Consider the following 144,179-nt stretch of genomic DNA (forward strand, 5'->3'; position numbering starts at 1 on the left):
CCTCAGCATTTCAATGGGGCAGCGCCATGAAGCCTGGGGTCAGCTGGGTACAGCCAGCTGACTCAGGGCTCTGGGCGGCATGCAGCGCAGCATGGAGCCTGGGGTCAGCAGAGGACTCTGAGTCCCCTGCTGTCCTTGGGCTCCATGAGGACACTGTGGCTTTGAATGCTGGGGACTCTTGTACATTTCAAAGCAGGCACCCGTGTGCAGCCCAGAGTCAGTGGGACTTCCCACTGGCCCTGGGCTGCCCGCAGTGTTCCGCATTCCTCCTTTGAAATGTACAAGAGCCCCAGCAGGGTGTCTTGTACATTTCAAAGGAGGAATGCAGAAGTGCCTATCGACTAGTTGAGTAATTGATGAAAATTCCATCAACTACTGGTCTAGTCAATTCACTGCAATTTAACATCCTTACTACAAACTTCATTGTGCTTGCAGGATTGGGCCTCTAAGCCTAACTATACTGATTGAAATACCTTTTGACTCATTGTTTTTTAGACTGTAATCTCTTGTGCGGGGAGGAGATGGGGAAGAGCACAGGGTTCTCTTTGGACTTGTCTCTAATAGGGGGTGGATCCACACTCCAGCGACTGATCCACCCAAGGTCAATTCAGTGATTCTAGTGAAGATCTACTAAATTGAGTGCCAATCGCTCTTTCATCAACTCTGATATTGTACCAGAACAAGATGAGTAAGGGAAATCAATGGGAGAGCTTCTGCCAATCCTGCAGTGTGTACAGCACAGCTACATTGATTTGAGTCACCCTACTAACATAAGTTGAAATTGCATAGCTTAGATATCCCTGTCCCTGCAGAGCAGACCTGCCCTTTTATTTGGAAAGTGCTGAGCTAATCTTGGGCACTACCAAAAACAAATAATACACTGAACTGCAGCGGGTTACTCTACAAAGGGAGGTTGCAGTCACTTTTTCCTAGTGATAGTAACTTCTGTTCACTAATAATGAACTTTACATGTGACTTATTAGTGAGTTAGGAGAAATAATGAGGTATTAAAATAATGAGGTGATTAGTCAGCACTAGGTAGGCCCTGACTGGACCCTGGCACTCACCTCTTGGCATCACATTAAAGGCAAAGGGCTTGTTATGAAGAGAGGAGAGGCAAAATGATCAGTGTTTTGGAAAGCATAGATGCAAGACAATTTGTGAAATTGAGGCATATTCAGGTTAGGCCTTATCTGTGCTGCAGATTACAGTTAAAGAGAAAACCCAGTGTTAAATATGCTGCACTCACCCACATGCCTCTCTTTGTACCACATGACAAGGACCTCCCCAGGGTTGGAGGTCAGACCTTGAGCGAGCTTATTCTGTACATTGCTACCCTGAAATATCTGCAGAGAAAATGCAACCACAGTCAATCACAAAAATAGATACTTCATGGTCTGCCAGCTACTTCCCACAAACCTCCTGGTTACCTACTCCTGCCATCTGTCTGTGCTCTGACCCCTAACTGAAAGTGGTCTGCCTTCATAGGCTTCTGTGCAGCACGCTCAGTCCCCCCGCCTGCTGTTCTTCTAGCTTCATCCATCCCTGGTGGCTAGTACAGCAGACCAGTGCTCACTCAGAAGTCCATGGCAGGAGAATCAGACTAGAATGTTGATGCAGCTTTGGGCCAAAGCAACCAAATCCACGAGTGTAAGGCCTCAAAGAAGAACCTCAAACAGAACAATGGTAAATCTGCAGCTGTTGGCTGAAGTGCACTAGAACGAAGTGCAGGGAGTCTATAAAGGGGCTCAAGGTGAGGTACCAGAAACCAGTGTGCTCTGTAAGCTGAGTGCTTGGGTGGCCACCCAAGAGAGATTCAAATGCTAGCCAGTGATTAGCAGAGCACCCACAGCAGGCAGCTTGTGTTTCTACTGGTGGTGCACATCTGCACAGACCTTGGTGCACAGAACAAAATGTATTCTGCACAGGGATGGAAAAAATTAGAGGGAACACTGCAGAAGACCAATCCAGGACTATCTGAGAACCTATTTCATAAAAGGAACTAGACCATGTTCTGAGAAGCATGTCATGTATGGAGTTAGGACAAGTGTATGTTTGGAATTTGGATGCCTGAGAAGACATACTTTACCCCACTGAACAGCCATCAAGGGTGAGTGGACAATAACACTAGGTTCAGGGAGAACTTGGCCACAAATCACAAGAGCTCTTTCTTGACCCAAACCAGAAAGAGCACGATGGAACGGAAAGGCACCCCACAGAAGAACTAGGAGAGGAGTCAGTATCTCTGTCACGCAAGATGGACTCAGCCATGTCTATTGTTATGAAGGATATTGCAAAATATTTGGGTGGGTTTTACCTCTGATCCTAGCTGCTGCTTCAGCTGGGGACAACTGCTATAATTACACTTGTTCATCCATCCATCCCGACGATGCTGCTTAAAATGGTGTGCAAGTATACCAAAACACACCTGCAAACCAGCATTTTACAGCAGCTGAAGGCAATAACATTTTTTAATCAAAAAAACAGTCATGTGAAAGTAAAAAGCTTCTTGGCTGTAGTTAAGTCCAGACAAAATGTAGCTTGCCAGGACAGAGTAGAATTCAAATATACCTGCATGTTAAGGCACATTCCCAGTAGCATAGAAGCAGGTTTACATTTGATCTGCTTTTTGGTCTGTTGCTGGTGTCATGATTATGAGGGTTAGCCAGCAGCCTGGGGATTAAGGAGTTAACTACACCTAGCCAGGTGGAGTGACCAATAGGAATGTAGGTGGGACTTTTCAAACTGGGACAAAGGAATTTGGGTTTTTTTCCTTTCTCCTTTTGTCTCTCGAGAGAGTTCTCTGCAGCTACAGAGAGGGACAAGCATGTCTCTCTCTCTCCAAGACACCATTCTTCATTTTCTGTAAATATGGTAAAGTTTAGGTAGTTTTGTTAGGTTTTATTGTTTTAAGGATTGGGTATGGGATCTGAGATCTGGCACTGCTTAAAAGATGTTTTGGCTTTTCTTTGTAACTAAGTTCTAGGCCCATGAAGTTTCTCCATGAGTATATTTTGTTACCTCCCTATCTAGTCATTATGTTTGCAACAGAAATATTGTTGTAATAATAAAAGTTCTTTCTTTTCTTTTTATTAACCTGGCAGTGGTTAATTGTGTGCCTTGATTTTTGTTTTAGGGGAAGATTTCCCAAATGATCTTTCCCCTGATTTCTTTATCAACATTTGGGTGGTGGCAGCGGAAGTTTTATTCCCAAGATCTAGGGTTTTAAGATCTTGGGGGGAAGTTTTATACCAAAGTCTGGTAGATAAGGCTTTGGGGTACACTTGCTGGCCCCCACTTCTGCATTTATCATGCCAGAGTGGGGAAGGAGCCATGACAGCTGGGGATATTATTCCCCTGCTCAGTAAATAGTACAGGGCAGTCTCTGATTCCTTGGTAAAGCAAGTCTTCCTCTGCTGCCATTACAACTTGCTTTACCTGTCTAGTCACTTTTCAGTTCACCTGTCACAAAACATAGATTTCCTTTGCGTGTAGAGAAAGTTTCCCCCCTAGGGTCTGGAAGAACTGGTTCCTCTTCCACTCTGGAATCTGAAGCAGCATTTCTGGTAAGATTGCAGCTGTCCGAAAGAGGGTCTTAATATAATCCGCATTGCCACTCTGTCTGACAGGACATGGTACTATCTCCCATGCTCAAGATTTTTGGGAGATTTGGAAAGGAAAATCAACTCCTCATTTCTTTTCCTAGAAAACTCCTTTAAAAAGTTCACAACTTGCAGAAGTTTGTTGGTAAAAGAATCAGCACAGAGAACGACATTCTTTTCATCTAACAGTTGCTACTTTGTAGTTGTGGCTGTGTACACTGAGTATGAAAATAAGGAGTCAGGGACATGCACAGCCTTTTCTTTCCTCTCTCAGGACCAAGTGACCCTGAATTAGTCTCCTTGAGGCTCAGTGTCAGAGACAGGCTACAGAAATTGAATTCAACATCATGGAGGATCAGAGATGATGTAATCATGGAGGTGCATAAAGATTACCCTCATCCAAGCAGAAAAGCCCCTGGAGTTGAAGGAGAATAGATAAGAAGCTGGAAGAAAAACAAAGAAGGAGACTAAAAAGTCTGAGGAGAAGCTGCTGACAGAGTATTTCCACCATGATTGTGAGATGAGAGAGCAAGAGAGAGTTTCAAGGGGACATAGCTGAGAAATTAATTGGGCCCATTCATCACGGAGATGAATCCAGATGGTAGAATCTCCTTGTTAAAACAGTCCAGACTTCCAGAGATTCTTATGCATCCAATGTAGGTCCCTATGAATATGTGGCAATAGACTACAGGAATCTGCAAAATGAAAGATTAGTGTCCTTTCCATCTAATGTACTACATTCCTTGACGTAGCGACCATAGGATGAATATATGAGTCCCATCAATAATGGATCATTATTGGCTGTCACTTTTGCATCTGGAAGTTCTGCGCTCAAGGGCTGGGGAAAATTCCTTACACAGCTTCCAAGAGAATGGTTTTTCTTATCCAATGTTCTGGCCACACAGCTGAGTATCCAATGTTTCCATCCCAATGGAGTCCTGCTCATTCTGGTTCAGAAGAGGTCTGCATCGGGGACACCTGCCATGGGACACTGCATCTGCTCAGTCCATGCCTCCATGCACATATGGTCCCCAGCTCTTATTGTTGTGCCTCCAGCTTCTTCAGTCAGCCTCTGAAGTGCTTTCCACTATTTCTTGGCAGAAGCATCTCTGAAGGCACACACACACAAATATAAAAAACCCATCACCTCCATAAAAGGCCACAGCTCTTGGTCTGAGTTACCAGGGCAAGCACAAACCATACCTTTGATATACCACCACATCGCCTGAGTCCTACCAGGAAATGTCCTCTCAGGACCCCGAGTGGGCAGACAAGTTGCTCCACAACACTTTAGGAATATGACCAGAGTGTGACACTGTGAGTAGTAGCATTATGAATCTCAGGAGATGCACCCAGATAGCTGTATTGCTTATCTCAGTCAGATACAGCACCAGTGTGGATGAACGGCCTAACAGCAGAGTGCTTACATAAACTATATGGTTATGCTAAAGCTGATTATGCAAGTGCATATTGACAGAGCCATGAGCACTTAAACATGGGATCTAGTCTTAGTCAGATGGAAATATACTGAGTAGAAACTTCATAATTGCCTACATGTATGTTAATGAACATAAAAGTGACACAACAGGATCTCACAGCTCTCTCTCAGATCTGGGCATAAGACATCTTATTTTATTTCAAGAACCCAGGCAATCCGCATTGAATGTTGGTGGAGTGAGGGTTGGAGTGTTAGGGGTTTCTTATTCCCGATCTAGTATCTGTATTCACCGTGCCGCTTTGTTTTGACAAGTTCTGTTTTTAGTTCCTCCTTGTTATGGTGCCCTGACACCTGCAGGCTCCGGGCAGCCAGAAATGGAAAATTATTATTATAAGAATGAGGACAGGAACCAATTATTTCTGATTTCTAACAAGACCAGGAAATGGCAATTAAAATAAACGTCTGTTAGAAAAATTAAATTTACCTACTAGGAAATGCTTAAAAATAATTACACCTATTGGAAAAACCTGCCAACAGAGGTGGTAGAAAAACCATCACTGGAGCTAATCAAGGATGATATCGAGGAGGTTGCTAAGAAGGGCAGAGAGTCTTTCTTGGTGGGAGAACATATTCAGCTGGGTCCCTTCCATATTTGGCCTTGGGGCATTAAGACAGTTTTTCTGGTCCCTTTGTGTCATATTGCTGGCTGTTAGCTTTGTGCTGTGCTTGGTTTGCGGCATCTTAAAAAACTTCACGAACTGCATCTCCGCCCTACCTATCTCCACGCCCGAACAAGAGGGGCTGCTCGCCTTTGAGGAAGCGGAGACGGACGAGGAGGTGGAAGTCTAGGTCTTCCCAGATGCGGCCATGGCCACGGGGGCATGTTAGAGAAAAGAAACTGCTCCCCCAGTAAAAAAGTTTGGCCAGGCCGCTCTTGCTATAGTGGGCTGCAGTACTCCTTGGGAGAAACCGGCCGCTCCCTTCCTGCATACCATTGCCTTTAGAAAAAGGGAAGGTGTGAAAAGGGAAAAATAGCCTCAGACTCTCCCACCTGTCACCTTGGCGTGAGAACTGCGGGGCTTACCTGGTCGCATGAAACCTGCACAGTTTTGGCCCAACCCCTGGGATACAGACCCCCCACTTGGTGACCATTGGGCCATATATGGTCATATGCAAGCATGGGAAAGCGATGTGCAGATTTGGGGATAAATACCCATCGCACAGTTCGCTCTAAGAGGTCTTCGCAACACATGTACCACTGTGCGTGTGCCTTCTCGTATACTTCAAAGCGCTGCCGGCCTGATCAACCGACCAGCCACCTCCCCCGACTCTCGGGCATAACCAAGGCCTTCGTAATCGAACCAATATCTGTGAAATGTTCCGTGTGCTGTGTAAGTTGGTATGTATGATTTGATTTTTTCTTGTTGTATAAGCGTAGTGTTGTAGTTGTTTTGGGTAGTACATAGAGTTTGTAGTTATCACTGTTATTTAATTAGTGTAGCGCCGTTCCCATCCTTATATCTCTGACACGTTTAACTAGAAATCATAGAATAAATATAATAAATACTGTAAATTCATTATTAACACGGTCTATTAAAAATCTTAGAATAAATACTATAAATTCACCATTGTCATAAATAAATATTTTTTATTTGATAAAACTGTCCACCTGGTTCTGTCCTTCTCCCCTTGGGTATTTATCATCGGACCTGTGATTCTCGCGACATTCTACAGACTAAACAAACCCAAATCCCTCAGGGTATGTCCACACTACAGTGTTATTTCAAAGTATCTTATTTCGAAATAGTTATTACACGTATAGACACAAAACGCATTTCGGAATAATGTTTTGCTATTTCAAAATAGCGCGTCCACACTGATAGGACGCTGAATCGCATTTAAGGCTGGCTCGGACTGGTTCTGGCAGGGCATCAGTCCAGGAGCTACCTTGTGTGGTTGCTGCCTGAGACTATCTGAGACCTGTACTTAAAGGCTGCCTCCTCCTCTCCCTCCCCGGATAGCCAGTTCTAAGGTTTCCCTGCTTGCTTGCCTACCTCGCTGAGGGACAGCAAAGCATTTTTTTCTCTGCGTGCTCTGGTTGCCCTCACTCAGGACACCACAGCACTCTGTGGCATGGAGCCGGAGCTGCCCCTGGGCACTCTGGTGCTTCTCCTGGATGTGTTGCTGCGAGCCTGGGAGCACGTTCTGCAGGCAGTAACAGTCTCTTTGGTGTGCCCCACTGGGAGCTTAGGCCTCATTCCTCCCTCAGGTCTTTCCATTTACCCCTCCCTAACCCCCCTTCCTGCTGTACTATAAAAGACAAATGTGTTCATTACAACAAAGCTTCTTTATTGAACAAAACTGGGGTGGGGGAGAATGAAACTGAGGTGAGACTGGGAAAAGAAGGTGGGAGAGGGAAACCTGGGAGGAGGGAGATGGCAAGGAGATGCAAGGGGAGGAAGGGAGAGGAGAAGCTCAGGGCTCAAGGTTGGGGGGTCTCGTCAGCCCAATTGTCTTCCAGCACCACAGGTGTGGGGGCCTCGGCATCTCTGGGGGTGTGGGGAGGAAGAAGCAGGAGGGGGAGAAGGAGTGGGAGGAGGAGCAGTAGCTGGGGAGGCAGCAGGGGCTGGAGCAGCAGGAGGCAGCAAGCTCTGCCCCAGGGTCGATGACCACCCGGGGGGGCATGGACCATCCTGCCCCCCAGGATGCAGTCCATGGCATCAAAATAGGGGCAGGGGTTTGGATCTGCCCCTAGTTGGGAGCTGCCCCCTGTGGACCTGGCCTACACCTGCCGCAGCGCCTTTATCTTCATGTGAACCTGCTCCTGGGTTCACATGTGGCCTTTGGTGGCCAGGCTGGCAGACATCCATCTGTAGAGGATTACATTCCTCTGTTTAGTGCGGAGATCATGGACATTGGAGGCATCCCCCCAAACCTAAATTAGGCCCCAATCTCTGCACTGGACCAAGCAGGCGCCTGCCTTTTCCGGCCCCTGGCAGGCTCCTGGGAGCAGGCAGACTGGTCTTGGGGAGCGATGTAGAGCTGGTTGGCACTGTCTGCCTGGCTCATGCTGGACCTACTGGGTCAGATGCAATGACTGCTGGCTCTGGGCTGGCAGGCTTGGAGCTGGCACAGGCACTATGGCCAGAGTCTATCCCTTTAAGGGCTCCAGGGAGGGGGGAGGGAGAGGAGTTTTCTTGGTTGTTCCCAGAGTGGCCACCAGGGTACCCTGGGAAGGACCGGAGGCCCCCTATTTAGAAATAAGCGTCTACACAGCACTTATTTTAAAATAGCGATTTCAAAATTGGTGCTATTCCTCATGGAATAAGGTTTACCAATTTTGAAATAAGCCCTCCACTATTTTGATTTAATTTCAAAATAGCGGTTTGGCTGTGTAGATGCTGGTAAAGTTATTTCGAAATAACAGCTGTTATTCTGAAATAACTTTACTGTGTAGACATAACCCCAGTCTCTCCTCATAGGTCATGCGCTCCAGCCCCCTTATCATTTCAGTCGCCCTCTGGATCCGCTGGCAATGCTCCTCCTAATCCACCCTAATATGCCATTAGCCTTCTTGGCTACAAGGGCACACTGTTAACTCATATCCAGCTTCTCATCCACTGTAATCCCCAGGTCCTTTTCAGCAGAACTGCTACTTAGCCATTCATTCCCCACGCTATAAGAATGCTTGGGATTCTTCCATCCCAAGTGCAGGACTCTACTCTTGTCCTTTTTGAACCTCATCAGATTTCTCTTGTCCCAGTTCTCTAATCTGTCCAGGTCACTCTGGACCCTATCCCTGCCCTCCAGCGTATCTACCCCTCCCCCTCATTTAGTGTCATCTGAGAACTTGCTGAGGGTACAATCCATCCCCTTATCCAGGTCATTAATAAAGATCAGATCCTTGGGGTACTCCACTGGAAACTGACTACCAACCTGACATTGAGCCATTGATCACTATCAGTTGGGCCTGACAGTCTGGCCAGCTTTCTATCCATCTTACAGTCCATTTATCCAATCCATACTCTCTTAACTTGCTGGCAAGAATATTGTGGGAGACCGTATCAAAAGCTTTGCTAAAGTCAAGGTATATAACATCCACTGACTTTCCCATATCCACAGAGCCAGTTACCTCATCATAGAAGCTAATCAGATTGGTCAGGCACGACTAGCCCTTCGTGAATCCATGTTGACTATTCCTGATCACTTTCCCCTCTTGCAAGTGCTTCAAAATGGATACCTTGAGGATCCCCTCCATGATTTTTCCAGGGACTGAGGTAAGGCTGACTGGTCTTCATTTTCCCAGATTGTCCTTCTTCCCTTTTTAAAAGATGGGCACTACATTTGTCTTTTTCCAGTCATTTGGGATCTCTCCCGATCTCCATGAGTTTTCAAAGATAATGGCCAAAGGCTCTGCAATGACATTTGCCAACTCCCTCAGTACCCTCGGATGCATTAAATCTGGGCCCATGGATTTGTGTGGGTATGTTTACACTAGCCCCCTAGTTCGAACTAGGAAGGCTAATGTAGGCATTCGAACTTGCAAATGAAGCCCGGGATTTAAATATCCCGGGCTTTATTCACATGTTCCCGTCCGGTCGCCATTTTTAAATGCCACTAGTCCGGACTAACTGTCCGCGGCTACACGTGGCCGTTAAACGGTAATTCGAACTAAGTCCTTAGTTTGAATTACCTGTTACACCTCATTCCAGCTAGCCCATTGGAATCTCCTTCCAAATTCAAAGAACTTTAATGGTACTGATTTCCCTGCAACAGGAAGGTATATCCTTGACAAAGAGCAAACAATTCAGCCTTAGTTGGAGAAGTTTGGTTAGCAGAGACATTCCGCACAGGAATGGGGGCTTACCGACACCCTGAGGATTAAATTGAGAGTCTTGTGTAGCACAAACCCCAAACAATTCCTGATATCAATCCAGGGGATCTCTGAAGATTCTGCCACCTTGGATTTATTGGGAATAAATGCAATATGGAGAGGAAACATGGGTACGATTTTCAAGCATTTTACAGAATGCTACCAGAAATATTTCATAGCATAAAAGCTCCCACTAAAACTGCCTGGGTTGCGCTGGCTGTTTCTGACTCGCATCCTTTCTCTTTGTTTTCACTCGCTAGGTCACCATGTCTTCAGTGAATATGCAGGCACATTTTGCTCTGTTCATTTTCTTTTCCTTTGTTGAACTGCTGATTTGGAGCCAAAGGTTTGTTTGTGTAGGTGACAATTTAGTGGCAGACACCAGTTTAAATCGCATTCACCCTACAAACACAGTCGTGCCAGCAGAGCTGAATACAAAGTAGTTCAGTTACTCCTTTCCAGAACTTCGGAAGGATTCCTAAAGGAGAGGGAGCGCTCATCCATATTGCAGACGGGAGCTGTGTTTTATACGGGTGGGGACTCTCAGCTTGAGGGCTAACATGGGAAGGGGGAGCATGGTGAAAGAGAGGCAGGGAGGCACTCGGGTACAGTGTTATAAAGGGACTACAGCGGGAAGAGGTGGGACAAGTGGGGCTGAAAAAGAAGCAGCTGCAACTCACTCAAAACAGGAACAACTCTTAACGGAACACCAGATCCACTGGCAATGGATTAGATGTGTCCATAATCCAGTTCCTGGACCAATGTGCAAAGGGTCCAAATATTTAGAATATGTCCATGCTCTCTCATGTGACCCCAGAAACAAATCCACATTGGATAAAATAAAGTGTTCACGCACCAGTATCCTTGATGGGAAGAAGCCCAGAACTGTAGCACGGGCCCAATATTGCTTACAGCAAGTAGCCTCTGAACAAACAGTAAGGCCCTTTTAGAAAAGGAGACTCAAGGGTTGGCTCTCCTGTCAATGCACAATGGGGGGTGGCCATAACGGACTGCATGGGAACAGCTACCAGAGACAAGCTGGGCTGGGCAACTTCTGATTCTGACAGAGACAAGATTGAAAGAGGAAGTTAGCAGGACACAACGATCTGTAAACCTCTAACCCTCCCTGTTAGCCTAAGGATGGCAGACGTGCTAACGGGCCACTCCACCTTGATTAGTCCCTCCTGATATGCACTAGGGCATGTCTAAACTAGGACATTATTCCAAAATAACTAAATCTGAAATAATAACTCCTGAAATAACTATTTTGAAATAAGCCTATTCCCCAAGGAAAGCAGGAGTGCAGATTTTGAACTATCCAGCCCGTTATTTCGAAATAACAGGCATGGTAGCCTGGACACTCTGCTTAGTATTCCAAAATAAGGGACGTTATTTTGAAATAACTTCCTGGTCTAAACCAGGACCTAATTACTTGTGCTAAACAGTCCAGAGCATTTTGCTGAGAGAGCTCTGGTGGCAAGCATGTCCCTCTCATCAACATGAGTGGGTCCAAGAAAAGATATTATCTCACCAGGTTGTTTCCCTTATATCTTCAGCCCACCATGACTACTCTACACTGTGTTTTGACTAGCATGACATACTTGCATGACCATGGGAATTGTTATAAAATAGGATAATGCAGCACAGCAGAGAAAAGAGTAATTAGGATGAACAGGAAAGGGGAACAAAGAGAAAGACAGGGAAGTGGACAGAAATAACACCCCTTTTTAAAGAACAGCCTGGGTGTTTACTGCATAAAGTCTGAACGTAATAGTTTTTGGGAGCTGTCACTGACCTCTTAGTCCTAGGTCTTGTTGTTTTTGAAAGAATTAACACTTAAATAAATAAATTATGGCAGTCTCTGAGTCTTTTCCTCCCTTCCCCTCTCCAGAAAAGCTTCTTTGGCCCAAGGGAAGATAAGTTTATCTCTCCGTATATCTACACTTGCACCTTAGTTCGAACTAGGGATGCAAATGTAGGCATTCAAAATAGTCAATGCAGCAGGGATTTAAATATCCCACGTTCCATTAGCATGATCTCACCGACGCGTTACTCCGATCAACAGCTGTTTTGAAAGTGAAAGTGTGCGCCGAGATGTGTTAATTCAAACCAAACCCCTTGGTTACAACTAAAGTTACTTCTCAACAAATTAACCCCGCTTCATTGACTATTTCAAATGCCTACATTCGCATCCCTAGTTTGAACTAGGGTGCAAGTGTAGACTTACCCACAAATATTTCCAAGACCATACGCTGTATGAATTCACAAGGTCACATATTGGGTCAGAAGGCAACCATTTATTTAAAAAAAGAAGCAAATTTTGAGATGTAATCCATTTCCCCCTCTATTTAAACAGATCAAGTATTTTGAGATAGAAAATAATGTTCCTCATGCCTGGGCCGTTTTTAGGGGTAGGCAGTGTTAGCTGCCTGGAATGACTCATGACCATTAGTGCCACAGGGCAGACACCTTGCATTGGTGGTAAATTCTATCATTAGATTTCCCTAAGCCAGTAACAAGCAAACTCCTGAATCACTCTGACAGTCTCATCAAGCACGAAAGTCCTCTTAGCATCTCTAGTCTATGTTGGCAAGCCGGACTTTGTGCTAACTGGTCACTTCTACCAAAAAAATCACACAACATTCCAAGTTGCTTCCAGTCCCCAGAGACCAGTCACTTACTCCAAATCAATTTGAATCTTATGATCTCTCAGATAAAAGCACCACCATACATGGGTGCCATTTCAGATTTGGGGGATGACTTGTGCATGCCGTGATGTGGGAGGGAGGGGAGAGAAGAGAATGAGAGCATGAGGGGGTGGACTGAGGACAGAGGCTTCAGCAGTGTTACTGAGCATGCTCAGTAGAAGCCAAGCATCAAATTGGGGGAGGGAGGGGCGACCCCATCTGCCCTCCAACCTATACAGACCATCTCTATCCAGGGGCTACAAAGGCACTGGAAACATCTACTTTTTTGGCAGCTAACTTAATAGTTAGCTGATAAGAGCACTGTATCTAATTCCTATATAAAAGAAAGAAAATTAAATAAATATTAGACCCACTCAGCTCTAACACTAACTTATTCTGACACCTTGAGGCAAATCACTTAAGGAACACTAGTTAGCCTTAAAATTTGAATGTATATTCTTTCTTTGTTACTAACTCTTTGGGCAGAGAGAGAGAGACACATTGCCAGGACTCTTGGGCTCGCTCTCAGCTCTGGAAGAAGAGTGGGGTCTAGTGGGTTACAGCAAAGGGGCACATTCATTTCAGTTCTATAAAATAACATCAGAATGGCCAGAATGGGTCAGACCAATGGTCCTTCTAGCCCTGTATCCTGTCTTCCAACAGTGGCCAATGTCGGGTGCTTCAGAAGGAATAAACAAAACAGAATCATTTTCATCATGATCCATCCCATTGCCTATTTTGTTTGTTTTAAATCTGCTGCCTATAAATTCAGTTGGGTCAGCTTCTTCTGTTATGTTAGTGAGGGAATGAATAACATTTCCTAATTCTATTTTCCCTACACCATTCATGATTTTCTAGACTTCTAACATGTCCCTCCATGCTTTAGTCATTGCTTTTCCAAGCCCAAAAGTCAGTGTTGTTAACTTCTTCTCATATGGAAGCTGTTCCTTATCCCCTATTCATTTCTGTTGCTCTTTCTGTACCTTTTCTAAGTTAAATTTATTTATTTATTTATTTTAGATGGGGTGAGCAGATCTGCATACAGTATTCAAGATATGGGCGTACAATGACTTTATGTAGAGGCAATATGGTATTTTGTCTTATCTATTCCTTCCTTAATGATTCCCAACATGCTGTTCGCTTTTTAGTTTTTAGACCACCATTGCACACTGAGCAGATGTTTTCAGGGAACTATCCACACACATTCCAAGATCTCTTTCTTAAGTGGTAACAGCTATTTTAGACCCCATCATTTTTTGAATCTTTAGGTGGGATTATATTTTCCATGTGTGTTACTTTGCGCTTATCAACACTGAATTCCATCTGCCCTTGTGTTGCTCCATTTCCCAGTTTTATGAGATCCCTTTTGTAACGCTTTGCAGCCAGCATTGGATTAGTCACTTTTTAGCCCTTTTTCAAGAACATTAATGAGAAATTTAACAGCAGTGGTCCAAGTGCAGCACAACACTCATTCCTACACTTTCTCCCTCTCCCCAGTCTTTTAAGTGGAGTACCCAGCAATGTTTTCATAATGATGTAATGATCCTTGAATTACCTGAATAACCAGCCTTTGGTTATTCTTAAATCACCCTGCCTCCCTCTTTTTATAATAAACTCCCTGACCCAAAGGCAAAGCTGCAAGCAGCTCAATCTCTGTTGCAGTTAAGGACTGCCTTTGGAGTTAGGACATGGGGTATAAGCAGCCTCAAGTATGAAATCCAGGGGTCTAAACTCAGGAGGGCCCCCCTTAATCTCCATTAATGGAGCCTTGCCACAACACCTGTAGCCATTCCTGTTCTAAATGAATGGTTTGCGAGCTAAGGAAAAGATTTACAGGTTAAAACAAGAACACATATATACACAAAAGAGTTATCGGCTAGGATTCCTGAAGATGACAAAATATCTGCCAGGACAGATCCAGGGTGTAATTCTTAGGAATCTTTAGCTCAGGGGTCGGCAATGTATGGCTCAGTATGGAACTTCTGTCAGTCCCAAAATACATGCAACTTTTAAAATTAAAATGAATTTGACATTTTTAAAAGCGCAATTACTCATGTCAAGATGATCTTTGTGTGTCTATTTTGCTGTTAGCCAGTGGTGAAAGGAAGGCGGTGCACCCACTAAGACCTGGTTGCACTCCGGCAAGCGCTGGTGGGAGGGACTCTGCTCGTTTAAAAAGAGGGCTGAGGGCATGCTGGAGGGAACACATGCACACTCCACGCTGGATAGGGGCTGGTGGCAGCAGACGCCTCCATCTGGTCACAGTGGCCTGGCTCCAGCCCACATCTGACAGTCGCCATCTGTCCTCAGCTGCCATGCTCCTGGGGGAGACCCTGCGGCCCAGCCATGGCAGCCCTGCAACTGCTGCAAAAGCCCAGCCATGGCGGCCCAGCTTGGGCTCCTACCGAGGCAGCCTGGCCAAGAAGGCCCCAATCAGAGCCCAGCCCCCATTTGGCTGCAGCATCTTGTCCCCAGGAACCCGGCTGGACATTGGCCTGAGCAGACCAGGGCTGTCTACACTGTATCCCTCTTGCGCAAAAGCCTATTCAAATAAGTGTGGATTATCATATTGCCACACTCCATTTGCATAGTTAATTAGGGGCCGTTGTCGTGCAAGAGGCTTTTGCGCAAAAAGGAGCCATGTAGACATCTCCTTTTTGCACAAACTCCACCGCCTGTGCAAGAGCCATTCTTCCTCATTTTTTCAGGAAGAACAGCTCTTGCGCAAGAGCTGTTTAGACGGCTCCTTTTTGCGCAAAAGTCTCTTGTGCAAAAACGGCCCCAATTAATTATGCAAATGAAGCAGAGCAATATGCTAAGCTGCACTTCATTTGCATGGGCTTTTGCACAAGAGGGATGCACTATAGATGTAGTCCAAGAGTGCACCTGCTATCACAGAACTCCAGTCCTGTTTTGCCAGTACCAGCATTATTGACTATATGCCAGGGCCTAGCCATGAACCACAGAAGGATGATTCTGAGCATAAGAATGGCAGTAAATCCTTCTCCATACGCAAGAAAGACACTGAACCATCCATGAGTTCTGGCCACCAAGGAGAGGTGTGTTCCAGGGCCCATAAGAACAAGACATTGTTGCGTCATTTGTTGAATCTGCTGACCCTGGTTCCAGAATTGTGTACTCCCCTCCACGATTGGCTGCCTCTAGCTGTTCCCCTTCCCGGTCCCGATTCTGTCCATGGACCAAGCCCTGTTGATGCTTTTCCTGTTCTGCCTCTGTTTAGCAGTATTTCCACCTTTCCTCAGCTCAGGACTCAGCATTCTTTAAATCTCCCATGATGTTGTGTGATGCTGGGTTTATAGTAGCTTAATTCTGTAGACAGTTTCATGTGAGATCTCCTTTTTCATGCACATAACCACTCTTAATCCCCTTCCCCATCCTGGCTATAGAAAAGCTTTCTTTCTGTGGCTCCGGAGCACACAGCACAAGAAAGGAAAGCAGTCTCCAGTCTTAGGAATTACTTTCCTGTTCATCACTCCTTTCTGCTTCCTCAAGAAACGTCACAAGGAGGCGTCTCTTCCTGGGCTGTCTCTCTTATCCTACTGGTTACAACATCCCTGGATAAGCTCTCTCTTTAACTGCTTGTTTCTACAGGCAGGCAGGCAAGGTAACTAGGGTGAAAGAAGAGGCAGACCCACATGGCCATCAAGCATGGAATGGTATGTGCTTTGAGAACCTGTGATCAACCAGCCACTACTGAACTGTTTGCCATGGTGTATTTATTAGTCAAGTTTAAGGTGTTTTTTTTTTGTTTGTTTCTTCTATGACTCAAAGGATGGGACTTCCCCCTTTCTTTAGGAAACCACAGGACAAGACAAGCAGGTCTCTCACGAATTGCTGCTTCTTCGTTTCATCAGAGCCCTCTTTTATGAACACTTCTGATTTTCTTTGGCGTAAACCACCATATCACTGTGCGATAGCAGGTGGCTATAAAATTAGTACAATAGGCAATGGTCCCCAATAAAAATGCCCACAGCATATTGCTTACTGCTAGTTTTTCATTAATTTCCCATTTTAGTCAGACATTGAAAATCACATACATTTCCTTACTAATTTTGCCTTCTTTTCCCGCTGTGCCAGTGATGGAGCTGGCAGCAGGCCCAGCCTGAAAGTAGAAAACTATTGGAAGAGGTAGTTCATGCCTTGAGCTGCGCCCCTACTTTTCCACTGATTGTCAGCATAGAGCAGATAAGCAACAGTTCTTCCCATGCAGCCCACATGCAGAACAACCTTGGCATTGTAAATGAAACCTTTATCACCCTTGCTTCACAGGGTGTGGGAGTGAAGACCAAACTGAGAAATACAGCATTCATTTCTGGCAGTAAAAATACAGCCAGCCACATGCAGGAAGGCAAAGAGGAAGCTTTATTAGGTAGTCTCTACTTGTTTTATAGCTGCTTTCTAGTTTTTATGAAGCTTTTCCTACAGGCCTGCATGCTAGGGAACAAATTGATTTCCTTCACACTTTTGGCCATACATCTTTTTTTATACATAGGCTATGTCTACACTTTCCGAAAATGCTTTTAACGGAAAACTTTTCCATTAAAAGCATTTTCGGAAAAGCACATCTAGATTGGCAGGATGCTTTTCCGCAAAAGCACTTTCTGCGGAAAAGCGTCTGTGGCCAATCTAGACGCGGTTTTCCGCAAAAAAGCCCCGATCGCCATTTTCGCGATCAGGGCTTTTTTGCGGAAAACACTACTGTGCTGTTTACACTGGCCCTTTTGGGCAAAAGTCTTTTGGAAAAAGACTGTTGCCCAAACGGGAGCAGCATATTATTTCCGGAAAAGCACTGACGATCTTATATGAGATCGGCAGTGCTTTTCCGGAAATTCAAGTGGCCAGTGTAGACAACTGGCAAGTTTTTCCGCAAAATCATATGATTTTGCGGAAAAACTTGCCAGTCTAGACACAGCCATACTGTGCATGGATAGGATGTGTAGTTGGGATAAGTGTTTCTCTCTTTTTAGCATCTGAATTTTCTTTGTAAAACAAAAATCCTGTGAGAAATTTTAAAACATTTATAAATAAAAGCATTTTAAACCAAAATATGTTTCACTTCAAAATGTCAATTCAAAAATTTTAAAAAAGTTTTGAATGTTCATACCTACAGTTACTCCAAACAATTATTGACCTTTCCAGGAAGAAAATTAAAATATTTCAATATTTCATCAATGTTTTCAATATTTCATCAGTGTTTTCACATGATAATGCCAGTGTCAAAAACTACTTTTTTCTTTTCCAGACAAACTTTTACAGTTTCAGTCAACTTTTTGTTTTATCATCTCTAATAAATACCAGTTTTTGAAGATTGTCATACCTAAAGTCTTATATCTTGTTTGACCCCACTGGATACCTTACATCATCAGAACATAAAATGTGTTCACCCACTATCCTGCATGTCAGAAGGATTCTGTCCATAAGTAATAGCTCAATATGGGAATGTGGACATCATAGAAAGCATTTCTAGCCTAGCTTGTTTTCAAGGTCTGTTTCTGGGAGATGGTATCTCTTTGAATTCTTTTTGTGTGCCCATTCTTCCTTTTGGGTAAACAGCAAAATAGAGACAATGGATTTCAGGAAGGCAGATTTTAGTAAACTCAGCTTGTGGGTAAGGTTTCATTGGAAGCAAGACAAAGAGGCAAAACAACTGAAGAGAGTTGGCCTTTTTTCAAAGGGATATTATTATAAGGGCCCAAAAGCAAACTATACCACTGTGCAAGAAAAATAGAAAGTATGATAAGAGACCATCTTGGCTTAATCAGGCAATCTTGCATGATCTAAAAATCAAAAAGGAATTATAAAAAGTGGAAAGTAGGTGAAATTACAAAGGATGAATATTAGGAAACACCACAAGTATCCAGGGGCAAGACTAGAAAGGCAAAGGCACAAAAACAAGCTCAATCTAGCTAGAGACATGAAGGATAACAAGAAGACATTCTACATATATTGTACAAGCAAGAAGACGACCAAGGACAGGGTAGGCCTACTACTGAGTGAAGAGAGAGAAACAGTAACAGGAAACTTGGAAATGGCAGGAGGTGCTTAATGACTTAGTTTTGTTTCTTTGTCAAAAAGATGAATGATGATGGGATGCCTAACACAGTGAATGCTAGTGGGAATGAGGTAGATTTAGAAGTTAAAGTTAAAAATTACTTAGAAAAGTTAGATGCCTGCAAGTCACCAGGACCTGATTAAATGCATCCTAGGATACTCAAGGAGCTGATAGAGGTATCTGAGCCTTTAGTTATCATCTTTGAAAAATAATGGAAGTCGGGAGAGATTCCAGAAGACTGGAAAAGGGAAAACAGTGCCCATCTGTAAAAAGGGAAATAAGAACAAACCAGGAAACTACAGACGAGTCAGTTTAACTTCTGTGTCAGGAAGGATAATGGAGCAAATAATTAAGGAATTCATCTGCAAACACCTGGAAGATAAGGTGATAGGCAAAGGCCAGCATGGATTTGTAAAGAACAAATCATGTCAAACCAATCTGATAGCTTTCTTTGATAAGCTAACAAGTCTTGTGGCTAAGGGAGAAGCAGTGGACATGGTATACCTTAGACTTTAGTAAGGCATTTGATACAGTCTTGCACGAACTTCTTATCAATAAAGAAGGGAAATACAACATAGATGGGGCTATTATAAGGTGGTTGCATAACTGGATGGATAACTGTTCTCAGAGAGAAGGACATAACGAGTGGGGTTCTGCAGAGTCTGTTTTGGGATGGGTTCTTTTCAAAATCTTCATCAATGATTTAGATGATGGCATAGAGAGTACGCTTATTAAGTTTGCATACAATACCAAGCTGGGAAGAGTTGCAAGTGCTTTGGAGGATGGGGTCGTAATTCGAAGTGATATGGACAAACTAGAGAAAGGGTCTGAGGTAAACAGGATGAAGTTTAATAAGAACAAATGCAAAGTGCTCCACTTAGAAAGGAACAATCCGTTTCACACATACAGAATGGGAAGTGACTATCTAGGAAGGAGTACTGCAGAAAGGCATCTAGGGGTGATAGTGGACCACAAGCTAAATGAGAGTCAACAATGAGACACTGTTGTAAAGAAAGCAAACGTGATTCTGGGCTGCATTAACAGGAGTGTTGTGAGCAAGATAAGAGAAGTCATTCTTCTGCTCTACTCTGCACTGATTAGGCTGTAGTTGGAGTATTGTGTTCAGGTCTGAAAAATTGGAAAAGGTCCAGAGAAGAGCAATAAAGATGATTAAAGATCTAGAGAACATGACTATGAAGGAAGACTGAAAGAATTGGGCTTGTTTAGTTTAGAAAAGAGAAGACTGAAAGGGGACATGATAACAGTTTTCACATATCTAAAAGAGTGTCAAGGATGAGGTAGAAAAAATTGTTCTCCTTGGCCTCTAAGGATAGGATAAGAAGCAAGAGGCTTAAATTGCAGCAAGAGGTGTGTAGGTTGGACATTAGGAAAAACTTCCTGTAAGGGTGGCTAAACACTGGGATAAGTTGCCCAAGTTGTGGAATCTCCATTTCTGGAGATATTTAAGAGCAGGTAAGACAGACATCTATCAGGGATGGCGATGCTTGGTCCTGCCATGAGGGCAGGGGACTGTTCTTGATGACCTCTTGAGGTCTCCTCCAGTTTTTACTGTTCTATGATTCTATATCCACGTGCACCTTGCCACCCTTTAGTAGACTTCTATTCCTCTCTCTCCTCCCTCAGAGGCTTCTTCTTTTGGCTTGATTTTGTTGAGAGTTAAGTGCAAGAATGGGCGGAATGATGTCCTAATTGAGCAATGTTATAAAGACAACCTCTGTTCTGCTGGAACATGCCTGCACATGCGTAAGCAGAAATGATGCCAGATGCCATGGGCAGGCTGGCATCTGACAACATAGAAACTAAATAATATTCCCCTTAATACATGAAATATCCCAGGCAGTGCAGGGTCCACATGTAATAATTGAATCTAGTCACCCTGGAAAAAACTACCCAAAGGACTCCTGGGGAAAGCAGGGGCTGAAAACCTAATCTCAACATCAGGAGATGTACACCAGGAAGAGGGAGGGCAGACTTCCCAGCAGTCCCATGGCATGGTCCTGCTTTGATCCACAAAATGCTCTGTACTTGTTGAGGTGGCTTCTGTACTGGAGAGCTGGCTATACTCAGTGGCTCTGTGCCATCTCGCCAAAACTGCATATGCTGTGTGCCAGGTTGCAATGCCTTGAGCTGGGAGCTGAGCCCAGCCAGTCCTGCAGAATCAGAGCTGCTGCAGTGAGGGGTGTGCTTGCTGGGCAACTCCTCTCCCCTCCCCCCAGCCTGCCAACCATAGGGTGGCAGGACCTCTGCTGCCTTCCCAGCTAGAAATGTTGACAGGAATGGATTTGGACTCTTCCTTTCTGTCTCTCTGTATTCTTGGTTGCAAGGGTTGGGGAGCTCCTCAAGCTCCACGTCATAGGAGCAAATGTGTTGGGGGGGGGGGGAAGAGAATGCTCCCCTCATTTACAGTGTCACCAATATTCAGGAGACTGTGGCAACTTCAGCCAGGGCTGAATGGAGCCAATCTAGCGAGGACACCGAAAGTGCCAGGCCTGTGGAACATTTGAGCCCTGGCTGGAAAGAGGGGGTTCCCCCTGCTGGCTGGTTGGCTTCTCTAGTAGACATGTGAATGGTTAACTGGTAATAGACGAGGTTTACTGGTTTTGGTTAACTGGTTGGGGATGGAACAGCTCCCTGCCTGCTGTGTGTGTGTGTGGGGGGGCGTGCTCCAGCCCAGTGGGGCCTGCCACAGGTTGGGGGGAAGTCACTCCAGGCAGCTGAAGCAGCCCCCCCCCACACACAGCTGGAGCAAGTCCCTCCTCCCCAGCCTACCTCATTTAATCGGTTACACATTGTGTTTAACCGGTTAGCTAATTCAATGAGATTTTACATCCCTGTTCTCTACTGCCCTGGTCTCGCCTCAGGAGCAGAGCGGAAAGGGGAGCAGACCGTGGCACTGAAGGAGAGGAGGACCCACGGCAGGACTCCTCACTGGCGGTAGGGGCAGTGTCACTCCCTGTCACGGCCAGCCCAGGGAACAGTGACAGCCATCAGCCAGGGCCATCCTGCGGGGCCCTCTCCCCAGGGCTGGGAGCTGGAGGAGTCAAGCAGCCAGGGATTGCATAGAACTAGGCCTCCTGCCAATGCAGGGGAGAGACCAATCTGGGCGCAGACTAATCAGAGCTCTTTCTGAGCTGCAGCCTCTGCTTGACAAACACACTCGACATTTCCTTGTATTTGAAACTCTACCCCAGAGGGCTGAGGCTCAAATAAAGAGGCATAATCATGGAATACCAGGCTGGATAGTAACCCTAAGAGGAAACAGCCCAGTTGTTCAGGGTAGCTCCCCTTCCTGAAACAGGTAGCTCCTCTCTCTGTTCTCCCTGCAAAACCAATCCAGGGAAGGGGCCGCGGGGACTTCCCTGAAGTTCCCCCAACCTGGGAAAAAGGGGCAGGGGCTAAACCACCCCAGAAGTGCAGGAGGAGTGTAGCCAAACTGTATATTTTAGTATTGGTTATAAGAACATAAGTGTGATGCATAAAGACTTGCTTATAAGTTCCGCCTGCTTCTATTTCACCCTCTCTCTCCTGATTAATGTTTATTGGAAGGCTGTACTGTCTGTTAGCATAACTAATGGAGTTGTGCCTCAGGGCTGAATTGCGAACTAAGTTGTGTCTTCCAGTAACTATGTATGTCTGCACACTGGTTGGTGGGAGTGGAGAATGTGTGTGAAATTTATCAGGAAGGTCATTCATGTTAAAATTCGACACTTACCGACAAGGACTTAACAAGTCTTTGAACTTTCTCACCCATTATCAAGACAGTTTCCCCAATTATCACCTGTAATACCATTAACTCACAAACATCCCACTCTCCCTACCTTTAATATCAGCAATTCACAGACACTTACCTTCCTTCCTCCCCCTTCCCACCCCCCCGCATCCTCCTTCTGTTCTGCAATGTGATTTGTCCTTTTCATATTTGTTCATTTTTTTAAATTGTATCCTTTGGTATATATGGTTGTGACTACTTTCTTCCACTATTTGATCTGAGGAAGTGGGTCTGGCCCACGAAAGCTCATCATCTAATAAACCATCTTGTTAGTCTTTAAAGTGCTACATTGTCCTGCATTTTGCTTCAGGAAGGTCCAGACTTGAAGATGAAGAGAGAACACCCTGCATGCCTGAGGCAGGAGGAGGGCTGAAGAAATGAGCAGAAGAATTGAGCCCTGGAGACAGGCAGCCACTCCCGAAGGTGAGAGACAAACAAGAGCTAAGAAAGCCTGACCACAGGCATCAAAGGATAACTGCGGGAAACACAGATTAACACCATTTAAGGATGGATGATTGCACCATGGCACTGCAATACCCATAGACCCAAATGGGTACTTACATGTATAAGACAGGGAGCTGTGGTCAGTAAAACTCTGGGTTCAGTCCTCAGAGGAACCCTGAGCTCGTCTCTCAGCCAGCAAGACTGATTTGGGACACGACCGACTGGTAACTGCATCATCTGCAAGACCTGTGTGTGCATCCACGCAGGTTTGTCTTTCTGAAGCAGATGCTAACTGCTTTTCTACTGTATTCACAATAAATGTGGCATGTTGCCTTTTCCCTGGAAAAATATCCTGTGTGCCTCTTAGAAGCACAACAGAAATAGAGAGGTGCAGGAGCAGTAGGAGAAGTGGGCAGGATGAATGTGGGGGTAGGAGGCAGAATTAAGTGCTGGGCAGGGGAATAAGCAGGTATAAGAGAGATTCTGCACTGGGGGAGCCCCACCGTCTTACCTCAATATCTTTCGGAGAGTTGGCAACACTTGACAGACAGGGCATGAACCGGGGGGGGGGGGGGGGCGGGGGTGCACACATGATTAGAAACTGAGAAGACAAACCCAACCCCATTTTTTAAAGTCTTGTCTGGCTCATGATTTTCACCATTAGGCTAGACAATATCACATTCCCTTTCTTTCATTGTGTACCCTCCTGTAATCTGTCCTCAGTGAGTCACAGCAGCAACCACCTCTTCTTTCTCAAAGCCAAACAAGAACGGGAACAGCAGAGACAGACAGACAGGATGCCTGCTCCTCATCACAACTCCAAGAACCCCAGCTCCTCTCCCAGGAGGCTAGCAGCTTGTGAGAGGAGAGCAAGCAGAGCTTGGGGTCAGTACTGGCTCACCTTGAGCCACCGGACTGCAACCATCTCCTCCCAGCTGTTCCCTCCCGGCCGAGACGCAGCTGGATGACCCCCAGTCAGTCTGGTGCCTGCTCACCCCTCAGCTAGATGGATGGCACACCAGAGAACCCCAATAAAATGCAGGCAGCTGTGAGAGGGCCGTCCGTGGGTGTTGCACAGGTGATACAGGACACCTAGCAGTGCTGTGTATTGTGGGCAGGGCTAATTTCATTACTTATATATATAACCACAAAATCGAATTCCTCAGTCATTCCAGAGTCCAGGCATTGTACATAGGATCAGCTCCATCATCCAGACCATGGCTCAGCATGTCATTCTCTGTTTGTAAGAGGGGCAAAATCTAATAAACCCTGTACTTGCATAGTAACCTTTCAGTCAAGGATCTCACAGCACTATGTATCATCCATGTTCTACTGGAGTGTACACACTAAGGTGAAGTGACTTGCTCAAAGAGATATGAGGAGTCAGCAACAATCAAACAGAAACTGGCTGGCTCTAACTAATAGACAGCACTACCTCATAGCAGCAGGGATGCCACCACATAAAAGCTGACCAGAGCACTTTCCCAAACTTCGAAGCTCAAGGCCGGTTAGGGCCCTTAGGTGAGAGCACTAAAAGAAAAGTACCAGATATTACAGATACTTATGTCAGATTGCAAAAGGTAGAACTTACCCTGTAAGTCACTGCTGAACAGTGTCCCAACCTCATAGGCAACTGGTGCCTGCAGGGGCCAGGGAGGACCACCTTGAGGGACAAGGAGAGGACAAGAGGGAGCACCCCAGTTAGTAACTGACATTGGATGGGATCATGCAGGGGCAGAGTGGGGCGGGGAGAGAGGCAGTGAATCTCTTGAATGCTGCCACGAATCCCCTGTGCCTGGCTTCGTACTTTCTGTCATCAACTGCTAGATATTAAATAGCTAGAGTGCGCCATTGGAACATATACAAGATATTAGGCCATATTCAGACTTGGGTACCTGTGCAGTAAGTGTTTATCACCCCCCATCTCCCGCTGATCTTTATGGGAGCTTCTGGTGCTCCATATATTAAACTGCTGGAGACAAAGTGCTCTTCAGTATTCTAGCTCTTTCAATGGTCAACTGAGGATTGTTCCTAGTTTTAATTCGATTATTTTTTATCTGCCTCCCACTTAGACATTGTGGAACGAAGGATTTAGAGCACGGATATAGGTACACAAGCATACATGTGTATAAAATGTCATTTTGGCTAACCTTCCAAATGCTGGGTTCTGGTCCAACATGTCTTTTTGACAAACTTTGCTCCCTCAAAGTACAGTGTATTTAACTTGCAATGGTATGGGGTCACAGAAATAAGACTCAGTTCCTTGATCCCTCTTCTGCTCCCTCCTCTCCCCACCCAATTATGAATGAAGGAAACCTACACAATTCACGTTTTATTGCAAAATATTAAAATAAATTACATTTGACAGAGTCATCCAATATTTACATACATTGTGATTCCAGTGACAATCACCAAACACACAAAGAACAAACAGACGTGTTCATGTGACGGAGTGACAGAAATGAGATCACCGGGGCTGCACAGACCTTAGGGTCTCTTAGTAGACTGAAGCCTAGAAGGCAAGAAGAATATAGAAAAGATAGAGCTCTCAAGCTCCTATTAAGGGCATTAGGGCTTCTGTGTTTTTTAAATTCCTATTTTACTGAGAATGGTGGTATATTTTTATATGTAACACTGAAATCAAATGAAGAGGAGTCAGATCTTATGTAGGATAACAAGGTCAGATCTTATGTAGGATAACAAGGTCAGTAAGCACTGGTTTTAAGTTTATGACATTCATTGGCAGCAACAGATTCACACAAAACCCCAGCATTGGAAGAACCCATGCTCATTTTGTCTATTACTCAGCAGTTTTGTACCAATGTATCAGATTTATTAGTCTGCCTGCCACAAAACAGACACCACTGAAACCCTAACTGGCGTAAGACAAAGGGAATAACACTGATCGAGAGCTAAGTGGAAGATGAGTCTGCCTTGTCTTTATAATTTGGATGTAGTCTTCATCACAAGACCCTGTTGTGAGTGCCAATGTCTTTTACAGCCTTAGATCATCTTGGCAAATGGTAATCAGGCATGAAAGGGGAAACCACATTCAAATTTAATGGCCCAGAGATGGCTAGAAGTAGGTTAACAGTTATTAGTCAGCTGGAAGGACTTCCCCTCTACATACATCTATATCTGCCATTCATGTTTTTATTAAAGTTAGCAGCTGACCACATAATCCCATTTATAAAACTGAAATTACTGAAGAACAAAGCACAGCCTCGGTTCACAAACCCCAGTCAAATTCTAAATGGTGGTAAATCGTAAACTTAAGTTTCTTTGAACTACTTCACATTATACAAAATTTTCCCCAAGCAGCATCTGGGAATTGATACTAGCTAGAGGCACTTTTATGATCAAGAGCTAAAACATCGGGCACACGTCTGGTTCACTACACGTGGCTCAAAGGGCAAGGAGACAATGCTAGTTTTGGCCCCAGACTATTACTTTGCTAAAACACGGATGACAGAGACAGCTGGCTGGCTTAGAACTCAAGCAATTCTGAGATGGCACTAGGATCTGAAGAATACTTAGGGAAACAAAAATCACCTCTTTGCTTTTGTGTGGGCCCTCTGCAATATACCAATTCAATTCTACTTAATCTGTGGATGCAAAGCAGGATTTAATTGGTGCACAGCCCTTGTGCTGGCCCACTGCAAAGAGGTGAATTTTGCTCAATAGCTTTACGGTAAGGCACATGGGTGGGCTGTCTTGAGCACAATACTATCAGGTGTGTTTGTCTCAAAAAAAAAAAAAAAAAATCTGCATTTAGTTCCAGGAAAGTTAATCAGTATCTGAAAATCCATGGTGTTTATACTGTAGACTTTTATACTGTAGGTCAGGAAAGTCCAAACAAGAGCCATGTCAGCAGCATGGCAGAAGGCTGCAACTAATTTGATAACATGGAACAGATTATGTCCCTCTACATCTCTAAAAACAGATGCATTTGGATATGGAGGTTATAAATTCCAAGGTACAACATTCTATCTCAGTCAGTCAGAGTAGCCAAGCAAAGTGTCTGGGTCATGTAATTCCTGTATTAAAGAACCATATTCTAAAACTCTACAGACCACATTTTGGCTGCTTCTCTTCTCTATTTAACATAGAATACCGAGCAGCTAGACTTACTTTCGTTATCTCTTTGGTGTGCCTTTCTCCCCTACCTTAACCCGCAGGTAACTGTCACTAGAGCTTTTGATTTTGGTGTCAACAATGGAAGACAAGCTGGAGAACAAGAACAGTTTTTGGAGTGTTTTTTTTTTTTTCCAAGTGATGTGCATTTTTTTAAAATGAGACTATAAGACCTGCTACAGTAAAGTCACACCTCCATAAATGGGGCCCTGCCTCATTTCTTATGGTTAGAAAAAACCCTCAGTGGCACTAAGATATACCTGTTATCCATGACTCTCTACACAAGGAGGCATACCTGAAGGGCTGGAGTCATAAAAGGCTGTGAAAAAATGACCTATTATAATTCATCAAAACCATCCTAGTACAAACACTCACTTGTTCTTGTCTATTGCAAATCTGATGTATCTACTCATCAAGACTCCAAAAAGCAGTAAAAGTATGAAATTATGCTTTGAGCTAGATTCCCTCTTCCACTATGACACTGTAAAGGTGGAATAACTGCTGAAACCAATTCAGTTAATTCTACTTTTCCCCTCAACATTTTTTAAACAGAGCAGGATCTTGCCCTTTGTTACAATCAGGTTATACGTTCATGAACATAATACCAATTTCCAAAGCGCAATCAATACAGACATTCCTGGTTTTACAGTAGGTGGCTTCAGAACTTCTTGTCAACAGGATATCTAACTGAATACCCACATGGATCATGCTTTTAAAAATACCATAAGCAAAACGCGACTGTTTTTAAAACGATCTCAACTCTAAATCTAATCTGAAGTACTAAATTGGGGAGATACAGCAAGGATATCTAAAACAGAGATACTGGTCATATTGTACAGGTTTCTGTAGCAGCTCTTCAGGTCCATTCGACAGGCATTGAAACATGGAGACAGGATCAACTACTAAAAAAAGGTGATTTTGTTAAAAAGGAGAGAGAAACTAAAACTTCATCTCTACAGACAAAGTGTATTCAAGTATTTTCTTTAGACTATGGACCGTAGAAGGACACTTGCAATGTAAAAAGTCTGTCATATCTTTTGTGCTCCTCTATGTTGATCAAGCAGGCCTTGTACAGTTCTTGGCTACTGGACACAGTGAACTTTAACCACAAGTGCTTTTCATGCCCCTAAGGATGATTTTGTCCCAGGTAGGTTTTTGTTTGCTAAACAGGCTCTCTCTAAACCAGTTTCTTTGGTGTTTTTAGTTTAATACTTTTGTTCATAAATTTACTGCTCACCATTTACTAATAGCATTGGCATAATCCAGACAAACACCATGATAGCACTTTGATGCTTCTTTACTTACTGTTGCCAATGCACCTCAACTCTGACCTTAAGTACATCCTACTATTCTAGTCCCAAACTTCTATTAGAGAGACGCTACCAATTATGCCACATCTAGCGATAGCAAGTTGGCAATGGGTAGCTGGAATAAGACCCCAAATTTATTTTCACTTGTGATCCACACAGGACTTGTATCCACCTTTCCAGAGGTGAACACCTAGTTCAGTAATCTACCATGGTTTATATGCCTAAACCAATTTGTCTGCAACTGGATAGTTTCACAACAAATGAATTCTCCCATAAAAAGCACAAAAAAATAGGCCCAGTGTAACAACTTTAGTCATTTCCTCCCACTTCAAAGAACTAGAGTCCCAAGAGGAAGGAAGATGCGTTAAGCTTTGAATTGTCATCTTGTAACTGGTCTAACACAGACAAGCAAAGCTGATTGATTGGACTCCAAAAGCAAACAACTTTTGATGACATTAAGACATAAGAGGTTTTTGGTTTGGTGTTAGAAAGAGAAGGTGCTAATACATTTGCCTTCCTTCTGCGTAAGTTCTGAACAGACAGTATTAATCACCTTCAAAAAACCATTGCTAAAACATGTGCTGGTTCATGTTGCAGCTGTTACATTGTTTACTGTGTTGTACACATTCATTAGTTGTTCATAAGGCACTGAAATCTCTGACTCGTTACTCGTACAGGTAGATTCATCAGAGGATGGGAATTTCACCAGTTTTTTGGGAGTCTCAGGTTCCTCTGCAAGATTGTCATCCATGGAGGACTTTGAAGTTTCCTCATCATCTGAAAGATCTTCCTCATCGTCTTCTTCCTCATTTACAAAAGTTATATTGGCACTTTCTAAGATCAGGGGTCGGTTATCCCTGGAGTCCCAAGTTTCCCCTTCTTCCTCGCTGATCCGGTCTAGCTGGTTTACAAACATGGTGTCCTCCAGATGACTCTCTCCAGTGCATTTGTCATTTAGGTGCCTCATGACATGGCCATTTCTAAGTCCCAGGGACACCTTGTCAAAATCAAAGGATTTCCTCTTTGTGTATATCACCTGGGCATCCTTGTTGGCATGCTGGATATTTGGTTTGGCATTTTCTGCTTTACTCATTTTCTCATTGCTTGTCTTCAAAGCCTTCTTTCCAATCTGCTTGATGAGATCATTGTAAGTTTCTTCCTTCTTGGAAAGGAAGCTGAAGATGTTCACATCCTTGGAGCTGCCCATCTGGAGAGACTTTTTAGAGGGAGAGTGGTTTCCAAAGGACTCTTTTCTTTTTTTCCTCCTTTTCTTGATTGCTTTGTGGACTTCCACAAACATGCTGACCTTCCAATTGACAAAGAGTGAAAGCCAAGCTAAGCCCAGATAGATCCACAATTCCACAAAATATCTGTAAAGGGCATGGTAGTTTGCATTCGGGTTTACGCCTGTAAAGAAGGCAAAACAAAACAAGTATATATAAAGCTGAAGGAAGTTTTTGTCTGGATATGATGTAAAATCCAATAAAGAATCTTGAAGTGTTTTCAAAACACCATTTTCACACCAAGAACAAAGTTGAAACTGAAAACATGGGGAGGTCTGTATTTAAACTCTCCTAGAATTAGTTACTCTATATAAATCATTTTTCTATACAAAACCCAATGTTTTTAAATGGGTTAGGGAGAAAGAACAATTTAATTATCCAAGTCTAAGCCAGGAATCATTCTGTTTCAAACTCTACTGGGTGGATTTGGACAAGCCAGGTCCACATTTTCAGGAGTGCCTTCTACATTATGACGATGAACTCTGAATATTGAGCCCAAGATATCTAGAGGTGCTAGTCATCCACAGCTCCCACTGCTTTGAGTTAATTTATGAGCTCACTGCACTTCTGGGAAACTAGTAGAACTCAAAGCAAAGTCTAGGTGGCTGAAGTTGAGCACCCAAGATGGAAAGTCACTCAAATATTAGGCCTCAAAAGCTGGTGTCTCATTTTCTCCCATCTGAGAAATAGCGACAACACTTGCCTAACAAGTATCAGAGCGTTAGCAAAAAAATGTTCTGTGGCACCTTACAGACTAACAGATATATTGGAGCATAAGCTTTTGTGGGCAAAGACCCACTTCGTCAGATGCAAGCCTTACATTGACTCTATGAGGCTTGTTTCTAAAAAGTTGTGATTGTTGCAGAAGTGTGTGTGCGTGAAATATTTATAACTCACCTTATGATTATTGAGATAGCCATAAAGAATTCAATTGACTTGCCTGATGTCAACTAAAAGTTGGGGGCTTCACGGTTCCCCAGCTCTTTGGCCTAACCCAAAGCTTTTTAATTAATGAGGTTAGACCACAAGTCCTCTGGGTCACACCTAAAATGATGAGACACTAGCAAAGTCCTGTGATTGCTATGATCAGCACAAGTAAGGATAAGAAAGGAGCAGCATCTCCTACTCCACAGTGTGGAGACAACTCTCCTTACCACTCACTCTCGTCAGCTCAGTGCTCTGCAGAGACTGGGGAAAGAAAAGAGTCTAGAAATTGCCATTTTTGAGAAGTTGCTTGCAGGGCCAGCTCCAGAGTCTCTTGGAATAATGCTGATCTTTAATAAAAGCTTCAGTAATGCAAAAGCCTCCAGATGCATCCACACCTCAGGAAGCTGAAAACACACACACACTCACCACTGACATTTACACAGACATTACATTTACATTACACACCTCAGGCAATATATAAAAAAACAGGGAATTAACTGACCAGCCACAAAGTCTCCAAATCCTATGGTGGTGATTGTGATGAATGAGAAATAGAGACCTTCAATGTAGTTCCAGCCTTCAGTCACCATAAAGACAAAGGGAGGAATGACCAGATGAACTAAAACTCCCCAGACAATGAAAATAGCTGTGCATGTAATTTGTGCCTTTCGCTGTGAAGGAAAAAAAAAAAAAAAATTTACATACAAGTCGTTTTCTTCCACCCCATGCATTTTATCTCACATCCATCAATGCTGGCCATAAATACTGCCCACAAGCCTATCACCGACCCTGCACAGTTGCTGCTGGAGTAAAAGATAAGGCATGTTTCGGTAGAAAGGAAGGGGGCTGCAAAAGGACAGTGTAGGCAGAAGCACAATTGTCAGAAAGGGAGCAAATGATCAGTGTAGGAGTACTATGGGGTTGACAGGGCTCAGGAGAAAAAGGAGAGCCAGGATATGTTACATGAATTAACCATGCAGAATTCTGAATTCCTAGGCTTCAATTCTAGCAAAGGTTTTTGGAACCCACACAAGCCACTCAAACTGCATTAGGGGGGAGGTGACACCACCAACACCTTTGAGAGAACCGGCCTGAAAGTAATACACATCTGCCTGTTAATTCTCTACGGGCAAAACTCGTTCTGACACCGAGCTTGGGCCCACAGCACTCATACTCTGTACTGAGGGCTGAGGATATTGCGATGGGAGTAGCTGTAAGAATAATCACCACACACACTGCAATTCATGATATATATGGAGAGAATTTTAGCAATTTCCTTCCCATTCTTCCCCAACTCCTGCATATACCCCATTTACTTGTCTGCATACATACACATCTATATTTCGCCCTCAACAGTGTCCTGTACTTGCTTGGATTTACTGCAAACACTCAGCTATGTATAATGTTGTACGCATCTCTGTTACACTCTTTTGTAACTGTCGCCATAGCGACTAGAACATTATTAAATGTCTGTATGACAGTATAAGCTAGAGGCCCAATCAAGGCCCCTTTGCGATAAGTGCTGTACAAACTCTAGTGGACATGGACCTTGTCTGAGAGAGCTTACGAACAGGGCTCAGTCCTTTGCTCAGTTCAACCCATGTAACCCCATTGCAGAATATGGCCCTTAAGAGCAAAGTACACTACCAAGATTAAGCAGATAGCCGAAGAACTAGATGTTCAAGTCATATACCAACCACACCCAACAAGAAGAAAAACAAGCATAAATCCATACCAGGCTTACTCCTCTCTTTGTTAGGAACTGGCCTAGCCTTTTGGCACGCCCACCGAAGAACTTTCCCAAGGCACTGATCCATGTCAAGCAGAGAGGAACTCCAAAGAGGCCATAAAATACGCAGAAGACACGTCCAGCGGGCGTCTTTGGAGCAACATTTCCATAGCCTGAAAGAGATAAAAGACAATTACACAGATGCCAATTCAAGGCAGTTCAGAATATACACAGGGAATTGTAGTCTCTCTGTGGACCAGATAAGCAGGAAATTAAAGAGAGACCTGACCTGGAGAGTTCTAAAAAGAATTCTTTCTTCCAGTAAATATTGTGAAAATTTTTAGTCTTATACATTATTCAAACCTGAGTCAGACTTCATCCTCTACACATTTACTAATGGAGACATAAGAATAAGAAAAAAACAACAACAAATGGTTGAAGTGCCACGAAAGCTCATGATACATCTACATGTTTTGTTAGCCTATAAAGTGCTACCAGACCATTTGTTGTTTTTTTTCCTGTACAGACTAACTCAGCTACCCCCTGAAGCATAAGAATAAGAGTATGTCTAAGACTACAGATGTCTGCTGACATAGATGTTCAGTCAGGGGTGTGGAGAGGTGTGATTCCTAATAAACACTGCTGTGCGGGCAGAATTCCCTACTGTAGATGCATTACCAATAAAGCTATTCTGTTACCAACATGGTTTGCTTCTCCTGTGGGCTGTGTCTAGACTGGCAAGTTTTTCCACAAAATCATCTGCTTTCGCGGAAAAACTTGCCAGCTGTCTACACTGGCCGCTTGAATTTCCGGAAAAGCACTGATGATCTCATGTAAGATTGTCAGTGCTTTTGCGGAAATACTATGCTGCTCCTGTTTGGGCAAAAGGGCCAGTGTAGACAGCACAGTACTATTTTCTGCAAAAAAGCCCCGATCGCGAAAATGGCGATCGGGGCTTTTTTGCAGAAAACCACGTCTAGATTGGCCACGGACGCTTTTCTGCAAAACATGCTTTTGCAGAAAAGTGTCCTGCCAATCTAGACACACTTTTCTGAAAATGTTTTTAAACGGAAAACTTTTCCGTTAAAAGCATTTCCGGAAAATCATGCCAGTGTAGACGTAGCCGTGGGATTTATAGGTGGGGGTGGTTTTACTTTACTAGTACTAAGTGCACCTTTAACCATATAGCTACATCCACACCAGGAGTACTTTGTTGGTGTAGAACACTGGCATTTCTATACCAGTAATATGCTCCTAATGAAGACACAACCCAAGGAAGGAGAAGCCAAAACTGTCCCTGGGGCATAAATTTTCTTTTTATGAGATCCATCTAAGCTTTGTCCTGGCATTTCCGCAGCTAAAGAAAGCCTGCTAGGGAAGAGGTGGAGGAAAGGTTTGACAGAGCAAGATGCCTTGGCTAGGGCTTGGGCCTCCGATAGTGCTGAACAGATATTCTGACCACAGTCCCAGTAAGGACAGCTAGCTACGTGTCTAACCCCTCGGCGTCAGTACTTCCTTGTTTAAATCCGTTTTTGCTTTCTTTAACTTTTTACTGGAAGTTTAAAGAACAATAAAATCAGGGTTCGCCCCCCCTCCCCCCAAAAAAGATTTTTAATAATAGTAACAAGCAGAACAATTTGGTTTAGCAGCAAGGTTTCCACCTCCCATGGTCAGTTTGTGTTTGCAAACACTTTATGTGTTCCTTGTCAAAACAAAAGCAATAAACAGTGCCCCTAATGTTTTCCTGCATCTTGCAGGGCTCTCTGGGCCCATGGGAAATCCATATCTTCTGCAATGGTAAAGAAGATCTTTGCAAAAGAGCTGCAGCTAATTTTCCAAGTTCTGCAGCACCATCTGTTTGCATACCCTATGAGGAATAAGTTTTATGGTACTATAGGGTTTCACATGAACAAATCAGCACACAGATTTAGGAGAGTGACTCAATTCTGCTGAGCTTTACCTATGAAAAATACAAGAGACAGACAGGACAGCCTTCAGATCTGTCTCTTTCGCTAATAACAGTGCATTTATCAACAGATTGTTTGGGAGCGCGTGGAACTATACGTGATAGGAGAGTTTCACAAAATCTCTCACATATGCGGATGCTCCAAGCCCCAAAGAACATTCCTTTAAGTTAAAGGCAATACTCTGGGCAAGCGTAAGCTTCGACTGGCACTAAGAACACATGAACCCCACCTTGTCAGCACACTGCATCTGCAATGACTCTGCAAGGGAAACATTTCTATGATGTATTTCAAGGGATTGAGTACTGTGGAAAACAGACTGAAAAAGTGTCAGTTCCCCACCAAATGTGCCTCAAAGATACATTTTCTAAGTTTTTTTTTTTTTTGATTTATAGATACTTCCTATAAGCTTTTATTGTCCTTCAGCGGACAGCCCTTTGGACATGACACAGCATCATTGGGGCTTAAAAATTAAAGGCCAGACGACTTTACATGTGAAATACCCACCGATTGTAGTGATTACTGTAGCAGCAAAGATAACAGCATTAGGCCAATTCCAGTTGTTGAAAGTGTTGTTCCCAGTGATAGCAACCCCTTGCCCAGCAGCATTTGACACCTCCTACAAGGAAAAAATTGATACATAAAGTCATCTGGATACAATGCCCAACACAAAGCTTGAAGTAGAATGCCCATCATGTCAGTTCAACCTTGAAAAATGACAATGAAATTTTACTGGGCACCAAGTTTACTCACCCATCCTTACTAAGATTGGGGGAGTGGGGAAGGAGATGCAACCAACTATAAGAATGACCCAAAGTGAGTCAGATCAAAGATCCATCTAAGCCAGTGTTTGGTCTTCTGACAGTGGTCAATGCCAGGTGTTTCACAGAGGGAATGAACAGAACAGGGAACAGAATAGAATAGTGAGATAAATAGAAAGGAACATAAACACTGTCAAATCAAGTGTAAAAATGTAATAAGAAAAGCAAAAAAAGATTGAGGAACAGCTAGCCAAAAACTCAAAAAGAAATAACAAAATGTTTTTTAAGTACATTAGAAGCAGGAAGCCTGCTAAAAAACCTGTGGGTCCCCTAGATGATCGAGCTAGAAAAGGAGCAATCAAGGACGATAAAGCCATGCGGAGAAACTAAATGATTTCTTTGCTTCAGTCTTCACGGCTGAGGATGTTGGGGAGATTCCCGAATCTGCACTGTCCTTTGTGGGTGATGAATCTGAGGAACTGTCCTGGATTGAAGTGTCATTAGAGGAGGTTTTGGAACAAATAGAAAAACTTAATGTTAACAAATCTCCGGGACCGGATGGCATTCATCCAAGGGTTCTAAAAGAACTCAAATGGGAAATTGCTGAGCTATTATCCGTGGTTTGTAACCTATCCTTTAAATTGGCTTCCGTACCTAATGACTGGAAGGTAGCCAACGTGACACCAATATTTAAAAAGGGTTCTAGAGGCGATCCTGGCAATTACAGACCGGTAAGTCTAACTTCAGTACCGGGCAAATTAGTCGAAACAATAGTAAAGAATAAAATTGTGAAGCATGTAGAAGAACATAATTTGTTGGACAAAAGTCAACATGGTTTCTGTAAAGGGAAATCCTGTCTTACTAATCTATTAGAGTTCTTTGAAGGGGTTAACAAACATGCGGATAAGGGAGATCCAGCAGATATAGTATACTTGGATTTTCAGAAAGCCTTTGACAAGGTCCCTCACCAAAGGCTCTTGTGTAAATTACATGGCCATGGGATAAGAGGGAAGGTCCTTTCTTGGATTGAGAACTGGTTAAAAGACAGGAAACAAAGGGTAGGAATGAATGGTAAATTTTCAGAGTGGAGAGGGGTAACTAGTGGTGTCCCCCAAGGGTCAGTCCTGGGACCAATCCTTTTCAACTTATTCATTAATGATCTGGAGAAAGGGGTAAGCAGTGAGGTAGTAAAGTTTGTGGATGATACCAAACTGTTTAGGATAGTCAAGACAGAAGCAGACTGTGAGGGACTCCAAGAAGATCTCACCAAACTGAGTGACTGGGCAGCAAAATGGCAAAGGAAATTTAATGTGGATAAGTGTAAAGTAATGCACATTGGGAAAAATAACCCCAACTATACGTACAGTATGATGGGGGCTAATTTGGCTACGACAAATCAGGAGAAAGAGCTTGGAGTTATCGTGGACAGTTCTCTGAAAACTTCCATGCAGTGTGCAGCGGCGGTCAAAAAGGCAAATAGGATGCTAGGAATTATTGGGAAAGGGATAGAAAATAAGACCCAGAATATCTTACTGCCCCTGTATAAAACTATGGTATGCCCGCATCTTGAATACTATGTACAGATGTGGTCTCCTCACCTCAAAAAAGATATTTTGGCCTTGGAAAGGGTTCAGAAAATGGCAACTAAAATGATTAGGGGTTTGGAACGGGTCCCATATGAGGAGAGGTTAAAGCGACTGGGACTTTTCAGTTTAGAAAAGAGGAGACTGAGGGGGGATATGATAGAGGTATATAAAATCATGAGTAGTGTGGAGAGGGCCGATAAAGAAAAGTTATTTATTAGTTCCGTAAATAGAAGAACTAGAACACACCAAATAAAATTAATGGGGAGCAGGTTTAAAACGAATAAAAGAAAGTTCTTCACACAGCGTGTAGTCAACCTGTGGAACTCCTTGCCAGAGGAGGCTGTGAAGGCTAGAACTATAATAGAGTTTAAAGAGAAGCTAGATAATTTCATGGAGGTTAGGTCCATAAAAGGCTATTAGCCAGGGGATAAAATGGTGTCCTTGGCCTCTGTTTGTCAGAGACTGGAGAGAGATGGCAGGAGACAAATCGCTTGATCATTGTCTTCGGTCCACCCTCTCTGGGGCACCTGGTGCTGGCCACTGTCAGTAGACAGGATACTGGGCTAGAAGGAACTTTGGTCTGACCCAGTACGGCGTTCGTATGTTCTTATGGGAATCATTACGTGATCCATCCCCTGTTGCTTATGTCCAGCTTCTGGAAAATTGAGGCTAGGGACACTTCAGAGCATGGTTTTGCATCCCTACCCATCCTGGCTAATAGCCAATGATCTTCCATGAACTCCATGCTGCGTCCTCCCCTGCCCCCAGGGATTATAGAACAGCACAGGACACAGAGCCAGGAGACGTGAAAAGTGGACATCCGGCTAACTCCAATCATGCTGGATGTTTCCATCTCAGAGAGGTTTAACCTGTACTGTGTGTTCTAAGGAGAAGGCTTTTTTTTTTACCTTGGCCCACACCATGCAGCTGAGTCTCTCTCCCACCCACCTTTCCTTCCTTACTAAAGTGGATCAGTTACTGTACTTATCACAGAGACCCAAACCCAATTAATAAAAACAAAGCACTAACTGAATAAATATTATACAACCCAGGTTATTGAATTTTGAGCCCCACTATACAGAACAACACTTCCTGCAACTAAATTGTCCTTAAAGTGCATTTATTGGGTACATAGTGTAGAAAACCATTAAAAAAAATTAAACTGCATTTCACTATAGGAGCCCATTTAGAGATTAAAAGAAAAGAACCTTGGAGTCTGGGTGACTACAGATCTCTCTACTGAGGAAGCTTGAGAAGCATGCAAGATTGTACACAATATTTGTTGTAGGCTAAAGGCTGTAACTAAGGTGCAGATAGACAGCAGGGCTGGTCTGCTGAGGATTGTTATCAGTTGACAGAAACCACAAAGATGGGTGTTGCTGTGATCATATTCTTCAAAACCACAAGTGTCACTAGAACGGCAAGAAGGAACTAAAAGAAAGCTGAATGCACACCCCTCCCCTCACCACTTGAAATAAACACACACACTATTTTAAAAAAGACTCACTACGTGTTTGATCCCTGTTAGTCATGCCTCTGGAGGTAACACACTTGGGGCAAGATGGACACATGAGCAGAAGTAAAAGGTGTCATGTCACCCCTCTCATAGACTTTAAGGTTAGAAGGGACCATTATGATCATCTAGTCTGACCCCCTGTACAGTGCAGGCCACAAAATCTCACCCACTCCTCCTAGAATAATCCTCTCACCTATATCTCAGATATTGAAGCCTTCAAATACTTTGAAGACCCCAAGATGTAGAGAATCCTCTAGCTGTGAACTGTACCCCATGCTACAGAGGAAGGTGAAAAACCTCCAGGGCCTCTGCCAATCTACCCTGGAGGAAAATTCCTTCCCGACCCCAAATATGGCGATCAGCTAAACTCTGAGCATGTGGGCAAGACTCATCAGCCAGACACCCAGAAAGTTCTCTATAGTAACTCCTATCATCCCTCCATTGACCTATTTCCCACTGAAGGGCTTTTCCCACCATCCTCCTACCAACAGGGATTAGTATGGCTCCCACCAAACCCCCCGCATGAAACTATCCTGCAGTTGCATTAACCCAATGTGTGTGACATTAACTCGGGGGCAGAGAGGCTGGGGGAAGTGTTCCCTCTAAGGCTATGTCTACACTCGCGGCTTCTTGTGCAAGTACAGCCATTCTTGTGCAAGAACCCACAGATCATCCACATTGCGCAAGAGCAATTACAGTACGGCATGGTAAGACTGGGCATCTTGCGCAAGAGCTACGCTCTTTTCTAACAGGTGTAAGCTCTCTTGCACAAGAGGGCAGCATGGATGCTTGGCAGCGATATCTTGCACAAGAAACCCGAAGGGCTAAAATGGCCATCGGAGCTTTCCTGGGCAAGAGAGCGTCCACACTGCCATGGATGCTCTTGTGCAAAAGCACAACTCACACATGGCAGTGTGGACGTGTTCTTGCACAAGAACCCTTGTGCAAGATGTTCTTGCACAAGAAACTGCCAGTGTAGACATAGCCTAAGAGTTTCCTGCCAGGAGCAGAAAGAATTTTGTGTTGTGCACCAGTAATGAGTTCATGTGGCTTGTTTGGATGTGCCACTGTGGCACCCAAGTTATTAATAAATATTTTTAAACCTTTATCTTTTCTCTCTGCTGCCATATCTCCTCCCCCTTGTTCCATCAGCTCCCCTGGTGCCTGCTGCCCCCTCAACTCCTCACCCTCCTCTGCTGTTCTGACTCCTGCCCTTCTCACTGCCCTCAGCCCTCCTGCGACCTGCCCCCCTCCACCAGCCCTTCTCTGCCCCCTGTGCCCACTCCTCCAGTAGCCCCACTCTGATCATGTGAGCTACCCTCCTTATCCACTCTTCTAACACCTCCCTCTACACACCTGCCCTGCCTCTCTCCTCTGGTGCTGGTCCCTTCCTTGCAGGTGTCTGCCCTTCTGCTTTACCCTCAGAATCCCCTGGCACCTGCACCTTCCCTTAGCCCTGCACCCTCCTGGTGCCTCCCCCTTCCCTCACTGCCCCTGCCCTTTTCCCTCTTTTTCCCTGATGCCCACCCCCTCACCACTCTCTGCCCCCATTCCCTTCATGCCCCTCTGTGCTTTCACACATGACTTGCGCCATCCTGGCCTTCCTCATGCTCACTCCTTCTTTCAAGCCTTCTCCCAGCGCCTCCTCCTCCAGCCCCCAATGTCTTTACCCTCTCCTCTCCAGTATCACCCTGTCCCCTTCCCATTGACACCTCCCCTCCCACCCTTTTCCTCTTTGTCTGCACATGGCCCCCTGTCTCTCCTCTACCCTGTCCCTTTGGTGCCTTCCTCTTTCTTCCCCCTCTCCCCCCCGTACAAGCCCCTGTCCCTAAAAGCTAAGTAATGTAGATACACCCTTAGATTCATAGTAATTCCCCTGTCAAAGGCACACCTCCCTCTTGTCCCTGATGCCAAGCAATTCTAGCAGCTCCAGTCTTGTCTGAGACTCCATTTGCATTCTTGTCTTAGTATCTTTTGGCTGTAAAGAGCCTGTGTGTGTGTGGATCAGAGGCCACAATGCACATTCAACATCTACAACCCAGCAGTAGAAGCATAAGATAAACCCTTCTTTTCTCTCCTGCTTCCTGTAAAAGTAATGTCCCTTACACAGTACACTGAAAAAGTTTTAGTTAGTATCATTATGGACAGTGCTCGAGTCCTTTGTAGGAAAAATGTGCAGCCTTGAATTGCAGACCATGTGTCTGATCAATCCAGCATGAAATAAGAGCACAAGAGCAGAAAAGTTAATTTTGCTGCAGAAGGAAAAATATGTAGCAGTTTTCTAAGGAGAGTGCAACGTCTTGACCATTTTGAAATTATCATTTTTTTGCCATCAGTAGAAAATTCAAGCCGACGCTAATACCATTAAACCACAAATGCACTTTTTGGGCAGAAGATTGTTAATCTGCTAAAATCTTTTTTAATTCAAATAAACTGTATCAGAGAGACAGCCAACTCTGCCATTCCTCACTACAGTATACAAGTTCCTAGGCTTCGGAAGTTATTATTGAAATTAAATAGGGATTGTAGAAATGGAATCCAAGAAAGGGAAAAAACCAATACATCTTTAAATAATCTCAACAAATATGATCAAGAAGGAAAAAGATCATTTCAACATAATCAAGGTTACTAAGTTCTCTCCCTTTCCAACGTAATTCCCCTGGATAAAATAAGGCTCCAATGTAGCATTAGGTTTCCTTCGGTGACATCTTTACTGTTAGCTATTAATGACCAGCTTAACTTGATGATTTATCAAAGGTAAAAGTGCCACTCTAATAACTTTCTACCCTTTGCCCAAGGCTACATATACAGGAGCTAATGCTTAAAGAGTTTGAGATATGTGCCGCATCGATTGTCCATAAAAATAAAGGTCTGACTGCAAACAAGAACAAGAGAGCACATTTAAAAAAAAAAAAAAAAAACACACCATAAATTACAGGCAGTCCCCGGGTTACGTACAAGATAGGGACTGTAGGTTTGTTCTTAAGTTGAATTTGTATGCAAGTCGGAACTGGCGTCCAGATTCAGCCGCTGCTGAAACTGGCCAGCGGCTGACTACAGGAAGTCCGAGGCAGAGTTGCTCTGCCCTGGGCTTCCTGGAATCAGCTGCTGATCAGTTTCAACAGCGGCTGAATTTGGACGCCTGGGACAGAGCAGCTGGGGCGCTGCCGGGTAGGTCCCCGCAGCGCTGCACCTCAGTGCTGCGGGGACCAACCCGGCAGCACCCCAGCTGCTCTACCCCAGGTGTCCCCAAGTCAGCCACTGCTGAAATTGATCAGCTGCTGATTCCAGGAAACCCGGGGCAGAGCAACTCTGCCTCGGGCTTCCTGTAGTCAGCCGCTGGTCAGTTTCAGCAGCGGCTGACTTGGGGACGCCTGGGGCAGAGCAGCTGGGGTGCTGCCGGGTTGGTCGAGGAGCCCCAGCTGCTCTACCCCATGCGTCGTCGGCGAGAAAAGCCTGGTCTGCTGGGGGGGGGAGGGGAAGGGGGCGCACTAGCTGTGCCCCCCCCCCCGCAGACCAGGGAGACGTGGGTGGCGGGACCGCCGAGATGCACCACGGTCCCGCCTGTATCCTCCGCGGCTTTGCTCCGTGTCTCCCTGGTCTGCTGGGGGGAGGGGGGCTCAGCTAGTGCGGGGGGAGGGGGGCTCAGCTAGATTCTACATTCTGAAATGCTGTTTATAGACTTTGCATAGTTTAGAGGTTTTGAAAGTCGTAGTTAATTCTGATACTGTAAAGTGATTATGCTTGGTCTGAGGGGGTGTTTAATCTTTACATTAGATATTTATCTCTGCATAGGAGATTTTCGCATTCCTGTTTTTTCTTGTGTGTCCTCATATACAATAACCAGGGCTCGACAAATAATGCAATCTACTCGCCCGTGGCAAGGAGATTGCAACCCAGAAGAGCCGGGTTCGGGCGATCTGCTCATGCGCAGATTGCCGGACAGCGCAGCTGGCGAGCGGGGCTCGTCGCGGTTCGGCAAGCCCTGACAATAACCATATCAGGCTCAGCTGTTAGCTACCTCTTCATCCAGTTTTAGATTCACCTTTAAAGGCTTTTTTGTGATAATAAACTTTTAATTCTAGTTGTTTAATAAATATATCAAATCTGGAAACCGCCCCACGTTCATATTCATAATTACGCACCAGTTATTAGAAGAATTTAATAATTGAGCATGTTATAGGTTATAGGGCTGTAGTAAATAACACCCCTAAATCGTTATTTTATAATATTCATTGCAAAGTATATAAAATGAAAATTTTGTATAACCAATAGCCTTAAGTGATTTTGTATAACCAACAGCCTTATAATCAGCAGCTAAACAGTTTCAACAAAGGAACAACAATGAAATTTCAAGAGATCTCTGTGCTGAGATTGCCTTCCTGAAATGTAAACATTCCACCAACTTTAAATCGGACTGCAAGCCAAAAGAACTGCTTCAAGAAATATTCGATCTCAGCCCCTCGACTATTTCCTAATATGACAATTGCATTACATATTTTTGTCAGTCTCCCTGCATCCGTGGCTTCAGGTAAATGCACATTCAATGTGTTAAAAAAAAGAACTATCGTCGTTCTACAATGGGACAAGAGCACTGAATGGGCTCACAATACTTAACGTTAACAGTGATGTTGCACATAAATTAGATTTTTCTTCAATTATAAAGGAGTTTGCACACAACAAAGCCAGAAAAGCATTGCTAAAATGAAGAGTTTTGCTTGCAGTGGAAACTTACAATTAAAGTTACATTTTTAATATACATGCCATTGGTATAATGACTTAATTGTTAATACATAAATGTCTCAAGTGTTCAGTTTCATATATTGTTTTGGTTTTAGTGTGACCCTGTGGATGAGAAGTTAGATACATCAGGGGCCTGAGGCTGGGACTGGGCTGGGGCCTCTTAACTCAAAGTGACCAGGCCTCTGTCATTCTCTGAGAGTGCCTGGCTCCACTGTTAAGCAGGGATGAATGTGTCACTAAAGACAAGTGACCCGCAGGGAAATCTGCACTGCCATTCTCATTCAGTCAAGATCTTTAGGGCCAGTTAAAAGTGGACAAAGGAAAGCATGCATCAAGACCTTTGAAAAAAGAGCGAGAGAAGAGGGAGGGCTTCTATGAAGAATAGAAATGCAGAATGACAAACAAGCTTGGCCACAGTGCCAAGCACCCAACCATGTAAAATTACAGCTCTTTAAACCATTAAGCTAGTGGTTCTCAAACTTTCTAGCCCATAAACCACATGGCTCAATGCAAACCTTTCTGCGGACCACCAGATGTTAATGGAAATTCACTATTAATTACATCATTACACCTGAGCCATTTTGCTAGTGCTACAGCTGGGGAGAACGGTTTAAATTATTAAACAGATTAACCATTTTAGCTGTCTCACGTTAATTTACTAAAACTAATATTTTATTAAAATGAAGTTAAGTCCAACACAAAAGGTATCAATGTTTTCTTCATTTATGGCAGGGGTGGGGAACTTTGTGTGTCGGGGCCACAGACCTAGACATAAATCAGTTGGGGTATGTCTACACTACCCCGCTAGTTCGAACTAGCGGGGTAATGTTGGCATACCGCACTTGCAAATGTAGCCCGGGATTTGAATTTCCCGGGCTTCATTTGCATAAGCGGGGAGCCGCCATTTTTAAAACCCCGCTGGTTCGAACCCCGCGCAGCGCGGCTACATGGGGCACGAACTAGGTAGTTCGAACTAGGCTTCTTAGTTCAAACTACCGTTACTCCTCATTCCACGAGGAGTAACGGTAGTTCGAACTAGGAAGCCTAGTTCGAACTACCTAGTTCGTGCCCCGTGTGGCCGCGCTGCACGGGGTTCGAACCAGCGGGGTTTTAAAAATGGCGGCTCCCCACTTATGCAAATGAAGCCCGGGAAATTCAAATCCCGGGCTTCATTTGCAAGTGCGGTATGCCTACATTACCCTCCTAGTTCGAACTAGGAGGGTAGTGTAGACATACTCTTGGGGACCACACAAGTGAGAAGCAAAAAAACTCCTCCAAACCCCCCCAACCCTCACTGATGTGGCTCCCAACTGAAACACCTCACTCCTCTAATGTTCCAGCCCCACGAGGCGAGGGGAATGGACAGGACAGGGAGGACTGAGGTTCAGGGCTTCTCATAGGCCAGATTTACTTTTCTGGGGTTCCACAGCTAGTAGCTTTTATGGACCCCTTTAGGCTTTGGGATGGGAGCAAAAATGAGAGGTTCAGTGTGCAGGACAGGGCTGCCAATGAGTGGGATAGGGATGGGGTGCAGGATCTGGGAGGGAGGTGGAGTGCAGATGCATGGTTGGGGGGAGGTAGGGTGCAGAAGCAGGCTGGGAGTAGGGTGTCTGGCCAGGGTGAGTGAGTAGGAGCAAGGAGAAACCATGGATGCAGAAGCAGGGTGGGGGTAAGTGTCTAGCCAGGGGGGAGGGTGTAGGATCAAGGGAGGGTGCAAGAGCAGGCTGGGGGTAGGGTGTCTAGCCAGGGAGATGGGGGCAGGGAGTGGCTGGGGCTTCCTGGGAGCCATGTGCCCTCCCCCCTTGTGATGGGCGTGTGTGTGTTAGTACATAAGAACGGCCGTACTGGGTTAGACCAAAGGTCCATCTAGCCCAGTATCCTGTCCGCCAACTGTGGCCAGCGCCAAGTGCCCCAGAGGGGGTGGACCGAAGACAATGATCAAGTGATTTGTCTCCTGCCAACCATCTCCAGCCTCTGACAATCAGAGGCCAGGGACACCATTCCTTTTATGGACTTAACCTCCATGTGTTCTGGGAGCTGTGTGCCCTCCCCCCTCGTGGTGGGGGAGAGGGTTCCAGGAGCCATGTGCCCTCTCCCCTTCCTGGGAGGGGGAAGGGGTCCATGAGCTGCGAGGCCTCTACACTCATGGCAAGAGGTGCAGCCAGGCCTCAGCCCCCCTCCCTGGTGGCTGGCTGGGTGGGACAAAGAGACTGGGGTAGTTTTGGCCTCTGGGGGAGGGGAGGGAAGAGAGAAGAGCTGGGACAACTTCAGACCCTCCCCAGCAGCTGTGAGGGGGAAGAGTCAGGGCTAGAGTGAACTTGGTCTCGGGCCCTCCCTGACAGCCAGGGAGAGAGCTGGGCCAGCTGCGGCCTGGGTCCTACCCCGGCCTGGGTCCTACCCAACTCCCTGGCAGACAGAGGGAGGGAGCTGGGGCTAGCATGGCCTCAGGGGGTCCCGGTGGCTGGTGGGAGAGAGCTGGGGCAGACCAAGGCTGCCACGCCTTGGCCTGGCCCTCCCCAGCGGCAGGAGCTGGGGCTGCCTAACCCCAGAGGGGGGTTGGCCAGTGTAGCAAGGAGGCAGCACCACCCCCTAGTTAAACTTTAAAAAGCTGACTTATCTTGCGTCTATTGAAATAAGCCCCATTCAAGGTCCGAGGCTTTATTTTCCTCTTTTTAAAACAAACCATAACATAGGGTCATATCCACAGCAATAAGATACATTTGTTTCACAAAGCTGCAGTCAATTTTGCCAAGACAGTGAGCCTCTAAAATCACAGAATACCACTCAGGAGCAAATGTACACTTCATAATAATCTGGTTGCATAGACATTAGAAAAAAATCACACACATCACATCTCACCTTGCAAGGGAGGAAAAGAAAGTGACATTGATCATCCAGTCCCCTTGTTTAGACACCTGCAATGATTTTCTGGCTCATCTCCCATCCAGGTAAGCTCTTTAATTGGATTGTTATGACTATAACTAGCATAGCATTATCTGAAGATAAGTTGGTGCATTCAAAATTTTAATCTGCCCAGATAAGACCAAAGAATGAGATGTACATATAAAAATCTGCTTTGTTACAGCAGTAACAAGTTTTGCCAGGCAATGCCTGTTATCACAGTGTCCCTTGGTACAAAGCTGATAGAATGTCTGGGCTAGTAGAACACCCAGCAACAACGGAGCCAGATTAACTCTTCTATGGGCGCAGAGCTATTAGACTTTGTTGGGCCCCACAAACAAGTCCTTTTTGTAACTGAAAACAAAATGATCACAATTATGGTATCAAGGCTATTCTCACTATGCTAAACTTGCCTTTTAATTAACAAAAAGCCTGCTTCTTACCTTAGAACAGCCGTTATATAGGTTGCATTTCTATAAACCAGAACTCTCTGGCGCAGCAACATATGTAGTCCAGACGGGGCCGGGAATCTGGGGATACGCCAGGGACCGGGTGAGAGAGCCTGGCAGCCTGGTGATGAGGGGAGGCAAGGCAGGGTTTGGGGCTGGCAACAGGGGAGCCAGAAATGACCTCCTCTGGTCTGGCAAAATCCCTCATCCAGGACCAACCAGGTCCCGAGAGTACCAGACCAGAGAGGTCCAACCTGTATTATGCTGTAATAATTAGAGGTTGGACCTCCCTGATCTGGCACCATTGGTCCTGAAGGAAAGATTTTGCTGGACCAAAGAAAGTCATTTCTGCCCCCTTGCTGGCCCCAGCCTGGCTATTGTCTTCCAGGCCGGCCGCTCACCACCCCAGCTGCCAGCCCTCCACTGAGATGCCCTGATCCTTGAATATGTCTGGTGCAGCAGGACCATGGCGTCCCAGTTTAGAGAGGTGCCAACCTATAAGTTTCTTTCTGGGAGGGAGTTAGGGGGGTGAGGGTCTCCAGTCTGGGGCTGAGTGTTGGGGTGCAGGACATGATGAAGGGTGCAAGCTCTGGGAGGCACTTTGGTGCAGGAGGAGATTCTGACCTAGGGCAGGAGTTGGGATGGAGGAGGGGGGGCAACGTGCAGGCTCCTGCCAGGAGGTGTTTACTACAAGCAGCTCGCAGCAGAGCTCCACACTACTCCCCAAAGTGGCTGGCTGCTAGCACATCTTTGTAAGGCCCCTAGGAGAAGGAGGGCAATGGGTTGTCGTCCGCTGCTCATGCCTGCAAGCACTGCCCCTCCAAGGGACAGTGTGCATATTTGCCAAGGCCACAATCATGACGCACCAGCAGCTGGCTGCTTCCAGGTGCAGAGTGGGACCACTACAGGCAGCCTACTTGAACCCTAGTGCATGGCTGGACTTTTAGCAGCCCCTAAAGCCTCTGCATTCATCTTGCCCTGAGTAAGAGATACTCCGTTAAGAGCTGAGGACCAGAAGAGGGATGTACAAACAAGTCTCCATTAGCCCTTTTTTTTTTTTTAATTAAAAAAAGCAATGATTCCTGAAGTCAACTTGTATATGTTTGGAAGGGAATGGCTAGGCAAGGTTAAATAAGCAACAGAAAAAGAGATTTCCTGAGACTAGCCAGGTGGGGTTGAACTTGGTAAGTAACTACAGAGATGCTACAAGCCAAAATAACTCACCTGCCCAACAGGCACTTTATGTCTCTCTCTAAAGGAGAGCAAGGAAGCATTTTGTCCAAAGAATAGGCCCCGCTGGATTAGCTGCATTTCATCCTTTCCCATAATCCCAGCCATGCTGTGCAGATCTGACCACACAGGTCCATGGCAGCTGCATAGAGAAATTCCTTCACACACTCTCATCCATTTACCAATTAGATTCAATGGCCCTTAACTTGAAATTTGTTTTATAGTGGATCCACCGCACAAAACATTAACCAAGCTTCTCATTTTCATTTCATTAAAAAACCCCACCATGTGAAAAATTATCTTGCCCTAATACAAAATAATTCTCTTCAATCAGAAAGGGTAGGAGTAGCTGAATCCTTTAAACCTAGAATCAGCCCAGTCTGCCCTCTTTATGGCAGTACCAGATTTACTCGATATGCATCAGTGGTCAGTACTGAATATGGCATTTGAGAGCAGAGTTCTCAAACTGGGGTCTGCGGATGGCTTAGGGGTAATTATATCATTAATGGTGAGTTTCCATGAACAGTTTGTAGTCTGTGGAAAGGTCTGCATTGAGCTGGGTGGGCCATAGAACAAAAAGTCTGAGAACTGCTGAGCTAATGGTTAAAGCAGAGATTTATATGCTGTGCCAGGGGCCCTTATTCCCTGCTCTAACACCAATACCTTAAGAAATGAAGTAACTTACCTAACACCTCACATATTCTTCCTCTGCAAAATGAAAACAGCCCTCACTGGGTGCTTCAAGAGGTTACAGGTTTTCAAAGTACTTTAAGACCCTCCAGTAAAATGTGCTAGATAAATGAAAAGCATAAAGTAAATGGAAACTACATGATAATGTATTCAGTAACCCTATGGCTTCTTGGGATTGCCCATTATTCCTCAGCTGAAGTAGAACTTTTTCCCTCACAAACACATCAAAACATATACTAAGCTGGCACCTAGATTTTTATGCAATCCTCAAATCCTTTTCCTGATCCACCACCTTCTACATAGCACACACTTAGTATTTAGCTCCTTTACAGAAGACTTAGTTAAGGTTTACTGGCCCAAGTCAACAAAATGCCCCTAACTGGCTCATGTATCTTTTCATTACAGGCAGTCCCCGGGTTACATGGATCCGACTTACATCGGATCCCTACTTACAAACAGAGTGAGGCAACCCCATACTAGCTGCTTCCCCCCAGCAGACCAGGGAGACGCGAAGCTAGTGCCGCCCCTCCCCCCCCCCCCCCCAGCAGACCAGGGAGACGCAGAGCAGCTTTTCTCAGCAGACACCTCAGCTTGAGAATAAAGGACTGAGGGAAGTGAGGTGTGGGAGAATAAAACTGAGCTCTGGAGAAATGTTTGGCTAGAGTTTCCCCTACAATATGTACCAGTTCCGACTTACATACAAATTCAACTTAAGAACAAACCTACAGTCCCTATCTTGTACGTAACCCGGGGACTGCCTGTACTTGCTGTATCTCTGATTTTAATTCTTTTTCCATTCCTACATCCAGAGTCTTGTATCTAAATTTAAAGATAGAAAACACTGTGGATCAGTTATCTAATCATGGGTATATGCAATACCAACAATTTAGCCAATCACAATAAAACTGTCCAGAGACATGGGGTTTGCTTTTATAATCAGATGAAACTTTACATTACTATTCCTCTTTCAGCAATTTTTATTTTAACTAAATACAGCAGCAGCAGAGTGAAATAGCAGGCAACAACAAATTCTCAGGCAAATCGGCACTACAATAATGACTCTGACTTTACCACAAGCTATTTCAAGAGGGGCAGAGAGATCAAGTCAACAAAGAAGGCCCTCCAGGGGTGCAGCAAGAGCAAGATATGTTTGTACCTATGCATCCACAGGATAGCAGTGGCTCAGTCCAAGGGGAGAGACTCCTCCTCCAGTCCCTACTCCTTTTTGTCCCTGGTTGTAAGAAGACCACTGTGGTAAAAACATTCATGTAAAAAAGAACCTGAAGTGATAATGATGGAACAGTTTATAGTTTCATTTGTAGAGGGGGAAAATAAACTTACTTGAAAAGAGCTCATTCAGATTTTACCAGAAAATTCTACATTAATGCAGATATGCTCGTTCCCAAGATGACCAGGGAATGTCTCCCCTATACGGGGATCTACAATCTAAACTGATTGCTGAGCGCTCTCCCATCACCCTTACTGCACACAACACGCTGCAGCAAGTATGGCAACTTCAGCTATGCTATGTACATAGCTGAAGTTATGTAGATTAGATTGATTTCGGGGGTTAGTGTAGACAAGGCCTAAGAGTCTCAATCCCAACATGTACATATGGCAAGAGAGGTAAAAGCAATCATGGTGCATTATCTCCAGCTTCTTGGAGACAGAAGCCAAGTGAATATTCAGAGCTGCAACCAGTTTAATTCTAGGTGTTATTTATTTTTAACTCCATTCCATAAATCAAGATAAACCAGATTATTAACCTAATTTAAACAGAATTAAGAGTGTCTACAATAGATTTTGCATAATTTGAACTAAACTGGTTTAAAGCCACACCTAAAATTCAACCTCAACAAGTATGAATATGGATAAGCCCGGAACACAAGAGACAATATTAGAAGTATGCAAAGCTCCTTATATGCTGGTAAAGGAGTGATAAGCATTTGGCTTGGATACAATATTTTGACCATTGCAATATTAAAGAAGAAACTGATTCATTCACAGGGCAAATTATTCACTAAGGGTATGTCTACACTACAGTGTTATTTCGAAATACAGGCAGTCCCCGGGTTACATGGATCCGACTTACATCGGATCCCTACTTACAAACGGGGTGAGGCAACCCCGCACTAGCTGCTTCCCCCCAGCAGACCAGGGAGACGCGAACCTAGCGCCTCCCCTCCCCCCAGCATACCAGGGAGACGCAGAGCGGCTTTTCTCATCAGACACCTCAGCTTGAGAATAAAGGACTGAGGGAAGTGAGGTGTGGGAGAATAAAACTGAGCTCTGGAGAAATGTTTGGCTAGAGTTTCCCCTACAATATGTACCAGTTCCAACTTACATACAAATTCAACTTAAGAACAAACCTACAGTCCCTATCTTGTACGGAACCCGGGGACTGCCTGTATCTTATTTCAAAATAGCTTATTTCGAAATAATGCATCTACACACAAAATGCATTTTGGAATAGCATTTTGCTATTTTGAAATCTCTTGTCCACACTGAGTGGACTCTGAATCGCTGGCCAGAACCAGTTCCGGCAGGGCACCAGGTCAGGACATACTGTGTGGGGCTGCTGCCTGAAGCTATCTGAGGTCTGTGCTTAAAGGGACCTCCCTGGACAGCCAGTTCTCAGGTTTCCCTGCTTGCTTGTCTACCTCAATGAGAGTCAGAAAAGCATTTTGTCTCTGCGTGCTCTGGTTGCCCTCACTCTGGACACCACAACACTCGGCAACATGGAGCCAGAGCTGCCCCTGGACACTCTAGTGATTCTCTTTGATGCGTTGCTGCCAGCCTGGCTGCACTTGCTGCAGGCTGCCATCCGGGAGGTCCATTGGGGAGGCTGTCAGTATCGAGGCGGCCCTGCGGGAGAGCTTCCACCCGGAGGAGCATTAAGAGCCTCCCTGGTCTGCCCCACTGTGGGCTTGTGCCTCATTCCTCCTGCACGTCCTTCCACTTACCCCTTCCTAACCCCCTTTCCTTCCTGAGGTCAAATAAATACACGTATTTTCATGAACACAAACTCTCTTTATTTAAAAAAACAGGAGGGGGGGGGAAGGAATGAAACTCTGGTGAGGCTGGGAAAAGGAAGTGAGAGAGCAGAGAAGAGAGGGTGGAAGAGGGGAGGGGGAACCTGGGAGGAGGGAACTGGAAGGGGGAAGCAAGGGCAAGGGGAAGCTCAGGGCTCAGGGTTGGGGGTCTCGCCAGAGCAACTTGATTTTCATGCAAACCTGCTCCTGGGTTCGCATGTGGCCTTTGGTGGCCAGGCTGGCAGCTATCCTGCCATCGACGGCCGATTTCCTCCATCTTGTGCGGAGATCATGGATGCTGGGGGCATCCCCCCCAACCGTGAATAAGGTCCATGATCTCCACCCTGGACCAGGAAGGCACCCGCCTTCTCCGGGCCCTGGCAGGCTCCTGGGAGCTGGCAGACTGCTCCTGGGGAGCAGTGGAGGACTGGCTGCCAGTGGCTTGGTGGCTCATGTTTTGGGGCCACTGGGTCTGGGGCAGTGCCTGCTGGCATAGACTCTTGCCACAGTGCCTATCCCTTTAAGGACTCCGGAGAGGGAGGGAGGGAGTGGAGTGTTCTTGGTTGAGGCTGGAGTGGCCACCAGGGCACCCTGGGAAGGCTGGATGCCCCCTATTTCGAAATAAGTGTCTACACAGCACTTATTTCAAAATAGCTATTTTGAATTTGGCGTTATTCCTTGCAGAATGAGGTTTACAAAATTCGAAATAAGCGCTCTGCTATTTCCAATTTATTTTGAAATAGCGGTTTGGCTGTGTAGACGCTAGGAAAGTTATTTCTAAATAAAGGCTGTTATTTCAAAATAACTTTGCTGTGTAGACATACCCTTAGGCAGTCTTGCTTTTGAGAGTCATACACATTATCTATGATAGGGTTGAAGTCTGAAGATTTCAACAAACCTCAAGGGTATCAATACAGGCTGACAGCATTCCACACTTGTCTGCAGTAGACACAAATAAGATGACCATGTTATTATTTTAGCAATGAAGTTTTCCTTATATGAACACTTACAATCTATTCTTTGCTATGTGACTTGCAGTACTACATAAGAGGATTTAAAGCAAACAGTTCTTTTTGTGCTGTAGCCTGATACAGATACAGGGAAAAATAAACAAACAGTCTCATCTGTATTTTCATGTTGGGCCGGAGTGGGAAAAAAGTGACTTATCAAAGTGTAAATTTAGCCATTAAACCATTTTCTGCCCTTTTCCTCTTGATAAAAAGTTATTTCTATACATGGTTCCCCCTCTTATGCCTTCATGTCTGCCTAAAGAGGTGAAAATTCTATATTTTCCCTTGATTTCTGAAAATAACCACTCTACTGTTAAGGAACCTTGTGTGTGCAACCATCCTTGCTGTTTTTAGCGAAAAACAAGGTGGCATGGGACCAGAAATTTGGCTTTGAGGACAGCTGAAAAAACTGCAAAGCCACTAAAGTAGCATATGAAACAGCTGCATCCTTTAAGATTCGCCTACATTTCTGTATTTCTCCCAGTCATTTGGCCTGAGGCAAGTTGTTCATGGTATGTGTGTAGTGTATAAGTTCTCGAAAACAGGACAATGACTCCTTCCAAATGGATCTAAATGGCCAGGAAAGCCCGCATGTTTAGTTACTGCCCATCCCAGTTTTTTCATCTCAGAGAATGACAGACTCGTTATGATTGTTCACTTGGCCTCTCAGTCCTCAGCTGCTTGAAACATACTGGCACATGACCAGGGTCAGTGTGCACAGCCAAGCAAGCAAGCCTATCAGGAAGCCTCAGGCACTTGATAAAGTCTCTGTGGGACTCTGGAAATGAACAGAACTTAGGATGGCTGACCTTTCATTTCCATCACTTCCCCCTCCCTCCCTAGGATTATCTGGGGCTGGAATAGGATTTTGATGTTCATCAGGCAAATAGCCATACCAGATGAGAAAGAGAGAGTCCTGGATTTCTTACTTTGCTTTTGTGAGCTTTTTTTATAGGATGAAAAAAATAAGACAGGTGAACCACACTGTCTCAGGCTAACAGGCAACACCATCGTGACTTACAAACTGGGAACCTTTAACTGTCATTTTATGATTTACACAGAATGCAGTGTTAGGAAGTATGTGGGGCAAAGCCTCCAGGATATGAGTCAACAACAGCACTCATTTGCACCTGCGTTAGGGATGGATGGTAAGTGATAAATCAAGTGAGAAATAAAGTCCAGATTTTAAATAAGAGACATCTGTTTGCTGCACAAATTCAATTCCTGCTTAACAGAGCATGGTGTAAAGAGTTAGAGAAAATGCTTTGAGAGGCAATTCCTCCTAGCCATCTACAGCACGGTGGACTTCAAGGATCTCTGCATCTCCTACAATGTCTGTATAATTTGATTCTTCCCAACATGAATATCTAGCAGCAGCATACAGAATGGGAAGTGACTATCTAGGAATGAGTACGGCAGAAAGGGATCTAGGGGTCAGAGTGGACCACAAGTTAAATATGAGTCAACAGTGTGATACTGTTACAAAAAGCAAACATGATTCTGGGATGCGTTAACAGGTGTGTTGTGAGCAAGACACGAGAAGTCATTCTTCTGCTCTACTCTGCGCAGATTAGGCCTCAGTTGGAGTATTGTGTCCCGTTCTGGGCACCAAGTTTCAAGACAGACATGGAGAAATTGGAGAAGGTCCAGAGAAGAGTAACTGGAATGATTATGGGTCTAGCGAACATGACCTATGAAGGAAGGCTGAAAGAATTGGGCTTTTTTAGTTTGGAAAGGAGAAGACAGAGGAGACATGATAGTGTTTTTCAGGTATCTAAAAGGGCGTCACAAGGAGGAGGGAGAAAAATTGTTCCCTTGGCCTCTGAGGATAGAACAAGCAGCAATGGGCTTAAACTGCAGCAAGTTGGAGCCCTTCGATGCCTGGCCAAGCTGGGGCCAGCACTTGGTAACCCCAGGCTCTGCCTGCCCCAACCCTGGAGTCGCAACCTGCAGGCAAAGGGCTGGTCCGGGCAGGGAAGAGACTTTGCTCCCCTGCCCCAACCTCTCCTCAGCCCAGTGCTGCTCCCCTGCTGGTGAGTGCGCTGGGGACAAAGAGATGTGAAAGCAGGAGGGGGATGTGAAGGAGGAGGCAGGGGCAGGATGGGAGGGGTTGCACTGACGGGGATGGGGTGATGCAGGGGATCAGGCTGGAGCAGAGGGAAGGTGTGTGTGTGTGTGGGGAATACAATTTTACTTTGCAGAAGCTGCACTTTCCTTTACTCCCCACTTCTTTGTCTATCTCCCTAAGTACCCATTTGGCTGCATTCTCACCCTCTCACCATTTCTGTGTTACCTCCCCAACACCAACCCAACCCCAAACTTCCTCTTGTAGCCCTGCCCCAAACCCTCTCCTGCCACTAAACTCCCTTCCAGACCTTGCCCTCCTCACCCCATCCCGCATCACACTTGCTGGCAGCCCCTTCCCACACACCGAACCTCTCATTTTTATTCCCACCCCAGAGTCTAAAGGAATCCACAAAATCTACTAACTCTGGAACCCAGAAAAGTAAATCTGGCCTACAGGAAGCCCTGAACTTCTGTCCTCCCCGTCCCTTCCCCTCAAACAATGGGGGTTGGTGTCTCAGTTGGGGAGCACATCAGTGAGGGTTGGGGGATTTTAGGAGGAGTTTTTTTGCTTCTCACTTGCGTGGTCCCCAACTGATTCTTTTTGTGGGTCAGTGACCCCGAGCCCAAAAAAAGTTTCCCACCTCTGCCATAAAGAAAACACTGAAACCTTTGAAGTTTGACGTAATATTTTACTTTATTTAAAATGAAGTTTGATAAACTAACATGAGAAAGTTAAAATGCTTAATCTGTTTAATAATTTAAATTAAATCGTTCTCTCCAGCTGTAGCACTAGCAAAATGGCTAGGGTGTAATTATGTAATTGACAGTGATTTTCCATTAGCTACTGGTTGTCTGTGTTTGCATTGATCCATGGGGTTCATGTGGTGTGTGGTGGAGCGCCCCATCCCTCCCGGGACAGCGGCAAAGCCCAGGGCAGGAGGGTTAAATATCAGCACACCACTTCAGAAAGATTTCTGACCCCTGATCTAGAAGGTGCTTTGTCCTGCCATGAGGGCAAAGGACTGAATTCGATGACCCCTCAAGGTCCCTTGAAATTTGCAGGCAGAGGCAGCAGTGAATTTCAAGGAGTTGAATGTCATCAAGGTACAGGAATTAGGTATTGATAACTGCCAATAAGAATAAGACCAATAAAACCATTGTGAAAAATACTACCAGATTAACTAATTAGTAACACATTTAATATCACTGGAGGGATAGTTACCTCTCCCTCAATAAGGGGAAAAAATCCCAAAGAACAGGTGTATACTGTTTACATTCCAAGATAACATTTACTCATAGACCATACACATTTTTCTCTTCTGAAGTCATATATAGCCTTTAATAAAGGGATGTATAAATGATATCAGCTAGCAACAACCATTTCAACAAGTGCTTAAACTGACTGTATTATCTTAACAGGTTCCCATAGCAAGTCAAAAACAAAGTTAACCAAGTTTCAAATGCTCTTTTTCCAGCCTGATACAATGTGCAGGTTGGAGGAACACTAACAAGTTTTTACTTTGAGGTGCATAAAAAATAATCTGGTTGTGTATTCGTCAACATTTTAATGTTCAATTCAGAAGTGTACACATGTGACCTCCATAGTTTTCCTCAGCCCTCAGAAGAAGGGGAAGCTCTTCCACAGGGGTCAAGTCTATGATGAGACAAATTTTAACAAGATGAGTGGCAACTTTCTACTACCTACACTAGCAATTTGTTTAAATAAACCATAGATAGCTTTAAAGGGAGAACAAGAACCTTTAATGAGCCCTTAGACAAGTCATATGAAATTTAGTTATCAAAATAAGATAAAGAAATAAAAAACAAAAAAACTTTGGCTCTATAGTAGCGAACACCTGTAAGCGATTAAACTAACATTGCTTGTGTTGTTGCTTTTCCATTTGCCTAAGCAGTTTCCCCACATTTCATGCTAATTATGCAATTGTGCAGCTCTGTACACAGACATTTGGAAGATCCAAGTTATGTTACTTTGTATTTATCACTCCCAACTTTACTCAGTCCACAACCAGGATGTAAATCTGAGCAAATTTCTCCTTTCTTCAGAGTCACCAGCAAGCAACATGCTGTCCCAGCCTATGAGTCTTGCATTTAAAATATGCAAGTAAATACATGTCTAGTTACTGCTTTGCAGATTAGTTTTGCAATAGGACAGCAAACCAGGTATGATTTGGGAAGTGGAAAGCCAGGCCAAACTATTTTCCTGCCTTTTTTACAGTCTAGGTCTACTAATTAATCGCTCAGCATCTTCAGAATTCCCGCTGGATTTTTAGAAAGCACTGGTGGAGGCTTTTGTTCCTTTCCCCCCCATTTCTACTCTTTGCAATGCTGCTTTGTCAGCAGCCTGGCTACTTTCTCAGAAGAAAAGAATACCTAACCAGCTTCCAGTGCACAGGACTTTGAAACCAATTAGGTTCCAAGGAAAGCTATCAAGCATGGATGAGGCCAGGAGGCCAAAGATCAGTGCTGGAGGTTCTTCCAAATTCACTGATTAGCCAGAAAACATATAACAGATTGGTTTTAGCATAACTACATGAAGATGACAAAATATAGCCAGCCACATAGGACACTATTAATGAAAGCTATTAGTGTGTTTTGATATAGCAAAAATATACTTGCATCAAACTCTGCACTACCCAACTCCTTGCCTTGAGAATGGGCATGTTTAGTTCCAAAACAAAAATCAATATGGTTATCCAGAGCAGTGTTTTTCAACCAATGATATGCGTATCTTTAAGGGTACACGAGAGTCTGGGGGGTATTCAACACAACTAAAATTTGGCAAAAAATGTCTGGGATTTTGCCCTGCAAAGGGGATCGGGCAGGGGGGCGGTGGCACATGATTGTCAAATTGAATGGTCAGAGCCGTGTGCCCGGATGTTAACTGCCACTCTGCACACCCGCCCCAGTGCTGGTGGGAAAGGGTGTGGTGGCAGCAGTGGCTCTGGTGAGACCCAGGGCAGTTCCAAGTTGAGGGATGGGTTTGGGTGGGGAGGAGAAAGAAAGGGGAAAAAAAAGCACTTCTACGGCCACCTCTCCTAGTTCGGTTCCTCTCTGGCAGCCTCCCCAGGATGCGCCAGCAGGAAGGGTGGCTGAACCTGGAGACATGCATCATCCCCACCCCCGCCAGCCGCTCAGTACAAGGCATCCCCGTCGCCCCTTCACCATGGCACTGCAGAGAGGAGTTAAGGTGGTGAAGCGGCACAATAAGCTTTTGCTCCAAAAAAATCTCCCCCCGCATCAGTGGTGTAGTGAAGGGGGTCAGTTGCCCCCAGGCACCATGCTAGGGAAGCGCCGGGCAGGGGTGGGAGTGGACAGTCCCATGCGCTGAGCCCAGAGCTGGCGGGCCACTTGCTCCCTGCAGACAATCCGCTGAAGCAGGGCCGGACGGCGCCACTTCAAAGGTAGGGTTACCATACGTCCAGTACCTGGCTCTGCGGGAGGGGAGGGGCACTGGGTTAGAGCAGGAGGGCTGGGGGTGCCTGGCTCTGGGGCAGGAATGGAGGCATTGGGAGGCACTTCTTTTTTTTAAAAGGGGTACTTTTTTTTTTTTTTTTTTTAAATAAAGGTTGAGAAACACTGATCTAGAACAGAGGATTAAAAGAAAAAGAAAGGAGCCATGCTGTTGCCGCATAAGCTTTAATGATATCGTGGTCATAGAGAAGTTTTCGGTCTTTGTACAGGTATGAAGATCATCAACAACTGACAAGGCTCTGAGTTTCCAAAACTACTAGGATACATTACATAACCAGACTATTGGAGAGACAGATGTGACTCGGTTGTCCAGGACTCTGTCCTACAGTGTCTGATAACACTAGCATTAGCCCCAGTAAAGTTATCGAAAGGGGTTCAGGATGAACCTCAGACAGATACTGCTGCCGTTGAACTTTAGACCTGCTTGCATAGTCTATAAACAAGAGGCAGAGAACATGGGGAAAGAATCTACTTTCAGTTCTACATCACCAATTTTAAGAACACTTTGCTACTTCTTTAACTCTGACTAATACTAGCCCTTTCTGGTTAATAAGTTACAGGTCATCCTTGAAGAGAACGACTTTTTCTGATAAAGGGAGGATTAACTAATCTTCTTTTTAGGTTCACTTATTCTGGTTAAACTGTAAACCTCTGACAAGAAACGAAGAGGCACCCTTTCTAGACAAGAGAAAGTGAATATTCCTGGTAATACAGATTCCTATCCAGGACACTGATTCTCTGTGACCTGCCTGGAGAAAATGAGTTTGTTTGGCTGAATCCCTCTTCAGAAATCAAGTACAATGATGCAACACCACAAATACAATGGAATGGTGGATTAAGATGCTGCCTCTAGCCACAGATCTCACTTTTTCACAAGCGGAAAAACAGAGTTCCTCTCTAACCATGGCTGCCACTGTCAGTCACAGATGGAGTAATAAGATTGATACCCACCACCAAACAGTTTCTGCTTTTAAAAGTCATCCTTCCCCATTACAGTTACCCTCCCCCAACTATAAATTCTTTTTCCCATCACTCATAAGACTGCCCCCATCCCCCCAAAATTTCTAGGGCGTTGCATCTGTAAAAAGGGGAGGCCACTGGTCTATTTTGTAAAATGTTTTGATATCTATTGAGCTAGTTATTATTCTGGAATAAGACTATCCATACATGGTTTTACTTGGGAACAACTATTACTCCAGAATAATTCCATGTGTAGAGAAGTCCTCAGTAGTTGATTCTTAACACTTGTAATTAGAAGACATTTGAAAAGTTAGTTTAAAATTTGACTAAGATATTATTTCTACAGCACTGTTCATGCACACAGCATGGCTTCAAAAACAATTTCTTGCCTTGGACATTTTACAATCAAAGTTGGAACAGGACAGCACGGGATAAAATGCACAGGATACAGAAAAAGGATTATAAACTTGGGAGTTTCTAGTGTGCTCATTGTTAGTATACTTGTAAAAATCATGTAGTCTAAATAAAAAAGAGCAAAGTACACCCCATCCAAATCAGGCAATTAGGTAATTGCCTTCATAGTTCATGTTACCAGAGACTCCTTAAAAAAAGTTATGTACTTGGATACAATAAATTCCAAGAGATCTGTAATTCTTCTGAATTACACTGTTCTTATACGCCACTGTAAAGTAGTCTAAACTATTTGTCACAGCATTTGGTAGCATCTACAATAAAAATACTCTGAAACTGCCAGTTTTGACTGTTGCTGATATTCTTCCCAGAGCATGCGTGTGGAGTGTGGGGTGACTGGCAGTGAACAGAAGTTTTAGGGAATTCTTTGACATTATCACACAGAAATGTACATCTGAACAAGACGCACTAATATAGTGAATCTGCCTGCTGATGGGATTCCTCCAGAGACACCAATGCCCCGGGGCTCTTTTTTTTTGGTCTCTCAGCAAGACAAGGGCTGAGAACTTTTAAGGAAATGGAAAATATCCTGGGAAATAATGATCATTGACATGACAACACCACACTCCCCTGGGGGACATTATTTTATTACAAATAAACAGGCAGAGCCAATCTCCCCTCTCTTAAGCCCTCCCACCCATCCTGTGATGTTTGAAGATAAATGAAAAGTAGTGAATTGAGGAATAGGAGTCCTAGGAAGGGATTTGAACTGCATTTACGCCACAGATGAATTCTTAAACGATGGATGTTAAGCCCCCCCCCCACCCACTCCTGACAGTGGAAATGAGCCTGACCTGGATTTAGATTAACATACAGAAAGCCAAAACCGGTACAAATGGGAAGCTAACTATCCATATATTAGTCCTTTGGGCTCCTAGCGGAGCACAGGGCCTCCACCGTCATTCTCCATCTCCTGCAATCCTTAGCGATAGTCTTGATTTGATCCCATGTTAAGCTAGCTGTTTTTACTTCATCCAGGAAGCCAACTGACTTGGCTTAATTCTGTTCTCTCATAGAAAGAAGCAGGCTCAGCCAAAACAAGACTTAAAAGTAGGCAAGTAGGTACAACTTTTCTCTTGCTGGTCTAAAGACCGAATCAAAGTAAAGAAGGGTCTAAAACTCAGTTTTGGGCTAGATGCAAGAGTAATGCCATATAAAAATGCTTTTTAAGATATCACTCATATGGCATATGCTGTTAATAAACTAGAAATCCTGAGTTCAGCCAAGCATTACCACCTCACCTGGGTATGCAGGTGCCATGTAAAGCAAGTGCCATTCATTAGCACTTAAGACTCCCTACAAACCTGCAACATATACAGCATGGCTGTGTCTACATTGGCATGATTTTGCGCAAAGCAGCCGCTTTCGTGCAAAAACATGCTGCCTGTCTACACTGGCGGGGAGTTCTTGCGCAAGAACAGTGACGTTCTAATGTGTGAAATCAGGGCTTCTTGCGCAAGAACTACGATGCTCCCACTCAGGAAGAAGCCCTCTTGCGCAACTGTTCTTGCGCAAGAGGCCAGTGTAGACAGGCAACATGAATTTCTTGTGCAAGAAAGCCCGATGGCTAAAATGGCCACCGGAGCTTTCTTGCGCAAGAGAGCGTCTACACTGGCACGGATGCTTTTGCGCAAAAGCACATGCCAGTGTAGACGCTCTCTTGCGCAAAATAACGCAAAAACTCTTGCATTAAAAGTATTTGCGCAAAATCTTGCCAATGTAGCCCATATGTTTTGTACTGATTTCAGCTCTGATTCTGCAAATACCCACATTCAAGTGTAACTGTGCACATTAATAATTCTATTTAGGGCTGTAAAGTGATTAAAAGCTAATTGTGATGATCATACCATTAAACAATACCATTATTTTGGGATGTTTTCTAAATTTTCAAATATACTGATTTCAATTAGAATACAAAGCATACAGAACTCACTTTATTTTGTATTTCAAATACTGGCTCTGTAAAAATGTTTAGACATTTATTTTTCAATTCACCTAATAAAGATACTGTACTGCAGTATTTGTATCATAAAAGTTGAGTCTACAAATGGAGCCCTGCAAATCCACTGATATTCGCTTTATATCTCCAGCTTATTTTTGTGAATATGGACACAAATTTTGGATCTAGCACCATGCAAATGTACAGATACCCACTTAATGAACTGTGAATATCCGCATTCATGTGTTTCAGATGTAGATACCAATTTTGTATCTGCACAGTCCTCTGCCTATAAACATAGAATTATGAATAAAAATAACTATTAAAAATTACTTTAGATCCTACAAGTGCACTCAGTCCTACTTCTTGTTTAACCAACAGCTCAGACAAACAAGTTTATGAGATGAACTGAAAATAAGGGATGTACTCGTTTACATGATTTATCGGGTTCATCTTAACAGTCACATAAACCCCTCTCCCTGACCCTGCTGCCTCTGTATCAGAGGCAGCAAAGGGCGAGTAGAGGTGGGAACAGAAGCCCATGGATAGCAGGCTTTTAAGCTGGCTCCCCTGCAGTGTGTTGGTTCCCAGAGCCATCTGCTTCCCCTACCCCTGCTACCTCCCACAGGCAGCAGCGTGGAAGCAGGAGGGTTGGGGGGAAGCGGATAGGTGAAAGCCAGTGCTCAAGGGAAAAGCCCAGAGTTCTTTATATAGAGAGAGCATACAATGCAGGGACATTCAACAGTCACACCTTTCCACCAGCATGTTTCAAGGGCATGCAGGAATTCTCCCTTAGGAGCTGCCAAAATGTTACAAAGGTGTCTCAAAGAAAAGGAAGGCTAAAGGGTGAAAATCAATCACCGTCCGGGCACATCACTATGGAAATTGGTTGTTTTTATTAGCCAACCTAACAAAACAGCACACAGTAGAAACATGTTCATTTCCATTTCTGTGCAAAAGACTCATTACAAAGATCCTAGCTTTTTGGCCAAATTTTAAAAAATCCAAGTGAATGAATCAGAAGATGTATTTTATTCCTCTGACGTGTGCCCCACTGGTGTTCTAAAACTGATACATATTGTTTTATGAAGTTTTGATACTTCCTTATAAACTTCTGCTATTAAAAACAGATTCACATTGCAGATTTCTTTTTGTGATAATCCGCACAGTTCTTTACTTGTACAAAAGCTTGGACACGCCTCAGAGACAATACACAAAGCTGTCCTCAGATTAAGGACAGTTTGTATGCAAATATTTTAATTTGTTAATGTAAATAGGAACAAAATCAAGGTGTATAGTGTAACTATCCACAGGAATACACACACACACACACACACACACACACACACACACACACACACACACACACACACACACACACGCGCGCGCGATATTCCCAAGCTACACATTAAACAAGAGCAGGGTGTTGGTGTCTTTCTTACCACAGCAACAAAGCAAACAATTTCATTACCTCCACTTTAGGAGATTCATTTATAAACAGACTATATTTTGACTTTATACAAAAGAGATCAAGAAATGTTATTCCCACTTTGTAAACAATAAATCATTCTTGCACTCTGCTACGTTCTAGTTTGATTCCTGCTACTATTTTTTTATATTCCTTCTTCAGATTCACTTGAAATTTGCAGCAACTGTAGAGGCAGTCTTTCTTGCCACACAGCCCCTTGCACCTGCTTTCCCTCTCTGCTGCAAAAGGTTTAACTTTCACAGCTGTGAATTCTAGAATGATTTTTTGTAACAAGGATGTTCAGCATTAGAACCAGAATTGGATTTTGTTTCCTCTTTCCTTTTAATAAAAGCAAGCAGAAACCAGACAATCCCTCTTGGGTCATATCTACACTACCAGAATTACACTGGCGCAGGCCGGATCTATATCACACCCAGAAGGTCGGCTTAAGGTAAGCAACTACATCTACGTAAACAACATAAGCCAAGTGGGGCGCCATCTTCACAGTGGGAGGTCTACAGGAGCAAGTCATAAAATCATGGAATTCTAGAACTGGAAGGGACCAAGGGGTCATCCAGTCCAGTCCCCTGCCCTCCCGGTAGGACCAAGCACTGTCTAGATCAGTAGTCTCCAACCTTTTTACCCACAAGATCACTTTTTGAATTAAAGTGCAATGTAAAATCTACGTCAGACCCAAATACCCTTGTCCCGCTTCCTTCTGCCCCTTCTCCAAGGCCTCACCATGCTCACTCCATCCCTCTTCCCCCCCCCCCCCCCCATCTTCACTCACTTTCATTAGGCTGGGGTAGCAGGTCGGGGTTCAGGCTCTGGTCTTGGACTAAGGAGTTTGGAGTGCGGGAGGGGCTTCGGGCTTAGCCCAGGGTGGGGGACTGTAGTCCAGGAGGGGTTTCCAGGTGCAATCTCTATGAATGAGTTTGAGTGCAGGGAGACTCACGTCTGGGGCAGGAGGTTGGATGTAGAAGAAGGTTCAGGATGCAGGCTCTGGCTGGGCACCGTTTAACTGAGACGGCTTCTGGGTGGTGGAACAGTGAGTTAAGGAAGGCTCACTCTATCCTGGTCCTGCACCACTCCTGAAAGCAGCTGGCATGGACAGCAATGGCTCCATGGTGCCATGTGCTGCCCCTCATCTACAGGCACTGAGCCAACAGCTTCTATTGGTTCCCCATGATTGATCAATGGGAGCTGCAGGAGTGGTGTCTGCAGGCAAGGCCAGCATGTGAAGACCCCCTGCTCTGCCTTTCTCAGGGGCTACAGAGAGATGCCAGCCTCTTACAGGGGCAGCAGTTGCCACAGGGATAATCACCGCAGCCACAACAGGTACGGCATTTGAGAACTCACTGCTCAAAGTATTAAATTTAAGCTGAGAGAGAAATGAAAATGATGAAATGCACAGGCCAGTCAAAAACCTAGAACAACACACTTGGCAAGCAGTAAAAGTAAGTAGTAACAATAAGAGCCCCGGGGCATTGGTGTCTCTCCCTCCTCCTCCTCCTCCCCCCCGCCCCGTATGTGTTGGGCCGGGAGAGCACAGTGAAGGACAGCGTGTGTTTCTGAGGATGACAGAGACACACAATGTGCGAGAGTGCAAGATTTGCATTGCCAAGCTCCCTCCATCCCCTTCTCTCTGTGTGGAGATAGGGTACAGGAGTGGGGGGCACCTTAACATCAGAACACACACCCATTTCTCCCTCCCTCACCCTGCACAGCAAGCAGGAGGCTCCCAAGGGGAAGCTCCAAGGCAGAGGGCAGGAGCAGCATGACAGTGTGGGGAGGGGCAACTTAAATGCCAGCGCTTGATAGCTTCCCAGCCAAACCAGTCAGGGTCTCCTGTCAGAGGCTCCAAGATCTACCAGTATATCCCTATCTATTGGCTGGTGACCACTGGTCTAGATTATCTGTGATTAGTGTCTGTCTAGCCTGCTTTTAAATATCTCCAGTGATGGAGATTCCACGACCTCCCCGGGCAATTTATTCCAGTGTTTAACCACTCTGACAGGAAGTTTTTCGTAATGTCCAACCTAAACCTCCCTTGCAGCAATTTAAGCCCAATGCTTCTTATCCCATCCTCAGAGGCCAAGGAGAACAATTTTTCTCCCTCCTCTTTGTGACACCCTTTTAGATATCTGAAAACCGCTATCTTGTCCCCCTCAGTCTTTTCCTTTCCAAACTAAACAAGCCCAATTCTTTCAGTCTTCTCTCATAGGTTATGTTTTCTAGATCTTTCATCTCATTTTGGTTGCTCTTCGCTGGACCTTCTCCAATCTCTCTGCATCTTTCTTGGGAGTAGTGTGTCCAATTCTGAGCACCACACTTCAACTGAGACCTAATCAGCACAGAGTAGAGGAGAAGAATGACTTCTTGTGTCTTGCTCACAACACTCCTATTAATGCATCCCCAACTCATGTTTGCTTTTTTTGCAACAGCGTCCCGCTGTTGACTCATGTTTAACTTGTGGTCCACTATGATCCCTAGCTCCCTTTTCAGCAGTACTTCTTCCTAGATATTCGTTTCCCATTCTGTACGTGTGAAACGAATTGTTCCATCATAAGAGGAGTACTCTGCATTTGTCCAAATTAAACTTCATCCTGTTTCCCTCAGACCATTTCTCCAGTTTGTCCAGATCATTTTGAATTTTGACCCTATCCTCCAAAGCACTTGCAACTCCTCCCAGCTTGGTAGCATCTGCAAACTTAATAAGCGTACTCTTGCTACCATTATCTAAATCACTGATGAAGATATTGAACAGAACTGGTCCCAAAACAGACCCCTGCAGAACCCCCACTTGTTATGCCTTTCAGGATAACTACACTCTGAGGGTATGTCTACACTACCCTCCTAGTTCAAACTAGGAGGGTAATGTAGGCATACCGCAATTGCAAATGAAGCCCGGGATTTGAATTTCCCGAGCTTCATTTGCATAAACTGGGCGCCGTCATTTTTAAATCCCTGCTCGTTCAAACCCCGTGCCGCGTGGCTACACGCGGCACTAACTAGGTAGTTCGGACTAGGCTTCCTAGTCCGAACTACTGTTACTCCTCATTCCACGAGGAGTAACGGTAGTTCGGACTAGGAAGCCTAGTCCGAACTACCTAGTTCGTGCCGCGTGTAGCCGCGCGGCACGGGGTTTGAACGAGCAGGGATTTAAAAATGGCGGCGCCCAGTTTATGCAAATGAAGCCCAGGAAATTCAAATCCCGGGCTTCATTTGCAAGTGCGGTATGCCTACATTACCCTCCTAGTTCGAACTAGCGGGGTAGTGTAGACATACCCTGAGAAAGGTTATCCATCCAGTTACGCAGCCCCTTTATAGTAGCCCCATCTAGGCTGCATTTCCCTAGTTTATTGGTCAGAAATCCATATCAAATGCCTTACTAAAGTCTAGGTATATCACCAGGGCTCAACAAATACACACGCCTGCTCGCCCATAGCGAGTAGATTTTACCAGCTGGAGAGTGCACAGGCGGACTGGCCCAGTGGGCCATTGTGAAGGGCTGGCCGAAGCCCGCACTATGGGCAGCGCAGCCCCATCCTATCCACCAGCCAGCAGAGGAGCAGAGCACCGCCGGGAAGGGGAAGTGCGGCAATTCTTGCTGCCGGGCTGCCTGTGTGCAGCTTCAGCGCGAGGAGGCAGGGCGTGAGTCAGAGGGATGCTGGCAGATGCCAGGACGCTGGCGTGATGTGGCCCCGCCGATTTTAAAGGGCCGCGGCAGCTCAGCTCTGGCCACGTGTCCCCAAGCGCAGCCAGGCCCCGCCCCATCCCACCAGCTCCAGTCCTGCCACGGCCCCCTCGCCGGCAAGAGACTGCTCCCTGTCAACCGCCCAACTCACTGTGCCCGTCCCGTGCCCCTTTGTCTCCATGCCGCCCGTTCCCCATGCCGTCCCTGCTCCCCGGAGTCCCTGCTCTCCCTCTTCCCTGTGACTCTGGCTCTGCGCCGCCCTTGCACCCTGCACCCAGCTGCCCCTGATCCCAGTTCCCCCCCCAGCTCTGTGCTGCCCATTCCCTGCACTGCCTCTAGACCCCGATCCCTCTGCCTCTCCCATTCCCCGTGCCTCCACTGGACCCTGCTCCCCCCGATCCCTGCACCTCTCATTCCCCATGCCACCCCTGTATCCCCACACTGTTCACTGCACCCCTCTGGCTCTCTGCTGTCCCTGCACCCTGCTCCCCCTGTGGGTCGGGAGAGAAGGGTGCTTGCCCATAGGGAGGGGCTGGACAGGGTAGGGAAAAGGCTGCTGTGACCCAGCAGCGAGTGAAAGGGGGAGTTCACTTGAAGCGCCTTTACCTTTATGAAAAAAATGAATGAAAATGCTATGTGCTATTTATAGGGCTAAAATCCCGAGACAACAATGAAAACAAGACAAACAAAAAACCCACTGCAAAATGCAAACGTGTAAAAGATAACAAAAAGGGGGGGGGGCACCAAAAATGTTTTGCTTGGGGCATCAAAAAACCTAGAGCTGGGCCTGGGGGAGAAGAGGGGAAGTGGCTGGGCTGAGGGGAGGGGAGGAGGTCAGGAGAAGAAGAAGAAGAAGAAGAAGAAGAAGAAAGCACCAAGGGACAGGGGTGTAGAAGAGACAAATCCCAGGGGGCCAAGTGCAGACAATGAGGAAAAGGGCAGGAGGGGAGGTCATAGAATCATCTCTTCACCTTAGAATCATAGAACAATAGGGCTGGAAGAGACCTCAGGGGTCATCAAGTCCAGCCCCCTGCTCTAGGCAGGATCTACCCAGCCAGGGCTTTGTTGAGATTTAAACACCTTTAGGGATGGAGACTCCACCACCTCCCTAAGTAACCCATTCCAGTGCTTCACCACCCTCCTAGGGAAATAGCTTTTCCTAATATCCAACCTGGACCTCTCCCATCACAACTTGAGACCATTGCTCCTTGTTCTGCCATCTGTCACTACTGAGAACAGCCTCTCTCCATCCTCTTTGGAACCTCCCTTCAGGAAGTTGAAGGCTGCTATCTAATCCCCCCTCACTCTTTGCTTCTGCAGACTAAACAGACCCAACTCCCTCAGCCTCTTCTCATAGGTCATAATCATTTTGGTTGCCCGCTGCTGGACCCTCTCCAATGCGTTCACATCCTTTTTGTAGCGAGGGGCCCAGAATTGCACACTGTACTCCACTCCAGATGTGGCTTCACCAGAGCCGAATAAAGGGGAATAATGCCAGCAGATCCAGAGATGTCAATGCTCCTCTTAATGAAACCTAATATGCCATTAGCCTTATTGGCTACACAGGCATACTGACGATTCATATCCAGCTTCTCATCCACTGTAACCCCCAGGTCCTTTTCTCCATAACTGCTACTTAGCCATTCAGTCCCCAGCCTGTAACAATGCTTGGGATTCTTCCGTCCCAAGTGCAGGACTCTGCACTTATCCTTGTTGAACCTCATCAGATTTCTTGTGGCCCAATCCTCCAATTTGTCTAAGTCACTCTGGACCCTATCCCTGCCCTCCAGTGTATCTACCTCTCCCCCTAGCTTAGTGTCATCTGCAAACTTGCTGAGGGTGCAATCCATCCCCTCATCCAGGTCATTAATAAAGATATTGAACAAAACCGGTCCTAGAACCGAACCTTGGGGCACTCCACTAGAAACTGACCGCCATCCTGACATCGAGCCGTTGATCACTACCTGCTGGGCCTGGCCTTCTAGCCATCTTTCTATCCATCTTACCGTTCATTTATCCCATCCACATTTCCTTAACTTGCTGGCAAGAATATCGTGGGAGACGGTATCAAAAGCCTTGTTAAAGTCAAGGTATATCGCATCCACTGACTTCCCCATGTCCACAGAGCCAGTTACCTCATCATAGAAGCTAATCAGATTGGTCAGGCATGACTTGCCCTTTGTGAATCTATGCTGACTATTCCTGATCACTTTCTTCTCATCCAAGTGCCTCAAAATGGATTCCTTAAGGATTCCTTCCATGATTTTTCCAGGAACTGAAGTAAGACTGACCGGCCTATAGTTCCCTGGATCGTCCTTCTTCACTTTTTAAAAGATGGGCACTACATTTGCCTTTTTCCAATCATCTGGGATTTCTCCCGATCTCCATGACTTTTCAAAGATAATGGCTAAAGACTCCTCAATGACATTTGCCAACTCCCTCAGTACCCTTGGATGCATTAAGTCCAGATCCATGGATTTGTGTACATTTAGCTTTTCTAAATAGTTCCTAACCTGTTCTTTACCCACCAAGGGCTGTCCATCTTCATCCCATCTTGCGTCACTTAGCACATTAGTCTGGGAGCTCACCTTGTCCGTGAATACAGAGGCAAAGAAAGCATTGAGTGCTTCAGCTTTCCCCACATCATCTGTCACTAGGTTACCTCCTTCATTCAGTAAGGGCTGTATACCCTGTCTGATCACCTTCTTCTTGTTAACATGCCTGTAGAAACCATTGTTATCCTCATCCTTAGCCAGTCGCAATTCCAATTGCGCTTTCGCCTTCCTGATAACCCCCCGGCATTCTCAAGCTATACATTTAAACCCATCTCTGGTCATTTGTCCAAGTTTCCACTCTTTGTAAGCTTCCTTTTTGTGCTTAAGTTCACCAAGGATTTCCCCTGTAAGCCAATCCGGTATCCTACCATGTTTGCCTCTCTTGCTACGCATCGGGATGGTTTCTTTCTCTGCCTTCAATAAGGCTTCTTTAAAATACTGCCAGCTGTCCTGGACTCCTTTCCCCTTCATGTTAGCATTCCAGGGGTTTCTGCCCATCAGGTCTCTGAGGGAGTCAAAATCTGCTTTTCTGAAGTCCAAGGTGTGTATTTTACTACTCTCTTTTCTTCCTTTGGTCAGGATCCTGAAATCTATTATCTTGTGATCACTGCTTCCCAGGTTGTCACCCACCTCTACTTTCCCTATTAGTTCCTCCCTGTTTGTGAGGTCAGTGGGAGCGGGGAACAGGGTGATGCTGGGAGAGAAGAGGGTAAGGGCATTGGGGGCTAGAGGCGGGAGGGGGTGGTGCTGGGAGAAGGCTCGAAAGAAGGGGTAGGCATGAGGAAGGCGGGGATGGAGCAAGGCATGTGCGAGGGCACAGGGCATGAGGGGAATGGGGGCAGAGGGTGGTGAGGGGTGGGTATTAGGGAAAAAGAGGGCAAAGGGGGCAATAGCTGTGAGGGAAGGGAGAGGCACCAGGAGGGTGCAGGTGCCAGGGGATTCTGGGCATGAAGCAGAAGGGCAGACACCTGCAGGGGAGGGACCAGAACCAGAGGAGAGAGGTGGGGCAAATGTGTAGAGGGAGGTGTTAGGAGAGGGGATGAGGGGGGGTAGCTCACATGATCAGAGTGGGGCTACTGGAGGAGTGGGCACAGGGGGGAGAGAAGGGCAGGTGGAGGGGGGCAGGTCTCAGGAAGGCTGAGAGCAATGAGAAGGGCAGGAGTCAGGACAGCAGAGGAGGGTGAGGGGTTGGGGGGCAGCAGGCACCAGGGGAGCTGATGGAGCAAGGGGAGGAGACATGGCAGCAGAGGGAAAAGGTAAAGAGGTTCATAAGATATTTAACAACAACTTGGGGGATATTTATTAATAACTTATTAGTAATTACTGTTCTTATTAGGAATTTATGCCATTAAAAAAAAAAACCTTTTTGGGAGGGGGGGGGTGGCGAGTCCCTTTTTTGTCTGGCGAGTAGGATTTTCCAGAATTTGTCAAGCCCTGTATATCACATACACCACTTCTCCCTTATCCATAAAACTAGTTATCCTATCAAAGAAAGCTATCAGATTGGTTTGACGTGATTTGTTCTTTACAAATCCATGCTAGCTGTTACCTGTCACCTTATCTTCCAGATATTTGCAGATGAATTCTTTAATTACTTGCTCCATTGTCTTCCTGGCACAGAAGTTAAACTGACTGGTCTGTAGTTTCCTGGGTTGTTCTAATTTCTCTTTTTTATAGATGGGTACTAGATTTTTCTTTTTCCAGTCTTTTGATCTCTCTCCTGTCTTCCTTGATTTTTGAAAGATGATAGCTAAAGGCTCAGATACTTCCTCTATCAGCTCCTTGAATATTCTAGGATGCATTTCATCAGGCCCTGGTAACCTGTAGACATCTAACTTATTTCTATGTAATTTTTAATTTGTTCTTTTTAAATTTTAATTTCTAAACCTACCCTATTTCCACTAGCATTCACTATGTTAGGCAGCCTGTCACCATCCATCTTCTTGACAAAAACCAAAACACAAGTCATTAAGCACTTCTACCATTTCCAAATTTCCTATTATTGTTTCTCCCTCTTCACTAAGCAATGGGCCTACCCTGTCTTTAGTCTTAGTCTTGCTCCTAATATTCTTGATGTTGTAGAACATCTTATTACTCTTTATGCTTCTAGATAGATCTAGCCATGAAAGAGATACTTCTTGGAACAAAAGAGAAATACTGTACATTCTACCTCCAAAAATAAAAGGTTAAAGTTAGAGTATTTGTCATTTGTAAGAAGAAGAGTGAATAGTACAGTAAAAATAATTTAAGCACCTAGGAAGACGGAAAGCACTGCCAGAAGAAAGGAAAATGAAATGTGAATGGGGAGGTTAAAACTTGGGAGCTCTGGTTCCATTCTGTATTCAATACAAAAACCTGGATATGTTACTAGCCTCGCTGCGCAACAATTCTGATATGTTTGTGCATTAATCTTTTGGAAGCATGCCAATATTTTCACAGAAAGTACCATTTAAGATCTGCTTGTGTATGAAGAATGCCATAGCCAGCTTAGTTTTCCTATAAAGTCATAATTCATAGGAAAGACAAAAAAAGTGAATGATATTAATGTGAAGAGAGCTAAGAGGTGACTTCCTCTTGTACTTTTCTGCAGAGTTAAACAATAACTTGCTGAATTATGAGTTTTAGTTGGATGGAATTGTTCTGTCATTGCAGTAATGAAAGCTATCCCCAGCACTAACAAATTCCACATGATATCTATTTATCAGCAAGTCAAATCCTACTGCACTTAATACAGAATTTCCATCATCACATTTGCTTATGATGTACTTTAAAAGGGCTGTACCAGCTATATAAGCCATTGGCATCTTTGTCAGAGGACATGGACTGCATAGTCTCAGAGGAGCAGCCATATTAGTCTGTATCTGCAAAAACAACAAGGAGCTCTGTGGCACCTTAAGGACTGACAGATTTATTTGGGCACAAGCTTTTGTGGGTAAAACCCACGTCATCAGTGCTGTTAGCTATTCCCCTCATGGCGGTGATTTACATAGAGCGCTAAGTGATCGCACTTTCACTTGAAAGCCTTTGCCACTGCCGCCCTGCTGTAGCTGAGCTTTAATTATATAAGTGTAGACAAAGCCTCAGTGAAGGCTACTAGAGATTATCTGGAAGAGAGAGGATTTAGCTTTGATGTGAAAGATCTCACATGGCTAAAATTAAAATTAAGTTAAAGATTTTATTAGTCTCAAGTTTGTTTTGAAGGTTAGCAAGTTTAGCCATTACTGTCAAGGCCTCACTTCTGTTAAGAAAGAAAGCTGGAAGACACTGTCCAGATATTTTACTCAAATAAGGATTAACTAACATTAGTTCTCCCACTTCATATGTAAAGCTACTAAGATATGGCACTCTTAGAAAGTTAACATAGACACAACAACTTACATTAAGAATTTGCTCAATTTTCAAACCCAAATAGGATTTTTTCCCAATGTGTTACAATCTAAAAGCTACAGCAGGAGGAGATAGAACACTATCAAGGATTTGAAAGTCTAGCCAGTACTGGGGTTTTTTGTCTGCTTCGAGGGTCGGTGAAGGGGGAACACATCTCCAGTAACACTGTCTGGAGAACAAAAATACTGGCCCAACAACTCTGGAGTATGCATATGACAGATTAAAATCCTGCTCTTATTCCACAGCTGTATGGGTGCTGTCAGGCTAACAGAAATAAGATCAGTAGTTATGACTCAAAACACACACAGTGTACACAGGTGTTGCTGAGTAAGCTGATGGCATTTTTACTGGGTAACTTTTTGGACTACAAAAGAGGCAGATATTGCATTGTTGTGCCTGATGCAGTACCTTTACTAACTTTCAGGTAGTTCACTACCATAGGAATACTTCTGCTGAAAAACCATGCATGTTAGTTACTTTTCTGCTCTTTAAAATTTCAACAAAAGATAGAGAGAAGCAGGACATTTCCAATGTCAACAATGACAGGATACATTTTAAGAGCAACCAGGTGACAGTTTTATTTTAACAGGAGTAGTGGGAAAAATTACTTGGAAAAAAAACATAGTTACATCTATGCTACAAACTCTACAGTGGCATAACAGCATTGATGGAAAGGGTTCTTCTGTCATTGTCATTAATCCATCCCACTAAGAGGTGGTGGTTAGATCAAGAGAAGAATTTTTCCAGTGCTTAGGTCAACCCAACTACATCTCTCATGGATGTACATTTTTATACCCCTAAGCAATGTATGTGTTTTGATCTAAGTTTTTTATTCAAAGCAGAATATTTTTTCTTTGAGACTTCCATTACTACGCAGCCAGTTTAATGCATGCCCTGACCACCACAGTATGGTGGGTCCATGTTTTCCCAACTGTTAGGAGAAAACACTGGGTAATATCTACCACAGTTCCATCTGTCATGGCAACACAAGTTCTGCACTCAATTCTGGATGCTTTTAAAATGAAAGCTATTGTGTATCTTGGATGAATGTTTGTGAGCAATTAAAAAAAAGATAACAAAAACAAAACAAAATACCAAAACGTACACTCTCCTGCTGCTTTCTTGCTATGCCCACCATAATCATGTTATTAACATTGTGCTCAGTAGCATTCAGTACACAAGAATAAAGACAGTCCCTGTCCCCAAAGAGCACCCAAACTAAAAGTCAGATACACACAAAGGATGTGCAGGAAAATAAATTTGTTTTTCTAAGCAGGGTCTTGTCAGTTTTGCATCACATTCAGTTCCTGGGCAAGAACCCATTGTAAACAAGTGGTCACATTTAACTGGCATCTATCCTGTGGAAAATATCTTGTATAAATAAATAAAAAGCCATTTTATTTGCGTGTGACAGCTTCAGCAAACTTATTTTCATAGCTTGAGTTCAGCTTTAAAGTTTGGCCTTATAATTGTTTTACTGCTTTATAAAATTAACAGTTCCTAGTGGTTAACTAAATTATATCTTCATGTTGAGTCTTAGAAATACAAAGTCGCACATGCCGGTTTTAACATGCATTCCTACCCCAAAGACAAGACTAGCTTTGTTTGGGTTTTAGCATGGTCGTGGTATGCAAAATAATTCAAAGTTGTGCCATTGTGCAAAGCTGAATTGCTGTGGTCACAGAGGTGGTGATGTCAAACAATTCACAATAAGGGTGATTTTCTAGTGAATACTGAGTGAGGGCTTGCCTACACTGGCATTTTACTACACTGCAACTTTCTCGGTCAGTGTGTGGAGGAAAAAGCCAAAAAACCACAACTGCAGCAAGTTAGACCACTGTAAAGCACCTGTGTAAACGGGCTCCCAGTGCCTGCCCTTTAGGAAGTTTTCATACAATGCTGGGAGAGCTCTCTGCCAGTGCTGGTATGGTGACTATAGTTTCATTTTAAAGTACTACTGCTAGCTTCGAGACTGAAAAAAAAAATCACAAGGGGAAGGGAAACAGGGAACCCCTAAGGGATGAGGGAAATCATTGCATGACAAGTCACGGGTGGCCAAACTTGCAGGTTCTCTGAGCCACATCTGACAATATTCAGAAGTTCAGGAGCCAGAGTGCACCTGCTTCAGCCCCATATGAAAAACAGCTGTTGGGGCTCAGGGCTTCTGTCCTGAGGTTGGGGGGGGGGGGGGGGGGGGGGAGGAGAGAGCAGGTCTCAGGGCTTTGACCATGCAGGAGGCACCTATTGAAACTTGGGATTAGGCCTTACTTCTGCTGAAGCCCTAAGCCCCAAAGGCACAGCCCGCAGAGCAAAACTCAGAGATTCCCCTCCCTGCGGAAGCCCCAAGCGCTTCCCTCCCCCACCTCCAGCCCGCTAGACAGAGAATGGGGAGCTCTGAGAAACACATTTTAACTATGTGGCTATGAGCTGGGGTTTGTGTAGTCAAACATCCTAGCTTCAGTTCATTCAAGCCACATAAGATAAATGATACACAAAACAGGGAAGAATGCATGTCACTAGGGTTTTTCAGTGAATGAGAAACATCTCTCTGGCCTAGCATACAATTCAACCAGAGCAGGGGTGGCCAACCTGTTCCAGATGAAGAACCACAACAGCAGTGGAGACAGTGTGAAGAGGCGGGGCAAAGTTGTTGGGGGGAGGGGCAAAGCACCACAGTGGGGGAAATAGGTGCTGGTACACTTTGGGGGGTAGGGGTGGGGTTAACAACTTTTCCCCAGGTCTTCGTGGCCATGCTTTTTTTTTGGCTCAACAACTTTGCCCAGATTCTTCAAGCTGTTTCCACTGCTATTGTGGCTCACAAAAAAAAGCAATTGGAAAGGAGTGAGAGGTGCAAGCTCTGGGAGGGAATTTGGGTGCAGGCGGAAGTAGAGAAGAGGATGCTGGCTCAGGAAAGGGGCTCCAGGCTGAAGAGTGTTGGGGTCAGGTGGAGGGCTGGGGTGTTGAGCAAGCTGCAGGCTTGTGGCTGTGAGGGTGCAGGAGTTTGGGCTCAGGTGCATGAGGGGCTCAGGCTGGGAGAATGATGGGCTCAGGACACAGATTTGCAATGTGTGGATGGTGCACGAGTGTTGTGGCAGAAGACTGAGGATGTGGGGGTGCAGGAGTTTGGGGATGAGAGGCACAGGACAGGGGGTTCCAATGTATGATAGGCTCAGGTTTGGGGTTGAGGGGGGTGCAGGAGTGTTATGATGCTGTGGCCAGATGGGGGCTTGGCCCCATTTGGGGGCTTGTTGACCAGGATTCATTTTTAAATAAAATATTACGTCAAACACAAAATGTTTCAGCATTGCCTTTATTTATGAGAGGGGCGGGGAACCTGTTTTGAGTCAGGGGTCACTGACCCACAGAAAAGTCAGTTGGGGACACACAAGCGAGATGCAATAAATAAATAAATAAATAAATAAATAAAAATAATCAACCACTCCAAAATCCCCCAAGCCTCTTTAATGTAGCCCCAATTGTGCTGGTGGGTGCTGGGGCAGGATACTAGCAGGGGGAGAGAGGGGTCTGGCCAGGAGGAGGTGACAGACAGCTGGGGCCAGGAAGCCCCCTGGCTGCTCTCCTCACCTCCCCTCGGCAGTCCCCCTGCTCTAACTCAATCCCCCTCCCCTTCCCCAGAGCCAGGCACACACACCCCTAACTCAATCCCCACCCCCAGAGGCAGGCACCAGCCCCCCTCTATACCAAACTCCCCCCCCCAACCTAATTCTCGGGTCCCAGAGCCGCCACCACCGCTACATCCGCATGTCTTCCTCCAGGCGGTGGGGCGTGTGCACTGAGCAGCTGGCATGCCGTGCGCACCCCCTCCCCACTAATCTTATGCCCAGGTCCCGCAGCCACCGCTGCACCCAGAGCCGCTGCCACTGCCTGCACTCAGGAGCTGACTGCTAGCATGTGCAGGCTGGGACGCTGTGTGTGACCCAGCTTGCATGTGCAGGATATGATGTCGTGTGCTGGAAGCCGTAAGCAGAACGGTGCGGGCCATGAGCACGCATGCGGCTCACAGTGGCCCAGCCGTGAGAGGGGCTTACCTGAGCAGTTCCAGGTTCCGTTCTGGTTCAGTCAGGAGCCGTGGGTTGGCCACCCCGAACCAGAGAATAGAAGAAGGGTGTGACAATGTAGCTATATTAGGAGGAGATGTACACTGGCTCTTTGTTGGAGGCTTTCGGTACATCAAGAATGCAAGCCACTAGCCCCCTAAGACTCAAAGTATTTGGCCTTCATTCCCGCCTCACTGACTCCGGTGCAACTTAATGGAATTACACCAGAGAGCATGAGAGCAGATCCATTCTTCTAGTGTTTCTCCTATTAAAGAAAACACAACTTATCATATAATCATGTTGGAAGAAATGGTGATGTGTCAGCATCCACTTTTATATCTATATCTGCAAATATTCCTCAGCAATATTCCCTCGCCCCTGAGCAATAAGCTAATTTTTACAGTTGCTCTTTGTGCTTTAAATTGGTTTGGTGGAGGATGACGTTTTGCTCCAATTCCTCTTTAAGAGCAGAAACACAATATAGGAGGTGGACGTTTTCCACGGTATATGATAAAAGCTGACTGTACAGATAGAACAAATGGAGAGCTTCACAGTACACACACCCCATTGCCACAGGCATGTTCTCCATCACTAGAAGGAGCCAAGATGAAACAGCTCATCGTGCTACTCAGGTTGTAAAAGACTGCATCTATCTATTCACACTTAAAAGTTTCAAGTGCTGCCACCCCGGCAGCACTTTAAGCTGAACGTGTGGCCACGGGACAATCATGAGCACCATGAAAGAGCTCTCCCGGCTCTCTAGGAAAACCACCTCCACAAGGGCACTCCCAATACTGTATAGGACTTCATCTACAATGGCACTTTACAGCTCCGTAATTCTCTATGCTTGGGGGTGGGGAGGGGGGGTTTCACACCCCATGAGCCAGAAAGTTCTAACACTGTAAAGTTATTCTAGTTTCCTCATTTTTGCCATGGACTTGTGAAGAAACCATACTCCAAGGATTCACAAAACTTGTCACACTACAGACTAGGGATGTGAAAGTGCAAGTCAACGGATGAGCCTGGGCTCTTTGGTTAACATTCAGTTACATGCAAGTTCCCGCTACTCACCACCTCCCACTCTTTGCTGCTGCCTCTGTATTAGAGGCACCAGCGTGGGGTGAAGGGCAAGTGGGAGCCCATACATGGAGCCTGGCTCCTTGTGCACACCAGCTCCCAGTGAATTTCTCAGCGGTTACAGGATTACTTAATTATATGCATTTTAGCATTTCTACTATAGACCTCAGCTTAAGACTACACTGCCTCATGAACATTTCCTCTCCCAACTGCTATCACACTGACTCACACTCTTTTACAATTGCATAAGATCCCTGACTACTGAATTTTTTGTTATATTTATTTCATATATAAAACTAATATTTTAAAAAGCCTTCCATCGATAATTCCTGGTTCTTCTTCTCCAAGAACAAAAAAGTCCAAGAAGCTAACTGGAAATTAACCTACAAACATTTCAAATAATTTCCAAGAGCCAAGAACATTTGAGATTATATGCAAATCAACAGTCAAAACCCACAAAAATTCGCAAGTCTAAGACGTCAATAATGACTCCACTTCAGCTAGTGGATTTTACAATGTAGTAAAGTAAACTGCAGGGCAGTAATCACTTAATTTTAAGAGCACCACTTAGCATAGAACAGTTTCAATTTATTTGGAACTGGTCCAAAAAGTCAGATGAGCATTATTGCCTGTGGAACTGTGTGCACTTCTATACCAGCAAGATAATGTGCTGCAAATACATAAAACCTCCTACATATCCAACACAGATTGCTACTGGAAGCAAAAGGCAATATGCAATATCGATATTAGGGACAAGCAGCGCAGAACCCCTCCAAACTGGGAGGGTTCAGAAAGCTCAGCCACATTTTAATCTTCTAACAAAGAACAATTAACTGGCAAATTTACTGTGAAGTTGCAGGCTTTTATTTACAACCTCTTCTCCCCTTCCTGCTCTTGTAGCTAAGTGTCACTGAAACCAAGTGTCTCCATTTACTTCTCCTTACATGCCACAGGATACAAGGAAGCCATTGCTCAACTAAACTTCCCTTTTTGCTATGCAGAAACATCTTCAGCTTAAGATCTGCTCATCATCATGGCACAGTAAAGGTTATCAGAACTGTAGAAAAATTGTAAGCAGATGAACTACACACCTGCCTACTAAAGACACAGAAATTCAAGTTTCAGCAGCAAGCTTTTCTGGTATCTAATCTGAAATTGCATTATAAAAACATTCTTCAGCCAGAAAAGAGAAAGCAGCTGTTGCAACATCTGTCTAGCTGGCCATAACCCACAAACCTGAATTTGTATTCTTATGTGTGTGCCAATAAACTCCAAAAATATAATCTAAATCTTACATTTAGCCCAAGTCAAACAAAGAAGTGTATCCACATAACTTCGCTATAAAGTATCTTTTTGGAAGGTCTTAGAACTTGCATCTTACTCAGTAAAAGTAATCACAAATAGACCAAATATACAACACACAAGTGTTGGGTACTAAAACAATATAAATATACTTCACCAGGAACCCCAGTAATAGACCAGAAGCCATAATGTAGTAGGCAGTGTATAAACAAAGACCAAAAGGACAGTCCCTGTCTCAAAGATCCAGTGGCCTTGTCCTATGATCATGCCTTGAAAATCTAAACGGGCTATTACAATTTACCTACAAAGGAGTAGAGTGAACCTGATTGTGGTATTTTTTACCACTTTAGAGTGAAGACAGGAAGCCAAAGTCTCCCACATGAACAAAAAATGTAAAAGATACAAATCACACACATTTAGGTTCTGCCCTGATGCCCAAAGAAATGTTGCTACCAGTCACGTTCACTTACCCTAATTGATCTTTCCAATTATGTTACACCTGCACTATGAAAAAAAAAGTGTATTTTTAAAATATGACAGATCAACATCTTTTGGGGGCAAGCAGTAGTTGTGTTAGAACTCTCAACCTTCAAACTTGTCTGTTAGTCACAGAAGCCCTAAGAAGGGGACAAAATGACATTATCATGCAATTGAAAGTCCACGTTTGACAAAATGACAATGGTTTAACTGTTAAACCTACTTTTAGCAATGTATGGGAAAACAACCAGTTTTGCAGGGAGTTACAGGTGTATCCGTGTATATGGAGTCAGTTGACAGGAAAAAAGTTCTTGGCAAGGCTGTTGCATAAGGGGGTTTGTGGAAGGAGAAATTAGCCTTGCCCAGTTAGGTTAGGCTTGACTTTGCCTTTCTGCATGGCTCTTTCACTGCCACTGGCCCAGTGTCCTCTGGAGGCGGAATCACAAGGGGAGCTTGGGTGAGGGTTACAATGCTCTACTTATATTTTAGGTGCCTAGGCCCCCAATGCAACAATTGGGAAGAATTAAGCACTTAGAAAACGCATTCACAAAAGCTAGCAAGCTGAATGGAGAGTAGGAATGTGAAATTCTGTGTACAATGAGCCTGGGCTTATCAGTTAACATTCACAGTTACATGCAGGCTCTCAGTATACACGGGGAGCCAGCTTTTAAGCTGGCTTCCAGTGTGCCCCAGCTCCCAAGGAACCGCCTGCTGCCCTGCACTATCAGAGGCAGCAGCGCAGGGCGGCAAGTGGGAGCTGGTAAGCATTAAGCTGGCTCCCTGTGTGCACTGACTCCCAAGGAGCCACCTGTCCTCTGCCCCACCCCCGCGTGCTGCTGCCTCCAATACAGAGGTAGCAGCATGGGGGAATGCAGATGGAAGTCAGTGCTTGAGGGGGAGCCAGCTTTTACGCTGGCTCCCAGGGAACTAACTGCTGCCCTGCATGTAACAACTAAAATTTTCAGCAGTTACACAGTTACTTAGTTACACCCATTTTAATAGAGAGGTGCCTGAACTAGCTGACAGCAAATCCTGAGAAGAAGAGAATGGCCTAAGTGCTGCTCTTCTAAGTCAAGCACCTAACCCTGGGCTGTAGGCAGGTGTCTCCATCTACTCAGGATGCGTAGCTGCCAACTAGGGACGTGAACAGGTAACCAGTTAACTGGTCACCCAGTAAGCATCACCCTTAAAGGCCAATGCTTACCAGGAGCAGACCCCCACATGCAGCAGGGCAGGTGCAGGAGCTGGCCACCCCACACAGAGGGTGAGTGGAAGTGGGATCCCGCTTAATTGATTAATCAGGATTTTACATCCCTTCTGCCAACCCTCTTTTGGAGTTTGAGTCAGAGCAATTCTCTCTCAAAGATGTGAAGAGGAGTCTCCGAGACCCATGACTAATGTTCCCTGCAAGATGTGTGCTTGTGCAGCCACTCAGGAGAGATTGAAATACCGCCCTGCTGATCAGCAGAATGCCCAAGGCTAAGTTTTGTGTGTCTACTGAGGGTGCACGCCTTGGTGCATATAAAAATATTCCGCACATGGATGGAAGAAATTAGAAGGAACACTGCCCACAGCACATTGCTGCATAGCAAACTCATGCACTGGCAGGTAGATGAGCTTTGAATTGACAATATTGGGAGCTTGAGCTGACTACAACCTGCAATTGATCACACAATGATTTACCTTTGAGAACTCTGTTTTAGCTTCTTTTCCACTCCTAGTCTTATCTCACTGGAGAGACAGGCTAATGTAACAGTTTGCTTAGGCGCCAGCTTCCCCCAGGCCCAGGGTTGCTTCCCCGACTCCCCATACAATTGGGCTTCATCTTTCAACTCTGGGCCGCAGCAACTCTAATCCTGGCATGACTTGGCAGCCCCCCTGAAACCACCCCAGGCCCCACTCTTACCAGCTCCTGCCCCCAAACTTCCACCTCTGCCCCCCCAATCCCTTACCATACCTTTCAGCCCCCACTCTGCCTCTTCCTGACCAGTTCCCCACTCCTCCTGTTGGCAGCTGATCACAAAGGGTGGTAGGGATTGGGAGAGGAAGGAGTTAATCAGTGGTGCTGCTGGCAGGAGAGAGGCACGGGGAGGGGAAGAACAAGCTGGCTGGTGGTGGGTGAGTCTCACATATGATAGTTCTGTAAACTCTAGAGACTGACGGATGAAAGGTCCTTTGGGAATCCAAAGCAGCATTAAAACAACAGACGCATGGAGCCTTGATACAGACAGCCAAGATTCAGAATTGAAGGCTAGCAGAGGAAGTTCCCCTTGACGGGGCCAACTCAGACATAGCCATTATCCCATTTTATTAAGCTACGGCACCTGCTGCAATTTCAGAAACAAGCTAGTTTACATATACACATCACACAAACCCACACAAGTCTGATTTGATTTCTGAGCAGCTGGAAACTGGTTCACATCATCTTGGGAGGATGCATTCTCAAAAACAAACAGAACCCCTTGGGTGTTTGCAGATTTGTGCAAGCATGCCTGGCTCTTACCTCTTCTAAGGAGGCAACAGGATCCTCAGACCAGGGGCTCTCCACCTTTTTCTTTCCAGGGTGCCCCCACCTGCCAAACATGCTACAAAAACTGTGTGTTTTAGTCTACCTGTGCCACACCAACTGTTTTTCTTCATATAAAACCCAGGACCAGCATTAGGGGGACAGCAGTTAGGACAGTTCTTAGCTTTCCACCACAGTGCGCCCCACAACACTTAGTTGCTGAGGCTTCTGCATCAGCTCTGGGTGGTGGGGTTTGAGGTACCAGACAGTAGAGCTTCATCTTTCAACTCTGAGCTCCAGCAATCTAATCCTGGCACGGCTTGCCAGCCGCCACGAAACCAACTTGTGGTAGGGATGTAGGGAGCATGGACTACTCACTTCCCCTCTCCTTTGTAGGGGGAGGAAGGAAGGGAGGGACCAAAAGCTGATGCTAGGAGAATCCATCTTAAAAGCTGGTTCCCCCTAGCACCATCCCTGTGGTATCAGCTCCCCCTCTCCTGCTTCCTCTAGCAGAGGCAGCAGTGGAGAGAATGGGGAGGCTGCTGCTGCAAGGCAGCCTCTGCACGTGGCAGTCCAAGGCTCACTGTGGGCATAAGCTGTTCTGGCAGCAGCCCCTGGCCGCAGCCAGCCCTGGCAGCCACAAACAGGGACCAATACAGGACCAAGCAGTCCCAACTCACAGTGGTCCAGGACGCTGCACCTCTGCATTTGAAATGTAGTAAGAGTCTGACAGCTGTTACTACATTTAAAATGCACAGCAGCAGCACGGGTGGCTCCGGGCTCGCGCTGGCTCCTGGAGCTACCTCCGCTGTGACTCTGCATAGTGGTTCTTCTCAACTAGTTGTGTAGTCAATACAATTTGTATCCGTTACATGATGAGTTAGATAACTGCAATTTAACTCCCCAGCTTGTAGTACCCCAGTGGGCCTGGGCGCACAGTTGAGAACCACTGCCCTAGAGAAAAATTACTGCAACACCAGCCCCACAGAAAAGGCTATGGTCAAGTGAACAGCGTGAAAACCGTACAGACCTGCATACTGATGGAACAGGAGTTTTTTAAATATCTCATGGTGTGACAGATTCAGCCTCTTCTGAAAGGCCACAGTCCACAATTTGTTTATATTGCTTCCATGTCCTTTCCCTCTTTATGCTGTTTTCCTAGGGAAAAGGAAGAAACACCCCAAGATCTTGAACTAGCAACAGCTTTCAGAAGCTACTTGACTCATGCACCAGACTGAGATAAAGTGTTTACAGTCAAATAAGGACAGATGCAAAAACAGAGTTGCTTGGGCAGCGTATGGGAAAATAGCTTGTTCTGCTGTTAACTTAGATTTTTTTTCAATTGTATTTGAACAAACCATTTATGCAAATATACTTAGGCCTACGTTATGCCACATGACATAGTAATACTGCCAAAATGTATCCCAACTATCTGTAAATCAAAAAAGAATAGGAGTACTTCTTATCAACACCAAGCTAATACACCAGGCGTTGGTCGTGCCAGTGGTTAACAAACCTGAACCTGAAATAGAATGGAGTACAGATGACCAAATTCCGCCCCTGACTAAATGTATCGAAGTTGGTAAAGGTAGTATCTCTCTTGGGATATTAAAATAACACTGTGATAAATGCTCACGAAAATTCTGATAGTTTAGTTATATGTTGGAAACTTGCCAAACACATTAGCAGTAAGATACTAAGTTATAGGTAATAAGCATTCAAAAATTTCTTGTTTTGCATTTGACAAAACTGCATTTTGAAATTCCAGTTGCTTTTTGATGAGCATAAAATCCCCTATAGATTTTAACATTACATAAAAAACCCAAACCACTGCCATGCAAATTAACTCTGCTAATACGTAACCCACTTAATCAAAATTAACAGTTGTATAACACAGTGATTCCCAACCTGTTTCATATTGCGGATTGGCGAACTCATTAAAAAACTTTTGGCAGACTGGCAGACACGTTTGCATATGCATTACGGTAAATAACAAATTTGCATATAAAATACCGTATGGCAATTAATTTTAAGCGGTCACATTTTTTTGCCAACCGCTTGCCTGCCATGTGGTTCCTCTGGCCCGGAGCAGCCACCTGCCCGCGAGCCATGCGATTCCTCCAGTCCTGGCCAGCCAGAGTAGCTGCCCCCCTCCCTTCCGCCAGCCACACAGTTCCTCTGGCCCTGGCCACCTGGAGCAGCCACCTGCCCGCCCATCAGCCATGCAGTTCCTCCAGCCCCAGCTGTCCGAGCATGCCTCCTGTCACACTGCTGCCCAGCTCTGCTTAGGAGGTGGGCAGAGTTTCCTTTGCGCACACAAGAGTGCAGCTTAGAGGGAACTACGGCGCCTGGCATGTGGCCCTGAGCAGTCACTTACCAACCTGGGCGGCAGGGTGCTCCGAGCCTCACTGGAAGGGGAAGCAGAAAAGCAGCTTGTTGCTGCAGCTGCCCGAGTTCACCAGGATCACTGATGGGGCTGGAGCTCTCACCCAACCCCCACACTTCCCCATAGGCGGAGGCTCCCCCTTGCCTCCCAGGTCCCCACATGAGCTGCAGCTGTGGGCCATAGAGACACCTCAGCTCAGGGGCCCACAAGGGCCCTAAGAAGCAAAGGCTGGCAGGCCTCTATGTGCTCTATGGCTGGATAGCACTGCTGCTCCACATCTCCTGGAGCGGATTGTGCTGCGATCAGGCAGCGCCTCTCCCGGGGCTGCAAGGCATGACACACACCTCGCCTCCCACAATTCCCTGCGCCCACACCTGCATGCACCAAGAGGCCCAGCACAGACCCCTCGAGTACCCGCCTGCTGCACCACTCACCACGCACTTCTCCAGCAGGCGGGGCCAATGCAATAGGCGTGGCCTGGATGCAGCCCAGGAAGCAGCAGTTTGCAGCCTGCTGCCACTCCATGGATCGGCAGTTGGGAATCACTGGTGTAACAGTCTGCATTTTGCCTTTCAAAACCAATCAACTGGATTTTCAGTTGGGTTTTTTTAAGGAATTTTGCTGCACAAGATGATCCCTCTAAGACAGTATTTCTCCTATGTGTACTCCCGTGGGTGTGCAGTGGTCTTCCAAGGGTACAGCAACTCATCTAGACAGTTGCCTAGTTTTACAATAGGTAACATAAAAAGCACCAGTACAGTCAGTAAGAACTAAAGTTCTATATGACAACGATCTGTTTATACAGCGCTACATACCAGAGCTGACCATATTTTCCAAAGTGAAAAAGACGACACTGCTTTAGTCTGGCCTGAGCGGCCATGCGGTAACACTTGCATGGGGCTCACTCAAGCCCCACTCCCACCATTCCTGAACAGGGCAGCCTAATTCACATGGAGTCTCGGCTAGCACTGGGCTGGCTAGGGCAGGGGCGGACTGCCTGAGTCCCACTGCACCTCTTGTCACGGTTAGCACCCCCACACACAAAATCTCTGAACATTCCTCCATGTCCTCATATTTGGGATAATCAGTGGAGAAGAGCAAATGGGACAAATGCCCATTTTTGCCAAAAGTGTCAGGACGTCCAAGGCAGGGCTTACAATGGAGATTGGCATGGCCAAAATGGGATGTGTGATTACCCTAATGCAAGAAAAATATTTTATAAAAGCAAGCTTTTCTCTTAGTGCTCCCTCCCTGGTGGAGAAATACTGTCTTAGAGGGATCATCATCATCTTTTCTATTTTTACAGCTGATTTTGTAAGCAGCTAGTTTTGAAGTGAGGTGAAACTTTGTGGCATGCAAGACAAATAAGACCCCAGAAAGGAGTACAGCAGAAAGGCTGAGATCCACTGTGCTAAGAAACTACTCTATCTGTGAGTTCTAGATTCCCAGGAAGGCTATGACATGGTTCAAGTAAAAGCAGGGCCAGACTTCCAGAAAATGGTGCCTTGGACAACCCTTTATTTTTGGCTCCCCTTCTTTGAGTACAACTATTCAGTAAGGTCAACCCTCTTGAGTTTATGGAGAATGTGGATCTGCTATAACACGGATTGTGTGCACCAACAGCAGAGAATGTGTGAAGCACTGGGGGGGAGCAGTGACACAGGGGGATGGCTGCTCTGCACGGTACAGACTGAAGATCAAGTACAAACTCAAGACACCCAGCACTGGGTCAGCTTCCCCATGCGACCTCCGATGCCTCGGCTCTTCAGTGCCACTCAGCTTCACACACTGTTGTGTACTCCCACTAGCCCAGGACATCCCTTCTGCATGGGCATTTGGGGGCGGGCAAGCAGCGACCCTGGCTGGCACACTACACCAGGCAGCCCAACCCTCCACCTGAATGCTGGAAACACCAGATAGAAGTAGCTCTTCCTTGGATGCTCTCTTGGCCCCCCCACCCTAGTCCATGAAACAGCCCAAGGGAAAGGCTAGCTCTGGCTCTAGCCCATCCTGCAGGGCACTCCCCTGAACCTGCTGGGACTCCCCTAACTAATCCCCGGTGCAGACCCTCCTTGGGGTCAAGCTGCAACAATAACCTCCTACAACTACAACCCCCTCCCTCACCTGAGAGCCATCCCAATCCGCCCACCCACTCTGCTATGCCAGGATATCACACAGGCCAACAAAGCCACCCACAAGTGCAGCGTGGGGCCTGGTTTGTGGGTCCTCAGTTCTGACCCTGCCTGGGTGCCAGCACCTTTTGACCATGGCACCCTCCCCCCCCACTCCGTGACATCTGCCTAGCTGGACACCATGTCACCCACTCATAAGGCCAGACCTGTGTACAAGCATTTTTAAACACGGTACAGTAAAACTCCAATTGTCCGGCATCCAGTGGTCCGGCACTCCTGATAGTCCGGCACCAACTGGAACCCGGAAGTGCTCCAGCCAGCCGGACAATTAGAGCTGCTCTGCCCCCGGCTACCTCAAGTCCACCGCTGGTCAGTTTCAGCAGCGGCTGACTTGGGGAAATTGGGGGCAGAGCAGCTAGGGTGCTGCCAGGTTGGTCCCGCAGCACCGCCCTCTCCCAAGCTGCACAGTTCCCCGCCAACCTCCCACCCCCACCCCAGACCCCTCATAGCCCCCCTTCCAGTACTACAGCATATCTGATAATCCGGCACCCAGGTGTCAGATTATTGGAAATTTACTTTACTATGTGAGATGACTACAAGTGTTTCAAGAGGGACTAAACATGAACTTCCAGCCATGTGTCCCAACTATGTCGATGTATTTTATTTTTTTAAATAGCAGCAAATGTTGGTTAGTTGGCTATTTTCTAAAGAAACTGCACACTTGCTTGACTGTTAATGTCAGTTGCAACACAGAGATAGACAAGAAACAAAAACTATTTTGTTATAATGTTTGTTAATAAATTGGAGGAAAATAAATCTAATGAAAACAAACTGAACTCTTATTTACAGTGAAAGTAACATTTTGTTCCAAAAAGGAGATCAGTGAAAAATGGAATGCAATCCTGAATTTTTACAAGATACAGAAGCAAGGGTTGACGCAACAGCTGTATGGTTATGAAATAATGCATTGTATCATGCCACAACAACCAGAAGGAAAGCATATTAACAGCATGGATGAGTGAGTCTAGAGTATGAAAATTAGGATACATAGTTCTCCACTGACATTAGCACTAGGTGAAGCTGTAGCACTGAGGGGGGTTCAGGCATTTTTCCGTCTTACTATTTAACTCTGTTACAAATAGGATTAGATGACAAATCAACTACAAGCAAATTAAAACCCCGTAAGATACCCAACCCTTCCCAATGCTCCACCTACCCACTCTCAAATTATCAAAACTAGAGTAGTGTGGTGCTGTCTTCTATTGATGAATGATGTCTCTCAATTTTCCTAGTATAGATATTGCTTACTAAACAATGTAACCTAGTAGTTAGAGCAGAAAGACTACTAGGTCTTCCAATTTTGGTTGGATATATTCCTAGAGGTTTCACAGATGACACTCTTCAACGAAATATTAATCTTTGATTCCTGGGGGCTCCAGGACACTGCTGGAGGGTTGGAAATCCTAAAGAAGACAGGGAGTCCTAAGCACCATTTCCAGCTCTACAATTGGTTGCTGAGCAACCTCAAGTCAATTAAGGCCCACACTCCTCAGTTTACCTATTTCTAAAATATGTAAAACCATACTGACTTCTCAGAGATAAGACTTAATTTGTGCTTTAAAAATTCTTGGGCTCTAGACACAAATAATGATTATGTTTCCACTTAAGAAAAATTTTGTACAGGTTGAACCTCTAAAATCCAGGACTCTCGGGTCCAGTTCCTTCCTGTGGGGGTAGCTGCGTTTTCTTTTTTAACCATTCAGTATTTGGAAATGTTCTAGGGCTTTAAACTATGTTGTATTTTGGTTTGGGAAAAAAAAACAGACAGCTTGGAATGCAAACTACAAAATTCAGATTACTATTAAATTCTGCCCCGTCCCTTAGTACTTTAGTTAGCAGCAAATCCAGATGTCAGGACAGCTGTATGGTCTGTGAAATTATGTGCCCAATTTTCATGCAACACAAATCTGAGTGGATAAAAACCAATTATTTTTATTTAAAAAAAATTAAAACATCTAAATTGGATTTTTGAAAAAAATCAATAAATACTAAATTTCTCATTTAAAAATAACAGTTACAATTAAATCTCATCACAGATACACTGCATGTAATACAGTCTCATAAAAATGAATTAATTGCTCTAGTCTGTCCAGCTTAACTACTAGCTCTTGCTTTTTAAATGTTCTGGGCTACCGATTTCTATTTCTCAGCAGACTGAAAAGCAGTATATGCAAAGACAAGACAAGCTGGATAGGATTGGGTTGGTTTTTTTCTGTGCATATGTGGCGGCAGATTTTGGCCAAGCACGGCAGAGAAGTTAATTAAAACATGTTAAAGACAATGAAACGATATATAAAAAAGGATGGAAGCAGCACAGAATGGAATAATAGAGTCTACATTCCCCCATAGTTTTGTCACTGAAAAACTGTCGTGGCTTCTGGGAGTAAGAGGGATCCTAACGGAGAATATTTTGGAGAAATTTGTTTTCTGGGTAAAAAAGGAAAACGTCTCAAGTGTAAGCAGTTCAAGAAGATGCAGGGCCTACTTGCAAGCATGAAACATCAGAAAGAAAATGGCTTGTATGGAGAAAATGATGTACTTGTACAGATTGCACCTCTCTGAACTAGGACTCTCAACCACGGATGTTCCATGACCAGGGAGCCCCCAACGTCAGCAGGGCAATCCACTGGGACCAGGAAGCCTGGGGTGGCTGGCAGGGTGGGGGAGGGGTCTGGCTGGAAGTCCAGTGGCTGGGGAGGCCTGCGGTGTGGGCAAAAGTGACCTCCCCATAGCCAGTAGAATCTCTCAGCTGGAAACAGTCAGGTTCCAAGGGTGCTGGACCAGGGAGATCCAACCTGTAGATGAAGATGTAGCTATGGCTAAGTGTAACTGTTTACGTGGTTAACTTATAAAACCAGGATACGCTCTCCCCTGCGCTGCTGCCTCTGATGCAGAAGCAACAGTGGGTAAGGCAAGCGGGAGCTGGTGCAGAGCCACCTCTGCCTCCCATGCACTGCTGCGTCTCTTATCAGCCTACCCCGTCCATGTGTAACCACTGAAAATTTCAGCAGTTACATGGATTACATAAACACATTTTAACATCCCTAGTTAGTAACTTAATTCACTTTGCAATGCATCATTCTTCAAGTCTCTCTCTGTCTTTTAGTATAAGTGTGATTTGACAAGTAAATTCCCAAGCTGTTCATTGTATTGGATGTTGCTAGAAAAAAGAAGTTTAGCTTATCTAATCCTTATGACTTTGTTAAATTAGTTAACTAGGTTTAGAATCTGTCACTCAAGTATACAATACAGAAACTGCAGTAACAGAAATTTAGGAGTTGCCAGTTGCAACTGACATTTTCTTATTTAAAATTACATAATACATGCCCTTTATTTTGGAACATTATGGCCAGAGACCATAAAAGTGATACCTTAAATCTATTCCCCATTTTATTTCAGCATACCTCAGTTTTTCTAAGCAAACCCCATTCTATACTTGTTTCCTCAATAAACAGAAGTGCCAGTGAGTTCAATGATGCTTACTCCAAAATTAAGTGCACTATAAGCACAGTCAGTCTTAGCTTTTTTGGTAACTTGATTTAAATCAAAGATTTTATTTGGTGATTTAAATCAATTCATTCTGAACACAATTCTTATTAAAGTCTTTCAATGACATCCTTCAGTGAAGAGCAAACCAAATTTAATGATTACTTTATTAACTTGGAAGGGAGTGAATCACCACTAAAAAATCTCTACTCTTTTTAGTGAGTGTTGAGTAAGTGGAATTAAATCTTAATTGCCCTTCAGCTTTTGTAAAAGTATTTTACAGATGCTGTCAAGCCTGACAATAAATACCACCTTCAAAATTAAACCTTATGATGTTCACTTTGAAGTAATGAACCCTGGAAATACTGCATTCAACTAAAGTATTCTGTGCTTCTTATATAGGAAAGAAGTGAGAAGGAAACAAAACCACCACTGCACAAGTCTGGTAATGAAGCAAAATCCTTAAATCCATGTAGAAGTTGTCAAACAGGAGGTTATAGAAGTTGAGTACTCAATGAAGTCACTTGCAGATATTTTTCTTAAGGAAAAAACACACATGCACACAATCTGAGCTCCCCTTGAGGTTCTCTGAGCATTTCTTCACAGTAGTTTGCTCTGGTCCAAATAGTCAAGCTATCTGGTTACTTAGATATATTTTAGGCCTTTTGTTTACAGTCTTGTAAAATCTTTAAATCAAGATCTTAATTATATGTTGAAAAACCTAAAGGAAGCAATCACCACCAGCTAGAATAGGCAGTTTTTCTTCCTTTTTTATATTTTTCTTCCCAAATGCGTTTCCTAACCCACAGCTTTGAATTCTTACGATCACTACCTCACTACCATGAACAAAAATTTCTGGCTTATCAAAAAGAAGTATTTTGACTTCACACTACCCACCAAAAGAAAAAGTTCCCAATAAACAAGGTCAGCAAGACTCACTGCATGACTAAAGCTCACAACTGTTAAAGTCAGCGTTTTGCAAGATGGGTGGTGCAATAAAGAGCAGAAGAAAGTGGAGTAATGGAGAAAGGCTACATAGCCTCATGCCTACCCCTATTTAGAAAATGTACTCACATAACAGAGGAAGAAGTCAGAGCAGCAAGGCCAGCTGGTATCAGAGGCTTCCTGTTGCAGCTGGCTGCAACAGCAGGGTGCATGTACACCTCTGCAGATTTCATCATCTACGCACAGAAAACATTACACTACTTTATACTGTTATAGTTGAAGTGGTACAACCCCAATAGAGGACACAGCTTTTCACTTTTATAAAAGGGTTCATTATAGGATAGCTATTTCCATACGGGAACAAAAATAAGTTGTAGTGGTATAAGGCACCTTGAAACCAAACCAGTAGAACTCCTCCCACACTAGTGGGAGGGTACCAGTACAACCATATTGGCTGACCCCCCCCCACCAACATAGCTATACCAGTACAAAACTTGTGGTTTAGATTAAGCATTATGCTACTATCCCAGGTGTTCTCAAATGGCAGGGGAGAACCCCAAAGCAAGTCACGACCCTGTTTTCATTGGGCACGGGCAGTCAGTAATGTAGGCAAGGGAAAGCCGAGCCGTCCCAAAATTGCCTACATGGTCAACCTAACCTCTAAGGCTGGGGCTGCTGCTGGGGAAGACTGGTTCTGTTCAGCAGCCGGGGAAGGCAGCCCAGCTCAGCAGTGTGGCTGCCTGGAAGGAATGAGGCGCAGCACGGCAGCACGGCTCCGCCCAGCCGCCAAGGAGAGCCAGGCCAGGCCTGCAGTATGGCAGCCACAACTTTCCATGTGGCCCGAAAGCCTCCGACAGAAGGGGTGGGGGCCTCAGGCAGCAGGGAGTGGGGCTGGGGCTTGCCTTCCCCAGCTGGCCTTTCACCCGACACCCATGTAATGGGTCACCAGGGCCGGCGGTAGACTTGCTGACAAAAGCCACCATCCAAGCCCCATCACCTATGGCTGATGCGGATGTCCAAGGGCATCAGCCACAGGCAGCAGAGCTCAGACATTGGGTTTAGCCCTACCTGTCTTGGGGTGACAGGGCTTGCATTTTGAACCTTTCCCCCTAGGGCAGCAGCACTCAGGTGGGCTGTCTTCGTAGCCATTTTTGTCGTCAGAAATGGGTCACTCTGCAATGAAGTTTGAGGACTTCTGTTAACTATCCAAAGCTGCTCTTCTATGCCACTGTGGTGGCCAGCTCAGCTGCAAGATAACTTTGCCTGGCTCTGTGAAACCAAACAACCATCTTCCTCACCTGAAACAACATGCAGCTGTTTGTTGAGTTAGCCCAGGCAGCATGAGGAAGCAAAAGGCTTTTAAAAAAAAAAAAAAAAAAAAAACTTCTCAAAGGCATCAGGGTGTCTCTGCTTTGTGTGTGCATCACCTGATGGTAACTTAGTTAACTGTAAATTATAGTTATTCCAGATAAATAGCCAATTAATGTGTGCACTATTTTGAAATTCCTCAAAATCTTCTTGATTGTGGAAAATTACACAACATTTCTTGAAATGATGTTTGTGGGCCCTCAGAAACCAATTTCTGCCACTGAATATGTGGCTGCCTCTCGACACATTTTCAACATCTCCTTGTAGGCCCGGGTAAAGTTGTGAAAATAAAGACAAAAAAGAGGTTGATTAGAGGGAACTGAAACATGGCTTAACTGCTTTACATAGAAGCATAGTGTCACCTGGCTGAAAGCATTTATAGAACCTAGAAGCTCACCGCACACACTGGAATAATTCTACGCATCTCAGTGTAATCTACTTTAAAAATAGTATTTGAGAATCCTTTATACTGGGGTTGGGAATCTCAAGCCGGGAGCTGCATCCAGCCCCCAGACCTACCTAGATCCAGCCTTAGGCTCAGGGCTCCACCCCAGCATTAGCAAGCTCGCAACCCCACCACGGGGCTGGAGCACACAAAAATCTACCAGCCTGGCCCCCCCTAGGTTCTGGTGTGCAAGGGAAATGTAGGGAGTGTCTTTTTCCCTCTCAGTTAGGGACCACATCAGTGAGGGAGTTTGGATTTTTCCCCCCACTTGTGTATAGCCCCCCAATTGATTTTTCTGTGGCTCAGCAACCCTTGACCCAAAAGATTCCCCACCCCTGCTTTATAGGGAATTTCTTGTCTTGATTACAAGCACTGTATAAGGTTATCAGAATAAAAGTTTACTTTTCATTGAACTATTTACCTTTTGCATTTCTCTCACTGTAGGTAGTGAAAATAGACTTGATGGATTGACTTGCAGGTTTTCATGCTCTATCATATGCTGCAATGTGCCATTTATAATTTCTGTAGGAAATCTTTGTTAACTCATTTCCAAGAAATCATATTTTAATTCAGAGCATTCTATTGTTAAACATAGTGAAACTTTGTTTTACAGAATCTACATTTTAAGCCAAACTGACCTGACATTCTTCGCCCTTAAAAGCAATTTTAGTCTGTTAATATAGAAATACTAGTCTAAATGGGACTTGACAGGAAGATAAATAAATTGATAAGGTCCCTGGTTCCTTGGCGCTTAAGATCACAGGACCAGATTCTGCTGCCACTACACACAAAGAATTTCCATTGTTCCTGTGCCCTATGTGTCTACTTAATTGGACACTAAATCAGAACAGAGCGTGCTGGGCATGAGACAAGACAGTGCGCAGCCCTGCACTTGGGACAAAGTCACTTATTATTTTTGTTTTCTTCCCCATCATCCTGTTACACAATGCAGATCAGCAGAGCTAATTTTTCTGCATGTTTCTTGTGGTTTCCTTGAGTTTGGAAGGCAAGGTAAGTTTTGTGGACATTTGTTGAAAGGATTCACGGAGAAGTGTATTTTAAGAAGGGCTACTGAAGAGAGGAGAACAGGAGACAGACACACAAAAGATCAAGGGGGCTATTCAAAGCCTCAGATGGTTGCACGGAGGGAAAAGAATATAAAAGGAACCACCAAGAAGATGACCTAAAAGGAACAGAGGGGCAGCATGGAAGAAACAAAAGTAAAGATGTGAGTGGGTCTGGAGTCATGTAGAACCTTGGAAATAATTCAAACAGAGGCATGGCAGTTCGAGCAGTGGGAGAAGATGATAAATTTGCAAGCACAGTATTGGATGTGCTGGAGGGATGTAAATTGACAGGTGGTACCAATACTTAAGGCAGGATGATCAAGGGCAGACAGGAAAAGGATGGATTTTAGAGAGGTTTTACAATCGAGCAGGAGCCAACAGAAGCACAAATACTAGTTAGGGGGAAAAAATTAACATGACCTAGATTGTAAGTGGTGTAGGCACTCTGGGTGAAACCCTGGGCCTCATTGAAATCAATAGGATTTTTGCCAGCGACTTCAATGTGGCTGGATGTCACCCCATGTTTTCATTTTTCTGTGAGAAATACCACGGCTACCTACAACACTATATAGAATAATAGTGACAGCAATTTTGTAAGCCTAGATTACCTGGAAGATGGTGAAATTATCTCCAACTATTACCAAAAGGGTTGAGAGAAGGGAAAATTAGCATCACATTTAACTGCATTGAGTTTAAACTTGGAACGGAACATCCAGGAAGAGCTATATGAGAGGTGGGAATAGACACTGAGGCTGTGTCTAGACCGGCCAGTTTTTCCGGAAAATCAGTCGCTTTTCCAGAAAAAACTTGCCAGCTGTCTACACTGGCCGCTTTTCCGCAAAAGCACTGACTTCCTACTGCAAGAAATCAGTGCTTCTTGCAGAAATACTATGCTGCTCCCGTTCAGGCAAAAATCCTTTTGCGCAAAACTTTTGAGCAAAAAAGAGCCAGTGTAGACAGCTCAGATTTGTTTTCCACAAAAAAGCCCCAATTGCGAAAATGGCAATTGGGGCTTTTTTGCAGAAAAGCGCGTCTAGATTGGCACAGACGGTTTTCCACAAAAAGTGCTTTTGCGGAAAAGCGTTCATGCCAATCTAGATGCTCTTTTCCGAAAATGCTTTTAACGGAAAACTTTTCCGTTAAAAGCATTTCCGGAAAATCATGCCAGTCTAGACGTAGCCTGAAAGTGTGGTTATTCTGGAAGTAGTCAACATGGAGATGGTGAATGAAGTCATAAGAGCGTGAAAGTCTAACAGGCATAAGAGTGTAGAACAAAAGCCTGCAAAATGTGGATCACCTCTCCCTCCTGGGGGCAGTGAGGAGGAAAATTCAGGGGATAGAGCAGGCCTGGGCCAACCTCCATGGGAAGGAAAAGCACCGTCCCGTCCCACACCCAACTGCAGCCCCATTCTTGGCACTGTCCCCAGCTTTGGTCCCAAGCCATGGTTCCATTCCAGGCTTGGAGCCAAGGCTGGGGACAGGGTTGGGGACAGGAGCAGAGTAACACCCATCACAGGCCAAGTTGCCAGCTTCCACCAGGGCTCAGCTGTGACTCCATTCCTGCCACCAGACTCAGCCTTTGGCTGTAGCTCCATTCCCAGCTCCACCCTCAGTTGTGATTCCAGCCTTAGCCCCCTCACTCCATCCCACCCCCAGGGTTACTACCCTGTTTCTGGCCTCGGCTCTGGGGGGGACAAGCAGAGGAGTATGGACAAGAGTAAGGGGGACAACTCTCAAAAGGTCAGAGTCCCCGATATAGAAACTGGCATAGAGACAGATAACGGACTCCTGAGCAGCACTAGAAAGAAGAGTAGTCATTGGGTACTTTTTCATTGCACAACTGACCAATGTAATAGGTTAGCCTCACCCAAGTGCCAGTGTGAACATTGCCATAACAAAGTCTACTCTTGTTACTGTGTTCTCGCTGTTTCTGCACTCTCCCATGTGTATCTGGAAATGTATCCCCTAGTTCTTTTTGTCAAGACTCTTGGATACACTACCCGTCATTTTGGGAGAACTAGCCTGCCCTTTGAGGATAGTAAGGGCTTGGCGGTGTACAAAGAGCTCCAAGGGCAAGTCTACACTATCGTGCTACATTGGTGCAGCTACACTGCAGTCATGCATGTGCTGAAGGAATGCTCTGCTATGGGCATAATTATTCTACTTCCATGAAAGATGGAAGCTATGCTGGCCACACTGTGCTAAATCGATGTGATTTAGGTTGTGATTTAGGAGTGTCATTTTCACACCCTTGAGCAACACAAGTTACATCCATTTCAGTGGTAATGCAGACTAGCCCTCAGTGCAGAAGAAAAGCATTCACAAGGGGCATTAGTGTATAATAACTATTGTGTTTTAAATTAACATCAGAGAGACTTTATCCTAACTTCCCCATGTAGACAAGCCCCAAGATAGGAACAAAAAGATCATTACCACAAGCTGACAGATGAGTTCTCATCTGTCACCAAATAAATACTGATAATTAGGAAGAAACTGAAAAATCCAATCAATAACTTTCCTCAAAGAAGCTGGCAAATTTTGCTGTAGAACAAAACCCCAAGTGGCTCATACTCTTTCCTGGGAACAAACATATGGCCAACCCCATTTTTTAAATTCTCTATTTCCCACTGGCCACCTCTATTCTTAAGGTAAGGAGTTTGTATAAATTATTGCATTGGTTCCAAAGAAACACCTGTTAGTGCCTTCCTATGTTATCTGTTCAGTCTAATTAAGTAGCTGTAAAGTATTTACTCCTTCACATAGACTATGGTTCATAAAAATAAAGCTCAAACTTAACTTTTTCCATCCGAGTAGCAAACCATACAGTTTTGATTGGTCTCCCCTTAACCTAAGTTTTGCCTAGAGCAAGTGATTAGAGCTAAACACAGATCCCAAGGAAACTCTTCAAAGTAAAACTTACTAAGCACAATGAAACAAAACAAAATGAGGCTAAACAAAGAAGAGGATAAAGTGCATCAGTTGCTTGGCTTTATCTGTTGTTTCCCTGATTCCCGCACAGAGTCCATTCACATATTCAAAAGTATCCAGAGGGAGTTAAAAAAAGGGGAGAATCTGTTAGTTTTGGTAGTTCTGATAATTTCATGTTGTAAAAAGTTGCTACAGTAATGCAGCAATCAACAGTTCATTAGTTTAATTCCATATAATACCTTATCGAGTAAGAAGTCAATAAACTCTTGAAACCTAGGCAAATGGAATTAACATACAGTTTAACTGCTAGTTGAAAAACAAAACTTTTATACGTTCTAGGTAAAGACTGAAGAGAAATTTTAGAAGACCAGTTTAATTAGAATCTAACCTCTGTTTCACTAGCATCTCTTCCTTTGCTGGAAAACCTCACATCTTTCTAGTAAACAACTACTCCTTTCAGTTAGATGTGTTTTAAAATGATACAAGACATTCCATTATCTTAAATGGAAAAAAAAAAGACCCTACCACACCTGCTGATATAAAACCGTCTATTGGCGAGGAAAGCTACAACTGGCAAACATATCTGAAAAACCCTCAGCACTGTGGATTTTGCAATGTGGGAAATTTATAGGAAGTTGATTCAAATTCAATGCACCAATTAAAGGAAAGTATTTGTAAAAACTTCCCTCTCTCATGTTAAAATAAAATTATTCATGTAGTCTCAAATGTTAAACTACTACACACACAACATGAATGAAAATTTGTTAGAAAACCATTGCTGTTCCCCTCCCCCTTCCTTAAAGGCATGCATACTTACACCTCTATTTAAGTGCACCCTACTTTCAAAAGGGATTTGCTCTCGAAACACATGTCCCACCTAGCCCTCTCCCATGTTATAAATCTCTGCCAGAGGCAAACTTGGAGTTACTTAAGTCCTATATTGCTGTGCATGGCAGGTGTCCCAGCTAAGCCAGGAACCTGCTCGGGCAGGAAGTTTTAAAGAAGCTTGTGAGCCATTTAGGAAGCTTATGAGCCATTGGGAACTCGCAGCACTACTGCTGTAGCCCTTCATTCAAAGTTTTGGCTCCGAGGGGTAACCGTATAGGGTCAAGGAATCACCAGCCCCAGCTCTCTCCCTGACTCAGCTGCGGTTGCTCCTGCTGCCTGGCCTCAGAGGGAAGTCTGATGACTCTATTATGAGCCACACTTTAAGATCCTCAACGGACACGGCTCAAGCGGCCAACCCACCCTAGTCCCAACCGCGACCCTCGGCGCCAGGCGAGAAGAGGCAGCTCCCTCCCCCCCCCCTCCCCCCCTTACCTGCAGGATCTTCTCCAGGCCCTCCTGGCCCAGGCAGGGAAACTCCTGGAGCAGCTCCGTTTTCTTGCGCTTGTAGCTGTCCGTCTCCTTCCGCCAGTGGGGCTCCTCCAGCACCTCGAAGATCGCTGCCCCGATGGACAGGTAGAAGATGATGGCAGAGGTCAGCAGGGGGCCCCTGTCTACCATGGTGAGGGGAGGCTCGGGCCAGTGGCAAGCAGGGCGCTGGGAACGCCTAGTCGGGCAGCAGCCCTGGACTCGCTCTAGAGAGAGACTGAGGCGCACTGCTCCCCTCCCCGGCCCGCTCCCCTCCCCCCGCACCTTGCTCCGCGCCCTCCCTTTTTGTCTGTGTGGCGCGCGCCCTGCCTCTCTCGCTCGCTCTCCCTCCCTCCCACCGCCTCCGCCCGCCTCCCCTCGGCCGCCCGCCCGCCTCGCCGGCTCTTTCAATCTCGTGCTCTCCGACTCCCCCGGGCCCGCACGGCGCATGCGGGGCGACTGCAGGGGCAAGTTTGCCGCCCCGCTGCGGGAGCCGGGACGGACTGAGCGAGGAGGTCCCAGAACCTGCGCTCAGCCGCCTCTCGCCCGCTCCATGTGCCGCCGCGGCTGCCCCAGCCCTGCGCAGACACGTGTGCGCGCTGCCCGCTCGCCGGCCCTACAGGGGCCACCAGAGCTGCCCGGGCAGGAAGAGGTGGGACGGCATCTAACCTCCACCCGGGGCACTGTGTGCGTGGGAGTCACCCCTCCGCCTGTACTCGTGTGTGTGTCACCCCTCCGCCTGTACTCGTGTGTCACCCCTCCGCCTGTATTGCGTGTGTGCACCACCCCTCCACCTGTACTCGCGTGTATGTCACCCCTCCGCCTGTATTGCGTGTGTGCACCACCCCTCCACCTGTACTCATGTGTATGTCTCCCCTCTGCCTGTACTAATGTGCATGAGTGTCACCCCTCCACCTGTACTCATGTTTGTGTCACCCTTCCGCCTGTACTAATATGTGCGTCACCCCTCCGCCTGTATTCATGTTGTCACCCCTCCGTTTGTACCAATGTGTGTCACCCCTCCGCTGCACTCACGTTTGTGTCATCCCTCCGCCTGTACTTTGTGTATGTATGTCACCCCTCTGCCTGCACTCTCTGTGTGTCACCCCTCCGCTTGTACTCTGTGTGTGTGTGTGTGTGTGTCACCCTTCCACCTGTACTTGTGTATGTGTGGGAGTCACCCCTCTGTCTGTACTCTTGTATGTGGGGGGAGAGTCACCACCTCTGCCTGTTCTCAGTGTGTGTATGCGTGTCACTTCTCCTGTAATCTGCTTGTGTGAGAGTCACCCCTCCTCCGCTTGTACTGTTGTTGTGTTCATGAGGGAGAAAAAGTGTCACCCCTTCGCTTGTACTGTGTGTGAGAGTGTCACACCTCGGGTTCTACTGGGTGTATATGTAAGAGAGTATTACCCCATTTTGTATAATGTGTGTATGAGAGAGAGAGTCAACGCTCCACCTGTTCTTGGTGTGAAAGTCACCCTGTACTTGGTGTATGTGTGAGAGTGTCACCCCTCTGCCTATAATGGATATGCTGTGTTTGAGAGAGTGAGTCAGCCTCTCTGTCTGTATAGTGTGTGAGAGTCATCCCTCTGCCTGTACTGTATGTGTATGAAAGAGAGGGTCACCCCTCCGCCTATACTGTGTGTGTGTGTCACCTCTCCTCCTGTACGGGGTATGTATGCTTGAGAGTAAGTGTACTGAGTGTGTGTTTGTGTATGTAAGAGAGTGTAACACCTCTCTGCCTATATTAGGGTGTATATAAGAGAGTCATCCCTCTGCCTTTACTGTGAGGGTGAGGTGCCTGTATCCTGTGTATCTGAGAGACACCTCTGGCTTTACTCTCTCTCTGCATGTGAGACACTGCCACCTGTACTTTGTGTATTGTCATCTGTGTCAGGTAAATAGGGAATGGAGCATGACACCCTATTTAAAATTAGTGGTTTCAGGGCAAGAAGGGTGACCCGTCTTACTGTAGATTGGGTGAATCTAGGTGATAACTGACATGTATGGTGACTGGGGCTCCTCCTACCCATATATGTAAGTGACCACCCACATTAATGGAGTGTGAGATTGCTCAACTTCAGGAGAAAAAAGGAGCAAGAGAAAGAGGATGCAGCTCTCCTTATACCGCTTGAGGAGGAGATGTGCTGTAACTTGACAGGTTTTTGAAACATGCCTCTAGTTTTCATCTGAGCTGACCAAAGTGGCAAATACTATATGGGGAAGGAGCCAAAAACAGGGAAAGGAGCCACATGCAGCTTCCCTTTCACCGGGTTACCTTGACTGTTTTGATTGTAACATCTTCAGGACAGGGACTGTATCCTTCTCTGCAATGGTAAAACCCACAGGACATTTTGTGCCTTTAATAAATAATGCACATGAGGGAGAGAGCCCTCTGCCAGTGTTTTTCCATAAAACGTTCAAAAACGACCCACTTGAGAGAGTCCAGTGTGGCATGTTTATAAAGCTTTGCCCAGGAATTGTATTGACCTTTACTTTTAAAGAAGGGGTTAAAGAGAGAGGAGAAGTTACAGCACTGTGTTGGATGAGAGGAGCTGGAAATGTGAGACAGTGGGAGGGTGAAACGTACTGAGAAAAAGGATGAAGGGGAGGGAAGAGAGGAGAAGCTGGAAAGAAGAGACAGTGCAGAAAGGAAGAAAAAAGGGAGCAAAAGAGGAAAACCAAAAAATAAAAATGAGAGAAACTGGAATAGGAGGAGAATCTTGCCTTAGGAATTGGTGTTCCTAGTCACTGGTGTGTAAAATGCAAAGTGACATCAAATCAGTGCTCTTATGAGACTGCTTATAGAAAACTAAGTTGTGCCATACACAAACAGCTTTCTTCAACAAATATACATTAATCACAGGCAACTATAACCAACAGTAGGTTCTCTTTTTTTCCAACTCAGCCATTAAGTCGCAGAGTGAGAAAAACCACAGAGGGGTTTAAGATAGAGGGCTATGAAATCATTAATGCTGTGGAGAAAGTGAATAATGAAGTGTTTACCCCCCTTTCCCCCATATAACACAAGAACTAGGGGTTACCCAGTGAAATTAGTAGTCAGCAGGTTTAAAATAAACATCAGGAAGTACTTCTTTGCAGAATGTACAGTCAGCCTGTAGAACTCATTGCTAGAGGATGTTGTGAAAGCCAAAAGTATAACTCAAAAAGAATTAGATAGTTCATGGAGGACAGGTCCATCTCTAGCAACTTCATTGCTCTGGGTGTTTCTAAATCTCTGATGCCAGGAGCTAGGACTAGATGACAAGGGAGTGGATCACTAGATAAATTGCTCTGTTGTGGTACCAGCCACTATTGTAGGGTTGGGGAATGTTTTTTGGGCCGGGGGCCGCCGACCCACAGAAAAATCAGTCAGTGGCCGTGCACAAGCGAGCAACAAAAAACAAAAAAATCCTCACAGGTGTGGCCCCTGTCTGAGAAGGAGAAAGACCTTCCCCACATTTCCCTAGCTCACCAAAGTCTACGGGAGCCCAAGCTAGTAGATTTTGTGTGCTCCAGTCCTGCGATGGGATGGCTGGGGGGTGGGGCGCCAGCACAGACTCCTAATGCTGGACGGAAGCCCTGAGCCTTGGGTCGGGTCCAGGTTCTCAATCCCAGAACTATTGGCAGACAGGATTGTGGGCTAGGTGGAACAGTGGTCTGACCCAGGATGAGCATTCTTACATTCACTGAGAACGTAAATCTGGTTAGTATCTCTGTCCTCTCTTAGGAATCCCCAGTTCTGTGCACGTTTCTTCAAAAGGTGTCATAGAACCATGGAAAAACTTCCTTATGAAGTGTGTTTACTTTAGAGATGAGACAAGTAAGAAGGGAGATAATAAACATAGCGCATAGGCTAGAGAAAGTAAATTGGACAAGTTTGTTTTCTCCCTTAAAACAAGAACAAGGGTACATTTAATGAAATTGGAAAGCAGCAAAGTTAAATCTGATAAAAGGGAAAACACTTTTTTCATGATGCACTTTCACCACATGGAACTAGCTCTCTGCCATGTGTCATTTGAACAAAAGCTTAGTATAATTTTTAAAAGTACGCAATAGTGATAGGGATGCTAAATTTAGTTCAATTGGCTAATCGAATAGTCGATGCAATTTGCATCGACTATTCGATTAGTCAATAAGGGCACCTTTGCCTTTGAAGTGTAGCAACAGTCCAGGGCTGTTGCTACACTTCAAAGGCGAAAGTGCTGCAGGGAGCACGGGGCCAGCGAGGGACTCAAGCAGCCCTCCAGAGGCCCCAGGCTCCCCGTGACATTTCAAAGCGGCAGTGCCATGTGACCCAGACTCCATGCGGCACTGCTGCTTTTAAATGCCACGTGCAGCCTGGGGCCAGCAAGGGACTGCTGGCCCCGGGCTGCACATGGTGTTTCAAAGTGGCAGCACTGCGTGAAGCCCAGGGTCTGGCCCTGGGATCCATGTAGTGCTGCCGCTTGAAGCACACCCTCGCCTCCCCCATTTGCTGCCTCTTTCTGATAGAGGCAGCAAGAGGGAGGGGGAATGACTAGTCGACTGGTGTGTCGACTAGTCGTTCACAACCCTAGATACTGATAGATAACAGAAACATTGACAGTTACATTACATAAGCTTTAAAAATAAAATTAAACTGAGGGAAAGATCTGGGCAAGGTATTGTATAATTGCCTATTTTAGGGGGTTCACAGCTGCCTCTGAATAATTTGAAACACTGAGCCAGATGGTCCACTGCTTTGATCAGGTAATAGCAGTTTTGTGTTCATAGATTACAGATCAGAGGCCACTGTGATCATTTCATCTGACCTCCTGTATAACAGGCCATAGAACTTCCCTGAATTAATTCCTATTTATTTAAACCTGATCATATCTTTTAGACAAACATCCACTCTTGAGTTCAAAATTGCCAATGATTGAAAATCTACCACATATTCCTATCTTCCTGTCCTTGCACATCTGTCTCTCTCTACTGGGTGGTATTTGATATTTGACTGCGTTTTTTAAATTGGACCTCTTTTCTTACCTATAAGTCTTTATGTTGTTGAAATAACCATGCTAAGGGAATTGCATGACCATCCCAGAACATGGTGCAGATTTGCAGAGCAGATGGGAAAGAATAAAGTTTCAGTGCAGTTACAGAACATACATTTAAGATTGGGTAGAATCTTTCTATTTTCCATCTCATACTCTACCTTAACTACTCTGCCAGATTTTTCAGGAAATTGAGTCAGTTGACATTTTAAAATATTACTACGCTTGTCAGACTGCTTCTTTGCATTTAGAGAGGTGACCCACATGCAAAAATAGTTAACCACAATTCAGTGGAAAGCAAATTCTTCCCTCTAGAAGCAGAAGTGATCTTATGAGTCGGTCAGCAAGCTCCTTTTGCTTGGATATTTCACTTCAATTCCTTTTTTCTGCAGCAGAATAAAATACATATTTTCTCAGACTGCAGTGAAAGTGAGAGTAGCAAGAAAGAATGTGTCTAAGTCATGGATGATTGTATTTGATATTTGTAGTGCTGTGCTTTTTCTAAGTAGTTTTCCATAGCTGGCACTTCTTAGTTGTTTTTCTTGACCTCATAAAAGATCCAATCTCCTTTTATCCACTATCCTTTTTTACTCCCTTTCTCCCACAGATTAAACAGTGCCCCTATGGTTCATAGCATAGCATCTGTCAGATGGGCCCTGCGACTTCCCAGGCTAGTTGAAATAATGAAAAGGCAAGTATGGCTCACTTAAAAGCTGGGGAAAAAATCAAGTTTGAAACATCAGATTGTGAGCAAAACTACAAGTATCAATTATTTTCACTCTTTGCAAAAGTCATCATAGTTTCAGGCTGTCCAGTCCAAAAAGGAAATCCTTTTCAGCCAAACTGTATGTCTTAGACACATTTGCTGTACAGATGTTTCCTAGAACAACCCTGAAATGAATAAATAACGGTTAGAAAATGTTTTAGATTGAGCACATAAAAATACTTCACAGCAAAGGAAACCTGTTTCATAGTGACAAGTGCTACAGCTATTACTGAGGATGAACTGTGAAAGGTGCAATTAGCTTTAGGCATCTGTCTTCTCAGACTGCATCACTTCTTACCTGGAGGTCCTTACTTTCCATGTGGCTCATGATCTCACTCCAGGTGATGCATCTCTTACTCTTTTAACAGCTTTGACTTACCGAGATTTGCTTTACAGCCCTTGTTGCAAATGTTATCTCTCTCTTTCTCTCTTTTTTTTTTTGTACATAGATGGAGGGGAATGTAATTTATTTGTGCAGCAAAGAAAAACTCTGTTGCAGTGTATTTTTTCCAGTGGTGTATTTTTAGTTTTCCTAAGCAACTTCCTGAGGGAACCCAGATAGCTAAACGTATCTTTTCTGTGCATATGATTGACTCTCTTACTCCTTGCTTATCTACAGTAGCAATCTGACTTTCAGTGTTGGACATATGGTCCAGTTTCGCTCAAATTGTTGCATGAAGAAACTAAACTTTTGTCCATCCCACTGCAACTCTTGCAGATAAACATTGACAATACCAATTTCTTACTATAACTCTTGATTTTAACATGGATGTCAATCTGGAAAATCTAAACCGTGACTATAAAAATCAATTAATTGCAGTATTGCCAGTCTTGGTATTCACTTTCTTTTATTAGTTCACCATCATGATAACCCATAACATTTGGCTGCCAGACATTATGATGAGATTTAGTAGTACATTGTGGAAGAAAAAAGGTGAAATTTGCCAAATATTGTCCTATTGTTTGTAATATAAAACATCTAACCTCCCAGTTGCAGATAAGGGCCATGCAAGGACAGATATTCTGGAGGTGAATACAGGGCTGCACAGATGGCGTCAACAGGAAGGCTTTGGCTTCATTGATCATGGGATGCTGGGAGGAGATGGAATCCATATGACAATGAATGGGAAGGGCATCTTTACATACCAATGCACCAACCTAATAAGAAGGACTCTAAACTAGGTTCATCATGGATCAGATGAGAAAGGCACACAGATAAGTATAAAAAAGATAACCTTAACAGAGAGTTAAATGTTGTAGGGGAAATGGAAAATTATACTAGGGATGTAGAAGCAATGAGAGTGAAAACAGTGGGGAAAATTGCTCAACATCTTAAATGTCACAAATGCAAGGAGACTGGGGAATACACAAGATAAGTTGGAAGTTTTAATACAGAAGCTAAGTTATGCCTTCATTATAAGGATATGTCTACACTACAGCATTATTTCGAAATAGCTTATTTCGAAATAACGCGTCTACACACAAAATGCATTCCGAAATAGCTTTTTGCTATTTCAAAATAGCACATCCACACTGAGTGGATGCTGAATTGCATTTAAGGCCAGCCGGAACCAGGTCCGGCAGGGCATCAGGTCAGGAGTTGCTTTGTGTGGCTGCTTCCTGAGGCTGTCTGAGGCCTGTGCTTAAAGGGACCCCCCTGGACAGCTGGTTCTCAACTTTCCCTGCTTGCTTGCTTGCCTACCTCGATGAGAGTCAGCAAAACATTTTGTCTCTGTGTGCTCTGATTGCCCTCACTTGGGACAGCACAGAACTCTGCAACATGGAGCCAGAGCTGCCCCTGAGCACTCTGATGCTTCTCTTGGATGCATTGCTGCGAACCTGGCTGCACTTGCTGCAGGCTTCCATCTTGGAGGTCCATCGGGGGGCTGTCAGTATCCAGGAGGTCCTGTGGGAGAGCTTCCACCCTGAGGAGCACTAAGAGCCTCCCTGGTCTGCCCCACTGGGGGCTTGTGCCTCATTCCTCCCTCATGTCCTTCCACTTATCTTCCCTAACCTCCCTTCCTGATGTCAAATAAAATATATGTATTTTCATGAACACAAACTCTCTTTAACAAAACGGGGCGGGGGGGATGAAATTCTGATGAGACTGGAGAAAGGAGGCGGGAGAGGGGAAGAGAGAGGGTGTGAGAGGGGAGGTAAAAACCTGGGAGGAGGGAGCTGGAAAGAGGAAGCAAGGAGGAAAAGGGGGAGGGGAAGCTCAGGGTTGGGGGTCTCGCCAGACCAACTTGATTTTCATGCAAACCCATTCCTGGGTTCACATGTGGCCTTTGGTGGCCAGGCTGGCAGCTATCCTGCCATAGACAGTCGATTTCCTCCGTCTTGTGCGGAGATCATGGATGTTGGAGGCATCCCCTCCCCAAACCTGAATAAGGTCCATGATCTCCACCCTGGACAAGGAAGGCGCCCACCTTCTCCGGCCCCTGGCAGGCTCCTGGGAGCTGGCAGACTGCTCCTGGGGAGCGGTGGAGGGCTGGCTGCCAGTGGCTTACTGGCTCATGTTTAGGGGCCACTGGGTCAGGGACAGTGACTACTGGCTCTGGGATGGCAGGCTTGAAGCTGGCACAGGCACTGTGGCCAGAGTCAACCCCTTTAAGGGCTCCAGGGAGGGGGAAGGGAGAGGATTGTTCGTGCTTGAGGCTGGAGTGGCCACCAGGGCACCCTGGGAAGGCTGGAGGCCCCCTATTTCAATATAAGTGTCTACACAGCACTTATTTCAAAATAGTTATTTCAAATTTGGTGTTATTTCTCATGGAACGAGGTTTACCAAATTCGAAATAAGCCCTCCGCTATTTTGATTTAATTTTGAAATAGTGGTTTGGCTGTGTAGACTCTAGGGGTACGTCTACACTACAGCGCTAGTTCGAACTAACTTAGTTCGAATTAGTTAATTCGAACTAAGCTAATTCGAACTAACGCGTCTAGAACTAAAAACTAGTTCGAATTAGCGTTTTGCTAATTCGAACTAGCAAGTCCACATTGAGTGGACTCTGAACAGGGCTTTAAGGATGGCCGGAAGCAGTGCCGGCAGGGCATAAAAGGAGGACTTAGAGCATGGAGATGCTGTCTCAGGCTAGCCGAGGGCTGCGCTTAAAGGGTCCCGACCCCCACCCCGGACACACAGTTCTAAGGGGTGCCCCGCTTGCAAAGAAGTTCTGGCTTGGAGTGCCCGGAGTACCCACACTGGGCACATCACACCACTCGGCCATCAGCCCGGCTGCACTTGCCGCAGGCTGCCATCTGGGGAGAGGGGGTAATTGGGGGGCTGCAGGAGAGCTTCCACACCCAGAAGCCCGCAGAGCCAGCCCAGTCCTCCCCATCGGGGGCTCGTACCCCATTCCTCCCTCACCTCCTTCCACTTACCCTTCCCTAGCCCCCCTTCTTATTGATGTACAAAATAAAGATAACGTTTCTTCCAACATTGACTCTGTCTTTATTGAAAAAAACTGGGGGAGACTGGGAAAAGGAGGTGGGAGAGGGGAAGAGAAAGGCTGGGAGAAGGGAGGGCAACTAACATGATCAGGGGTTGGAAACAGGTCCCAGATGAAGAAAGGCTACAGAGACTGGTACTGTTCAGCTTAGAAAAGAGGAGACGGAGGGGGGACAGGATAGAGGTCTAAAAGCAGGGGTTGGGTGGAGAGGGTGCATTCAGAAAAGTTCTTCCTGAGTTCCCATAAAGAAGGACTAGAGGACACCAAAGGAAAGGAATGGGTAGCAGGCTTCAAACTAGTAAGAGACAGTTGTTCTTGACAAAGCAAATAGTTAACCTGCGGAACTCCTTGCTGCAGGAGGCTGTGAAGGCTACAACTAGAACAGAGTTTAAAGGGAAGTGAGATCAAGTCATGGAGGTTGGGTCCATGGAGTGGTATTAGCCAGGGTGTAGGAGTGATGTCCCTGCCCAAAGTTTGTGGAAGGTTGGAGAGGGATGGCACGAGACAAATGGCTTGGTCACTGTCTTCGGTCCATCCCCTCCAGGGTCCCTAGGGTTGGCCGCTGTCGGCAGACAGGCTACTGGGCTAGATGGACCTTTGGTCTGACCCAGGACGGCCATTGTAAGCTCAGGGCTCAGGGTCGGGGGTCTCAGTGGACCCCCTTGATTTTCATGCACACCTGCTCCTGGGTGGCCAGGCTGGCAGCTCTCCTGCCCTAGACGGCCACTTTCCTGTGCCTAGTGCGGAGATCGTGGACGAGGTCCACGATGTCCGCACTAGCCCAGGTAGGTGCCCGCCTCTTGCGGTCCAGGGCAAGCTCCCGGGAGCCGCCAGCCTGGTCCCGGGAAGAGGGGTAGGCTGGGGGACATCGGGTGGGTGGCTCTGTGCCGTGCCAGGTGCAGGGTCTGCTGGCTGGGTGCTGGCAGGCTTGCACCTGGCACGGGCACCGTAGCCAGCCCGTGCCCCTTTAAGGGGTCCGGGGCCGGGAGGGGGGCATAGAGTTTCCCTGGTGTTGGCCAGAGTGGCCACCAGGGAAACCTGGGGAGGGCTAGCCTCCCACTAGTTCGAACTAAAGGGCTACACAGTCCTTAGTTCGAACTAGCTAGTTCGAACTAGGCGTTAGTCCTCGTAAAATGAGGTTTACCTAGTTCGAACTTAGCTCACCATTAGTTCGAATTAAGTTCGAACTAACGGAGCGCTAGTGTAGCGCCTAGGAAAGTTAGTTCGAACTAACGTCTGTTAGTTCGAACTAACTTTGTAGTGTAGACATACCCTAGGATAGTTATTTCAAAATAACGGCTGTTATTTCGAAATAACTTTGTTGTGTAGACATACCCTAACTGAGCATTGGTGGGATAACTCTCATGACTATAATATCAATTATAAGAGTACGGCTTATTCAGGAAGGACAAGCATGGACAAAAGGGAAGCATCAAAGTATCCCTGAGCGGAAGCATCAAAGTATTTGTGCAAGAAGCACTGAATTCTTACATTAGAACGTCAGTGCTCTTGCGTAAATTCAAGTGGCCAGTATAGACGCACCCAAATGAATATATATATTTTTTCAGAGGTCCTGAAGGAAGTGAGAGGCAGACCAGTTGAAATTGTCTGGGTGAAGATAAAAGGGGGGAAATGGGTGATGTCATAGTGGGGTCTACTACAGACTTCCAAATCAAGAGAAGGCGGTGGATGAGTAATTTCTAGAACAAATAAATATCCAAAATGCAAGACGCGGTTGTAATGGAGGACTTTTAATTACCCAAACATGTATTAGAAAAGTAATACAGCAAAATTGAGGACAACTTTTTGTTTCAGAAGGTGGGGAAAGTAACTACGGGGACAATCGTTGGAGATTTGAATCTAACAGAGAGGAACTGGTTGCAAATCTTAAGATTGAAGACAATTTGAGTGACAGAGATTGTGAAATAATAGATTCCATGATTCTCAGGAAAGGAAGGAGTGAGAGCAGCAGAATAAGGATAGTGGATTACAAAAAAAAAAAAAAAAAAGCAGACTTTAACAAAACAAGTGAATTGGGCCCATGGGAAGAAAATTCTAAGGCCATGTTTACACTAGGAAATTATTTCAAAATTAGTAAATTCAACTTAATAACTCTTGATTTAACAAATTTATACTAGCATGTCCATCTACAGGGAAGCCTCAAAATTAGTCCAAGGCAGGCTCTGGTAATGTGGACCCACTACCTCAGACTTTGAGCCCCAGGAAGTACTGGGGAGTAATTAGTTCGAATTACTCTGGGAATAATTATTTTGAAATAGCGGCACCAAAGCGTCCACACTGTCATTATTTTGAAATAACAATTTCGGAATTAGTGTTACTCCTGATGAAAAACTGGAGTACAGATTTCGAATTCCACAGCCTGTTACTTTGTAATGATGGGGTTGGTAGTGTGGATGCTCCGTTTATAAATTTGACCTTGAAATAAAGTCCTAGTGACCAGGGCTAAGGGAATAAGGAGTTCAGGAAAACTGGCAGTTGCTCAGAGAGACAATATTAGAGGTACAACTATTGTGATGCAAAGTAAAAATAGGAAGCACAATCAGAAGCTAATGTTGTGGCTAAGGCACAAATGAATTATACCTAGCAAGAAATGTAAAAGTAATAAGAGGCTCCAAAATACATTAGGAGGAAGAGAAAGATGAAGGAAAGTGGAAGTCCTCTGCTTAGCAGGGTTGAATAGCTAGTAATGAGTCAACATCAAGAAGATTGAAAAGTTTAATGCCTGTTTTCCCTCAGTCTTCACTAAAAAAAGGTTAATAGTAATCAGATACTTAACAAAAACAAAGGGGAAGAATGCAGGTCAAACCAGGGAAAGAATAGGTTAAAGAATATTGAAGTAAGTTGGATATATTCAAGACAGCAGGGCATGATGAAATTGACCCTAGAACTTTTGCACTGGTGACCTCTTTCACACTGTAAGCCTCTGAGTGTGGCCCCCATTATAAATTACAATATGTTTTTATTATATTTAACACCATTATAAAAACTGGAAGCAAGGCAGTGTTTGGCGTGGAGGTTGACAGCTTGCAATTCCTATGTAAGTCTTCAATCACAGAATCATATAAATGTAGGGCTATATAATATATCCCAAGTTTGAAAATCCTTGCCCTTGGTTATTTAAGGAAGTAGCTGAAGCAATATTGGAACCGTTAGCAATTGTCTTTGAGAACTCCTGGATGACAGGTGAGGCCCCCAGAGGACTGTAGAAGGGTATATATAGTACCTATTTTCAAAAAACAGAACAATGAGGACCTAATAAGTTATTGACCAGTCAGCCCAACTTTGAGATCAGAAAGATAATGGAAAATATTAAACCATCAGTGCCTAAGCATGTAGAGGAAAATTGGCTATTATTTATAATCCTATGTCAAAAACAAATCATGCTAATGAAACCTAATCTCCTTTCGCAAGGTTATTGTTCTAATGGAAAGTGGGGAAACTGTAGATGTGATATATCTTAATTTTTGGTAATGATTTTGAAACAGTCCCAAATGATATTCTTATAAACAAATTAGGGAAATGCTGACTTGATGAAATTTTCTATAAATTGGATGCAAAACTGGTTGAAAGACCATACAGAAAGTAATTGTATGGTCATAAAGGCAATTACAGACCAGTAAGTCTAACTTCAGTACCGGGCAAATTAGTTGAAACAAGAGTAGGGTACGTCTACACTACAGCGCTAATTAGAACTAACTTAGTTCGAATTAGTTAATTCGATCTAAGCTAATTTGAACTAACGCATCTAGAACTAAAAACTAGTTCGAATTAGCGTTTTGCTAATTCGAACTAGCGCGTCCACACAGATTGGATGCAGGGGGGCATTTAAGGGCAGCTGAAACCGGTTCTGGCAGGGCATCAGGTCAGTAGTTGCTTTGTGTGGCTGCTGTCTGAGGCTATCTGAGGCTCGAGCTTAAAGGGACCCCCCTGGACAGCCGGTTCTCAGCTTTTCCTGCTTGCTTGCCAACCTCGCCGAGGGACAGCAAAGCGTTGGTCTCTATGCCCGTCTGTGTCGGTGCTTCCCTTCGGGGGGGCCGCCGCAGGTGGCAACATGGAGCCACAGCTCGCCCTGCACCTTCTGGTGCACGTTCTGGACTTGCTGCTGCAAGCCTGCCAGCAATGGCTCGAGGCTGCCTGGCACCACCTGGTGAACGTCAGCCCCCTGCCTCTCCGCCTGGCCGCCCTGGGGGCCGTGGAGGAGCCGCGTCGGCGCCCCGGCACCGGCGTGCCCCGCCGCATCTGGTGTCTGGACACCAGCACCGACTGGTGGGACTGCATTGTCCTGGAGCGCTGGGAGAACCGACAGTGGACCCAGAATTTCAGGATAAGGAGGGACACCTTCCTGGAGCTCTGCGACTGGCTCGCCCCTGCCCTGCGCAGAAGGGACACTCGCATGAGACCCGCCATCCCCCTCCAGAAGTGGGTGGCCATTGCCCTCTGGAAGCTCTCCACGCCGGACAGCTACCGATCCATCGGGAACCAGTTCGGCGTGGGGAGATCCACCGTCGGAGCGGTGCTCATGCAGGTACGGCACTTGTCGGCCACCGAGCCGAGGGGAAGGGGGGCTTCGAGGAGGGGATGGGCCGCCCCAGGAACAAAGGGGGGGCGGGAGGAGGCGAAAGCGCCCTGCACCGGAGGGGTCGGGCTGTCCCGGCCGTACTACACGCTGCCAGGGGGGTTGCTTCCGGGAGTGGGGCGCAGGGCACTGCCAGGGCACGCACGCTCCCAGCCACCCGGGCGCCCCACTGATTGGCGCTTTGCTGTGTCTCTCTCCACAGATGGTCAAGGCCATCAACCGGGTGCTGCTCCGCAGGGTGGTCCGCCTCGCCAACCCGGCACAAAGTATTCCTTGTTGGCCTTTTTACTGGTAGGAGTAACTGAAGTTGGCGTTTGCCATATCTCGTCCGCCACTTCCATGATCGCTTCGTCAATTGGTAAGGTGATCCTTGCACGCTGCACTCCTTAGTCTTTGTGTAGGCCTGGCGCAGTTCTTTGACCTTTGTGCACACCCTCGGCTTCCCCAACTGCGGGGGGGCCATCGACGGGATGCACATCCCCATCCGTGCCCCGGAACACCAGGCGTCCCGGTACGTCAACAGAAAGGGGTACTTCTCCGTGATCCTGCAGGCCGTGTGTGATCTCCGGGGCCAGTTCATGGACATTAATGTGGGCTGGTCCGGCAAAGCACACGACGCCCGGGTGTACCGCAACTCCTCCGTGTGCCAGCGGCTGCAGGCCGGGACCTTCTTCCCTGACCGCCACATCAGGGTCGGGGACGTGGACATGCCCGTGTGCCTGGTGGGGCATGCCGCCTACCCACTGCAGCCGTGGCTGATGAAGCCCTACACGGGGCACCTCAATTCCTCCCGCCAGGCCTTCAATGCCAGGCTGACCAGGGCCCGCATCGTGGTAGAGGGGGCCTTCGGGCGACTGAAAGCCCGCTTTCGATGCCTCCTCACCCGTCTGGACCTGGCCAAGCACAACATCCCTCCCGTGGTGGCGGCATGTTGTGTGCTCCACAATTTGTGTGAGCGAAAGGGGGAGGCTTTCCTGCCAGCCTGGATGGCTGAGGCTGACCGCATGGCTGGACACTACGGTCAGCCCCGCACCGCCGCCATCCGGGAAGCCCAGCGGGGGGCCGTCCGGATCCGGGAAGCCCTGTGGGAGAGCTTCCTGGTGGTGGAGGAGGAGGACTGACCTCTCCCTGCATGCCCCACTGGGGCCTTCTTCCACCCTACCCCCCTTCCACTTTCCCCTCCCTATCTACTGTAAAATAAAGACACCTGTTTTTGGAACACAAACGTCAGTTTATTTAACATAACTGGGTGCGGGAAGGGAGGAATGAGGGTTGGAGAGGGGAGGGGGAAACCTGGGACGAGGGAGCTGGAAGGGGAGGGAAGGGAGGAAGGGAAAGGAAAGCTCAGGGGTGGGAGTCCGGCTGCCTCTCCCGTCTCGCCACATTGTGGGTCCGGGGGCGTCGGTGGGAAATGGTTGTGGAGGGGGGGGCAGGAGGGACAGGGGGTGTGGAGGAAGCAGGAGCGGAAGCAGGAGCGGGAGCAGGAGGGGGAGCAGGAGGAGCAGGGGGAGCAGGAGGAGAAGGGGGAGCAGGGGGAGCAGCAGGAGGAGGAAATGGGAAGCGGTCGAGCAGGCTCTGGAGGTGGCCTCGCAGGGCCCTCCAGGGCCTCCAGACTCCTCCGGCGCAGCCTCAGGTCCTCCTGGACCCAGTGGTCCTGGAGACGGAGATGTTGATCCAGAAACCGGAGGTGCCGCCTCTGGTACTCCTCCTGGTTCCTGGCTGTCCTACTTCCCCGGGCGCGGGCGGCTGCTGCAGGTGGTGTGGTGCGCCCTGCAGTCCCAGGTGCTGCGGCTGTGGTGCAACAAGAACAGCCATCAATTTCCCCAGGGGCCCAGGTGTGTGAAACCCAGCTCCCCTCTGCAAGGCCAGGGCCCCTGCAGGATCCCCAGCTGCTGCTCCTTGGTGGGCAAGGCCCAGGCGCACGGTCCCGGGGCTCCCTCTCGCCCCAGCCCCCCGTACACATAAGGGGAACATGAGGGTACTCACAGGTGGATGCCTCCCTGGCCTCAGACGACACAGGCGAGCGGTTCTGTGGTGTGCCTCGGGGGTCCCGGGTCCTGGGCAGGCTGGCGGCAGGCTCCTGGCTCTCAGAGCCCTCTTCCTCCTCCTCCGTCTCCAGGAGCGGTCCCTCTGCCCCGGGGTCAATCACGTCCTGGAGGGCAGGGACGGCATGAGCCCCCAGGAGGCGGGTGTGGAAGTGGGGGCAGGCCTCCGGGTCGGCCCCTGGCTGGCAGGCCCGGGAGTAGGACTGCCGCAAGTCCTTAATTTTGCAGTGGATCTGCTCCCGGCTGCGCTGGTGGCCTCTGGCGGCCAGGCTGGCAGCCATGCGGCCGTAGACGGCCGCGTTCCTGTGGCTAGTGCGGAGATCGTGGACATTGGAGGCTTCCCCCCAAACCTCAATGAGGTCCACGATCTCCGCACTTGACCAGGTGGGCGCCCGCCTTTTGCGCCCCCGGGCAGGCTCCTGGGAGCTGCCAGGCTGGTCTTGGGGAGCAGTGGAGGGCTGGGAGCCCTCGGATGGCTGGCTCATCCTGTGGCAGGTGCAGGGTCTGCTGACACGGGTGCTTCCAGCCTTGCAACTGGCACAAACTCTGTAGTCAGCTCGTGGCCCTTTAAGGGCTCCGGGGCCGGGAGGGGGGCAATAGAGTTTCCCTGGTGTTGGCCAGAGTGGCCACCAGGGAAACCTGGGAAGCCTTAGCCTCCCACTAGTTCGAATTAAGGGTCTACACAGCCCTTAATTCGAACTAGCTAGTTCGAACTAGGCTTAATCCTCGTAAAATGAGGTTTACCTAGTTCGAACTAAGCGCTCCGTTAGTTCGAATTAAGTTCGAACTAACGGAGCGCTAGTGTAGCGCCTAGGAAAGTTAGTTCGAACTAACGTCTGTTAGTTCGAACTAACTTTGTAGTGTAGACATACCCGTAAAGAATAAAATTGTGAAGCATGTAGAAGAACAATTTGTTGGACAAAAGTCAACATGGTTTCTGTAAAGGTAAATCCTGTCTTACTAATCTGTTAGAGTTCTTTGAAGGGGTTAACAAACATGCGGATAAGGGGGATCCAGTAGATATAGTATATTTGGATTTTCAGAAAGCCTTTGACATGGTCCCTCACCAAAGGCTCCTGTGTAAATTACATGGCCAAGGGAGAAGAGGGAAGGTCTACTGGTTAAAAGACAGGAAACAAAGGGTAGGAATAAATGGTAAATTTTCAGATTGGAGAGGGGTAAATAGTGGTGGGTCCAATCCTTTTCAACTTATTCATAAATGATCTGGAGAAAGGGGTAAGCAGTGAGGTAGTAAAGTTTGCAGATGATACAAAACTGTTTAGGATAGTCAAGACAGAAGCAGACTATGAGGGACTCCAAGAAGATCTCACCAAACTGAGTGATTGGGCAACAAAATGGCAAATGAAATTTAATGTGGATAAGTGTAAAGTAATGCACATTGGGAAAAATAACCCCAACTATACGTACAGTATGATGGGGGCTAATTTGGCTACGACAAATCAGGAAAGAGATCTTGGAGTTATCGTGGACAGTTCTCTGAAAACTTCCACACAGTGTGCAGCGGCGGTCAAAAAGGCAAATAGGATGCAAGGAATTATTAGGAAAGGGATAGAAAATAAGACCCAGAAAATCTTACTGGCCCTGTATAAAACTATGGTACTCTCACATCTTGAATACTATGTACAGATGTGGTCTCCTCACCTCAAAAAAGATATTTTGGCCTTGGAAAGGGTTCAGAAAATGGCAACTAAAATGATTAGGGGTTTGGAACCGGTCCCATATGAGGAGAGGTTAAAGCGACTGGGACTTTTCAGTTTAGAAAAAAGGAGACTGAGGGGGGATATGATAGAGGTCTATAAAATCATGAGTGGTGTGGAGAGGGCTGATAAAGAAAAGTTATTTATTAGTTCCCTAAATAGAAGAACTAGAGGACACCAAATGAAATTAATGGGGAGCAGGTTTAAAACTAATAAAAGAAAGTTCTTCACACAGCGTGTAGTCAACCTGTGGAACTCCTTGCCAGAGGAGGCTGTGAAGGCTAGAACTATAATAGAGTTTAAAGAGAAGCTAGATAATTTCATGGAGGATAGGTTCATAAAAGGCTATTAGCCAGGGGATAAAATGGTGTCCTTGGCCTCTGTCTGTCAGAGCCTGGAGAGGGATGGCAGGAGACAAATCACTTGATCATTATCTTCGGTCTACTCTCTCTGAGGCACCTGGTGCTGGCCACTGTCAGTAGACAGGTTACTGGGCTAGATGGACCTTTGGTCTGACCCAGTACGGCAGTTCTTATGTTCTTAATTATCGATGGTTTACTCTCAGACAGTGGAGATACAACTAGTGGAATCCTGCAGGGATCAGTCCTGAATTCAGTACTATTCAAGAAGTCATTAATAACTCAGCTAATGGAGTATGGAATATGCATTATATAATTTGCAGATGATACCAAGCTAGGAGGGGGTACAAACACTTTGGAGGGCAGGATTAGAATTCAAAACATTGTTGACTATTTGGAGAACTGGTCTGAAGTCAAAAAGAGGAAAGTCAATAAAGACAAGTACAAAGTACACACTGAGGGGAAAAAAGCAAATAAACAAAAAATGGGGAATAACTGGCTAGGAGTAGTGATAGAAATGTAGCCGTGTTAGTCTGGGGTAGCTGAAGCAAAATGCAGGACAATGCACTTGAAAGGGAATCCTCTGAACTGTCATTTATGTTAAAATTCGACACTCTCCGGGAAGGAATGAATACGCAAACTATCTTACCCATTACCAAGATAGCTTCCCCAATTATCACCTCTAATACCACTAGCTCACAGAAGTCCCACTCTCCCCACCTCTAATATCATCAATTCACAGACACTTACCTTCCTTCCTTCCCCCCCTCTGCATCCCCCTCCTGTTCTGAAATGTGATTTGTCCTTTTCATGTATGTTCATTTTTTTTAATTGTATCCTTTGGTATATATGGTTGTGACTATTTTCTTCCACTATTTGATCTGAGGAAGTGGGTCTGGCCCATTAAAGCTCATCATCTAATAAACCATCTTGTTAGTCTTTAAAGTGCTACATAGTCCTGCATTTTGCTTTGGCTAGGAGTAGTACCACAGAAAAGACCCTGGCAGTTACAGTGGATCATAAACTGCATGTTAAGTCAGCAGTGTGATGCAATTACAAAAAGGTTATTAAAAAAGACATGAGAGGTAATGTCCCACTCTACTTACCCTTTGAGGCCTCAGCTAGAGTACTGTGTCCAGTTCTGGGCACTACACTTTAAAAAAGACATGGACAAATTGAAGAGAGTCTAGAGAAGGGAAACAAAAATGATATTTAGAGAAACTGACCTATGATAAAAGACTACACATAACTGGACATGTTTAAAAGTCTCAGCAGGTAGCCATGTTAATCTGTAACTTTACAAACAAAGAATAGCCCTGTGGCACTTTAGAGACTAAAAACATACTTAGTATGATAAGCTATCATGGGCAAAACCCACTTCTTCAGATGAGTTCATCTAGTCTGTAAGGTACCTCAGGAATTCTTGTTGTTTCTAAAACTGGACATGTTTAGTTTTGTTAAAAGAAGACTGAGGGGGAACCACATTATAATCTTCAAATGTGTGAAGGCTCATATAGAGAAGATGGCGATCAATTTGTCCTCCGTGTTTACTCCAGGTAGAACAAGTAGTAAGCACCTAATTTGTAGCAAAAGAGATTTAGGTTACATATTAAGAAACATGTTCAAACTACAAGGATCATTAAGATTTTAAATAGTCTTCCAAAATAGAAAATCCCCATCACTGGATTCTTTTAAGAACAGGTTAGACAAACACCTGTAAGGGGTGGCTTAAGTATTCTTGGTTCTGCCTCAGTGCAGGGTGATTGATTAGAGGTCCCATTTTAGCCTTAAATTTATATGATTCTATGACTGAAAAGTCTGTGTAATTAGTTTCCTATGAAATTGTTAATTTCTGTTTGTCTCTAATAAAATATATTCTTCTCATTGAAGCAAATGCACCAGACTAATTCCTGTAGGGGAAAAGGAAACAGAAAGTTCGTAGCTTTTTCTCTTTGTTTCATGTTTTAAAATCACTTTTATGTGGCCTTCTAAGAATGGTCACCCTTCTTTGAAAGAACAACCCCCCAAAACAACCAATAACATCAGATTTTCATAATCAAACCCTTTCTCCCAAATCCCACAGCAACATCTTGTGGAGCTGGTTCTTTAGTTTTATTCGAAAAAGCAGTTACCTCCATACAGTTTAGTAGAGCCTGATGCATTATACCCCAATGATTTGTCATTATGTTGGAGATACAGTGAGATAAAGCAGCATCAAAAGGCCATCATACACCATGAGTTGGGATGCAAACATCAAGGTGCTGTGCTGAATGAGGGCAGGAGGAATGGAGGATGCTTAGTACCTTGCAGAATAGAACCCTATAATACAGAATGACAATTAGAAGGAGCAGGCTGTGTGTTAAGACTGCCAGGCCTGATAGAACTTTGTGGGAGGCAGACTTTATCAGTTGTCCTGAGAAATGGCATCATCAGGAATGTATTGGGGGAGAAAAAGAGGTTGATACTATATAAACAGGAGGAATATTAACAGGGTTTGGGATTTCAACGTTCATTGTGTCATACTGCTTCCTTCAATTACATACTGAGATCAGATGCACAGGTATCAAGTAAAATGCAGGACAATGTAGCACTTTAAAGACTAACAAGATGGTTTATTAGATGATGAGCTTTCGTGGGCCAGACCCACTTCCTCAGATCAAATAGTGGAAGAAAGTAGTCACAACCATATATACCAAAGGATACAATTAAAACAAAAGTGAACAAATATGAAAAGGACAAATCACATTGCAGAACAGGAGGGGGATGCGGGGGGGAGAGGAGGAAGGAAGGTAAGTGTCTGTGAATTGATGATATTAGAGGTAGGAGAGTGGGATGTTTGTGAGTTAATGGTATTAGAGGTGATAATTGGGGAAAGGTATCAAGTAAACATAGTTCATTAGTTGATATGACTCTAGGGAACCAACTTGGCGTAAAACTGGTTAATATACTGACGAGTTGGAAGGCCAGAAAAAATCCATCATAACCATTGTTTCAGTTAAAGACTTGACTTTTGCCACCGCTATAAAGATCAAAGCTGCCTGGAAATTATAGTTAGCTTTGAGACCAAGTCTGCAGAGTACTGAATGCATTGGACTCTCATTCACTTAGGAAGACATTAAGGAGACCTTATAAATTGCAGCATATTCCATTGTGCCCCTAGACCTGTTCGGGTGGGGACTCTCCCTAGTGATTTTTCTCCTGCATAGAAGTTGTCAGCTGATTCTTTAGCACCATTTCCCACACATTCTCCAGATCTTGAAGAAGCCTGTCTGTGCCAGGGAAGGAAACAAAGGCCAGGCATGTTGGGGGTGGGTGAGTTTGGGTTGGGGCACATATAACTAATATATCTTCCTTCTGTGTTAATGCATAGTCCACACAAGAGCTACAGGGGAGGGATAGCTCAGTGGTTTGCGCATTGGCCTGCTAAACCCAGAGTTGTAAATTCAATCCTTGCAGAGGCCATTTGGGGCAAAAATTTGTCAGGGATGGTACTTGGTCCTGCTGTGAAAGCAGGGGACTGGACTTGATGACCTTTCAAGGTCCCTTCCAGGTCTAGGAGATAGGCAATTTACAGCAGGGCTACTCAACTTTAGAAGCCCTGGGGGCCACGATACATGCCAAGGGCCACAACTTAAGTGTGGTTGCAAATATATACAAATAGCTTCTTTCACACTGATGAGCATGAATACAACAACACACAGGCCCCATTTAAGTCAGTTCTGCTGATATTAATAAAAGACAATATTTACCTGATTCCCTCCTATATAACAGCACTTTTATGAGCAATGACAGTCCAGGAATTTAACTACTAAACGCATATCAACAGGAGACAAATGACTACTTTTTTGTTTTAGTTCCCACCCGTGGGCTGCAAACAAATGGGCCACGGGCTGCATGCAGCCCACAGGCCACGTGTTGAGTAGCCCTGTTCTACAGGGAATCCCTGCTTAGAGTTTCAAGGTAGCCACAATGCCAGGGATCTAGTTGGAGAGAGGCTTGCCAACCAGGAACCAGGCACAGAGGACATTAGCCTCCCACAAATACCTGGAGATCTGCTAGTGCTGGGGTGGTCCTGGGACTTTTTCTCTGGGTGGGAAGTCCTTTCCCTACTAGGATGTAATAGGATTCTCTGTAAGGGATGATTTATGCTGGGTCTCGTGTATATATCACATTAGCAACAAGGCTTATGAAAACTAATGATTACCAGACTGGACTTTTAAGTTGCCAAATCGGAAAAAAGAAAACAAAGCTATGTAATGTATTGCATCTGTTTTAAGTGTCTAACACCAATGCATTCAGTCTTAAAGATGATACTGCTATTAGTACTGAAAATTATGTTTTCCCTAAATATGATTAAAATTCATTTGGTACAAAGACTCCCATGAAGATTATCAGTCCAGTCTGCAAACATTTGAGTAGCTTTACTCACATATGCAGTTCCATTGATTTAGTGAAACACTTATAACAATAAAAACCCCTTATGTGAATGATGCTTTGAAGGATCTGCTTTTCTGTCTTGTTTTTTCCTGAGAGTATGTCAACACTTCTGAGTTTTGTTGAAGAAACTAATGTCGACATGCAGAAATTGCCAAAAAAAAAGTCACCAAAGCATGTTTATATTTGCTTCCTCTGTCGACAGATTGTGTCTACATCTTAGCTCCCATGTTGACAGCAGGAGAAATGCACTGTGATTATATATCCCACAGTGCCTGGGCATGGAAGTGGATTGAATTAAGAAAAGGTTGGGAGTAAGTAAAAAAGGGAAAAAGTGGATCTAGTTGCATTCGGGGTAATTTTTCTTTATTTTGTTGTTTGGTTTGAACTGCTCTGTGTGAATCTATGCCTCCTCTCTCCATTTACGATCTAGCACTATGCCCAGAGACTTTTCTCTGTGTTTTAATTTGCTTTCCTTAGTTGCTCTGTATCATCTAGCAGCCAAGTATGCTTTATCGAGTTTATCTTTTGTTTTGTAATAGAAATCACTTTTTTAAGGTGATGATTTGATTCTTGTGTCCTGGAAGGTCTGTTTGTGTGTATCTGCATGCCTCTGACTGAGGGGTCAGCTACCAGAGACTGCAGCTTGTTTTCCTCCTTTCTTTTTTCAAGCTTTTTTAGAGCAAAGGAGCTTGGGGTACCCCTGGGGGTGGTTTCAAGTGTTCACCCCTGGTTTTTTAGGGATAAAAATCACTTGCTGGTAGCAGCGATTCCACAAAATCTGTGTATTGTGATTCTAGGAAGAAGTTTTTTGTAACCAGTGCCTGTGGAGGCAAGGTTTTGAAGCTCTCTTGTTGGCCCTCACCTTCTGCACTTGGAGTGCCAGCGTGGGGGACAGCCCTGACACACTTCTCTCTCATGCTCTGTTAACTGTCATGACGACTTTGTGCATGGCAGCAGAGATCATCTTGAAGTTACAGACAGAGGAAGACAACTTGGAAGAGCTTGACAGTATGCATGATATGGATAGCAGCAACCTGTCATTGTATTTGGCACCCATAGAGCAGCTGTATAGGGCAGATCAACACTTCTGGGCTAGGGTAACAGGCACTGATTGGTGGGATCACATTGTCGTGCAGGTGTCAGATGAAGACCAGAGGCTGCAGAACTTTAGGATGCATAAAACAACCTTCCTGGAAATGTGAGCTGAGCTGGCCCCCAAACTGCATTGTAAGGATACCAGAATGAGAGCCATCCTCCCAGTGCAAAAGCATGTGGCAGTTGGTGGCTGGAAGCTGGGCGATTCCCAATTGCTGCCGGTCAGTTGCAAGTCAGTTTGGCTGGGGAAGTCCGTTGGAGCAGTACTGCTGCAGGTGTGCAGGGCAATACATCTCATTATGCTGTGGAGAATGGTGACTCTGAGAAATGTGCATGACCTAGTGCATAGGTCTGTGCACATGGGCTTTCCCAGTTGTGTGTGTGTGGGGGGATATACATGGCACCCAATATTCTGATTTTAGCACCAGCCCACCTTGCCACCAAGTACATCAACAGGAAGAGATACTTCTCAATGATGCTGCAGGCACTTGTGGATCACCATGGGCATTTCACTGACATCCACGTGGGCTGGCCTGGAAAGGTGCTTGCCATGCGCATCACCAGGAGCACCTTTACAGAAAAGTGCAGGTGGGGACCTTCTTTCCAGACCACTGTGATCCTGGGAGACCTGGCCTATCCAGTGCAGCCCTGGCTCATGAAGCTGGCACACAGGGCATCTGGTTAGAAGGAAGGAGTGGTTTAACAACAGGCTGAGCAGGTGCTACATGGTGACCAAATGTGCCTTTGGGAGGCTGAAGGCAAGGTGGAGGTGTCGCTAAGGCAGGCTGGACCTTACTGAGGACAATATTCCCATGGTTATCTTGGCATGTTATGCCCTGAATAATCTGCATGAAAATACAGGGGAATTGTTTGCTCTGAAGTGGATCATTGAGGGACTACGCTTGACTGCAGAGTTTGAGCAGCCCGATTAGAGCTGTCAGAGGAGCACAAAGGGCTGCTGTCTACATCACGGCGGCTTTGAGGATGCACTTTGAAAATGAGGGGCCCTGAAATAAACCTCTGTAACAGTTGTTTCCACCTCCCCCCACCTCCTTCCAATGCAACACATAATTGGGAATATGCCTTTAATGCTGCACCTGGAATCACTGTGCCTGGTATGCAACATTGTTAAGCAGTAAATAAAAATGAATTGTCCATCGACAGATAACATCGTGGCAGACATCTTGCTCAGAGTAAGCAAGGAAACCAGGGCACAACTGCTCTAGGCGGGTGGCTTCCACACTGCTCCTTATGCCTCCTTTTGCAGCCCACCTATGCTCTGATTTGTTTCCTGCACAAGTGACTGATGAATGGCAAAGGCAAATGTCTTACAGTGAGGGCAAAAGCTGCACTGCCATGGAAGTGTAAGCAGAAAGTCTTCAAATATCTCTCCAAAATGTTGGAAGCCTTTTCATAGCGTGCCAGAGAGATCATGGGGAGCACCAACATGCTGCTCCGCCATATGGATGAGCTACGCAGGGATACATGCAGTGCCCAGAAACACAGCCAGCCTCCCACATTTGCATGCCCTCAGCCCTGCATGCCACAAGCCACAGCCATTGAGCCCACGTCTCTTCCCAAAAGTGGCTCCTCAGTCTGGCAGTGTCCCTCAGAATTGAAGAACTGTTCCTAGTTGCCAAACACAGGGGAGGGATGGGGGAGGGGAAGAAGGGAGCCCCTGGTCTTTGTCTACCCTCAACCTCCTCATCTGCAATTTCATCCTCTGGGTTAGGTCCTGCAGTCACTGCACCCATGCCCTCTGAAGTAACGATGAGGCTCTTGGCGCTATAGATGGGGTCACCGCTGAGGACTGTGCCCAGCTCCTTATGAAAACGGCAGGTCTTTGGTGAAGCACCAGAGCATCAAGTGGTTTGACAGGCCTTATGATGGGCTTGCCTCAGTTCTTTAATCAGCACTCTGCACTGCAGCTTGTCCCTCATGCTCCTTTTCATTTCACAGCGAGGCGTGAGAAATGTGCCCGTATGAGGGTCACTCGCAGCTGGGATTGAACACGTTCCCCTCCCCGTACACTGGTCAGATCCAGAAGTTCTCTGGCAGTCAAGCAGAGGAGCATTTGGGGCAATGGCACCTGAGAAGATGCCATGAGATCTCTGGACACTGAGCCAGCACGCGGGGGTAGGGGACAGAGAGGTTTCCAGGTGTTCAGGCAGCCGGAAAAGGGATTTAAATTGTGTGGGGCTTGCCAGGGGCCAGGCCACTTAGGGTATGTCTACACTACCCTCCTAATTCGAAATAGGAGGGTAATGTAGGCATACCGCAATTGCAAATGAAGCCCGGGATTTGAATTTCCCGGGCTTCATTTGCATAAGCGGGGCTCCGCCATTTTTAAATCCCTGCTCGTTCGAACCCTGTGCCGCGCGGCTACACGGGGCACGAACTAGGTAGTTCGAACTAGGCTTCCTCGTTCGAACTACCGTTACTCCTCGTGGAATGGACTTTTCCTCGGGGAAAAGACAAAAGTCCTTCGTGGAGGTGGAAGTTTATTGTTGACAAAAATGGCCATTTTTCACAACAAAAGTTGCGTTGCAGTGTGCATGCTCATACAACAAATCTTGCCAGCGTAGACAAGCCCTAACTTTTGCAACTCAGTAGCAATCTAAATTAGTAAAGGGTGTGTCTGTGTGTCTGTAGTTCACTTTGCAACATCAGCCTTTGTGATGCAGTTTAAAGAAGGAGGGGCCGCAAGGTTTACCCAAATGAGAGCTGCATTGGCAACATGCCAAGAGCCCGAGGGCTGCTCTCATCTTTCATAGAAGAGAACCGAGTGCAGGTAGCAGCCTGTAGCTGAATACGGAAGTGCAGGCCCATATGCAAAGGAGGTGCAACGGATGCAAACACACCCACCCATGATACCCCAAGTCAACATGAGGGGGCTTTGCAGCCATCTTCCTGCTGGTCTGAAGCTTAAGCTCAGCTCCCCTCCTTCCCCCTGCAGTGGGGAGCCTGCACTGGCATTGCTGCCTTGCCCCCATGGCTGGAGCACCAGCACCAGCTTCCCACTCCAGGGGGAGAAAGTCCCAAGCCTCACTGTGCAATCTGAGGAAGAAGCACTCCCCCTCTCCCACACATGGCCGCACAGCTGTTCCCCCAGTCAGGGGAGGAGGAATGTTTCTTCCCCATGAGCCGGATCACACAGCTCTTCCCCCATGCTACGGGAAGCCGGTGCTGGCACTCCAATGAACTCTGGTCAATGGGAGCAGTGGGAGGTGGTGACTCTCATGAGGAGTGAAGTCAAGTAAGTGCCCCCACCCTCTCATGCCCAGAACCCCAAACCCTCAGCCCCCTCATGCATCATCCCCCGGCCTAGACCCTACAGCCCCAGCCTGCTCCTGCACACTCCTCCCTGGCCAAACACCCTTCCCCCAGCCTGCTCCTGCACCCACCCTTGCTCCTGCACTCTCCCTTTTGGCCACACATTGCACCTTCCCTTGCTTTTGCCCCCTCCCTTGGGCCAGGCACCCTGTTCCCAGCCTGTTCCTGCATCTCCCATCCAGACCTTGCACTCTCATCCTCTCCTGCATCCCACCTCCCGTCCAGATCCTGCACCCCCATTTCTTTCACTGGCAGCTGTCCCCTGGACTCACCTTTTTGTCCCAACCCCAGAGCCTAGGGCGTCCATAAAATCCACTAATCCTGGAACCACAGAAGAGTAAATCTGGCCTACAAGAAGCCCTGAACCTGAGTCCTCCCTGTTCCTCCCTGGAGCGCCAGAGGAGTGAGGTGTCTCGGTTGGGGGCCACCTCAGTGAGAATTGGGGGGTTTTGAAGGCAGTTTGTATTTTTATTATTATTTATTATTATTATTTTATTTCTTGCTTCTCACTTGTGTGGCCCCCAACTGTTTTTTCTGTTGGTCAACGGCCCCCAACCCAAAAAAGGTTCCCCAACGCTGCCAGAAATATAGAAAAAATTGAAACCTTTTATGTTAGACATATATTAATATTTTACTTTATTTAAAATGAAGGCTGATAAACTAACATGAGAAAGTTAAAACACTTAATCTGTTTAATAATTTAATATTTCCTTCCTTACTGGTTAAATTAAACCAATCTCCCTCGCTGCAGCACTAGCAAAATGACTCGGAGGTAATGATATAATTAACGGTGAGTTTCCATTAGCGACTGGTGGTCCACGGAAAGGTTTGCATTGAGCCAGGTGGGTCCTAGGCCAGAAAGTTTGAGAAGCACAGTGTTAGGGAGATGAGAGAGCATTGTGTTGCAGGGGGATGGGCGGGCAAGGCTGGTGGCAGTGCGGCAGGGCCTGAGGAATAGCGCCCTCTACCCCCAAGGTGCAGTCCAGGCCTGCTGGCCGGAAGCCCTGCCTACATTCACCTGGGACTGGCTTTGCAGAGCAGGTAGAGCAGCAGCAGGCAGAGGCAGCTGAGGGAGTGGGGGACCATGGCGGCTGCACTACCCACCATGAACCCAGAAGGTAATTTCTATAAAACCTTTATTACTGCATACATTTTTAGTATGTTGTAATAAACTCATTTTACCAATCACTGTTTCCACTCAGGTTTCTCATTAACCTCTCTTATGCACACTCATTGCCTGACTATTTTGAACTCCTTGATATTTAAAAAAATAGTGGTCCACAGTTACAAAAAAAAGCACCCCCCCCCCCCCCAAGTTATTTCTGCGTCTGGGCCTGAAGAGTGCCTTGCAGATACTGCAGACTTCGGTATGCACTATTTCATCTTCCTCCAAAGAGAGCTCTAAATTGAGAATTGCAGGCTGGGTGCTATAATCTTGCATTGCTGTCATTGTTATATTTATGGGTAGCCTTGAGCTATGTTGTACAGCTTTCTGGGATGCAAAGAGCATGCATCACCCATCCCTGCACTGGAGAAAATATCATCTCATTGCTCAGAAACATGAAAATACTAATCTCATTAAGCAGAAACTTGACAGGTAGAGTTAGTGCTTAATGTTATTTAAATATCTACTTATGTAAACAGGTCACAATGAAACTTTCACGTTGACTGATAACTGAGCGAGAGCTATAAAAACATTTAACAAATGAGTAATGTCTAGGTCACGTCCATAAAAGAACTAAATCATGCGTTTCACCCAATGCACTGTCTAGCTCAAGTAAAGCAACCTTTTATTTGAAATATAAATCTCAGTTAGGTTATACTTACACTTAAAATGCTACAGCGCTGCAGCTATGACTCATTACACTAATGAGAAGGGTTGTCCCATCACTTTAGTTGATCCACCTCCCCAAGAGATGATAGATATAGTGACGTAAGTTTTCCATCAACCTAGTGCTGTCTACACTGGGGGTTAGGCCAGCATAGCTATCTCTCTCAGGAGAATGGATTTTTCACACCCTTCAGAGACACAGATATGCTGAAGTAAATTTTCAGTGTAAAGCAGCTCTTAGATGTTTACTCATCTCTGTGCTAATCTCTTGCAGATACACAGGGTCAGATCATTACGTGAATTTACATCTAATGAAGATCTGTCCCTCAAATTTCAGAGACATGCAGTCCTGCCTAATGATGGGAAAGATCCTAGCTACACAATTAGGATACGTCTACACTGCGGGGGTTTTCTGGGATACCACATCCAGGGAATGCGTCTGCTCTTACGCTTTTTCCCCCCTTATTCCATGAGGAAGAAGAGGAGGATTTTCTGAAATTTGGCCCAGTGTAGAGAGGCCACATTTCGGAAAAGCTTCTTCTGAAAAAAATGGGAAAAAGCGACGCAAAATGCAGAGTGCATTTTGCGTTGCTTTTTCCGAAAAAAAGCTGTAATGTCGACCTAGCCTTACAGAATAATTACTGTCATGTTGTGATGGGGTGCATCCTGGGACTGCTGTGCCCCCTTAAATCACTCCAGCCTGGGTTATCCCTCACACTGCCTTGCTAGTGACCAGCAGCAGCTCTTCAGGTGCTGCTCTCATTCAGCACAACCACCGTGGAGACCCCATGCCGAGCTATGTTACATGCGTGCTCCCAGATCCACTCATGAAATGCACAGAGAAATGAACCAGAGCCAAATCCCCCAGCTCCACGCACTGTACCTCAGGAACAGACTGTTGGAGGGTATGTCTACACTACAGCGCTAATTCGAACTAACTTAATCCGAATTAGTTAATTCAAACTAAGCTAATTCGAACTAACGCATCTAGAACTAAAACCTAGTTCGAATTAGCGTTTTGCTAATTCGAACTAGCGTGTCCACACTGATTGGACGCAGGGGCGCATTTAAGGGCGGCTGAAACCGGTTCTGGGAGGGCATCAGGTCACTATTTGCTGTCTGAGGCTATCTGAGGCTCGTGCTTAAAGGGACCCCCCTGGACAGCCGGTTCTCAGCTTTTCCTGCTTGCTTGCCAACCTCGCCGAGGGACAGCAAAGCGTTGGTCTCTGTGCCCGTCTGTGTCGGTGCTTCCCTTCGGGGACGCCGCCGCAGGTGGCAGCATGGAGCCAGAGCTTGCCCTGCACCTTCTGGTGCACTTTCTGGACTTGCTGCTGCAAGCCTGCCAGCAATGGCTCGAGGCTGCCTGGTACCACCTGGTGCATGTCAGCCCCCTGCCTCTCCACCTGGCCGCCCTGGGGGCCGTGGAGGAGCTGCCGCGGCGCCCCAGCACCAGCGTGCCCCGCCGCATCTGGCGTCTGGACACCAGCAACGACTGGTGGAAGGCATGGCCCACGCACGCGGTCTCTGGTCTCCCTCCCACCTTCCCCCTCCCCCCCCCCGAACTACTTAATTCAAACTACTTACCCGGTACAGTCTCCCTGGACGACCCTGCTGGAACAGCTGGCGGTGGCCCCTCTGGTGCGCCCAGGTCAGGGCCCTCTGGTGCGCCCAGGTCAGGGCCCTCCGGTCCCGGCTCGATATCCCCTGGGCTGGCACAGACCGCCCTGCCCCCCAATAGTTGGTGGAGGGCAGCGAGGTAGGGGCAGGTGGCAGCCCCTGCAGCGGCGCCACCCCTTGTGGCCCTGGCGTAGCCCTGCCGCAGCTGTTTCACCTTAATGCGCACCTGCTCCTGGGTGCGCCTGTGTCCCCTGCTGGCCATGGCGGCTGCTATGCGGCCATAGACTGCCGCATTCCTCCTCCTAGTGCGGAGATCATGGACATTGGGGGCCTGCCCCCAAACCTCAATGAGGTCCATGACCTCCGCACTAGACCAGGAGGCTGCGCGCCGTCTACGGCCCCTGGCTGGCCCCTGGGTGCTTGGGGACTGGGCAGGGGACGGCTCGCTGCCACTGGCTGCCTGGCTCATCATGCAGCCACTGGCTCAGGGGCAGAGACTGCTGGCAGGGCTGGCTGACTCTAGTGCCGTCTGACCAGAGTCTACCCCTTTAAGGGCCCGGGGCTGGGGGAGAGGAGAAGAGTTTTCCTGGTTGTGCCCAGAGAGGCCACCAGGGGGAACCTGGGGAGGGCTAGCCTCCCACTAGTTCGAACTAAAGGGCTACACAGCCCTTAGTTCGAACTAGTAAGTTCGAACTAGGCTTAATCCTCGTAAAATGAGGTTTACCTAGTTTGAACTAAGCGCTCCGTTAGTTCGAATTAAGTTCCAACTAACGGAGCGCTAGTGTAGCGCCTATGAAAGTTAGTTCGAACTAACATCTGTTAGTTCGAACTAACTTTGTAGTGTAGACATACCCTTAGTAAGCATTGCATTTTATTCTGAGGTTTGCTTAGGCTTAATAAGCTGTTATTTTGAAATAACTTTACCAGTGTCTACACAAGCCAACCGCTATTTTGAAATTAAATCGAAATAGCAGAGGGCTTATTTCGAAATTGGTAAATCTCATTCCACGAGGAATAACACCAGTTTTGAAATTGCTATTTCAAAATAAGTGTTGTGTAGACACTTATTTCAAAATAGGGAGCCTCCAGCCTTCCTGTAGCCACTCTGGCCTCAACCAAGAACACTCCTCTCCTCACCCACTCCCTGGAGCTCTTAAAGGGGTAGACTCTGGCCATAGTACCTGTGCCAGCTCCAAGCCTGCCAGCCCAGAGCCAGCAGTCACTGCCCCTGACCCAGTGGCCCCAAAACATGAGCCACCAAGCCACTGGCAGCCAGCCCTCCACCGCTCCCCAGGAGCAGTCTGCCAGCTCCCAGGAGCCTGCCAGGGCCCAGAAAAGGTGGGCGTCTGCCTGGTTCAGGGTGGAGATCATGGACCTTATTCAGGTTTGGGGGGGATGCCCCCAATGTCCACGATCTCCGCACTAGACAGTGTCTAGGGCAGGATAGCTGCCAGCCTGGCCATCAAAGGCCACATGCAAACCCAGGAGCAGGTTTGCATGAAAATCAAGGAGCTGCAGCAGGCCTATGCCAGGGCCACAGGGGGCAGCTCCCAAATAGGGGCAGACACCTGCCCCTATTTTGACACCCTCGACCGCAACCTGGGGGGGTGGGATGGTCCATGCCCCCCAGGTGGTCGTCAACCCTGGGGCAGAGGGCCCAGACCAGGGCACAGAGGAGGAGGATGGCCAGAAGCCACAGAAGCGTGGGGGGACCGAGCTGCACTCCCAGGACGCCCGAGCTGTCCCAGCAGGCCTGTTGCCAGTGTCGTCCGAGGCCGGGGAGGCACCAACATGTGAGTGCCATCACTGTCCTCTTATGCAGGGTGGGGGGACAGGACAGAAACCAGGGAATGTGCACATGGGCCTTGCTGTCCACAGATCACGCAGCAACCTGTGCATGTGTGAGCATGTGCCGTGCCACTCCTGGTCTTGTGGCCCCAGCTGGCTGCCACACAGAGGCCTTACCCTGTTAGCCACATGCATGTATGAAGAGGCATGACAGTCTCCTGATTCCGGGGTGGGACACAGCAGGACGCCCTCCCTCCACAAGGCCACTCTACACAGAGGCAGAGGATATCTCCCCCGCACCTCCCCCCCCCCCCACACACTATATACACAGCACTGGGCCATGGGTGTGGTCTCGAGGTAGCTCCCACTCCTGAGGATAGCAGGACATTCCAAACATGGCCTCTGTGCAAGCACATTGGCTCTGATGGTGCAGGGCATGGTCATTCTCACCTTGCAGAGCGGGGCTGGGTTTCACCCACTGTGTCCCCAGGGATAACTGACCACCTCTCTTGTTTCTCCACAGCCACACCAGCTGTACATGCAGGGTGCACCACCCCGTCCGGGACATCCTCCCACACCCGAGAGCTCTCCAGGACCACCCGTGGAGTGGAGGGGTACCAACAGGAGCACCTGGGGGCACTGTGAGCCCTGCACTGCACCCTCCAGCACTGGGTGCAGGAAGACCTGCAGCTCCGCTAGGAGCAGCTTACTCAGCATTGTGCCATCTGCCAGCACCTGCAGTCCCTGGTGCAGAGCGTGCTGCCTCCTGCTGCTCCAGTGCTTACTGCCTCCCTCGCTACTGCTCCTCCTCCCACTCCTCCTCCCCCTCCCACTTATCCCTCCACTCCCTTCCCAGCCCACCAGGGACACCGAGGCCCCTGCACCCACAGTGCGGGGAGACAGTTGGTCCGGCAAGACCCCCAACCCAGAGCCCTGAGCTTCCCCTACCTTCTTCCCCTTGTTTCCCCCTTCCAGCTCCCTCCTCCTATGTTTCTCCCTCTCCCTCCCCCCTCACTCCTCCCTTCTCCCACCTCCTTTCCCCAGTCTCACCAGAGTTTCATTCCCCTCTCCCCCAGTTTTTGTTAAATAAAGAGAGTTTGTGTTCATGAAAGTATGTGTCTTTATTTTACATCAGGAAGGGGGTTAGGGAGGGGTAAGTGGAAGGACATGAGGGAGGAATGAGGCACAAGACCCCAGTGGGGCAGACCAAGGGAGGCTCTTAGTGCTCCTCAGGGTGGAAGCTCTCCCGCAGGGCCTCCTGGATACTGACAGCCCCCCGATGGACCTCCCGGATGGCAGCCTGCGGAAAGTACAGCCATGCTCGCAGCAACACGTCCACGAGAAGCACCAGAGTGCCCAGGGACAGCTCTGGCTCCATGTTGCAGAGTGCTGTGTTGTCCCGAGTGAGGGAAACCAGAGCACACAGAGACAAAAAGCTTTGTTGTTCCTCATTGAGGTAGGCAAGCAAGCATGGAAACCTGAGAACCAGCTGTCCGGGGGGGGGGGGGGATAGTCCCTTTAAGCACAGGCCTCAGATAGCCTCAGGCAGCAGCCACACAAAGTAAATCCTGACCTGATGCCCTGCTGGAACTGCTTCCAGCTGGCCTTAAATGTGATTCAGCATCCACTCCGTGCATTTTGTGTGTAGACGCGTTATTTCAAAATGTCTTATTTTGAAATAACTATTTCAAAATTAGATATTTCAAAATAACGCTGTAGTGTAGATGTACCCTAAGTTGCTACAGGAACATTGTAGTTTCTTATGTTTTTTTAGTTACAGACTAACACGCCTACCCCTCTGAGACTTTTACATTTCTTCCTGTCTTTTGCTCAATTGACCACTGATAGAAACCACCTGTTAAGCATGGGTGAAGGACTCTTAGCTTGAAAGTTGCTTGGATCTAACCAACAATCTTTCCAGTCCAGGCATTCAGGTATGACCTTCACATAGATAGAGTAGATAAAAAAAATAATTCCTGCTTACAAAACAGAATCTACTTTCACACAGTAACATAATCCAAGTTCCTCCAAGCCAGTGGCACATCAGGGTGACGTGGTTAAGGTATTTCAGTTTCATAGACAACAGAACACAAGGGAGCGATATGACCAGCAACACGTGCAACTGCCTTTGATTTTCCTAACCTAAAGGGTCAGATAACCATTATGCAGTTGCATGAACTACAGAAGATAAAGCAAGACTTTACCCATAAGCACCAAGATTGCAGTCAGGGGCCTTAACCACTCACCTATCATACCTCATAATCCTGTGCCCCTACTACACTAAATAGTAGTGTAGAAAGAGAGAAAATAAAAAACACTGGACTATGGACTATATTCTTTCCAATAACCATGCAGCACACCTCCATTACACTCATCCAGGAACCCACCCCTGTAATCAGCTCAATGCCAGCTCTGTCCACACATCTGTACAGGCGATATACAGATCATCATCATGTAAGCCACCACATCAGAGGCTCATGCAACTGCACATCTACCAATGTGATCTATGCCATCAAGTGCCAGCAATGCCCCTCTGCCATGTATATTGGCCACACTGGACAGTCTCTATGGGAAAGAATTAATGGACACAAATCAGATATCCAAAAAGGCAACACACAGAAACCTGTTGTTTTTAACTTGCCTGGGCACTCATCCATGGATCTCAAAGTCACCATATTATTTCAAACCAATTTCAAAAGCCAGCTTGTGATGGGGCAGAGAGGCCCCACACTGAAGGGCAGAGAGTAGCCCAAGCCCAGCTGGCTGAGAAGGCCCCGCCCATCCAGCCCCACTGGGCATGCTCCCAGCAGAGCCAGAGCATAGAAGCGGAGGAAGCCCTGCAGTTATGGAAGGCAGTGGGGGAAAGAGGAGGTCTGTCTGCACCCACCTCAGTATTCCGGCAACAGCTGACACCGCCCTCGCAGTCGCAGTGGGGCCAGCAGCTGCAGTTACATCCCACAGCCGTGCCAGCAGCAACGCCGGCAGCCACTACCGCCTGGGGGAGAAGCGCCCACAACCCCAGTGCCAGCCTCAGCCAAGGACTGGCCCCAGAGGCAAGTAGCCCACAGGGGCACCAGGGCACGGTAGGAAGCAGCCCAGGGCAAAGGACTAACCAAGGGGCTTGGCATGTAGCAGGAGCAATCCCCACTGAGCAGGTGGTAGTGATTGTCTCTGCCTATAGGGCCCTGGGCTGGGACCCGGTGGAGAGGGAGGGCCTGGGTCCCCCATCCTCTTTTTTCCTTCCCTGGACTAATCAGCCCTTGGCCAGGAGAGGTGACTAGGCCTCAAGGGCTGTATATGCCCTAATAGAAGGGCACATACTTTGGAGTTGGGCCTCAGGGGCTGCAGAGACCCTCATAGAGGGCCATAGAGACCTGATGGAGGAGCCAATGCATGAGGACAGTAAAAGCTGAAGCAGTACCAACACTAAGGGGTTAAGCACCCTCCAACACAGCTCAACAGGGAAACTACAGAATTTAATTTCACTTACAAGTTTGAGTCCTACAAACAGAAGTTTAAACAAAGACATTGGCTGGATGGCCCACTACATTCCACAGCTTAATGACATAAACCAAACAAAGGGTACTTAAAGTGGGTACTAAGTATTCTTACCAGCTTCATTTAGCACAGACACTCAGAACTGACAAGTTCCTTCTTCTTTTTTCTTTTTCTTCCTCTCCCCTCCCCCTTCCATTCCCTCTCTGTGCTATTTATTTGAAAACTGAATTGACCCCTTACACTCCATTAATCTGAAGAAGTGGGTTGTGCCACGAAAACTCATGATACCATCTACATGTTTTGTTAGTCTCTAAGGTGCTGCTAGACTATTTGTTGTTTTTTAAGTTTATCCAGTTACAGACTAATTCAGTTACCACTCTGAAAGTTATACAGGGTACAGGCAGTCATTAGCAGGAATATGGACCAGATGACCTAGCATGACTTTTCAATTTATAACTACTGGTCCTCTAAGCCTTCTCTTCACAATGGTTCAGTTTGCTAAATCACAGGCCTTGTGCAGGGATAAAGGATAGCTCATGACTGATCCATAAACTACAGCTGCTCCCCGAGTTACGACCATCTCCACTTAACGACCATCCACACTTACAACCAAAGCAGTCGTAAACGTGGATCTGAGTGACAAACAGTGATCCACACTTATGAACAGTGCAGTCGCCATGTAACTCTATGGGGTCCGAGTTATGAACACTTTGAGTTACGGACCAAGCGTTGGTCCGTAACTTGTTTGTCACTCAGGGAGTGGCAGTGCACCAAAGGATGCATCTCTCTAATAGTCTTTGGACTGAATTACGCTTTCTTTTCTTCCCAATAAAATAAATAGCAAGTAACTCCAGCCTAAAAAATGTCCAATCTGTCTTCTCCCTCCTCCCTTTCAGAAGAATATATTGTACCATGCAGTTAATGGGAGCATTTAAGTGTTTGAATAACAATGGAAAGAATGATTCAGAGAATCAATCCCTGCTGAGCTAACCTCAAAGTACATATCCAGCTCTCTGCCTTTTTTGGTCATCTTCATACCATTTATTCCTATTTTTGAAGTAGAGTGACTAGGACAATAGGAGAATCCTGCACACCTGACCCAGTTTGTTTGTTTTTCACAGTGAGATGCACAGAAAGAAGGGCATTATGAGGATCTCTGTATTTTCTGCCACAGCAAGAAAATGTGGAATCTCCACCCCTTTCCATGCACTTATATTTATTAAATTAAGTCTGTTCAAATGTGATTGCTGTTTGAAGGCAAGTTCAAATGAGAGTGAAAGCATAGAACTTAACTGGAGTGCAGGACACAGGGGGTCAGACTTGCCAGCCAGGATATGTATTGTCTTTGGACACTGAAGACTTCTTAACATTCCTCAGGCAACAAATCAGAGAACACAAATGTTCTTGGAAGGGCTGTTTAAAGTACAGGCAGTCCCCGGGTTACATGGATCCGACTTACATCGGATCCCTACTTACAAACGGGGTGAGGCAACCCCGCACTAGCTGCTTCCCCCCAGCAGACCAGGGAGACGCGAAGCTAGCGCCCCCCCTCCCGCCCAGCAGACCAGGGAGACGCGGAGCGGCTTTTCTCAGCAGACACCTCAGCTTGAGAATAAAGGACTGAGGGAAGTGAGGTGTGGGAGAATAAAACTGAGCTCTGGAGAAATGTTTGGCTAGAGTTTCCCCTACAATATGTACCAGTTCCGACTTACATACAAATTCAACTTAAGAACAAATCTACAGTCCCTATCTTGTACGTAACCTGAGGACTGCCTGTATAGGGAGGGCCCAGCTACCCTGCCACTTTACTGTGCTGTAACTTTATTATTTGGGGTGTGAAAAAACATGCCCTTCCCTGAGCGCAACAAGTTTCAATGTTGTAAAGTGCCATTGTAAACAGGCTCCCAACGCTGTTAGCTACTCCCCTCGTGAAGATGGCTAAAACATTACGTGGCTGTGCTTTAAACTTACAAGTGTAGAGAAATCTGACCTTGAAAGGTAAAATACAATTTAGGATATTTGCATAAACCTGGTAGTCATCTATAAAGTGTAGAATCACCAGGTTAAAGGCTCTCTTCCATGCTAGTGGGGGAGGGATAGCTCAGTGGTTTGAGCATTGGCCTATTAAACCCAGGGTTGTGAGTTCAATCCTTCAGGGGTGTGTTTAGGGATCTAGAGTAAATCTGTCAGGGCTGGCATATGGTCCTGCTGTGAGGACAGGGGACTAGACTTGATGACCTTTCAAGGTCACTTCCAGCTCTATGAGATGGGTATAAACACTTCAGTATTATTGGTTGTTCCACTGAACATTCTTAGTACTTTGTAGGGGGTGAAATGTAAGCTGGTCAGGGGCCTGGAAAAGGCCTGTGTAATGCTTAAGTCCTATTTATCCCATAAGAGGGACTTATATGATACACAGCTCTGGTGTTGACCTTCTGCACCGCATAAGAGTGGATTTCACCTTGAAAAGAATTGCAGGTTTGTCCCTTGTGGCAGGGTCTTTACTTTTGTGGCTCTAAACCACATAGGTCCTTGGGTCTGTCAAAAATATACATTTAAAAAAAAAAAGGTTGCAGAAGAATAAAGTAGTGCGAACATTTCTCCCCTTGTGTAGTTGATCCTCTCTCCCTGCTTTGTTTGGAATCCGCTTTCTATTCCGAAACATTCCTGTTTGCGTATCTGTGCCATAATCGCCCAAGCTTGATGATGATTAATAGAACATTGTGTCAGATTCTTTGCTGTGTACAGTACATTGTTTTCCCTCCCCAACCTACTATGCAAGAGCTCAGAATGCCATTAAGACAGCGGCAATGCTATCACAGTTCAAGGCTCCCAACTGCACTTGCAGAGGCAGGGACATGCCTGACTTCTCCAAAAATAACGCTCCAGAATAGAACAAAAAGCCAAGCGGAAAACAACAAGAGTTTCAATGAAAACAAAACAAACTCAGTGACCTGTGTTTTTCAGAAGTTGCCTCTCATTAGATAGCTCCACACAAGAATCTGCTGCTTAATCCCTGCAGGTGAAATGCACAATGTGCAGCTAATCAGCATGTGACTCAAGTCCAGAGGGACTTTAGCTGGGGACATGCCTCCTGCTAGTCCTCTTCAGAGGTGAATTTCACCCGTAATCCCAAATCAATTCAGCATACGCCCCCCGAGGCAGGCTCTGTCACTGTCCGCATACCCACATCAATTATTCATCTGGCTGAATGTTTCCCTTGTTTTGTTCTGTAGGAATCTCATTTCATAACAAAAAGACATTCCGGGCAGCATGTTTCTTGGATATTATTTCATTTCCCAAATGGTCAGTCAGCTTTAACCTAAGGCCCTTACAATCCCCTCAAAATTGCTCTGCTTTGTGTTTTGTTGTTTAAATATTATTTTCTGTATGCTATTATGGAAAAGGGCCATGGGATCCTGCTATCAAAATAGTCACTGAGTCTCTGCTAGCTTTCTTGTATAGAAGAATACTGTCCTAGTTCCATTATGGAGTCCTATTCCGAGAAGCTTTGCAAGTGCTGAGGGATAGATACCTTAAAAAGAACAAATTAAGTAATCTTATGCGGATATACAAGGTCCCTGGTTCCTGTGTTCAGGGATGATGTACTAGAGGTGTTAGAATCCAGTACACAAATGCAAAGGCTTTCATAGCCACCAGTGGCTAAGGCAGAGTGAAACAGGAGTGGAAGTTTTCATTGCATCAGCCAGGAAGGTGGACAAGTGCTGCTTCCCTAAGCCAAAGAGAGAATGATAGAAGCCATGCTCCTTCTTGGTTGCCCTTTATTTTAACCCCTGAGTACCACAGAAAATAAATGTCAGGGCCCAGTTGATGGTGCTGGAGAGTATTTATGACACTGAACAATGGAGGGCTGCTTCTGATATCCAGAAACTGACATTTAAAGAGAGAGACTTTGCAGATTTGTTGTGGTCTCAACATGATTACAAAGACTGATTTCTGGTTTGAACCTTCTCAAAGTTCAGGTGTCTTCAGAGCTGGGCGGTTGGATCGAGCCTCTCTCTATATTATTTATCCTGCTTAACCTCCATAGTCATGGAGCATTCATTAAAGTGCAAGATCATTGAGAGCAAGCTGTCACCTAAGGTAATAATAATAGAATCGTAGAACACTAGAACTGGAAGGGACCTCAAGAGTTCATTGATTCCAGTCCCCTGTCCTCATGGCAGGACAAAGCACTGTCTAGATTATCCCTGACAGGTGTCTATCCAACCTGCTCTTAAATATCTCCAGAGATGGAGATTCCACAACCCCCCCTGGGCAATTTATTCCAGTGTTTAACCATCCTGACAGTTAGGAAGATTTTCCTAATGTCCAACCTAAACCTCTGTTGCTACAGTGTAAGCCCATTGCTTCTTGTCCTATACTCAGAGGTTAAAGAGAACAATTTTTCTACTTCCTCCTTGTGACTCCCTTTTAGATACTTGAAAACCACTTTCAGTCTTCTCTTTACTAAACTAAACAAGCCCAGTTCTTTCAATCTTCCCTTACAGCTCATGTTCTCTAGACATTTCATCATTTTTGTTGCTCTTCTCTGGACCTTATCCAATTTCTCCACATCTTTCTTGAAATGTGGTGGCCAGAATGGGTTACAATACTTCAATTGAGACCTAATCAACACAGAGTTGGCCTCCGTCGGTCAGTTGACCATGGATGACGTATCCTAGTTCTCGTCTTGCTTCGTGTCGAATTGTCTGGGACAGCGTCGGGGACAGCGTCGTTGGTGGCTGAAAAGGCCAATCCGGGACAGGCATTCTTTGCCGCAGAAGTCGCAGCTATAGGTGGTTCCCTGGCTGTTGTTGTTGCGTAACTTCCTGCGGGCTCGCTTTTCTTCTGATGCACGCATCATGTTCGTTTCGCCTGACTTGAGCTGTGTGGTCAGGGTGCCCCTCCACTTTGGGCGGTCTGCTGCGAGGTCTTCCCAGGACTGCGTGTTTATGTCGATGGCTTTCATGTCCCTCTTCACGACATCTTTAAATCGCAGGTTCGGGCGCCCTGTGGTTCTCTTCCCAGATGCCAGTTCCCCGTAGAGGATGTCCTTTGGGATCCTCCCATCCTCCATGCGGCGTACATGGCCAAGCCAACGCAGGCGACGTTGTCGGAGCATGGTGTACATGCTGGGGAGGCCGGCTCGAGTCAGAACTTCGAGGTTGGAGACTTTGTCTTGCCAGGTAATACCCAGGATGCGGCGCAGACCTCGTAGATGGAAGGCGTTCAGTCTCCGCTCTTGTCTCGCGTATGTGGTCCATGTCTCGCTCCCGTACAGCAGGGTGCTGATGACGCAGGCGTTGTACACTGCCATCTTTGTTGCGGTTGTCAGCCTGGGGTTGGTCCACACTCGGGTTGTCAGGCGGGCTAAAGTAGAGGCTGCCTTCCCGATCCTCTTGTCGAGCTCAGCGTCAAGGGAGAGATTATCGGTGATGGTGGAGCCCAAGTACGTGAACTGGTGGACGACGTCAAGCTGGTAGTCGTCTACTGTGATGGCTGGTGGAGTGACAGTGTCCTGGCTTAGGACGTTTGTTTTTTTCAAACTGATAGTCAGCCCAAAGTCTTTGCAGGCCATGGAAAAACGGCTCATCAGCCACTGTAGTTCTTCCTGGGTGTGTGTGACGACTGCTGCGTCGTCGGCAAATATCATGTTCCTGATCAGCGTCTCGCGTATCTTCGTCTTGGCTTTGAGGCGAGAGAGATTGAATAGCTTGCCGTCCGATCTGGTGCGGAGGTAGATTCCTTCCGTTGCTGAGCCGAAGGCATGCTTGAGGAGCAGGGCAAAGAAGATCCCAAACAATGTGGGGGCAAGAACGCAGCCTTGCTTGACGCCGCTGCTGATGCTGAAAGGCTCGGAGCAACTGCCGTTAAACTGCACTGTTCCCTTCATGTCTGTGTGGAAGGATTCAATCAAACTCTGCAGTTTTGGTGGGCAGCCGATCTTGTGAAGGATTTTGAAGAGTCCGTCTCTGCTGACCAGGTCAAAGGCTTTGGTGAGATCAATGAAGGAGACGTACAGGGGCATCTGCTGTTCTCTACACTTCTCCTGGAGTTGTCGTAGGGAGAAAATCATGTCTACGGTTGACCGTTCTGCGCGGAAACCACACTGTGACTCCGGGTAGACACGTTCAGCCAGCTTCTGCAGTCGGGTCAAGATGACCTTAGCAAATACTTTGCCTACGATGCTAAGAAGGGAGATGCCTCTGTAGTTGTTGCAATCACTTCTCTCGCCCTTATTCTTGTAGAGGGTGACGATCTTAGCATCCCGCATATCCTGCGGTACGGCTCCTTCTTTCCAGCACCGACAGAGCACTTTGTGAAGAGGGTGCAGTAGGGAACACTTGCACTGTTTCAGCAGGCCTGGAGGAATCCCGTCGCTGCCGGGGGCTTTTCTTGAGGCCAGTTTATCAACAGCCTTGCTGAGCTCTTCTACTGTTGGCTCTGCATCAAGTTCTTCCATTATTGGCAGGCATTCAATGGCATCTAATGCTGCGGAGGTCACCGTATTCCGTCTGGAGTAGAGGTCAGAGTAGTGTTCCACCCATCTCCCCAACTGTTGTTGCTTGTCGGAGATTATTTCTCCAGTAGATGACTTGAGGGGTGCTGTTTTGCTCTTGGTAGGGCCCAGCGCTTTCTTGATGCCGTCGTACATGCCTCTTGTGTTCCCTGATATGGCTGCTTTCTGGATGTCGTTGCTGAGCTGCTGCCAATATTCGTTCGCACAGTGTCTGGCAACCTGTTGAGCCTTGCTCCTAGTAGCCCTGAGAATTTGTAGGTTCCTCTGGCTTGGTGACCGCTTGTATTCTGCCAGGGCGGCACGCTTGGCTTCTATGACTGGAATCATCACAGAGGACTTTGCTTCAAACCAGTCGTGCGTCTTTGTGGTCCTCTTTCCAAAGGTTGCCAGGGCAGTGCAGTGCATTATGTTCCGCAGTGTTTCCCACTTTTCCATGGCAGAGTCTCCTGTCTGTGTGGCGTCAAGTTCCTTCTCAAGCGCTTCTGCAAATTTCTGCATCAGGTCAGGCTGCGACATCTTGCTGACGTCGATGCGAGGATTTCCTTGTTTCCTTGAACGATAAACCTCTTCGGGTTCAGCCTGATCTTGCAGCACACTAAGGAGTGGTCTGTGTCGCAGTCAGCGCTATGATAAGAGCGTACGTGCAGGACGCAATTGATAGCTGAGCGGCGAACTAGTATAAGGTCCAACTGGTGCCAGTGTTTCGAGCGCGGATGTCGCCAGGAGACCTTATGCTGGGGCTTGGTCTGAAAGTATGAGTTGGTGATGACAGGTTGTAGAAAGCGCAGAGCGTTGGCCGTTCTCGTTCATTTTGCCGACGCCAAATTTTCCGAGGCACGAAGGCCATGAGTCATTGTCCGCACCTACTCTGGCATTGAAGTCACCCAGAAGGATGAGTTGTTCCTTGTCGGGGATGCTGTTGATGACAGATGTTAGGTTCTCATAGAACCGGTCTTTAGTTTCCAATGTTGCGTTCAGAGTTGGGGCGTATACGCTGACGAGGGTGATAGGGCCCGTGGTGGTGTTGAGACGAAGGGTGAGGAGTCGTTCTGAGCCATTACTGCCTGGTTCTACCATACTCAGTAGGCTATTTTTCACCGCGAAAGCTACGCCATGCTGTCTGGGCTCGTCTGGGGCCTTTCCCTGCCAGTAGAAGGTGTAGTCTTTTTCTTTCAGAATGCCTGAGTCTGCCAGTCGTGTTTCCTGTAGGGCGGCGATGTCTACGTTCAGCCTCAGAAGTTCGTTGTTGATGACTGCTGTCTTTCGTAGGTCGTCAATGTCCCATACGTCTTCGGAGAGGCCCGTCAACATTGTACGGACATTCCAACATCCCAGTTTAAGAGGTGGTCTCTTTCTCAGTGTTTTGTTGCCTGGTGCGATGGTTGCAGCCTGCCGTTCGGAATATTCCTAATCCCCATGCACCCAGTGAGGAAAGCAGACTGTGGCGGGGCAGTACCTGACTGTCTGGGGGCTGCCCAGCTTGAGGCGGGCGGTAACTGCCCAGTGAGACCCGAAGATCCCTCCCACCGTCGGGAACAACCCCTGGCGCCATGCTCTACGCCAATTGAGCTGTGGCTTATAACCGGTAAACTGTTGCTCCCCGTGTTGTTTCCGCGCTAGTAGCGCTAGCGAGGCTGGAGTGTCCTCTCCAGGGTTGCGAGATATGTTGGTAGTCAGATACTAGCCAGGGCGATGTAATATGGAGGAACAGGCTATTGCCCACGTAGCGGGTCCCCCCTCTCCACGTCGTCGATGGATCCAAAGGAACAGCAGGGCTGCTACAGTTTGGCATCGGCGCCGTCGCAGGAGTTGCCAGAGCGAGGCTGCAAGCAGCGTCGAACTGTCTTAGGGACTCCGACTCCGGATTTTTCCTCGAGGTTTACTCCTGAAGCCTTTTCCATGGAAGAATATAGCCGCAAGGCAGCGGAGGTTTAAAATCAGGGTTTTCCTTCCCCTAGATGAACTGCCTTCTAGGCTGACGAGTATCATCTCCCCGAAGCAACTGGTTATAAGGCGCCAGTGACCCGCCTGCGCCCCTTCTCCTGTCAGTTAAAGCAGTTCCGCCGGGTTTACAAGCTAAACCGCACGTGAAGGCCAGGAGCTGGACTTGCTTGTCAGAGGCTATTGGAGACGCACGCCGTATAGGGGTACTTTATAGACAGTGGGAGCTTATCCCCACTACCACCCCTGGCTATGACAACCTTGGAACCAGAGTAGAGTGGAAGAATGACTTCTCCTGTCTTGCTCACAACACTCCTATTAATGCATCCCAGAATCATGTTTGCTTTTTTTGCAACAGTGTCACATTATTGACTCATATCTAGCTTGTGGTCCACTATGACCTCCAGATCCCTTTTTATCAGTACTCCTTCCTATACAGTCACTTCCCATTCTGTATGTGTGAAATGGATTGTCCTTAAGTGGAGTACTTTGTATTTGTCCTTATTAAACTTAATCCTGTTTGCCTCAGACCATTTCTCTAGTTTGTCCAGATCATTTTGAATTTTGACCCTATCCTCCAAAGCACTTGCAACCCCTCCCAGTTTGGTAGCATCTGTAAACTTAATAAACGTACTCTCTCTGCCATCATCTAAATCACTGATGAAGATATTGAACAGAACCTGTTGCAAAATAGACTCCTGCAGAACCCCACTCGATATGCCCTTCCAGCATGATTGTAAACCATTAATAACTACTCTTTCAGAACAGTTATCCAGCTAGTTATGCACCCACCTTATTAGTAGCCCCATCTAAGTTGTATTTGCCTAGTTTATTGATAAGAAGATGATGATGAAAGACCATATCAAGTGCATTACTAAAATCTAGGTATAAAGTCTAGGTATTTTCTTCCAGATGTTTGCAGATGAATTCCTTAATTACTTGCTCCATTATCTTTCCTGGCACAGAAGTTATACTGACTCACCTGTGGTTTTCTAGATGATTTTTATTTCCCTTTTCCAGTCTTCTGGAATCTGTCCCATCTTCCATGATTTTTCAAAGATGGTAGCTAAAGGCTCAGATACCTCCTCTATCAGCTCCTTGAGTATTCTAGGATGCACTTCATCAGGCCCTGGTGACTTGCAGACATCTAACTTTTCTAAGTAATTTTAACTTGTTTGTTTTTTAATTTCTCTTCTAAACCTACCCTATTTCCACTAGCATTCACTATGTTAGGCATTCCTTCATCGTCAGACTACTTGGTGAAGATCAAAACAAAAAAGTCATTAAGTACCTCTGCTATTTCCAAGTTTCCTGTAATTGTTTCTCCCTCTTCACTGAGCAATGGACCTACTCTGTCCTTGGTCTTCCATTTGCTTCTAATATATTTATAATATGTCTTCTTGTTACCCTTTATGTCTGTAGCTAGTTTGAGCTCGTTTTGTGCCTTTGCCTTTCTAATCTTGCCCCTGCATACCTGTGGTGTTTGCTTATATCCCTCCTTTGTAGTTTGACTTAGTTTTCACTTTTTATATTATTCCTTTTTCATTTTTAGATCATGCAAAATCTCGTGGTTAAGCCAAGGCAGTCTTTTGCCATACTTTCTATCTTTCCTATGCAGTGGAATACTTTGTTTTTGGGCTCTTAATAATATCCCTTTGAAAAACTGCCAACTCTCTGCAGTTGTTTTTCCTGTTAGTCTTGCTTCCCATGGGACCTTACCCACCAGCTCTCTGAGCTTATCAAAATCTGCCTTCCCAAAATCCATTGTCTCTATTTTGCCGTTCTCCCTTCTACCATTCCTTAGAATCATGAACTCTATGACTTCATGATCACTTTCATCCAAGCTGCCTTCTGCTTTCAAATTTTCAACCAGTTCCTACCTATGTGTTAAAATCAAGCCTAGAACAGCTTCCCCCAAGTAGCACCTTCTGAAATAAAAAGTCTCCAATGCAATCCAAAAATGTATTGGATAATCTGTGCCCTGCTGTGTTAATTTCCCAACATATGTCTGGATAGTTGAAGTCCTCCATCACTACCAAAAGGGTTTTATTTTTGAAAGATCCCAGTCTAAACTGCTGTTTTTCTGTCAAAGCCCCGTTTCGGAAAAACCCACAGCCGCCCTTATGCAAATGAAGTGTGGGAAACTGAAATCCTTGCTTCATTTGCAATTTTGAAGTGTCTAATTTACATCCCTTTTTCGAGAAAAGGGATGTAGTCTAGACACAGCCCCAGAGACTCTCAACTTGTCTGTCTCCTACGTTCATCTCTACCTCAGTCCAAGTGTATACACCTTAATATAAGGTAACACCTCCTCCCTGTTTTCCTGCCTATTCTTCCTGAGTAAGCTGTACCCTCCTTCTATATCA

General features: G+C 46.0%; 1 protein-coding gene across 2 annotated transcripts; it reads right to left on the reverse strand.

Annotated features, from left to right (window-relative positions):
* Positions 1-25,226: 25,226 nt before the first annotated feature.
* KCNK5 (potassium two pore domain channel subfamily K member 5) lies at positions 25,227-98,129 on the reverse strand. Of its 2 annotated transcripts, XM_075925082.1 has the most exons (6): positions 97,766-97,866; positions 82,659-82,786; positions 34,762-34,873; positions 32,297-32,463; positions 31,064-31,232; positions 25,227-29,758 (listed from the first exon to the last, which is right to left on the reverse strand). In XM_075925082.1, the coding sequence occupies exons 2-6, from the start codon at positions 82,695-82,697 to the stop codon at positions 28,938-28,940; spliced, it is 1,308 nt and encodes a 435-aa protein (XP_075781197.1). In that variant the 5' UTR covers positions 82,698-82,786; positions 97,766-97,866; the 3' UTR covers positions 25,227-28,937. The 2 variants fall into 2 exon arrangements, with proteins under 2 accessions (XP_075781197.1, XP_006126602.2); XM_006126540.4 differs by lacking the exon at positions 82,659-82,786 and having other exon boundaries at positions 97,766-98,129.
* Between the last annotated feature and the right edge of the window lie 46,050 nt (positions 98,130-144,179).

Source organism: Pelodiscus sinensis, chromosome 3 (genome assembly GCF_049634645.1).
Source record: "Pelodiscus sinensis isolate JC-2024 chromosome 3, ASM4963464v1, whole genome shotgun sequence".
Lineage (NCBI taxonomy): Eukaryota > Metazoa > Chordata > Testudines > Trionychidae > Pelodiscus > Pelodiscus sinensis.

Excerpts from the sequence above, each read along its gene's own strand:
- KCNK5 (XM_006126540.4), bottom strand. The coding sequence starts at position 97,951 with ATGGTAGACAGGGGCCCCCTGCTGACCTCTGCCATCATCTTCTACCTG. Across the intron at positions 34,874-97,765 it reads GCCTGGAGAAGATCCTGCAG|GAGGTGTCAAATGCTGCTGG; the intron begins GTAAGGGGGGGA and ends TTTTCCTTGTAG. Across the intron at positions 32,464-34,761 it reads TACAGTAATCACTACAATCG|GCTATGGAAATGTTGCTCCA; the intron begins GTGGGTATTTCA and ends TATCTCTTTCAG.